At 34.3% G+C, this 118,345-nt stretch overlaps 7 protein-coding genes, 1 non-coding gene and 2 pseudogenes across 10 annotated transcripts; 7 read left to right on the plus strand and 3 right to left on the minus strand.

The window, feature by feature from the left end:
• The first annotated feature begins 24,416 nt into the window (after positions 1-24,416).
• Positions 24,417-38,366, plus strand: LOC132276770 (uncharacterized). Of its 2 annotated transcripts, none has more exons than XM_059778369.1 (9): positions 24,417-24,882; positions 27,606-27,758; positions 28,237-28,395; positions 28,501-28,606; positions 28,916-29,098; positions 32,949-33,114; positions 35,771-36,096; positions 36,836-36,925; positions 37,995-38,366. In XM_059778369.1, exons 2-9 carry the CDS (start codon positions 27,744-27,746, stop codon positions 38,060-38,062), a joined length of 1,113 nt encoding a protein of 370 aa, XP_059634352.1. In that variant the 5' UTR covers positions 24,417-24,882; positions 27,606-27,743; the 3' UTR covers positions 38,063-38,366. The 2 variants fall into 2 exon arrangements, with proteins under 2 accessions (XP_059634352.1, XP_059634353.1); XM_059778370.1 differs by having other exon boundaries at positions 37,998-38,366.
• A 3,171-nt stretch (positions 38,367-41,537) lies between these two features.
• LOC132276769 (cyclic nucleotide-gated ion channel 1-like) lies at positions 41,538-52,202 on the plus strand. Its single transcript, XM_059778368.1, has 9 exons — positions 41,538-41,899; positions 42,807-42,943; positions 44,284-44,839; positions 45,589-45,801; positions 47,716-48,011; positions 49,929-50,040; positions 50,505-50,741; positions 50,892-51,286; positions 51,614-52,202. The coding sequence occupies exons 2-9, from the start codon at positions 42,915-42,917 to the stop codon at positions 51,918-51,920; spliced, it is 2,145 nt and encodes a 714-aa protein (XP_059634351.1). The 5' UTR covers positions 41,538-41,899; positions 42,807-42,914; the 3' UTR covers positions 51,921-52,202.
• A 3,323-nt stretch (positions 52,203-55,525) lies between these two features.
• LOC132276771 (cyclic nucleotide-gated ion channel 1-like) lies at positions 55,526-59,392 on the plus strand (annotated as a pseudogene).
• Positions 58,516-58,597, plus strand: TRNAS-GCU (transfer RNA serine (anticodon GCU)). The gene has a single exon. It is a non-coding gene; the product is annotated as a tRNA-Ser (tRNA).
• A 1,646-nt stretch (positions 59,393-61,038) lies between the features above and the next one.
• On the plus strand, positions 61,039-68,519 carry LOC132276772 (cyclic nucleotide-gated ion channel 1-like; annotated as a pseudogene).
• Positions 68,520-72,837: 4,318 nt separating this feature from the next.
• Positions 72,838-79,818, plus strand: LOC132276774 (cyclic nucleotide-gated ion channel 1-like). The gene is made up of 7 exons (XM_059778378.1): positions 72,838-74,340; positions 74,564-74,776; positions 76,138-76,430; positions 76,520-76,631; positions 77,552-77,788; positions 77,930-78,324; positions 79,412-79,818. Exons 1-7 carry the CDS (start codon positions 73,957-73,959, stop codon positions 79,656-79,658), a joined length of 1,881 nt encoding a protein of 626 aa, XP_059634361.1. The 5' UTR covers positions 72,838-73,956; the 3' UTR covers positions 79,659-79,818.
• A 62-nt stretch (positions 79,819-79,880) lies between these two features.
• LOC132276775 (long chain acyl-CoA synthetase 5-like) lies at positions 79,881-90,314 on the minus strand. Its single transcript, XM_059778379.1, has 19 exons — positions 89,303-90,314; positions 88,426-88,489; positions 88,222-88,311; positions 87,665-87,721; positions 87,244-87,292; positions 86,284-86,360; positions 86,085-86,124; positions 85,910-86,004; positions 85,195-85,362; positions 84,885-84,995; positions 84,716-84,803; positions 84,176-84,242; positions 83,631-83,706; positions 83,412-83,529; positions 81,282-81,527; positions 81,047-81,186; positions 80,782-80,964; positions 80,539-80,658; positions 79,881-80,239 (listed from the first exon to the last, which is right to left on the minus strand). Exons 2-19 carry the CDS (start codon positions 88,456-88,458, stop codon positions 80,204-80,206), a joined length of 1,794 nt encoding a protein of 597 aa, XP_059634362.1. The 5' UTR covers positions 88,459-88,489; positions 89,303-90,314; the 3' UTR covers positions 79,881-80,203.
• A 1,970-nt stretch (positions 90,315-92,284) lies between these two features.
• LOC132276776 (cyclic nucleotide-gated ion channel 1-like) lies at positions 92,285-102,029 on the plus strand. The gene is made up of 8 exons (XM_059778380.1): positions 92,285-94,131; positions 94,371-94,583; positions 96,901-97,193; positions 98,686-98,801; positions 99,263-99,273; positions 99,590-99,814; positions 99,985-100,379; positions 100,782-102,029. Exons 1-8 carry the CDS (start codon positions 93,748-93,750, stop codon positions 101,035-101,037), a joined length of 1,893 nt encoding a protein of 630 aa, XP_059634363.1. The 5' UTR covers positions 92,285-93,747; the 3' UTR covers positions 101,038-102,029.
• Positions 102,030-103,023: 994 nt separating this feature from the next.
• Positions 103,024-103,870, minus strand: LOC132278338 (non-specific lipid-transfer protein-like). Its single transcript, XM_059780130.1, has 2 exons — positions 103,789-103,870; positions 103,024-103,364 (listed from the first exon to the last, which is right to left on the minus strand). Exons 1-2 carry the CDS (start codon positions 103,868-103,870, stop codon positions 103,024-103,026), a joined length of 423 nt encoding a protein of 140 aa, XP_059636113.1.
• Positions 103,871-103,968: 98 nt separating this feature from the next.
• LOC132276777 (beclin-1-like protein) lies at positions 103,969-114,399 on the minus strand. Of its 2 annotated transcripts, XM_059778381.1 has the most exons (10): positions 114,061-114,391; positions 112,579-112,940; positions 112,227-112,397; positions 111,254-111,378; positions 111,021-111,069; positions 110,595-110,753; positions 108,840-108,925; positions 107,513-107,584; positions 106,856-107,005; positions 103,969-104,544 (listed from the first exon to the last, which is right to left on the minus strand). In XM_059778381.1, exons 1-10 carry the CDS (start codon positions 114,209-114,211, stop codon positions 104,334-104,336), a joined length of 1,536 nt encoding a protein of 511 aa, XP_059634364.1. In that variant the 5' UTR covers positions 114,212-114,391; the 3' UTR covers positions 103,969-104,333. The 2 variants fall into 2 exon arrangements, with proteins under 2 accessions (XP_059634364.1, XP_059634365.1); XM_059778382.1 differs by lacking the exon at positions 103,969-104,544 and having other exon boundaries at positions 106,861-107,034; positions 114,061-114,399.
• Positions 114,400-118,345: the final 3,946 nt, after the last annotated feature.

Below are 118,345 nucleotides of genomic sequence, written 5' to 3' on the forward strand. Positions count from 1 at the left end.
GAGATGCATTTGATGTGATGTAGCATATATTGTGAATCTATAGATTTTGATTCCATAAGGTTAAACTAGTTATGATGCTTCTTATTTGCAAACTAAAATTTTGAATTAACAGTATTTTTTTTTTTTTTAAGTAATTTTGAATTAACTTCAAAAGGAAAATCATAAAAAAGGCTTTCTACTGCTAAATTTTCTAGGTAAACCTCATTGAGGATCTGCTAGCTGCAAGAAGCAGAATTCAATCACTCTATTGAGTATTGATAATCAAACATACCAAAGTTGAAGAAAATAAAAAGCATATAATTCGTACTCCCTGTCTAAGTGGGACACAAGAAAAATTAAAGACACACTCAACTTTGTTACGATTCCTCTGGACAGTATTTTTAAACGGAAATCTCTCTCTTTCTCTCTCATCTCTGTAATGTCTCAATGAGAGAGAATGAGAAACAACAATAACAATGAACGACGAAGAAGATTTTCCTAGAAAACCATTGTTCTCTCTTAAGAATCACCTCAATTTTGTCTCTCTTCAACCCCTCCGCGGCGGCCGATGGAAGCGGTGGCCAAGCGGCCGTCATGGCCAAGCTTGCCAAATCCATCTCCCCAGCGCTATCCGGCTGGTCCGGCTCCAACCACTGCAAGTGGACCGGCGTCTCCTGCGACTCCTCCGGCCGAGTCTCCAACATCAACCTCTCCTCCAAATATTTATCCAGGGAATTACCCTCCGATCTCAACCAGCTCTCTCACCTCAAAACCTTATCTCTCCAACGAAACCCTGGCCCCTTACCCTCTCTCTCCAACCTCGCATCCCTCCATGGACCCTAATCTTCCTCCATGGACCATCCAGCCAAAAGTAGTTTATTTATTTAAGCGGATAAAAGAGTCATTTTACTTTACATATATTTATAATTATGAATTTATTTCATTGAAGCGAGAATATTATTATCATTTTATACACAGGTACACTAGGACCCATTTACATCAAATTAATAACATAGTAACATAGAGAAATTTTTTACTAGGCAGATACCGTTTTACATTATATCAATAGTTAAAGGAATTTTTTTTGCACTTAAGCATTGATATTTTAAGCTGGACCTATCACAATCACGTGTGAACTAGAGAGTCCACCCTACCTGCAAGTCAAACCTCAATCCAGATGGCCCGCACTTGGTTTAAGGGCCTAACGCCCAAGTGGGAAGAGGGCAAAATGTTGGACTCAATGAGTGGGACCAGTGACCGTCTGATTTTGAGACCAATAGGCCCAATTCAAGTGTCCAGACAACATTAACGGGAATTTTGAATTTTTGTGCTAACATTTTGTGGGGGAACTGATCGGTCAACGTGTCACTGTTCTCCATTATTATCTTGACACGTGTGCCAATAGTCGGTCCTAATCTGACACATATGTCAAGATTCTATCATTGAAATTTGTGTACTAATCTCTTCTCTTATGTTACGTTTGGTGTGTAAGAATAGAATGAAATATAAGTGGGAATGGAATGAGAATGGGAATGGCCATTCTCATTCTATTGTTTGGTTGTAAATATGAAATGTGTAGGAATGGAATGATAATAACCATTCTGGTGTTTGGTTGAACCAATTAAAAATTTAGAATGGAATAAATTTCTAATTGAATTCTCCAAAATATTCCTCTTAGTAAGAAATAAATTAAATTAAATTAACAAAATGATATTCTCTAATAATTTTTTAAAAATAAATGGTGGCAGTGGCGATGGTGGATGGTGGAAAGCTGTAGTAGTGTAGATGGTGGTGTTGGAAGGCGGCGGTGGTGGCAATTGTGAAAATTGGTGGTAGCAGTGATAGTGAAAAGTTACAGTGGTGTAGGTGGAAGGCGGTGGCAGTAGTGCGGTGGTTTGTGGTGGAAGGAAATAGTGGTGTGACTATAGTGGTGGTGGAAGGCGGTGGTGGAAGGTGGTGGTAGTGATGGAAGGTGGTGGCGGAAGGTGGTGGGCGATGGCGAAAGGTGGTGGCGGCGGCGGTGGCGGAAGGTGGTGGTGGTGGCGATGGTAAAAGGTAGTGGTGGTGGTGGTGGAAGGTGGTGGTGGCGGTGGTGGAAGGTGGTGGTGGTGGTGGTGGTGGTGATGGAAGGTAGCGGTGGCGATTGCGAAAGGTAGTGGCGAAAGGAAGTGGGTGATGGCGAAAGGTAGTGGCGATGGTGAAAGGCGGTGGTGGCAATGGTGAAAGGCGGTGGTGGCCATGGTGAAAGGCGGTAGTGGCGGTAGTGGGTGGTGGAAGGTGGTGGTGGTGGTGGTGGTGGTGATGGAAGGTGGTAGAAGGGGATGGTGATGGTGGAAGGCGATGGGGGAGGCGTTGATAGTTGTTGAAGGCGGCGGCGGTGGCGATGGTGGTGAAAGGTGGCGGTGGCTGTGGTGGAAGGCGGCGGCGGTGTAGGGCGGTGGCGGTAGTGGAAGGTGGTGGTGGTGAAAGGCGGTAGCAGTGGTGGTGGTGGAAGGTGGTGGCAGTGGTGAAAGGCGATGGCGGCGGTGGTGGTGGAAGGTGGTGAAAGGCAATGGCAGTGGTGGTGGTGGAAGGTGGTGGCGGTAGCGGTGGTGAAAGGCGACGGTGGTGGTTCCGGCAAACGGTGGCAGTAGCGGTGGTGAAAGGCGGCGGTGGTGGTAGAAAGTGGTGGGCGATGGTGAAAGTCAGTGGTGGTGGAAGGCAGTGGTGGTGGTGGTGGTGGTGAAAGGCGGAGATGATTGTGGTGGAAGGTAATGGTAGTTTTTAGACTTGGAATATGAGGGTGTTTTGGGAAATCGATTTTTTAAAATAAATTACTTGGGAATGGAATGGCCATTCCATAGGTTTAGTTGTGGAATGGATTTCCATTCCCAGGAATGAATTTTTATACCAATGGAATGACCATTCCCACTTTAAGTTGCATACCAAATAAAGGAATGGTTGGAATGGGCATTCCATTCAATTCTATTCCTGCACACCAATCGTAGCATTACTTCGTATATCCCAATAGTTATGTTTTTTTGTTTTGGTATCCAAAGTTGGTACATATCTAAACATACCAACTTTATGTCAACATTAATTCATTTTTTGTTTGTGTGTTATGCGTGATTGACTGTGACGGAACTACCGAATAATTTAACATACTTATGAGCCTTTTTTTATGTTATTTATTTTATTTTATTATTGTTTCGCTTTTTTATTGATGAGAATAATAAAAAATATTTATCTATTGGATGCCACACAACTAAAAAAATTTTGAATAAAACTAATACAAAGCTAATGCATTTATTTTCATATCATCTAGCGATTGATCGGACACTTAGGCCTCGTTTGGATTGGCTTTTTAAACGCTGCTTTTGGCTTTTTGGATTAAAAAGTTATTTTGAGCGGTGTTTGGTAATTTTTTATAAGAGCTTTGGGTCCTTGGAAGAGCGTTTTGAAAAAGCTGGACCCCAGCTTTTTCAAAACGCTTTTTTGAAACAATACGGAAAGAGTTTTGATATTTTAATAAAACTTTTTAAATGACAAGCATACCCTTTTTATTACCTAACAAAAAAATATAATTCCAAGCATATCCCTATAAAAGTCCCTTTATTTTTCTTTCCAAACCCTAGTTTATAGATCTCACCTCTGCAATCTCGCATCTCCTCTTTCAAAAAGAAAAATATATATATATATATCATTACATATCCCTTTCATGCTCAAAAGATTCATATGATATAGCATTCAACCGGAGGGAAACCCAGAAGAAAATTCTTGTTTGGCTTCTCTTCTTTGTTGTTCATTACATATCCCTTTCATACTCAAAAGATTCATATGATATAGCATTCAACCGGAGGGAAACCCAGAAGAAAATTCTTGTTTGGCTTCTCTTCTTTGTTGTTCAAGCTCCAATATATATATATATATATATATATATATATATATTTGTGAAACCTATTCTCATATTCATTATCATCCATCATATGTTTTTTTCCTTCAATTTTATTTTGTCTCAGTTTTGCTTGTGAAGCTGTGGGTGTATATACAGGTAATATATGTGTGTATATATAATATGTGTATATATATTATATGATTCACTTAATGATGGTTATGAAAAAAATCTCCAGACTAAGGCATAATAAAAGACTGACAATCACTGCCAACAAAATAGAGAAAATCAAATTCCTTCTTTAATTTTTTTTTTTCACCTCAAAATTGAATTGGGAAAATGTGCACTTATATGGAAAGCGTTGTTTTTTTTATTTTTTTTAGGGTAAGTAAAGTGTTGTTTTTAGTTTCCTTCCATTTTTTAATTTATCAAAACACTATAGAAGAAAACAATTATAAAAGAAGTTAAATATATATTATGTTGAAAAAAAATAAGGAAAGAAAAATAATTAAATAATTGGCTGTAGGAATAATTTCTTTAGAGTAGAATTAATTTTGTTATTTAGATCATTTTATGGGCATCAACATGTGAATAAAATAACTTGGTAAAAATAGTTTATGATAAGGAAAAATAAACCTAACCTACTTTGACCAGCCGCCAGACCTCTTCGACATATTTCGTTATAAAAAATAATGATTTTTATCGGATAAGAATGATGACATTTCTTATTCAGGATAATGAAAGACGACGTGATTCAACAGGGTAAGGATAACCTTGGCACAATTTGAGAAAGTTTAAGGAGTAAATCATATCCCCGACAAATCTGGCAATAAACGGATCTCCTCTGATCTCGCACAAGCGGATGATAAGGGAGACCCCAACTATCGCCATCGGCGGAACCAATTTGGTTCCAATCAACAACCATAAATAAGGGACCAAGCCATTAAAGAAAGTATGAGAAAAAATCCCTAAAGAGAATATACATAATTATTATATAATACGATTACAAGTACTAACTTGATCGTCGGAGGGTCCTCGGCTGGCACCCCACCGGTGCCATTTAAGGTGACGTCCCTTTGTTTTGCAGGTAAACGCCGTCGTTCCGAGTCGCGAGAATTTTCGCATCAACAGCTTACATGGTAAAAAAAAAACTTAATTTTGTTATTTAGACCATTGTTTTGGACTTGTTTCATTGGTTTACATGGTAAAAATGCTCATTTGATTGATTTTTTAATGACATATTGAAACACTGTTACTAAATTTCTTAAAATTTTGCAATCTTTTTATTTATTATTATTATTATATATATATGGCTTGTTACATATAAATTTGATCAAATTGAATGAAGAGCAAAATATTTATTTTAATAGTAGAAGAGCTTTAGCAAATTTTTTTGCCAAACAGATAAAAAAAACTCTTACATCATTAAAAACTCTTCTACAATGTTGTTCCTAAACTCTAACACATGAGCCAAATAGAAGTGATGGCTTTTACTTCTCTTTTTCTTTAGTATAAAAGCGGAATTAAAAGTTATGTCAAACGGGCCCTTAATAATTTTGTGTTATTGGCTCCTCACTTCTTCGCCCTTTTTGTGTTTTTTTTCATTTTTTGATGGTTGGTTTTAATATAGAATCTAGACCATGACCAAGCCCACAGGCATAATGCATTTGGTGGATTCTACACATTCCTCTTCTTATTTACTTCTGCGAATTCCACATAAAATAATAATAATTTTTTTTCTTCATAAGTGACATATTTAATGTTTAACCATTTGTCATGTCAAAGTAATATGTAATAATATTTTTTTTTCTTTTTTTGAACGGACATTTTTGCTCGATGACTAAAGATGTTTCTAGATACTATTATGACCTAAGTCATATAAAGTAGAAGTGGAAGCGGGAGCGGGAGCAAATTTGAGAGCTAGAACAACATAATTAAGTCACAAATAGTGAGAATTTGAGTAAGAGCACGCACGGAGCGTGAGAGCGACATCTGTTGAAAAGGATTGTGTGACTTAGATTATGACATGCATGTCCCTAACACCTTTTTTTTTTTTTTTTTTTCTCACATGTCTTGAACTCATAAATAAAAAAATCATGTCTTTGTTATTTATGTTAAGAAAAAGACACTAAAATCTCAAAAACATTAAAATAAATAAAAAAAAAAGGGTAGTGGTACAAATATAATACTACGTATTTTTTTGTCGCATGTCCTTGACTTTTGTTGTATAGTAAAGGGCTTTTGGGCTTAACCACATCAATCTTGGCATGTTTGGTTGGGCTTCTGTAACTTCAAAACGGGCTTCTAAACTTAGGAAGCCCTTCGTCAAAATAAAGGGTGTTTGGTAAAATTTTTAAAAACGGTCTTTTAGGAAGTTTCAATGATTTAAAAGCCCGTTTGACCAAAGCCAATAAAACATGCTTCCTGATTGACTTCCCGCAAACTAAATATATTTTTTTAAATGATAAATATAAAATTCCTATATTGTCCATTATTTAAACGTAATTTTGAATTCATTGCAAACTTTTCCTCCGTATCATCTTCTCCGTTCATTTTCTACCCCAAAAAAAAATTCCTATGTTGAGCAAAATTTCTGTGCAACAAATTTCTCAACTCTCGTTCCATCATACAGATGGTTGTTAGGTTACTACAAAAGGAAATAACAACTCTCTTCTTTAGAAGGAGTGCCTGGTTCAAGCATCACCAAAAATCACATAACGCTGAGAAGCACTGCTGAGTCGGTAAATTTGCTGATGCTGATTCAGTTTGCAGCAAAGATAAGCAGGAAATTCAAAGAGAACCATCACATGACCATTGACAGCTTCTCCACCGTAAAAAATGTCGAGATATTAAAGTATTTATTAACCATAAAAGTTATTTTGGTCATTGATTTGATCAATTAGATCAACAACAACTATACACAAAACATATATATATATATATATATATATATATATATATATATATATTTTGTTTCTATCATAGTGGATTGAAACTAAGAACTGAACTTTGTTCTAGCCTACCTTCAATGTCTTGAGGAGCTGCTATTTATAAGGCCTTGATGGAGCCTTGGATTCTTTAGGGATAAGGATGTTGCTGGAGGCCATGTGCAAAGTCTGAATTGAGGTGATTGAAAGATGGTTGCTAACGCTGCTGACATCCATGTGCTCTGATAATAGAGCTGTAACTTGCCATGCACGGTTAAAGTGGCATTGGATTCCTTTATTGAAATTGTTAATCAATAATTGACTCTAGAGGGGGGGTGAATAGAGTCAATGGCCAATTAATATAATTTACAATTTCACTAGAGATAAACAATTATGCAATAATCAATTAAAGTAGATAATAATTCAAAGCATAAATATAAGAGAGATAGGGATAAGAAATTGCAAACAATGACACGGAGATTTTTAGCGAGGTTCGGAAACTCCTACTCCTCAGCTTAAGATCCCTCTTGATACTTCCCAATCCACTAGAGCTTCTCCTTAATGGTGAAGAGCAAACCTTCACATGAAGCAAGCCTTTGCTTCCTTTTCTTGCTAGGAGAACACCTTTCTCCTAGGTTTCTTTCGGGTCACACCAACCCTTACAAGTTTGTAGAAAAGATTGTAGTTGAAGTACAAGATTAAATCTCTCTCAAGATGGATTTACAATTTTTAAGCTCACAACTAGAGTAAGTAAATGAATGAAATAAAGCTCAAATCTCTAGAATGGAACGAGTGATCAAATGATTGTCTTGAATGCTCTAGAATGAAGCTCTTGATTAATCTTCAAATTGCTCTCAATGGATGTGTATTGTAACACAAGCTGCAGTTTCTATTTATAGAGAGAAGAAGTCAATATAGCTGTTGGAGGTCAATATAGCTATTGGAGATGAGGTGTCAATAATCCAAGTTCGCAGGTAGCCGTTTGATTTGAAATTGACTATGTATCGGTCGGCTGATGGAGCATCATCGGTCGGCTGAAAGCCTTTCGTCAGCCGGCTGATCCCCAATTGTCGGTCGGCTGAAACGATTGTTTAAAGTTACAGCTCTCGAGACTTCATGAAACCTTTATGTCGGTCGGCTGATAGATATATAATTTTGTGAAAACCCTTATCGGTCGGCTAAACCTTCATGTTCAGTTGACCGAAACTCGTTGAATGTGATCCTTCATTTTCCTTCTCTGTTTCTAGGCTTTCAAATAGATTTTGCCATTTAACTCATGATCCTAGAATGTGTGAGCTTCATGACTTTCATATATTATTTTATTTTATCATTTAAATCTATGGTACTACCCCATTTGAATTTGCCATTCTTGATTGTTTTTCTTCTCCATGTTTCACCTTTAAAGCTTGGAAGAGAATGACTTGTTTTCTTTTGTCTTTGGAGTGCACTGAATATTTAGCTTGGCTTTACCTTTCCTTGTTTTCCACTTCACTTTTGGAGTTCCAATGACTAACCTGTTAAATGTTCTCATTGCAAAGGTTAGTTCTTAAAACACAATTAATGTTTTTGTGATCGTCAAAATTAGTCTTGGGGTTAACAAAAATAATTTCTGAAACTCTTGTCTGCCATTCGTGCCAAAAGGTGCTAGAAGGCTCAAAATTAAGAACCAGGATAATTTTTCTGAAAGCTCAGGAGAAGCTTGGAATTTTTCTTGGAAGATTGAAAATCCCTTGGACATAGAATCAAGGATAATTTCTTTACAAGGACCAAACATATGCCACCAGTCAATAAACCATTTGGGGACATTCAGATTGAAATTCTTTTGGAAAAGGATAAGCCAGGAATGGCTGTAATCCTGATTTGGAAATAAAAGGTATTGTACCAGCCATCTTGATAGTCCCAGTAATTGAAAGTTTGAGGATTGCGAGGCTGAGAAAATTGCCTCGGAGCATTGATATTTTTACCCCAGGCTGCTGGAGTAGGACTTTTAGACTTGTACAAGTGGTGTGAGAAATGAAAGACTCATCACCCGGTTTTGAATTAGTTCGAATTTTGATGGAATCAGTGTCCACTAAAATAAACTCATAAAAATTGTGTTTCGAAAATCTAATGTAGGATATTGAAAACCTTTGACAAAATGATTTTGAGAAAGTAAAATTAGGATTTGGTTAACAAGTTCTTTTTCAACCACACAAATGGTTGATGAATTTGGTTTTTGAAAATAACGAGATTTTTTTAGAGTGGGATTACTAACCACCACTTGTTGCTTAACAGTTATTGAGGAAATTTGTTTGTCTGATACTGAAGAAATTTTAGCATAAGATTTTTGCAGAGGAGGTAAAACTGGTTGTTGGGATTGTAAGTATGTTTGGATGGGGTCGTATTGGATTGGGGACATGTCTATAACATGTTGGGGAATTTTGGTTAGGGCTGAAAATTGGTTTGTATTCAATGGAGATTGATTAGCACACATTGCTGCTTCATCTTCATCGACTTTATCATGCCAGCTTAATTTGAGAGGTTTGGGAAGAGGATGATTGTGCATAGGCATTTTTTGTTTTGTGGGGTTTTGTACTTACAACTAAGGCTCATCTACCTGTCTTGGGAGGCATGGTGACCGCCCTTAAGCTCCTGATTTTCCCTGCAAAAATTCTCTAGTGAGAAAGTCAGGAAGATAATTGTTTTTTCCTTTTATATATTCAATATCAAAGTCAAATACAGAAATAATAGCTTGCCATCGGGCAAAAATTTGTTTTTAAAGCTATGTTATGAACATCTTTCTTTAAAACAGTTTTTGCAGATTGGCAGTCAACACGAACCAAAATTTTTTGATTTAGTAAATCACTTTGAAGTTTTGAAATGCATAAAACTATAGATAAAATTTCCCTTTTGACTGTAAAGTAATTGTGTTGTACATGTTTCCATGTGCCAGAGACGAACTGGACTAGTTGTTCCTTGCCACTTGTCTTTTGTTTAAGGATACTTCTATATCCTAATTTTGAGGCATCAATTTCCATAATTTTGAAGGTTTCTGGATCAGCAATAAATAGGCAATGAAGGTTTTTGCTTTACTTTTAAGGATTATGACAGTTCTTGTATGCTCATAGGACCATGGTGGAGGGGACTTTTTTAGTCTTTAGCGTAATGGAGCACAAAGAAGGGAAAGATCCTTAAAGAACTTGGAAATATAATTTAGGCACCCTAAAAATCTTTGAAGTTGGGTTTTATCTTTAATTTCATCAGAAAATTTGTCAGCAAATTGGATGGATCTGTTGATTGGGATAACAATCCCTAGTGAATTTAAAAACCTAAAAACCTGATCCTGGTCTGGAAAAATGTTAGCTTTGATAAAGAAAGGAATAATCCATTATGCTTGATGGTTTAATCAACTATATTGAGATATTTCCAATGTGCATCTATGGAAGAAGAAAAGATTAGTATGTCATCGATATAAACAATTGAAAAATTTGTAAGATGAATAAAAATATAATTCATGATTTTTTGAAATTCTGAAGGGGCATTTTTCAAACCGAAAGGCATCACATTCCATTCATAATGGCAAAAAGGAACCATGAAAGCTGTTTTGTATCTATCCTTTTTAGCAATTTGGATTTGCCAGAATCCTAACTTGAGATCAAATTTTGAGAAAATCGTTGCATGAGCGAGTCGTTGGATTAGGTCCTTTTTATTGAACAGGGGATATCTGATCCATTGAAGGACTTCATTGAGGGGCTTGTAATTGATGACTAATCTGGGAACACCTCTTTCTATTTCAGCATTCTTTTGGACAAAGAAAGCAGCACAGCTCCATGGGGACCGACTTTTTCGGATGAGAGATTTGCTCAATAATTCATGAACTTCCTTCATGCAATAATTAAGAAGTTCTTGATTCATTTGGCTAGGACGGGCTTTGGTAGGGATATCCTTTTCGTTGAAAGATTTTTCATAAGGTAATTCAACAATGTGCTGTCGTCTGTGCCAGAAAGCGTTTAGGAGATCAAAGCAAACCTGACCTTCTAGCTTTGTTTTAAACCTTTGAATAGAGTCTTGGAGACTTTTATGACTGAGCCGTTCATCAATCTGTTTGAAGGTTAGTTCTTGTTTGAGAAAATCTAAATGCTTCATTTTGCTCTCGATCCTGTTGACAGCTGGGATCTGAGTAACATATGAATCATTGATGGTATTGAGATCCTTGGTGTCTATAGGAAGGGCAGAAGGAAAGTAAATTTCTTTTTCAACTAGAGTTGTTGAAATGCCTTGGCTATCAACTTTGAATGGGTAAAGAAGATAAATAAATGGGGTTCCTAAAATAACAGGGGTATTGAGGTCTTTGACAAGGATGAAAGGTGTCTTAATACAAAGACCCTAATTACAAACATGGGCTTTGGTTAGCTTGTACTGAACAGTGAGCCGCGAACCATTAGCACCTTGAAGTCTTTCTTTGGTTTTCTCAAAGTATTTCGTAGGGATAAGTCCTTCATTAATACAATTAAGATCAGCACCAGAGTCAATAAGGGCTACTGTATGAATGGTAAAATCTTTCTTGATGAAAATTTTCAGGTTAACATGTCATTTCTGGAATGTTATTTGGGTCAGAAGTTTAATGTAGGTCTCATTGTCCTTGGTAAGATTTTTAGAAACTTGCTGTTCAAGTTTTGAGGAGGACTTAGGTATTAGGGCATCTATCTGGGATTGCTGAAAAAAGATTTGGCTTTTGAGGGTAAGAATATCATGAGTAGTGGAATCTTTCAAAGCTTTACCCTCTTGCTTTAGGATCGAAATCTCTTGCTTGGTTTGTTTGATTTCTTTATGGAGGTCTTGAATGGTAATTGGCATCTGGGACTGTGTATCAAATCTTTCAAAGATATCAGTAAGGTTGTAAGTGTTTGAGATAACAGCTGGAGTTTTGTTATTCCTTTGGCAAATGCTGTTGGTGAATTTGATCAGGCATTCTTTGCGCTGATCAAGATCCTTAATTTTATCAATGAGTTCTAACATAAATTCTTGATCCTTAGTAATCATGCAAATGCATTTGGTTTTGATAGGTTAGTCATCCAAAGATGGGTTGGAAGAACCGGAATCATAATCTGTATCAGCATGATAACCATCCTCTTGAATACCATTGATATCATGGTCGGATTCTTCATCTGAAGAGTTTAAAAAAATTTGCATAAATTGGCTTTTGACAGTTTCAGGGAGATCCAGCTTATTGATTTTCTGTTTGGCTTTGCAGTTACGTTTATAATGACCCAACTTTCCACACTTAAAGCATTTTATTGCTGCTTTTGAAGTGGAAGGCTTCTTTTGAAAATGTTTCGGAAGAGGGACATGTCTCTGTTTGGATTTCTCTTAAGAAAGGTATTTATCAGCAAATGAGGGTTTGTTCTTATTGTACCATGACCTGTTATCGTACCTTTTGGAGAAAGACTTATTGTAGCGATTATGGCTTTTTCATTTGGAAGGAGGGGTTAGGTTCTCAAAGCCGAATTGTTGGCAAAAAGATCGTAATTCTTTTCTGCTAGTGGCATTCTCATGCTTGATTTGTTGTTGAAGTTTGAAATCTGTACAAAGAGCTATTCCTTCAGCTGTGATGGTACTGATGATATCACCGTAAGTAAGGGAATCATAAGGAATATGACCATTGTGTTTTGATCTGAAATGCTTACGAATTCTTTCAGCAAAGAGGTTGGGGAGTCCAGCAATAAAAGGTTTAGTTACAGTTAGTCCTGGTGAGAACCTTTAAGAGGAAAACATCTTTATACCATCGAAAATCCTGGAGTTTGCGGTATCTAAGGTTGGCTAGGATTTCTAAGGTCTTGTCTCTAACAATTGAGAGGTTGCTAAGGAATTGTTTAGCGATAGAGAAAATGTGTAGCAACTGTATCTTTTATATCTGCACCTTCTTTTGTTTTGATCGTTGTTTATTCGGGAGTTGTTTTAACAGAGTGCAAAATGGTATGACGTTTATCAGGAGTAAGGATGTTGTCCCACCATCCTTTGAGTTAGCCTATGAATCCTCCTACTAAGAGTTGTGCTATAGCATGATCAAATGAGTCATTCTTGGTCTTGTAAGCAGTGCTAACCATTATCATTTCTCGAAGTGTATTGAGAATGTGATACTCAGTTTTGCCATCTATGTTGTATTCATAAATGGTGCCACCATGATAAATAAATTGGGAGAACTGGCCTCGTTCTACAATCTGGAGGTCAGGGAAAGTAAGCCTGGGATAATAGTTTCTAAAAGAAGTTGGTTCTAAGGCATTAACATGCTTGTTCTGGAAGATCTCGGTAATTTCATCAATTTTAGTGTCAGTACCAATTTCTTGGTCAAGAGTATTGATTCTTCTAGTAGGTCGTTCGGGCGTATCAAGAATCGTAGCCGTGGAAGCCATAAGGGATTCAATTCGCTTAATCCTGTCTTGCGCTTCTTCAATGGCGCTATGCTTTGATAATTGTTTAGACAAATGTAGGGGGATTTCATGGGGTATGAAAGGGGGAGCATTATCAGACTGAATGGGGATGATTTGTTCTTTCTGAAGTAAGGTTTCTACTCGAGAAAGCTGAGCGCCAAGTGTCTGGAGGTGCTGGTTCGTGTAGTTATTTTGTTCCATGATGCTTCGGACATCACGGGTTGTGGATTGAGTATTATCAGCGGCTACTGCCTTTGTCTTAAAAGGAGAAGCAGTAAGCGTGACCGTTCCTGCTGTCTTTGTCTTGAATTTGATTGCCTCAGCTGGGGGGTAGATGACTTTAATGGCTTCACCTCGGGACGTTTGCCATGTGGTTGTGAATTTGAATGTGACGTTTCAGAATTTGATTATTGAGAAAGGAAAATCAATATCATTGTCAAAACGGTATTTTTCAAACCATGTAAAGAAAGAGGCCAAAAATTTGTGTTGTTTACAGAAAGTATAGCTCTCTTCCCTTATCTTAATGGTTTTTTGAGAAGGAAAAGTTTTGAAATACCATTGCCTCTGGTGTTGGAATAAAAGTCTTTGCGTATAAACTCTTTATCAATTTCATAAACCTTTTCGATCACATAGAGTTTATGAATTTGTAGGTCTGGATCTTCAAACTGGGAATGGCTTGGGGATGGAGGAGAGTCTTAAGGCTTGGGGATGGAGGAGAGTCTTAAGGCTCTTGGTTTTGAAGAGTAGTTTTAGTAGGTAAAGGATTGCGTCGAAGAGGAAGGATGTCTTCTTCTTCAGTTTGTTCGCTTGCATCGTCCTGGTAAACCAGCTTAGCAACTTCTTTGTGTTTTAACTCTAACAAGGTTTGGATGTCTTGTAGGTGTTCTTGAAAATGATTTTCTGGAAGGGACTTTTGAATAGTTTGTGTGAGGGAAGGAAGCATGAGAAAAAGATGATCTAGGTCTTTCTATTTCTTGGATAGAAAGTCTATTGGGTCTGTTAGAATTAAATCTAACCTTTACCGTTCCATCAGAAAATTGAGATATTTGTTTTAACCTTTTATTCTCAATCTTTGAAGGAGGAGCTGCATGCTCGAGAGTCCATTCTTCTAGGAAGGTGACTTCATTCCAAGTGATGGTTCTTCAAACATAAGTGTGTGAATTTTCGTCACTAGCATGGAGAAGAAGGGTTTCGCCTTTGGGAGAGTCACGAAGAACATGGGGGCTGACCTGAGTAGTATAGACTTTGTAATGGACCCTATAAACAACATTGAAAGGTATGGCTCTATCCATCATTTCATAACCACTATTTGAGACATTGAGGGTCAAAATATGGAAGATTGTTGGGTCATCAAGAGCTACTGAGTAATTTAGAAAACAATTAAAATATTGTGGGCCATCGAAAAGGCTAGTTTGGCAAACTCCTAACAAAGAGGTTTCAAAATTGAGATGTTTACAGTCTCCGAGAGTAAGCATGATAGCAGTGTTAAGTCCTCTTGAGGTAAGAGGTTTGACTGCAATTTGGACAAGCCCTATATGTAGGAAATTATACTTTTTCTTATATTCGACTATAGCTCTTTTTTGCAATAGTTGGATGACTTCAAAAGGGTTTTTGAGATAAATGGTTTGTTCTACAATTTTGATGGAGTATCCTATTTTGGAGATTGAAAGTCAAGGATTTGTAAATATCTCTGATGGGAACCTTGGGTATATTCCAAGTATTCCATTGATCATTCTGACCACTATCAATATGTTGTTCTTCTTGGTTAACTATCACTCTTCCTCCTAGAGGAGCTAACGATGTCGAAGACATGCTTCGGTTGAAAAAACTCATTGAACCTTACCTAAATGACCGTCCGTCCGACCAACCCTAAGTGGCACACCTAGCCTAAACGGGATCCAGGTAGAAACAGAAAAGTAAAAAGGTTAAATGGGCTTAATCACCACCTGCTGGCTCTGATACCATATATATATATATATATATATATATTGATACTGAGAGAGGAAAAGGGGTAGAGAAGGAGTGGAAGGGGGTTCCAAACATGAACTTGCAGGTGGTGAATTCCATTGATTTATTTGCATTGGTGTTAAATTTATGATCAACTAATCTTAAGGTTTGTTCAGAGATTGAAAAAAAAAAAAAAAAAAAAAAATGAATCTACAATCTTCAAAAAGTTTCAGTGTAATGAATGAGACATTTTCTTTATTCTGAATGTAGTTTTTCTATTTACTTAATTATCATTTTATTGATTTTTTTCGTATTTTTTATCTCTTATTGTATTATATTGCAAATAGTGATGATAATCTAAAATTTCAATAGAAAATGGTGATACAGAAGGGATGGGTTTGGATGGAATGTGATACACGTGATGAGTTTGGATGAAATTGAGATACAAGGATATTGTAAAACAAAAATAATCTAAAAGTTAAAAAGACACTTGAGAAACACACCCACCAAACATCTTTTTTCTCAAAATTCCATTGAGCAAAATCACTTCTACGAAGCCCTCATCGAGAAAAGCCTTTTGAGGTTGGAAAGCTCCCTTAAACATAACCCTAATGTCCTCATTTTCAAGAGATTGTTACTCTTCTAACAACGTTGTAATAAAAAATAAAATAAAATAAAATAAAATAAAAGAGAGAGAGATTATAAACTCGACGTCAATTTCATACCCCTTAAAGAAATTTCAAGCTTAATGCGATGCATACAATATAATTGACCTCATTTGCGGTAAAGAGAATGTCTTTTTCTTGACGACTTGGTGAGAGAGCTGACCCAATATCCATATTTTCAGGAGCTCATTGAGGGCTTGGTGAGCTAATTAATGGCTTCCACGAATGGAGTGAAGAAGGTAAGCTGTCAAAATATGACTATTTCTTGCCTTGTAGATCCAACTTGTCCAAAATGACTTGCTCTGAGAATAAAGTCTTCGAATGAAGTCTTCTCCAGGAACTTTTGAGTTTCCATGGAGAAGATTTTGATTATCGAAGAGAAAATGAGTGTACTTAGTTTGACAAGAACGTTACCCCCCATCACAACCAATCTTGACAATTTCACAAACCTAATTAATGAAACGTGCCGTGCAATAAATGTATATATATATGAAAGAGAATTACAATTGGAGAAAGATTAAATGGAAAAAAAGTGTTCAACTTGAAATCCCTAATTGGAGAATTACAATTACCACACCATCTTTGCCAGTAGGCAGTGAAAATAGATCCATAATCCATGACCTAAATGTCATATGTTACACCATTAAATCTTACTTTCAAGTGTAATTTTCTAATGAGCAGTGCTATACTGCTCGACCATTGTTTACCCGACCCCCACTGACTGTCCTACGTGGCCGTCCACGTGTTATTTTTTTTTTTGGGTTGAACCGGACGCCCCGTCTCTCTCCCTCCTCTCTTTCTCTCTCTAACAGTCGGCGACCAACCTTTCTGGCGAACATTCCGTGACCACCGGTGAACCATCTTCTCCGTCAAAACTATCTTTCTCTCTCCAGTAAACTCTCTCAAAACCAGTGAGACCCATTTCCATTGTCAGAAAAAATATATATATATTTAGACCCATTTAGTTTCTCAAATCCTTAATGAAATTGGGGGCAATCGATCTCTATCTATAAATCCAAAGAGCTCAATCCATCACCCTCCATGGCCTCCACTTCAATCTCACCTCAACAAACCAACCAAAAACAAACCCATTGAGGCAAGCATATATATATATATATATATATATATATATATATATATATATATATATATATATATCAATATAGGGATTTGTAATTACCGAAAAAAATATAGAGATTTGTTGTGTGTGTATATTATCATGAAGATAGAGTGTGAGTAGAGAGAGGAGTTTTGGTAATATTGCTAATGGGTCTTTTGGGTTCTGATTTGGTTTTCAAGATCACATTCATGATACAGAGAAAACACTGATGGTGGTGGAGTAGGACAGAAAAGAAGAGGCTACTTAGCCAAAGGCGGAAGCCGAAGGTGAGGACTTAGGCCTTGAAAGTCAGAGTGGACGAAATTCAAGCTCAAAAGCAAAGAGGAAATCCAAATATAACAAGTGTGCTGTGAGGGATCAGTACTCTAAGATGTGAAGGGAACCGGTGTCTCACCAAAACTACATGCTCTCGAAACCGGTCTGACTGTTCATCTTGCTCAATTGATGGGTATCGAGATGCTCTCCTTCCTCCAAGAACCTAGCAAACAACTCAACTAAAGCTCAGCTACAGAGGTTTTTTTTTTATTATTTATAAGTAAAGCTCTGCTACAGAGTTGTCTCTCTATCTGCATCACTTCTTCCTGCCGATGGGGTAGGCGATGGCGACGGTGGTGAGTGACTCGACGAGTGGTCGCTTGGTAATGGTGGCTACGGCCGATGGGTGCAACCGGTGAGACTGGAAAGGTATTGTGCAGTCGCCGGTGAAAGAGATAGACGAGAGAGTATAGCTGGGTCGAACAAAGGGGGAGGGGACTGTGTGCCGGACCAATCTAATATTGACATGTACTGTCGGTTTTTAGTCGGGTGAAAATTAGTCGTCAAAATTAACATTTTCTTTTTCTAATTATTTCAACAAAAAAAAAAAATGTAGAGATTTTGAGTTTTCTGCAGATCAATCTTTTGCACATCCTGCGAGCAACTCAACACAGGCTTCATGCCTTTACACCAAAATGACCTTAAAGGTTTCTCGTACTCTAATTTATGTATGGTTTTAACTATTTTTCTTCTTTCTTTTCGTTCTTGTATTTCATAAATAAAACTGTTATCAGACCGAACAAACTCTCCGATAAAGTTAATACGAAATATTAGGGTTAAAAATAAAAATAAAATAAGAGAGAGAAGAAAAAAGTGACCACAATTATGAGCACGGTCCCGGACAATATAAAATTTCTTAATCAAAGATCTGATGGATGGGCATGAAGATTTTGAAGGTTGGGACAATTGCTTGGTACATATATGTACATACATTATGGGAGGCCAGGAATTGATACAAAACAAACAACCAACAACTTGGTTTATGTTGCAGCATTTTTGTCATTTTCTTAGACCCCCCTCAATTTAGAAAAATACTTTCCACTCCTTCCTTTGTTTTGTCAAGGGAGTGTGTGTTTGTTACTCGGCGAGTTGGGTTAAGAGGGGAAAGGAGTGTAGAAGAATGAAAAGGGATAGAAAAGAAGAAATAAGTTCTCTCGTGCTTGGTTAAAGATGAGGATGAAATAAAATGATAGTGAAAATTACAGAGAGTGACATGATGATAGTGAAAATTACAGAGAGTGACCTGTCTCGTGTACTCCTCGACCAATATTTTTGCTGTCCTTCCGTGAATGGAATAAAAATATAAATGACTGATTTTTTGATTTGGTCCTTATTTCAAAATAACAAGATAATGGAATGATAAATTATTTTATTAAGAGTTTTGTTTTTTTTTTTTTCAGTTGTATTCTAAACATGATGAAAGTTTATAGAGTTTGATTCCATATGTTTCCAAATTAAATCAAAATCGAACCAATTCTAACAATTAGAACTAAAAATGAACTGTTGGACTCTCGAACCGTGAATAATGACCACTTAATGTGTAACAAGACACTATTGATAGCCTCTCCAAAGCACTGTTACACCCAATGTATAATATTAGAATATAAAATTGAATACAATGATTTAAACAATTATTTGGGCATAAATCAGGACCATTGTGGAAGGCCTATGGAAACCGTTTTCAACATTTGCATCTATCCGCATCAGTAAGGCTTGTATAGATTATTTCAACTTGATTTAATTGTTCAACAAAACAAACCATAAGTCCAATTTCATAAATTAATAGGCAACAAAAGAAGACATAACAATATGCTGAAAATTTCAAAAAAAACATAACTAAATTTCCATTTTACTGTTATGAATATATATGTATATATATATATTTATACTATAAATAATATCAGGCAGGATAAATAGGAATATTCTTCTGATACTGACATGGATCAATAAAAATATGACATGTGTCAAAAAATTTTAAAAATAATTAATAAAAATTGTTTGGATCTTTTTGTGAGTCATCCAAAAGGAATTTTTTTATTTTTTATTTTTTTTATGCGTTTGAGATTTTCTATTGCAAACTCTTCATATTGCAATCCGGAAGAAACTCTAATTATCAATGGGGTTTAAGGAAATCAATTTGGCTTCAGATTACAACAGGTGGTGATAAATCTCAAAATTTTGAATGTTACAATAGAGTTATGCGTATTTATTAATTGGTCAGCCTCTTGAATCATTCTAAAAATGGAGTTGCAACAGAGATGGTAGACAATGAATGTAGCGGCTTGAATCATCTCTAAAGATTGGATTTAAAAGATTAGGGTTTGAGAATGGAGGAGGTAGCAAGCAGTGGAGGTGGTGGAAGTTGGTTAGAGAAAGAGAGGATTAATATTAGGGTTTGAGAATTGGGAAGACGGTGGACATCAATGGGGATTTGGTGGGAAGAGAGAAATAATTGTGAGTTAAAGAGAGGGAGAACCCGCTACGGAGAGAAATTCACTTCTTTTTTGGATGACCCGTGAAGAGATTTGAATGATTTAAATTTAATTTTTTAAATTTTTTTTGACACAATCTTAGTTATTATTAATCCATATTAACATAAGAAGTAGAATCCTGTGACAGGCATTTTCAAAATAATAATGGATTCGGACTCCGATCCAAAATTGAACTGTAAAGTACTTTGGTTCAGTTTGTACGAAATTTATTTTTTCTATTTTCCCTTCACTTTGAAGAACTGTAAAGTAATTTGGTTCAGTTTGTACGAAATTTATTTTTTCTATTTTCCTTTCACTTTGAAGACTGCAATAAAGCCTGTTGACCACAAAAGCCTATTATTTATACTAGCTTTTATCAGTTGGCTTTTGCATGAGAGAACAGATGTCTCGTGGGGGAGGGGAAAAAAAAAACACACACACACACGTCTCGTGACATTTTTTTGGGAGTCATTTCATTTGGAGCACCATTGCACATATACCGTACAACAGCGCATTATAGCCCAAGCCGCATAGCAGGCCAATTGATCGGCGTGGAATCGCCAGGGCTTGTTTTTGGCTTCCACACGCCACACCCTTTGTAGGGTACCCTTTAATATTACTGAATTTCCTATTTAAAATGAATAATGGCACATTTAGTTGAACATTTGTTTTGTAACAGGTATTTGCATAGACGACCTCCTATCCTTATCAATTCTACGAGACAAGTGATATTTAAATAGTAAGGTTCGTCTAAGTATTGAAAGTTGGTCCTATTTTTCAATTGCGTTATGTTCAAACTTTATTAAACTTTTACCACTTCAAAATTAATAATAGTTTCTACAAAATGATATACTCCATTTGATCTCTCAAAATAAATTAGAGAACTAAAAAACTCTTGGAGGCACTTGTATGCTAATCAAAACAGCTGGTCATCCTATCAAACTAATATTTTGTTCAATTATAAAATGGTGTAATAAGTCTTGATATTGTGATTTTATTTACAATAGTATTGTTTGATTAGTATTTGAAACCATCATATAACACGTGTTGGCAAAATTAAAAACCAATCGAAGGTAGCCAGATGCTATTGTGAATATGATGACTATAACTGGCGGAATATGCAACTGGCACATAATTTAAATTTAAGATATCATTAAGCATAAGAATTGAAATTGAGACAAGAACTTAAATTAAAATAAATTACTGATATGTCCTCTTAAATTCAAGAAAAAATAGATACTTATATTATTATTTTTTCATTGGAGTTGATATCGGGGTTCCAATATTTTTTTTCTGGCACTCCAAATTTAACAAAATTACTAATATGTCTTCTTATCTATAAAACACTCTCTCTTAGGGCTGCAACTCAGGCGGGTTAGACAGGTCTGAGGTATAACTTGAACCCAACCCATCATATAATTACTAAACCCAAGCCCAACTCTAACCCTATCATCAACCTCAACTACTCAACTCAAACCCAACACACACTTCTACTTTTAAATTCGAGCTTGCAACTCGAGCTTAGATTCCAGGTAAAAATTTTGGGTTAATTCGGGTTAATTCTTACACTCAAAATTTAATGTGATATTGAATTAGTTTTAGATTAAATTACTTTTAAATAAGAAAAATTTAAAGACTTTTTTTAAATTTTTAATAAATTGCAAACAAATTTTTAGAAAATTAATTCTCTTAAATGTTAACATGCAATAAGTTAAGATTTAACAAAAGAAGTTGAAAAGAAAAAAAATAATCAGAGTTTAAATATTATATATAATGTATTTAAAATTAAAAATATATATGAAAATAATATTAGAATTCTGGTCCGGGTTGCTAGCACTTGAACCCAAGTCCAACCTTAATTAAATTCGGGTTGAGATTTTTCAACCCAAGCCCAACTCTAATTGTAAAAATGATTGCCCAAGTTCGTAAAAAATTAGACTGGACTCAGGTTGGGTTCGGATTACTCAACCCAAGTTGCACTCCAACTCTCTCTAACCCAAAATTAATATTGGAAAGATTTATATCAGGCCATAAGATACAGAGTTGTAACATTATTGTTGCAAAAGGTCAATCCGGCACCGGGGCTGAGAATTTATATTTTGATCACTTAGACAGTTGTTCAAGCATCAATTGCCTCGTTCAAGCGTCAATTGCCATGCTGAAATAGTCTATCCCTAACTAATGGTTGAAAATTGAAAGGGGTGAAATTTAGAATTGCAACTCCGAAACCATCAATATTGTTCTGAAATTGATAATGGAACAAACAAAGCTTGAAAATTGAAAGGGGTGAAATTTCGAAATGAAATTTGGAGTTTGATGGCATGCTGCATTGGAGTTTGACGAGGATGTTGTACGCCAAAAATCCTCCAATATTATTACAGTCCATCGGAACTCTCCTTAGTCCCCCTTCACCGTGAAGACAAACAATTGTTATCTTTGTTTCTCTCCTTTGGTGTCTGCTCTTACAAAAAAATTTGTTTTTTTTCATCTTCTTATTCTATCTACTCTCTTTACCTCTATGATTTCTCTCAAAAATATTACTTTAAATGAAATATTGCCAGTGTTTTAAGTATTTATTTTAAGCTATTAAGTTATTTTGTTTCGTCTTTTTGGATTTCAAAGTAATGGGCTCTTGGTAATGGTTAGTTTGTTTGCATAATGGGAAAAGGAAGACAATGTAGACGAAAAAAAGAGAAATGGAAATATATATATATATAGTAAATGAAAATTCATCTTTGTAAAAAGAGTAGTAATAAGGAAACCGAATGTTTCTATTGAAAGAAGGACTGAATCTTACGTGGCTAGGCCACATTAGAATTTTTCCTAAATGTTTCTCTCTTTTCCTCGCCATTTCTATCTATCTCCTCTCTCTTCGAGTCCTTATCCTCACCTTTTTGTTCAAGTCCTCGTAATATTCTCTTCATAGGCATCTCTACCTTGGGTTCCAAAGAGTTACTGTCACAACAGACATTAATCTTTTTACAGAATGAAAATCAAGGGAAACTGATGAATCTTCTCAAAGTTTTAAAAGCGATAGACTACCGTTGCAACCTTTTTTTTTTTCTTTTCTTTTTTTAATTATGCAGACTTTATTGGCAAATATGTGATCTAAAAGATAAGAAAACAAATTATACTTGAATTGCAAAGCGTTTTATAGCATACAGATTGTTCTATCTTTAATTTGGTTGAAAGTGAAGCCTTCATAATCACCGGTTCTGTTTTGGCCCAAATGATAGAGTTATATATCATTCATGGATTAAACCCTTGATTTTAAGAGGCAATACAAGATGGAATTTTATTTTTGTTTTTCTCTTCAATTTTATGAAAAAAAAGAGACAAATAGAGAGAGGAAAGAGGCAGAATCGAGAACTAGAAGAATGGAGGAAGGGGGATAGGAGAGAGAGAAACGTGGAGGAAGGGGGAGAAAGGAGAGAGAAACGTGGACATATGCGCTTTTAGGAAATACGTGGCATATCCACATTAGGTTCGACTTTTTATTCGATTGTTTGGTTTGGTCATTATATCATTTTCTTCGTAAAAATAAGATAGAGGGCATTACAGTATTTTAATTTAATACTCTCTTTGTTCCATATTAGTTGTTCACCTCAAAAATTTTGACGCACTACCACTGCAGATGCCTAAAATTTGTGATGGTCTAATCACCGTTGGATCGATCAATAAGTCAAATATTTCTTGATTAATTAAATCCCACAAATACGGGTCCATCAATGGACACGTGTCAAAATCCTAAAGGTTCCCACCTTTAAAGAAAAGTGCCGTTAAATTCAAATCAATTCAAATTCAAAATTGAATTGATTTCAATATAAAAGGAAACAAATCCTTTATTTGATTTCAAGATGAAAGGAAACAAATCTCTTATTTATGGGAAAATCGCACAATTACAGCCCTTGCACCGACTTTTTCAAGGAGATTTAATCAGAAGAAGATTATAATTATAGTAGAATCGACCACAAAGGATTGTATTTCATTTTTTTTTTCTTGATTATTTAATAAAATAATTATTTGTGGTATTTATTTTTCTTCCCAGGTTTTTCGGAATCAAAATTTGTGTGTACGATTACCTTTTATCTTTAAGTCATTTGAAATCATTTTTAGCCTTATTCTTTTTATATACTTATTATATACTATCACTAGAGTGATTAGATGCCCACTTTAGAAATAACTCGGAAATTGAAGGGTCAAGTTAGATAACATGGGTGCTTAAATGAGCAAGCACAGACCTACGTACCGATGCCCCCTCCCCAAATTTTTTTACTTATATACCCAACTAAATTGTTTAATTTTACTTATATACCAAAAAAATATTACTATTGCCTATTTGAAATCATTTAAAAATTTCATTATTGCCCTCCTCAAATAATTTTTTGAGTCGAGTTTCTTGTCTAGGTAAGAAGTGAAAAAAATAAACTCGGAGGCATTATATTTTATTAGTGAAATGACAATTGGATTTGTTCAAATTGAAAAAGAATATAAAAAACATTGAACCAAATTTTTTTTTTTTTCAATTCAAAAACTCTAATTTTATGTAGTTAAACACAGTCAGGGTGATTTATTTGCGTGTTGTGGTTGTTTTTTTTTTTTTTTTTTTTTTTTTTATATTATTATTATATTTATTTATTTATTTTTTTTCGGAAGTGGGGAGTCTTTTTGTACGCTTCAAACAAAAATAAAGCAAGCATAAAAGCGTATAAAGGCAAAAAAAAACCGTCTGTTTGGTGAGATTTTTTTCACCTTTGTTTCTCTCACTTCTATTCAGCGTCTATTCCACTTCATCTTCAAAGTCGTATTTCTTTCGAATTTTTTCTCACATCTCATTCAGACAAAACCCTAAAAAATCATCTCTGAACTCCACATTTTTGAAGCTTCCATTACTGTAATTTCCAAATCTCTTCCTCCTCCCCCTCTATCTATATATATATTTATGAAAATATCATCTAACCCCTCGCAAAATATCCACCAAACCCCGTAATGGGACTTAGCTTCAATGGAGGACACTTTCAACAGTTTCTGAACTCATAGTTACAGTCTCTCTCTTACGCTTTACTTTTATTTATATGCAATTTCTTGAATCTGAAGCTCTCAGTAGTTGGGGTTTCAAAATTCGTTGATACGAAGTGAGTCTTGGCTTTGCTGGACTTTTCAGAAACCTGTATAAGGTAAGTGTTATTCGCTAGATCTCGTTTTGACGCATTTGCTTATGTGTTATATGTGTACATGTATGTATAATATAGGTATTGCTTCAAATTCAAATATAATTTCTGCAGTCTAGATTTGAGTATGAGCTCAGATTTATATTAAGCTTCTAGAATGAGTAGATTTTGAAACGGTACTCAATTTTTTTACCGAGATACATATATAAATACATGCTCACATATATGTTTGCTGTAGTTTAGTCTGAAAAGTGTGGATAATCTGTAAAGTTGCTGATTGATTGGTTTATTTCGTGGAGTGATTGATGTTTTACTGTTGAGCTTCTTAGAGGGCTGAATTTTTTAATTAATTAATTTATTTTTAGTTTTATTTGTTATTTATTAGTCAGGTGAATTATGAATATTTGAAATATCCTACACTCTTTTAGTTTAATTTTCAGTTTTAATAATGCCAATTACACACTGGAATTAGTCTGAATAGCCAATTACACCCTGGAATTAGTCTGAATAATCATCTAAAGTATGTATAATCGTTGGTGTTCCTATTAGCATCTCACATGATCAGCATTGATGAGAGTGTGTTCTGCCTGATAGTCAGACTTGTTATTGTGATAATTCATCTTTTGATTATTTTCTTAAAAAGAAAGCAACTTGCAACTCAAAATTATGAACGGGGTCCTAAGTTTTTCTATATTTAGCGTCTTGGATTCTATAATGTAGAAAAATTGGTAGATTATTGAGGCATTTTTAGGATTGGTAGTTTAACTATTTGTTCACTTCAAAGAGATTAGCTGAATCTGTAGAATGGAGTGGAAGCACATTTTATGATAAATGAGGGCTATTCAAGCTCAAGTAACCAATTGGGTGGTGACAGACTGCATGGAGTCCGCTAAGATCCAAATGGATAGGCAGGATTTTCTATTTTTAATTTCCTGCATCATTGTTTAAAGGAACGCCTTTGCTAAGATGGATTGCGCAGCATGATTAATGATCTTGGTAAACCATATTTTGAAATACATGGAATATTTTAAATATTGTATGGATTCTGGAAACATATATTGATTTCATGATTGTCTTATTTATTTCTTTTCAATAACTGATGACACGTAGATTTGTATGCTATAAATAGGGGAATGATATTGTTTATGTATTTGCGACAATGCGCTCTGATGATTATCCTTTTGGATATTAGACTTATTCTTTAAGTTTTCGGTGGTGAATTGGTGTTTATTATGACTACATCCATACAATATAAAGTAGGCTTATGCTAATAAGTACTCTGGGGCCCTACTGTATACTTAATGCATGATCATATGCATTGACATTTTGAATTATAAAACAAAAATGTACAAATTTTATTTTATATTTTTAATTTCATTAAACCTGGAAACCAAGTGATTTCTGTATCTCGTATATCCAATATGCCAATAGGGCATTGAATTCCCCGAGTGCAGTTTTAGGTGATGATTCGTGATTGTTATTAATTGGGAATCAACAATACCATAATGTCATTAAATGTTAATAAGGAACATTATATGCTGCTTAAGGTGTGCCTTCATGGACCTTGTTACCAGGACCCAATGAAGTATTGTTGGTACAATAATTAAGTCTCCAAAGCATTTGTAGTTTTATACCCTTAGGAAAAGACAGAACTGGATATTGCAGTTCAGATGAATCAAGATTTATGGAGACAGCCAAAGACATATGATTATGCTTAGATTTTTTAGCTCCAACCATACTAATAGAGCTCCTAAATGACCTCTTATACTAATTGCATTGTCTTTTAGATGCATTGTTTTTTTGTTAGTGGAGTAGAAGTTCTAACTCACCAAAGGAAGAATCTGCAGAGCTTATTTTATTGTTTCCTAAATGAACCTGTTGACATAGTTGAGCCACAAATTCTATTTGATTCACACTGGTAGAACAAATTATTTAAATTAAAAACACTTGCTTGGTTTACCATCTCACTATTCACAGTTTTTTTGTGCAGTCTTTAAATGCCATTTCACTATTTTTACCCACCTATTCACAGTTTTTTTGTGCAGTTTTTAAATGCCATTTCACTATTTTTACCCACCTATTAAATATCTATAAGTAAATGATATGACTGTGTCGCCATGGCCAAATGGTATGATCATCCAAATGCAAGTGGTTGTGGTTTGCATTCATGATGGCTCCTGTCACATAGAGGTTTTTGTTAAGTATGTGTCCTTTGTTATCTAATAGATGTAATTGTTGAACTCATAAATGTTTTCCACATTTATTATTCACGATTTACACGCATGCTGAAGTGGGTTTGAGGCAGTTCTCACACTCCCTCTTAACTAAAAAACCAACTATGGGAAGCCCGTTACCGTTTACCATTAAAAACAAAAGGCAAAGCCCACTATCAAAGAATTTATTCTTAAATATTAATATGGAGCACATGGTATCATAAACGAAATAGTCCATAATTGACAAATTTTACACGAAACACAGAGCGATCCAATGATATAACGGATACTCACAATATTCATAACTCAGTTTTAGAAGATTAGGAGACTGCCTTGCACCAAGGATAGGGCCTGTATTGTGATGTCAAAGTGGTACAAGATAGTATATTGTTCCTTTAGTCCTGTAAAATATATTCATTGAATGGGTAGTACTTGGAATTTATCCTTATTTCACTCTTAGAGGGGTTCATTTTCTGTATGGTTATTTTTTTTTTATGGCATTCTTCTCTTTTCCAGGTGAAATCTGCACCAATATATTTGAAATCTATAGATTTAGTGGCAAAGTTTTTGACCTCGGAGAATAAGACGACCTTAGCTTTAATGTGGCATACAAGAGCTTAATGAAGGCATGCGGTCATTTTGGATTTTGTTGAAATGAAGAACGCACAGGTTCTGATGCTTAAATTTTTAGAAAGCTTCTCTGTCTTTCAGAATCTGTTTTCCTGTTATTTCATCATGCTTCAGGGTTTCATCTTTTATCGTTTGGTGTTCAATCTTATATATAATATATATACATAATTGCATACATGTTGTGGTTCTAGAAAAGTTCAAAAACTGTAGCAAACTTTTTTAATGTATAACCATTCAGTAGCTTGAGCTGTATCTCCTGCCACTCCCAAACCGAGAGGTGCAAGGTTCAAGGGTGCGTGATACTTTTTATTCTTTTAATAAAAATGATCCATTTTTAACTTAATAGCTGTTAAAAAATTTACTTATAAAAAAAAAAACTGAAAACAAATTTGGTTCGCTAGCTTGGGAGCTTGCTTTTCAAACCCCAGGAATGGTGTTTCTCTGTCCAACTTTCTATAATTTGTTGTGAACATTTTTTGTTCTTTTTCTTATTATTAGTATTTTTAAAAATTCACAGGATCCACAGAACACACCTGAAATACAATCGTCAACCCCCGTCTCGCATGAATCTCAAAATGACCAACAGAACAATGCAACAGAGGCTTCTGCAACGGGCTCAGGTTCAATTACTGTTACAAGCGATAACAGGAAAGTTTCGCGTGAGGATATTGAACTTGTAAGACAGTTTTCTCTTCCTACTTGTATAGATTTCTTTAAGGAGTTTCATGTTTTACCTGTTTCTTAATCAGCCTTGATTATTATTTAAATTGGTTTATTTTAGGTCCAGAATTTGATAGAACGGTGTCTACAGTTGTACATGAATAGAGATGAGGTGGTAAAAACCCTATTGAATCGTGCAAGGATAGACCCTGGATTTACAACTTTGGGTAGGCACCTTCAAACCTTTAGAGAAGTCATTTGTCATTCTCCCCAGTCCTCACTATGTCTTATGATGAGATTTTTTTTTAGTGTTGTATTGGTTGCTCATAAAAATTTATACTGGTTTGAGGAATTTTCATCTTTTTGATAAAAAATGACATGTGTTGTGAAGGATAGGAGATTTACTAGACTAATTTTCTTAACCACCACTGAGCAGTTATGCATTTTTGTGACTACATTTATGGCATTTAACTGTCATGAGCCAGGCAATCACCTACACGGTACCTTTCAACTAATCATTTTGTTTGTTGATTCAGTATGGCAGAAGTTGGAAGAAGAAAATGCCGACTTTTTTAGGGCCTACTACATAAGGCTAAAATTGAAAAAACAAATTATCTTATTCAATCATTTGCTTGAGCATCAGTATCATCTCATGAAGTATCCTGTACCTCCAAAGGTTCCTTTGGCTCCCATACAGAATGGAATTCATCCCATGCCAGGTAAATTCTCACTTCAGAAAATTATTGTCATAAAGGCACAGAATATAGCTATTGTTTCTATTAGAGAGTTAAGTGCTGAGGGGATGCGTTGCATATCCTACAGTCATTAAATTAACTGAACCACCATTCTATATAGAAAAAGTAGAACTACTGAATGAAAAGTTATTAGCGAGAATAGAAACTTTTTCTTTTGTGTGTGTGTGTGTGTGTTTTTTTTTGATAAGTAAGAATTTTATAAAAAGCGCTCAAAAGGGGAGCGAACCCCATGGAAACAAGAAGTTTTGTGTGTGTGTGTTTGGAGTTGGGTTTTTTTATCGGGATTGGTGGAGGGGTGGGTGGTAGGAGTTCAGATGGGTGTTGGGTCTTAAAAGGATTTTGTTTTTTAGTTTCCTTCAAGCAGACTCTTCTTCTTGAAAGTTGTTCTCTGTATGTTATCATCTTTCCACTCCATGGGGATTAGTGTTTTAACCATCTCAATCGTATTTTTGTTTTTTTTCCTTTTTCCTTTATCTTGTCTGAATATTCAGGAGCTAAGAACATTACTGTGCTCCTTTTTGCCTAGCATAAACTGAAACCAAAACTAAGATAAGGCGGGTTTTGTTGTAAGCCTAATTGGTTATTTCCAGTTAAATAAATCAATAGTTCAAATTGAAGTCAAAGGTAGTGCATTTACTGTTCTTATAGGAACTTACTTAGTCCGGGGATGCATATATCACACGTTTAATTTGCAGTTTTAATGGAATAGATTTTTCAAGAGAGGCTTTCATGTTTTGTAGGAGTAAAAATCTTAACCAACAAAAATACTGCTTCAACACAAGGACTAAAATAATTAGCATCCTTAGTAATTTTTTCCATCACCTCAATACAGACTGTATACTTTAAGTATCAGCGCTGTCTTTGGTATCAGTGTCTGGTCCTTCAGAAGGTGATACTTGTGGATTTTGTGGGTGATGCTAATCTGGAAGATACCTGAGTTGTTAAGAAATCACCAACTGTTGGCTTTACTACAGAGATTGCTGTCCGGGGCAGTGCATATTAAACAATACATTTTATTATCTGAACCAGACCATGAAAAATTGTATATATTTTTGTTATTAACGAAATGATACAAGTCCATTTCCAGTTGCTCTTTTAAAAAATAATTGAAACTAAAAATTATCTCGATGGTTTTAACCCTTCTATAGATTTCTGGATTACCAGCAGTGAACTCAGTTTTATTATGGGCCTTTTAATGGGTACAAAAATGTAGTTTAGTTGTTTACTTGGTAAAAGCTCGGGTTGATAAGTGTGAGGGCACAGGTTTGAGTCTGAGTGCAGCCACTTTCTTGCCCCCCAGAGAAAAAAGAAAAAGAAAATAGAAAATAAAATGCCAAAATTAAGTCTGTGTCCAAACCTTACCCTCCTAGCACCTTGTTAGACGGGACCAACACTGAGTAATGGAAGCTTATTTGCTTTAAAATAAGAGTTTTTAGTTTGCTTATTTTTGTCAGCATGTTGCTATTTTCTGTCCCTTTATTCTCCTGTTTTACCTAGTGGCTGAACTTTGTGCTTGATTGTCCATATCTGTATTTTCTTTTTGCAGTTATTTGTCAATCTATTTTTAATCTGCGGAAAATTTGTAGTTTAGTTTTTCATTGAATCTCGTTTGATAATGTGAGTGAGCTCACGTTTTAATTTATTATATATATATAGAGAGAGAGAGAGAAAAGTGCAAAAAAACCCCTGAACTATGGGGGTTTTGCAACTAACCCCCTTGAACTACAAAAACCCCCCCCTGAACTTTCATTTTTTTGCAATTTGCCCACTCAGGCCACCGAAAAAGGTAAAAGATAATTTTACCCTTATTCAAAACTACGTCGTTTCTATCTCCCTCTCTCTATTTCTGTGTGTGTATATATTATAAATATATGTATATATATATATACACACACACACACATTATATCTCTATGGAAGGAGTCAAAATCACAAAGAGACACAGAGAGGAGAGGGAGCACATCGATCTCGCCGGCCATTTATGGTGCCACCTCATTCATGTCGTCGTTGACCCGCGACACCGACGGCAAGCAGCCGTCGTCCTCGTCGGCGTTCCAGATCACCAACATGTCCCACGAAAAACAGAAGACAAGGCGTCAGAGACCCGAGCGGCGGAGTGGACCATCGCGGCCGAGTCCTCACCGGACGACCTCTTCACAGCCGACCTCTTCACGGCGGCAGATGACGAGAGCAGATCTGACATCCCAGTGCATGTTGTCGACAGCGCAGACGGTGATGGTCTCCTGTAACTCCTTGTGCCACACCCAGCGCGTCCTCATCGCCTTACCAGTAACTCCTTGTGCCACTGTCCTCTGTCCTCGTTGGCACCATTTCTGGGTTCGACGGCAGCAAAAAACCATATCAGTTGCAGAGTTCGTGATTTGGGGATTTTTTATTTTTTATTTATTTTTGGTTGAATATGATTTTTTGGGGAAATTTGGTAAAGCCATGATCCATGTTTGATGGCCAAACTCACCATATTTTCCAAAATCTCTTCAACGTTGACGATCCCACTGAAATAAACTCGACAGAACTATTCTCCATGAGAATTGCAAAACAATTTCTCAAAGCAAGGCCTACCAAATTTCACTCCTAACAACCACTTGGACGCTTGCTTCCAAACACCACCGCGTCGGCAAAATTCAAAAGCTGTTTGGCATGTATAAGTCACCAATTTTCAGACTGATTGGCAAAATTCAAGAGGCCCTCTATGTACCACCATGAAGGAGAGATCGACAGCGGTGGAGAGTGCAAAGATCTAATAACCAATTCACGAGCTTGGGAAGGTCCGCCGACAAGTTCTCCACGGCGGTGTGCACCTAATGCAACCATCCTCTTCTTTCTCGGGTGCAAAAAATTAGACACTTAGCGTGCACATGTTTGTCCTTGCATTTTTCTTCTTACTGCCTTGTGTTGCACCTTGTTTGAACCAGGACAATTGACAAAGCTCCATATTTTTTGTTAAGGAGATAGGTATCTCACAGTAATGTCTAGCTACTTTTACAGCTCGTGATTGATTAACTAGTTACTGAGTTTTAGATTCATCATTACATGCTTAAATGATTCCTGGACTGATGTTGAGATGCTTTAAGCTTCTTTAGTAAGGTTTGCTGAGTTTTGTAGTAGCGATATATCATGCCGAGTTAGAAACACGCGCTCTGATGACGATCAAATTTTGGCCGGCCGTTCGCCGGATTGGGTCAACTGCAACAAAATTGTATAGTTTAGGGGGTTATTTGCATTTTCGATAGTTCAGGGGGTTTATTGCAGATATGGCAATAGTTCAGGAGGGTTTTTGGCACTTTTCTCATATATATATATATATTTTGGGGGCGGGGGGAGATTAAATAAAATTTCCATTAATTTTTGGGGTTATAAACGTTGACCACTAAATTCTCTTTTCCTTCCTCCACTCCACCCCCAAAACTTTGTTAGGAGTTTACCTAGAAAGTTACACAGTGGGCCAGTTGCTGAAATTTCTAAGCTAATATTATGCTTATGTTGAGCTGGGCTTTTAGGTGCTCCTTGCTGATCCATTTTTGTCTCCCTTACAGTTATCCTTCAATAATCGCTGCCCATGGTGGCGGATTTTGGTTGAGGTGTGAGGGATGCTCTGCCAGTTGGCAGTGTTCAAAATTTTCAGAATTGTCTTTTACGTATATTTTCTTTAATTTGGTAGATTGCTTGGATCTTTAGGAACAATATAAGAGTTATATAAACCAATATAGGAATATCTTGGTTCAATGTATGTGTTGTTAAGTGCTCTTTGATTATTTATTATCATCATTATTAAGTGCCACCTGTTTGCAGTGCAGTTAACAACTTACCCATGGGATACCCCGTCCTACAGCAACCTCCGGTTCCAGCTACAGGTCAACCTCATCTTGATTCCATGGGCTGCGGAATATCTAGTTGCCATGTGGTTAATGGAGTGCCTGCTCCAGGCAATTTCCATCCCATTCGGATGAATTCTGGGAATGAGTGAGAATTCTTTCTGTATTAATCAAAATTTTATTTTATTTTATTGTATTTTATTTTATTTTATTTTATTTGGGAAATTTACGTGGCAGTGGGCTTAGGGACCTCAAATTACAAATAAGGGGGAAAAACTGGTACCAGTTTAGTTTGTGACCTACCAGTTTTTGCATGTTAGTGCACCACTTTAGCTCACTAAGGCTGCGTTTAATAATGAGAAACGTTTCTTGTTTTCTGTTGTCAACTTCTAAAAAGACAAAACGAAAACAAAAATCGCGTTCAATAAAATGTTTTTGTTTTTATATAACAGAAAACGTTTTCAATTTTTGTGAAGAAAAGATAAAATATCAAAATGATATTTCTTATGTTTTCGGCACTGTAGCAGAGAAACGTTTTCACTAATGTTAGTGAACAGGAACTATTCATTTCAAATAAAATTCATATTATATACTAAGTTGCATATTAAATGTCAATAAAAATATATATTTTTAAAATAGAATAAATTAAATATTGTATATTATTTTTTATTTGATAAAATATATTTTAATATATAATATATTAAATAATAGTGTAAATGATTTTTTGTGACAAAATAATTTTTGATATAAAATATAATGTTATTAAATTATTAAGCACTAGATATTTTATATTATTATATATCATATCTATATTATATTATATGTAAATATTAAATTATAATTAATTTACAATATTATAACACAATATATATTTTATTACATATAAGATATATTATTTAATATTTTTTATTCATAATAAATTATCATATGCTAAATATATTATATATCACATAATAAATGTATACATCATGCATATACATGTATTTATATACATAATTGGTGGGAATATTTTTGTCTTGGTATATCTAATTTTGTACTTATAATGTATTGGGTATTTTTAAGATTTATAATTGTAAATTAGATTTTCTAGATTTATGGCTTTTTGATATTAATGGAAGCAAGTGTCGTGCCTGAGTGGTTGGGTTGCTCCTTGTTTCCAAGAGTTCGTGTTCAAGTCATCTACCCTCCCCTCTAATCACTAACTCCTAAAATTTTTGCCATGAAAAAATAAAATAGAAATGAATAAAATAAAAAATAAAAAATTTAAAGAATATTTTGTACATTTTGTAACAAATATGTTGTTTTACTAAACGCAATTATTGTTTTATATTTTTAAATTTGTGGCAACAAGTGTTAATAAACATCATTTTTGTTTTTTATTTTCACTCAAGAAAACAAAATCATGTTTCTACTTTCTTAAGACAGCAAAAACAAAAAATAAAAACATTACTAAACGCACCCTAATGTAGTTTGGCAGTTTGGTTGTGAAAATTATGTAAACAGTTTTTTACCGCCCGCAAGCCAGTTTTTTTTTCCCTATTTCCATGTTTTTGTAATTTGTGTTCCCCAAGTCCACTGCATACAATTTTCCCTTTTTTTTCCTTTGATTCTGCATTTAATATTTGACACACAATAAACTGTGATTCGTATATTTCTTCCCTTTTTCATTTCTTCGCCACATACCTGCCCGCTTGTTTATGTATTTCCATCTATGGCACTGTTTCTTCATATGTTAGCATATTGATGCTGTAAAACTGCAGTTGATAATTAATATTTAATCATATACGTATTTCCGCTGATTTATCTGCATGATGGCAGTCATTTACGTGACATTGTGGCATTCAACAAGAATCAAATGGAAAAATAAGCCCTTCCAAGTGCGTAATAGAAACAGATGAAAATATTAGTTAAACTGCCCTTTATGAAATAACCAAAAAAAAAAAAAAAATTTGTAGTTTTTTCCCATAGAACTTCTAGGAAGAAAATTTCTTTTTCTTTTCCCTAACAACTCAGTAAAAAAATTAATGAGACATGTTGACCTTTCCCACCATGATATTTTAATGTCTTGTTGTCATGAATACGAAAGAAGAAAAGCCAACAGGAAAGGAAAAATAAAAAACTTTCTGATTAATGTCTTTCCATGACGCTTTTTAAGTCATGAATACAAAAGAAGTAGCCAACAGAAAAGAGAAAAAGACTTTTTGATTAATGTTTTTCCATAACACTTATTATTATTATTATTATTTTTTCTATAACAACTTTAGGAAAATCATGTCATCATTAATCATGGAAGACAATTTATGTTGGCATTTCATCATGACATAGCTTGTGTTGTTGGTTATAATCTATGTTACATGGACTCTGGTATGGGTGTTGGACACGGGTTTGTATTCATGTGTCGGACGTGTCAAATCTCCAAACAGAAGGACACACGGACACGGCTAAATATTCATTTTAGTAATTATTTTATTTTATTTTCTAGAGTAAAGTAATGTTTTGATCTAATATAATGTTCAATATAGGCATTTAACTCTTTTTAAAGTAATAATATAATGTAATTGAATGATTGGATATTTGTTTTAAGTATATGTCTAACCAAAAGTGTCGGACACATATCCCATACCCATGTCCGAAGGATATGTATCCGACACGGGTACTTCACTACTTTTGAAGAGTCCATGTAACAGAGGTTATAATCAAAGACTTGTTAGCTTAATGAATAATGGTTTTAGTTCTCTTTTATATTCTTTGAACTTGCTTACTAGATATTCTGCTAATGGTTGGTGCCTTTGTTCTTGCTGAAGTATGGTGATTGACAGCAATGCTGCTGATGTGGCACCTGCTATTGCACCAAACAGTGCCATGTCATCTATGTCAGAGATGGCAGTGAGTCCAACTTCAGTAGCATCAACAGGCCATTTCCCCTTTACTGCATCGGAAATATCTGGAATTGGAGTAGACACGTCAGCACTTGATACGGCATTTACATCTGATGTGGCAAGTTCAGTAGGTTTGCAGCTTGCACCCGATAATGGCGCCGGGAATTCTAGAGACTCCCTCAGATCTTTGGCTCAGATTCCTTGGAATTTCAGCCTTTCAGATCTGACGGCTGATTTGTCTAACTTGGGAGGTAATTTGGTCCCTATCTTTGTTAAACAATTCTTTACTCTCTCACCACACGTGCCCCCCTGATGCACATTTGCTGTTATTTGGTAATGAATTAGCAATTTTTTTTTTTTGTTTTTTTTCTGTTAAATCATAAGTGGCAAGATTGCAGTCCACCCATTTGTGTTTGAACAGTATTAGCCAAGAAAACCTTCACAATTCTCCTGGAAAATAATTCAAGCAAATACCTTTTGAAAAAAATAATTCAAGTAAATATTTTAATCCTTAAATAGTTGTCTGTGGTTGTTCCATTGTCCAATTGCTGGACATTTTATCAATAGTGATTAATGATATCAAAACTGAGACGAAAAAAATTCATTTGAAAGCAGATGGTAGTTTTGCAAAAATAAAATTGGGGTAAGTTGTAAAAAATGCAAGTCTGTTTTTTAAAAAATTCAATTTGCTTGTCAGTACTTCCTCTTCATTCTAGTGTAACAAAGTTATTCTGAAATTCCCTTATAAAAACTTATATAAGTGCAAATTGACTATCTCTTAGCGGATTTGTTCGAGACTTCTGAGTGACACACTGATAAGGATATCATGGTAATAAATAATTTAAAAACATTCTAGTATTTATGGCAGTGATGCTTTTGAATAGCCTTTATTTATTTTTAACTATTTTAGTTCTCTCTCTCACGCAACTTAGCTAATTTATATTTTTAATGTTTTATTGGTTGTGCATGATGTCTTGAATTTTTTTGCAGATCTAGGAGCCCTGGGAAACTATCCTGGTTCTCCCTTTTTGCCTTCTGATTCGGATATTTTACTTGATTCACCTGAGCAAGAGGATATAGGTAAAGCAGAGTAGTGTCTTTGCAATAGTTTTCTTTTTCTTTTTCTATTTTTTTTGGGTAAAAAAATAAATCACGAGGGCAATGCAGGACTAGTTTTCCATTTCAGGAGATGCCATTCTTGCATTTAAAAGGAACATTTAGAGGTAGTAGAGACAGGCGACAGCAGCAAAGCCTGTTGTCCCAACTGCCTGTGTTGGGTATTTTAAGGTAGTTGAAGAGGATTAAAAGAAATTAACCATGTCTCTGAAAAATGAAAGATGTCTACACTTGAGAAATATACGAACTAGCTAGTCAAGTGATACAAAGAAATTGACTGTGGAAATCTAAGATGGCCTTTTGGCGGTATGTGAAAAAATTGTATGCCATTGTATGGGAATGAAATGCAGTTTCACTGTTGGGGTCAGATAAATATGGGAAAGCATCTTGAATGAACCATTATGTCTCAGTTATTGATAAATTTCAACTTGTACAATTCTCTATTTTAAAAGCAATCAGATTGTCTAAAAGAGATGGGGAAATCTTGACCACAAAATGAAATATAGAATGGTCTGACCTCTATTATCTAATGCTTTAGTATTATATTTTATGTATGTGCATGAGTTCCCCATAAATTATAGTTAATTGGTAGGTCATTTAAAGGTTTTTTTGGGGTCCTTATAAGGTCTTTAGTTGCTATTGAAAGTAACATGTGGTTTGACAGTTAGCATGGTTATATCTCATCAAATTTTGCTGATACAAACACAGTATTCATGGTAGCTTGATAGATTTAATTGTCCAATTTTAGCTGAATATTGTATAATGCATTGGACTCAAATTTGTTGATCAGCATTAATCATGACTGAGTTGACTTAGTTTTGGAACACTTTATGAAGTCTTGGGGTAGCCCTAACTAATTAAAAATGGCCCGGGTTTTATTTGAGTATTCGTGCCATTTAGTCATGTGTTTATTATGCATATCTCTTGTTTTTCTTCAATTTTCATGTTGGTAGTAAATTTCTCGATGAGGGATCAGAAACCTCCCCAATTTCTGTGCAATTGTTCTTACACTTACAGTTTGACTTCGTTTCAGTAGAGGAGTTCTTTGTTGACTCTGTCCCTGGGCCACCATGCTCTCAATCGGATGAAGAAAAATCGTAGAATAAGGTGATGAGGTGCATCCATTTCTTTTGAGTTATTTAGGATAGGATTATGTTGTTGTACAATAAGAAGTAAAAGAAGAAAGTGAAACATTAGTTATCTTCACTAGGATTTCAGGGTCCAGCTATTACAAGCTTGACCATGGAGCGTTGCAGTCATGTAGTTGCATCTTTCTTTGCATTTCTGTTGGAAGCAATGTTATATTAGTTTCGTATTTCATTATCCGAAGTATATGATGGATATTGAACATAATTATTAGGAAAGCTCGTCAACCTTGTTATATATTTTTATCTTTCACTTGCTCCCTCCCCCTCCAAAAAAAAAAAAAAAGAAATTTTCTGTTTTTTTTTTTGGTTCATTTTGGAATTGTTGCAAAATCATTGTGTATTTGCAAATCAAATTTGTCTTTTTTGTGAAAGGAAAAATTGTGTTAATAATAAATGGAAAGGCAAATTATGGAGTGAGCATCCAATGAAAATCTTCAATGGATTTAGCTTGACTACGTGTTTATTATCCGAATTGTGTACTATAATATGGAGAATGTTCACGCTTTATTTACTGTACGAAGAATTGATTTTTTTTTTTTTTAAAGGTAAAATACTAAGAATTGATTGTTACTAATAGAATTTTTATGCTTTTCTGCTGTGGCTTGCATAAATGGGCTTTGCCCTTTTGTTTAGGGTCTTCTCAATACAATCTGCTTTTGCAACCGGTGCATAAATGGCTTCTTCAATTGTTTTCTTCTTTTGTCTTTTTTGTATCGAACGCCAAAAATAAATGGATGGGGACAAAAATAAATAAAGGAGGTGCGCCAAGAAAAGAGGTTTTTTTTTTTTTTTTTTTTTTCAAAAGAATAATTTTAGCTCCTGTTATTAGAAGAGTAATGCTAGACACGAAATGGCTTCTTGAATTGTTTGCTTCTTTGTCTTTTTTGTATTGACCCCCAAAAATAAATAAAGGAGGGGTGCCAAGAAGAGAGAGTTTTTTTTTTTTTTTTTTTTTCTTTTTCAAAAGAATAATTTTAGTTCCTGTTATTAGAAGAGTAATGCTAGACACGAATCAAGTTAATTTTGGGGCCATCTAATCTTAGAACACAATAAGTTTGTCAACTTTCTTCCAATTCTGTAAAGTGAAATTCATCAATAGACAATCTCTCCACTGACCTTCATTGGTCAAATAATTTACAGTGGCCGCTAGGTGCGTGTGTTAGCATGCGGTTAGGTGATCTGTTATGCATTGTGAAAAAATTTATTAATATATATATATTTTTTTACGGAAGTTTCGGAGAAAAAAATGTACTGCATCAGTGATGTCTCTAACATAATGAACCTGGTTACCAGTTTTCTGTAATCAAATTAGTTCAAAAATAGCTTTAAGATGTTGTCAAACAGTAGCTTTTATTTGTAACACGATATGTGATTGGAACATTAAACACTAAAATAACACATCATATTTCATGGATGATATAAAACGAACCCTTTTACGGATTACTTGTTCTAAGATAGACTCATTTTTAAATTGTTGATTGACCAAATTGTTGACTTTTCACTCTGGCTACGAAAATCCTAAATTTATTTTGGTTTTTTAAGTGCTTGCTAAGATCTATTGAATTTTCAAAACTTATTACCGGTCATTTTCAAATACGAGCGCATTAGTCCACCAGTTTGATATTTATGCTCTATTCAGCAAGGAAGAAAAAATTTCTGAACAAGAGGGAGAGAAGAAAAGATGGATGAGATAAGAGATTGCGTATATATATTTTTGTTCGGTTGAATATAAGAGAAGAGAAACATATAATTCATGTTAATTTTAATTATTTTTACTATTATATTCAATAATATTAATTATATTGTAATTTATTGATGATACTAGTGTAATTTAAAACTTGTATAATTTAAGATAATATTTAATTTAAAATTTTTATATAGTTCACTTGTCTTCCCTTATTTCTTCCGTCCATTTTTTTTACGAATGAAAATTTGTAAAGGAATAAGGATGGGTCATCCTTCTTATTCTCATTTCTCATCTCTACTGAGCAAAACAAAGAAAATTCATTTATTCTTTTTCTTTCTATTTTTTCTTTACATCTCTTCTTTCCTTCCCATTAAACATAACATTAGAATCGGAGAAAATTTAGTTAAGATTTATAAACTTTTTCTTTTCTTTTTTTTTCTTTTTTTATTTAAAAAAAAAAAAATTCAACGGGCGATCATATGATTCTGAATCTAAAACTCATTTGCTATAGAATCGAAGATATTTGTTCTGTTCCTTCACGGGTTGGTGTTGGTGTTGCCTCAATTTAAAAATTAAAGCAAGTAGCAAAATTCCATTCTACTTAAAAACTACGTAAAATGAAATTAGAAAAGGATGAAAATGACAATTAAATAAATTGCTTTTTAAATAAAGATGAAAATGACAATTAAATAAATTAGGGCAGCAATTAATGCTCCTGACTCCGTGTTTACATTTTCGGATCACAATCGATACTTGGTATTTATTACACGAGAGTGATTGAAATTCTATATATATATATATTCTGATAATGGTGTAAGCTATTCCAGCCAAATACCTGTTTTGTATTACTACATTACTGTTTATTTATTTAATTATTTTTTAAAATACAAGTTTGGCAAGTATTATTGTATTAGTTCACCAATTTTGATGCGTGGTAGGTCCATTTTTCTCATGCTAAAACAATGAAAAATTTAATCTGATTGCTCATTTAATCATTGACATGTGTTTTTATTTATTTTATTGAGATTGAATTTTTATTATATTCAATTATTGAGTTTATGTATAAAAACACTTATCACAACCTTACCCAAAAAAAAAATAATAATAATAAAAGAAAAAGAAAAAGAAAAAGAAAAAGAAAAAGAAGCACATATTACCATAATAGTTTCTGACAGGATATTGAATAATCTAATTATTTTTAATAAGTAAGCTATTATTCTACATATATATATTTTACCAAGATATTTTTGTATTGAACAGGGGAAACAAGTAGGAAAGTCTAGAATACGCCTAAAAATGAAATAAACAAATAAGAATAAGATAGAAACAAGTTGGAATTAACAAAGAAACAATAAATCATCCAAACAACCATGATATTTAATTCATATTTTTTTACTACCGATTAGGAAAGAAAGTAGAGTATGAAATATTAAAAATAATCTTACCAACCAAACAAGTACTGTATTAAAACACAGGACTTCTCGTTTCTATATTTTTTAAAAATAATTTACAAATTTAGTCAACGGATTGTATTAAAAATTCAAAATAATCTAAAAATATTAAATCCTTATTGAAAAAACTGGAATATTTTCCTATATGGAAAATATTTTTTAATATTAAATTGATCTTACTGTAAAAAAAAAAAATGCATATTAAATTCATCGTATTAAAAAATAATAATAAAAAATTGTATGAGAGTTTTTTTTTTTTTCTTGGCGGCATCGCTGACTCTTCCCCCGCGAAGTCTTCCCCCGCGAAGTCTTCCCCCTCTCCTATTTCTCTCTCTAGAAAGACTGAGTCCCATTCCATATTATTAACAGCCATAGCAGTCTCCACGAAACTTCTCAATGGCAGTTGCCTTTACTTGACGAAGAGCTATTCAACACTCCTTTCATCATTTCAACACCACGTAACAGAGACACCTTTCACTTTCCTCAATTTCTTTCATGTAATTTTCCATTTTTACTTCTTCCATTATTTCCATTTTCTCGCAATGCTCTGTTTGGTTGCTGAGAAAAGGTAGAAAAGGAAAAGAAAGCATATCAGAGAAAGCAAGGCCTCTCCCTCGGATGAACCTTGCACAACTGCTCAAGCATAGTTGAGGTGAGATTATTTCAAAATAGCCCCAGGCATGTGTTTTAGTTCCTTCTAATATATATATATATATATATTTCTCTCTTCGTGTCTGTTTTCTCTTGAACCAAACAGAATGTGGAATTTCGTTTTGTGTTGTTACCTTTTCTCAATTTTAATTTGGATTTATGCATAAAATTTCAGATGTAATCTTTAGTTCGTTAAAGTAAAGTTTGAAGTTTGAAAATGATCTTAGTTTCCGCTCACTTTTTCTTGACCTGCTGTAGAGATGATCACTTATTTGTTTATATCATCCTCCACACACTCTCTCTCATACAAACACGCACACAAAAGTTAGAAGAATCTTGGAATTTTTCTTGCAAAAGAGTAAGGGTGAAATTTATTAGTCGGTAATTATGTCATGACCAAGTGTTTTGATTTTCAAAGTGGTTAATTATGAAGATCTAATAATGAAACACTAAATACAAAGACCATGCCACTAAAAGGTAGTGCTAATTTATGTGTTGCTAGTAAGTGTCAATGAAGAGCATTTGTTTTGTTCGTGCCACGAGTTGAAACCATTCCGCTATACATATATTTATATGTTTCTATTTGCATATGATTATATATTTGTGTGTTAGATAGATTCATTTATATGTATATATATATATATATATATATATTCAACTGGACAAAAGCCTTTTTCCTAACACATGTTGTATTTATGTATTTTATTATTAGACTGTGTATGATCTTTTTTCTTATAACTTTTGCTGCCAATTTGATTAGATGTAATATATATTCTCTGCTGCATCTCTGCAATGAATTTTTTTTTTTCATAGTTCTGTTGCCAATTTGATTATACACACACGCTGCTGCATCTCTGCATTTGATGGTGCCAAGAAAACCTTCCCAATTTGAAGTTGGTGTTTTGCAGGGTGTTGAATATTGCACTTTATCACTGCAAGTAAAGTATAATTAATCCCAGCGGCGGGCTAAGGTTGATTATTAGTTTTGGGTGCTGTACAACAAATAGACTGAAGATATGAATTTCAGGCGAGATAAGTTTGTGAGGTTAGTTTTTCTGTGTCTGCATTTCTACACCCATGACATTTTTTAAATTTCGTTTCCATCACTGAATTTCATTTATGCATCTTTGTGTTATGAATTAATTGTTTAATTAGAAGTTGTTTTGGTCAGGGAAGGGTGAACACATCAGTAAATAGTCACCATTAGATACAGTGGTATTCAGTGGTTGCTAATGTCGTGGTACACCTTAGATGAGCACAGGCACTGGAATAGTTGTACTAGGACTTTATTGGATCGATTTAAGTTACAATTCCCTGCCAGAACAAGCCAGCTCTGGTGAAAAGTTTTTTGATGCAAGTTATAGGACCATGAGGGATGAAGTAGAAGCTTAAAAGATGAAAATCTTAACATAAAATGTGGCCTGAAAATCAATGGAATTGTGGAAATGAATTTGTGTATTCTATCCCTATGATTTGTTGAAGTACTTTGATGATGGTGGCAGTGATGAATTTTAGCATTTTGAGTATATCTAAGTAACTATTATTCCATCTGCAAAAAAGTATGATGATTGTCCATTTTATGCAGATTGACAAACATTCGGTAGTCACATCTTCATCATTTATGTTATTTAAATCTCCATTTCCACCAATGCATTGATTATATATTTCTCCTTGGCCAAATTGTAATGGTTTTTGATGACTATGATACTTCTACAAATTTATCATAATCAACGTTCTAGAACTGTTTTCTGAGACTGCCTCATGTTAGTGCAAACAAACAGAACCAATCATATAAGATCTCCATACTGCATTCTTCTTCGTGTTGTGAACGTAAACTAGACCGTGTATAAAATTGATGAAATTTATTGATTGCTAACACTGTCTAGTGACTTTTTTTTTCTTCTTCTTCTTCTAGTTGGGACTCACACACCTCCCCCCTCCAAGAAATTGTTTGCACTTAAGAGTAGTCGAACCTTGGCCCTGATGCTTCCTAAGGCACCAAGGCCAAGTGACTTATCCACTTGAGCTAACCCCCTGGGGTTAAAATCACGTTTTAAAAGTTGTGTGTCGGTTTGTGGTTGCCGCATTCTTGTTTGTTGCTATTTATTCTATATTTCCATTTCTGATTGATTTTTCGCATTTGCATTTACTTACCAAAGTAAGTCACTTGGCCTTCTCGAGGCACCAAGGCCAAGTCCACTTGAGCCAACCTCTTGGAATTAAAATCATGTTTTAAAAGTTGTATCATATGTTACTATTTATTATATATTCCCATTTCTGATTGATTTTTCACATATGCATTTACTTACTAAATACCTTTTTTGTTTTTTGCTTTTTGATATATTGATAAGTTTTTATTTTATTTTATTTTATTTTTTTATTCAGGTTTGAGAATTTTAGTTCTGAGCAGCAGTTTTCCACTGAAGATGGATTATATCGGAGAAAAGTTGGATCAATTATAAGCTCAGTAAGGGGGGTTATTCAGAGAGGATTTGAGAAGGGTTCTGAAGCAATTAAAAGCTTGAAATCCTCATTAAGCTTTCATCCGTCAAGTGATCAGCCAACAAAAGAATTGGGTCATAGGAAGAGTATTCTTAACCCGCAGGGTTCATTTCTTCAGACGTGGAATAAAATATTTGTATTCGCTTGTGTGCTTGCAGTGTCCTTGGATCCGTTGTTCTTCTACATCCCTGTGATTCGTGGAAAAGATAAGTGTCTCGATTTGGACAAGAAACTGCAGATCACTGCTTGCGTTCTTCGCTCATTCACTGACATCTTTTATATACTCCATATTCTCTTTCAATTCCGAACTGGGTTCATTGACCCTTCTTCTCGAGTATTTGGAAGGGGTGAATTAAATAAAGATCCTTATGCCATAGCAAAAAAATACATTTCCTCCTACTTCATTATTGACGTTTTATCAGTTCTGCCACTCCCACAGGTTTGCTCCTTTTCTTAGTCAATCTGACTTGTCAATGGCGCAGGATCTTTATGCATTATTGACAACTATGGTCTAGGTCCTACCTTTTTTTTTTTTTTTTTAATTTTTATTATTATTATTTTTTTACAGGAATGCAAACTAAAGGAACAAAACCTCTTTCCAATACGACATAATCTTAAATCTTATTTATTTGTTATGATTAAATTTTTTATTTTTTTAAAGATTCTAGGTACTTGAGCTCTAAAACAAGATTCAGGTAGCCACCCCTACAAAGTCGGGACAAGGTTTTGATGACTTGAGTTGAATTAAGCTCTACAACATTTTTTTTTTTTTTTTGATAAGTAATTAAGCTCTACAACAATTGAGCTTGATTAATGTATCATATGGTAATAAATGCAGAATATATATATTTTTTAATTTGTTTTTCAAGTTATAAAAAGTTCCATTTTTTGAATATATAAATTGTTGTTTACTTGAGTTCTAAAACAAGATTCAGATAGCAGACCCCTATATGGTTGGAACAACTTTGTTGAGTTGTGTTGAATTGATCTCTCACTCTCTTCTTCTTTTTTCTGAATGTGTTGAATTGATCTCTATAACTATTAATTTTGGTTAGTGTATCATACTGTAATGGTGCAAAAGTTGTGTTACCTGTTTCTCACAAGTTTCATTGTCAATTGAATACAAAATTATGGTTTACATGAACTGATGTCTGTTGCATCTCATAGTGCTCTGTTTGATCTATTCAGGTTGTAGTTTTAGTTATTGTCCCCACCATAGAAGGCCCAGTTTCACTGTGGACAAAGGATCTGTTGAAAATCGTTATTCTCTCTCAATATGTTCCAAGATTTTTTCGGATCTATCCACTATATAAAGAAGTGACAAGAACCTCTGGCTTATTTACAGAAACGGCATGGGCTGGGGCTGCTTTCAACCTTTTTCTCTATATGCTAGCTAGTCATGTAAGTTTCATTGATCTTTTATTTAAGATTTACCTTTTTTTTTTTTTTTTTTTTTTTTTTTCCTTTTTTTTGGGTAAAAGGGTAAGTTATATAATTCAACAGGTCTATTGATAAAAAGATGAATTCTACAAAAAAATTATTTATCAAAGTGGATGCTGCCCAATATATACATTATATGTGTGTGTGCGCGTGTTCAATTGTGCTTCCAAATTGTAGAATCATCATTAGGGGTGGCAAAATGGGTAACAACCCATCAACCCGTCAATATCCGCCTGATTTTTAATGGTTTTGAATGAACCATATTTAAAATGGGTCAAAATTGAGTTGGGTAAATTTTAATCACTTAATTTGAGAGTCATGATAGGTTGAATATGGATACCCATATTTCACCCATCACATAATAAACACATAACACATATCTATTCTATATTGCACTCAACTCATTTCTCTCTCTCTAAAATTTTCTCACTCACGGTCCTCTCCTTTATAAATTTCTCCCTCATCAATTCCTTCTCTTTAAGTTTCGCTCTCTAGAAATTTTTTCTCTTTCCTTCACTTCTCTCTCTCTAAAACGAGTCGGTAAATATTGCTGAGTTTGAGATTATTTTTTTATTTGTTATTAAATAAAATTTTAAAACCTTCCGAAAAAATAAAAAACATAATTAAAAAAATTTAAAATTAAAAAAGAATTTTTTTTAAAAAAAATTTAACAATAAAAATAATTAAAAAATAAAAAATTTTAAAAAATAATTAATTAATTTTTTTAAAATTTAAAAATTAAAATTTTTAATAATTAGTTAAAAAATAATAATTAATGGGTCTACAGGTCATAACGAGTTGACCTTATACATTTTGGACCCTCCCATTTTTAACCCATTCTGAACGGGTTGAATATGAGTCTTGACTCATATTTAACCCGTTCATTTTCAACCCAGCCCTGGCCCAACCCACCCATTTGCCACCCCTAATCACCATCCAATCTTACCTTTGGGTAATATGTTTTTAGAAATTTTAAGTCTTTTTGAGTTAAATCTCAATCAGGAAATTACTTGCCCCAAAGTTTAAGCTATTATGGAATGGTCAAAATGAAGCTTTCAAGGTGTCCCTTAAGTGCAAACCCCTCTTGCATGTGAAGGTCCTGATAGAAGTACAAAAGTAAACAAAAAAAAAAAAAAACTGTAATTATTCTCCACATTCAAGTTTTTCATCTTTGGTAAACAAAAACCAGTCCAGATGTTTATGTATTGGTGGTGAGCTAGATTATGACTACAGCGCTTCTTTACAAACAATTAATTCCTTTTTCTTGCTGTCTTAAATCAAAATTTTGTTCTTGAAGTACTGTATTTTTGCATATCATTCTATACTATTAGCTGGTCAATCTGAGTTAATTTGGACTGTTCTGTAAAAACTTTCCACTTTAATGTGAAAAACATATTGATGGACTTCCCTGGTATTATTTTAATTGGAAATGATTGAAATAGCCTGACAGTTAATGGAAGTGGATGCAATTTTTGAACTAGAGGAGACAGTTTTTGGAAATGGTCCTAAAAAATATCCACAAATTTTGTTTTTGTCGCTGTAACAGTTGAAATCAGGCTTAAATGGGAAATATATTCATTTTCCTTCCTCGTGGAAAGTTACGCCCTTTCGACAAGTTACCAAACTTCTTATGTTTGGTACATGATCGATTCTGTGAGAATCCTGATATGCTAATCTAATTATTATTATTATTTTCAATATATATATATATATATATATATATATTTATTTATTTATTTTAAAAAACAGCATTTGAATTACCAGGCTGTATAAATTTTGGAATAAAAAAAGGTTCCTTATTAAGTTAACCATGCATTAAGAAAATTTTCATGTATAGTGTGTATTGCTTTGATAATTAATAGTCTGATATACCAGGTAGTTGGGGCCTTCTGGTACTTACTCACAATAGAAAGACAAGATAGGTGCTGGCGCATTGCTTGTGATAAGAATAACGTATCATCATATAGTGAGTATCTGTACTGTGGAGTAGGGGATAAAAAAGGCGGTTCGTTTCTAAACGATTCTTGCCCTCTTCTCGAACAAAATGAATTAAATTCAACTGACTTTGACTTTGGAATATTCCTCGACGCTCTTCAGTCCCGCGTGGTGGAAACAAAAGATTTTCCACAGAAATTATTTTACTGCTTTTGGTGGGGACTCCGTGGTCTAAGGTTCGTGCATATTAACCTTCTAATTGTTGATCTATTCTAAATCAACTTTTATATGTTATCTTGATTTCTTGCAGATGCCATTTCTCGGTAATACTATTATTCATAGATATATAATTAATTCCCTCCCAATTTCCCGTGTGTTTATGATGTTCGTAAGGTAGAAACTTATGAACTTTTGCATCTTTATTGTTTTTTTTTTCTTTTTCTAGTTGATACTCTACACTTGTCTCATTTGAAAGGCAAGAGGCTGATACTGCTAGGCCTGGCCGTTGATTTTTGCATCATTATTGCCAATTCCTTTACCCAAACCATGTGTTTACTTTGGTGTCAAGAACTTCTTCTTCTTAGTTCATCTGTCCTAACCCCATATAGCAGATAGGACTATTATGGCAGGGTCTAGAATGCTTTCTGCAAATAGAAAGAATAAAGTTGGATAATGCTTCAAAGTAGGAAACGTAGAAAAGAAAATATACCTAAAGACAAGATTGCCAAATGATTATTGAGTCCTATCACGTTGATTATCTTCCTTGGAAACTAATGCAATCGGCTTACGAAAGTAAATAAAATTAGTAAGAAGGGAAAAACAGTAAGCTAGATTAAGCTAACGAATAGCTTAAACACCTACAACTTGATCCCAAAAGAAAGGGAGAGGTAAAAAGTTGTAGTAGCCGACCGGATATATTGATAATACGTGAAAAACTGCTGAATACAACTTGGAACAACCCTTTTATAAGACAAAGGGATGCCCTATCAAAGATTTAATTTTAGCCCTTCATATAAATGTAATCTAAAGACTAGTATTCTGTCCAACAGAATAAAGAGCTAAAATAAAATGACTAAACAACCCTTAAATGGTCACATGACTCACTTATAAGGCATATGACTTATAAAATAAAATCAAAATTAAAACCAAAATGACAATATATCCTAAACATGAAATAAAGACAGATTTAAGACTAAGATAAATGACCGAAGACCCATAAACAATCATCACCCAATCTGATCACATCATCAGCTACCCCTATTAATTGAAAGTCAGTCTAGTCCTCTCCCACTTGCTCTGCATCAGAGACCGAGTGACTAAACCCTCTATGAACCAGCCTCAAGAAGTTGGGCTTCTATTAATTTGCCAATATAAAGATTTTTAATGGCATACATGCATACTCTCTTTAATTCTTTAATTTCCTTTTGTTAAGAATCGTATACACCAGTCCCACCATGTGACAACATTTTGGTACTGTTTTTATGCAATGCAAAGTTTATTTTGCTGGAAAAAAAAGAAAAGAAAAGAATTTTTCATAAAATGATTGTTTATTTCAAGGATCTTGTTACGCAGAGTGAAGATAAAGTATAGTATTTGGAAGTGATTTCTGGAAAAATATTACGCAAACTTGAAGGAGTGAGATTGTCAATGTATCTAAAGAAGGCACACAGTGCTTGCTTTCACAAGAAGTCTATTTGTTAGCAATGTCCAAGAAAATTGTATAGTAACTGGTCTTAAATATAAAATCCACACTGCATAATCAACTCTGGTGGCAATTTTTCCTTCAATCTGATTAATCTTTTTTAAAAAAGGGGTTAGCATAGGGCAAGAGGTTTCTGTTACTGCGAGGTCTAGGAGGGTCAGATATGTGCAACCTTGCCTCCGCATTTGGAGAGGTTGTTTTCCTTTTCGAATTTATGACTTCCAAGTCACAATGGAGCAACCTTATTGATGCGCCAAAGCCCACCCTCTAATCTGATCAGTATGATCCCTGATAATGCTTAAGTTTACTGGTTGGTGCGTATTTTTTAAATAATTCTTCTTCTATGATGACAATTATCTGAATTTAGTGTTGAAAGGTTCATACTTATACCAAGACTTCATGACTTTATGTTTAGAGCTAAACAATTTTTTGTTTTTTGTTCTTTCTACAGTTCTCTTGGACAAAACCTCAAAACAAGCACTTTTGTTGGGGAGATTCTCTTTGCCGTCTTCATTTCCATCCTTGGATTGGTTTTATTTTCGTTGCTCATTGGCAATATGCAGGTAAGCACTTCATTCTTATTTTATACATTTTCAATTCGATGTTGCATTCAAGCATAAAATATATCACATTAAGTAAGTGGTATACATTGTGAATGCGCCCATCATCCAGACAGTCCAACTCTGGATATCCTCATGGCTAAAAATAAAGAATTTTATAAATACATCTGATGACAGGCATTCCTTGGATGTTCTGGCAGTCATCCAAGAGTGATCCATATATGTCGAAGCCATATTAGGATGTTATATTTCAATTGATGTATCAATGGTTCATATTTTGAATGGTTTAGTGTGCCACCAAAATGCCATACAATCAAAATGGTCTGAGATTTTCTGTCTCTTCTACTCAATTCTGTTTATATTATGATTATTATCTGTGGTCTTTCCTTTTTTATATTGCTCACTGTTTTAACATAACTGGATTTGGTAAGCTGAAGTGCAAAACCTTGTTTCTTTTGCTGTCACAGAAATATCTGCAGTCTATAACTGTTAGAGTAGAAGAGATGAGGGTAAAAAGGCGAGACGCAGAGCAGTGGATGTCTCATCGAATGCTTCCTGATAAACTGAAGGAGCGGATCAGGCGGTATGAACAGTACAAATGGCAAGAAACTAGAGGTGCTGACGAAGAGACCGTGATCTGTAACCTTCCTAAGGACATTAGGAGGGACATAAAACGTCATCTTTGCTGGGATCTGCTCAAAAGAGTAAGTGCATTTCTAATTTTTCTCTGCTTTTTGTTGAATTTAAGTGTGTGCCAATGAATTTGTTTCTGCTTGCATTTGGAATTATTTTTGAAACCTTTAAATTTTCTGTAGGAGTTCAAGCTGTAAGGTTTTTTCTCAACATTTTTTCAGGTGCCCATGTTTGAAAAAATGGATCAACAATTGTTGGATGCAATGTGCGATCGTCTCAAGCCAGTTCTTTACACAGAGAAGAGCTTCATAGTTCGTGAAGGAGATCCAGGTGATGAGATGCTCTTTGTCATGCGAGGGACTCTTAAGACTTGGACCACCAATGGCGGAAGAACTGGTTTTCTAAACTCTGTTGATCTCAAGGCTGGTGACTTCTGTGGAGAAGAGCTTCTTACGTGGGCCGTGGATCCCAACTCTTCTTCAACTCTCCCCACCTCAACCAGAACAGTTGAAGCAGTGACAGATGTTGAAGGTTTTGCTCTAATGGCTGATGACCTAAAGTTTGTTGCCACTCAGTTCCGGCGGCTTCACAGCAAGCAGCTCCAACACACCTTTAAGTAAGTATTAGAACAAAGTATCTTGTTTCGTGCACACACGCACATATATATGGTTGGCAACATGAGTTACTGTCTGTCATGAAAGTGCTAGTTTTTTTCACTTTAGTGTTCTCTAAAGATGAAGTAGAACGCTTCTATGATTTTTTTGCCCTTTTGTGACTACTTGATTAAAAATAAATAAACTAAACAGAAAAAAGATTGGTAAAATGGGTTAGAACGATAATTGAAGTATGATCTTCATAATGTAACGATGCTATGATGTCTACTGTTAGTAACCTTATAATGGAGTACGTCATAATGTTTCTATTGTGCTCGTCATAATTTCAGGTTCCACTCTCAGCAATGGAGGACATGGGCAGCCTGTTTTATACAAGTAGCATGGCGCCGGCATTGCAGGAGAAAGATGGAGAAGTCTTTGCGCGAGGAAGAAGATAGGCTGCAGGATGCATTGGCAAGAGATGCTGGAACCTCACCAAGCCTTGGTGCCACCATTTATGCATCAAAGTTTGCTGCCAATGCACTACGAGCCCTACAGAACAAGCGTGCACGAAGTCCCAAATTACCGGGCAGGTTACCACCTTTACTGATTCAGAAACCAGCTGAGCCTGACTTTACTGCTGAAAATGATCAATAAGGGGTGTGGTCTTTCTTGTGATTCGTGGAGAGGTTTATGTAATATATATCAGTTGCAAGAGGTTTTAGGAGGATAAGTACTTCTTTTCCCTAGCAACTATTTAGGGAGAAACCTAAAACCAGTGAGGTATATACTAGTCTATTATGATCACATGTAATTTTGTTCATTATTTAAATGCACGAGATATCTGTGTATAAGATCATATGTAATTATTCAGGAAATAAAAAAGATCATATGTAATTTTGTTCCTGCCTCTATGTAATATAATGTTTTATTTATTTATTTTTTTTCTCTATGAGAAATCTTGTATCTTGTATACTGTGTGTCCTCTGAAACTTTAGAGTTCTCTTTTTCTATTTTAGGCCAAACCTCATTTTTTAATTTTCTTTATATATGTTAAATAAATGGAATTTGTCTGCAAAAAATGCTTCGCGCGGTGGGGAGAGGATGTTCTGACATAATGTCTGGATAAATCATATTTTGAGGTTTTAAAAATTTAGAACTCACTATTTCAACCCGTTAGCAAGGGAAAAAAATTAAATAAAATTACTTGTGAAGTTACAGAGGTGTGCAAAAAACTCGTTAACCCATAAAATCAAACCGGATCAAACTGGGTGATTTGGTCCAATTTTATAGTGGTCCGATCCGGTTAGAGTTCCAAAATAATGGAACCGTGAATTTTTAAGTCAGTCTTTGATTAAAGTCCTACAGGACCGAACCAGCCTTGATTAAAGTTCTAGTGGACCGAACCACCTGTTATAATATATAGGGCAAATTACACGGACACTCCTTTGACTTACACCCCAATTTACTTTTTGGCCTCAAATATATGCGAATTGACTTTTTTACCCTCAAAATTTTAATACAAATATCTTTATTCTTAAATAACATAAAAGGCCCCTGTATATATATATATTTGTACTGCTATTGCCGGTGACAACCACCACCACAACCACCAACACACCCATGCCGCCGCCACCACCACCACCAACACACCCATGCCATTGCCACCACAGTCGGAGACATCGTTGGTGACAATCACCACCACGACCACCAAATCTAAACCCCAAATTGAAAGCCAAGAATGCATAACAAGACATCGTCAGTGGGTTCTTTTGTAATGACCCTAAACTGATCCCATTTATAGAAAAAATTCGGCATAACCCCTGCTAAGAAGGGATCCTACAACAATCTGCTTTTGTGCAAAAATGCAATAACCTCTCTTGGGCCTTCAAAATTTATTAAACCTATCTCAACACAATGCAAATAATACATTTCTTTCATACATTCATTATATCTCAACATAGTTCAATTTATGGTGGAACAACCACATGCTATTTAATCCAAGTATCATAATTACAATCCCAAAAATATATGGTTAAGATCTAAAGTCCATGAATATAACTACAATAACAAAAGTTCACAAGTCTTAGTACAAAATACTATATACTAAGTTTTACAAAAATAATAGGACTTAGATACAAAAATAACAAAAAGGTCTTCTAATCCAATTTAAGCCTGTGGTGGAACGTCATCCGCCACTTCTTTTTCGTTTCCTGAAAAATGTTAAAGTGAAGGGGTGAGCATAAGCTCAATAGGAAGTGCCTAAAGCATACATCTTGAGACCTCGTGAATCCACACCATGAATAGAAATAAGGAAATTGGGATTATACCGTGCCGGGAGTAAAATATAACTACGATACCACATCATTAATCCAATACCACAAATGAATATGCCATGCAATGTCACTCCCCATTTTTCCAAAACCATTCCCATCATCATTTTCAAACCGTTAGCGAACCCGTCCTATGGCAACTCCATGGCGGCACGAGAGGAGGATTGGCCACTGTCCTTGACCCATGGCAACTCCATGGCATCATTTGGGATCCAAGTGACTCAACCACACTAGGGCGATTTCTCTAATCCCCTCTAGGTCTCACTAATGCCGCGGTCGCTAGGCAACTCCTAGGCGGTCGGGTTTTTCACAAAATCCTTTTCAAAATTCTTTCCCAAAAATCCATATCCATTTCTTTCAAATCAATTTTTCCCATTCTTTCCCAATGATATGCATGAATATCTCATGCTTCTCAATGCCATGTCAAAAGAAGGATTTTTACAATTCACAAATCAACAAAAGATTTTCATATTTCATAAATCAACATACTTTCATATAGCAAATTCTAGCAAATTAATCATAATAGGCATGAAAATTTGGTACTTAAACATGCTTTGCAACATATAAAAAAATTTCTAAAATTATATTTCATACTTTCCAATCACCAAACTAGAACTAAAGGCACAAAAGCTTGAATTAATCAACAATTTACAGGCTTCATTATCATATATATCAAGTAACACATAGTCACAACTTTGATACAATATATATAATAAAGCAAAAAAATTTTTACAAATTAAACATGCTAATCATCAATTAAGTAGAGTAATTCACAAAAAAGGCCTAAGAACATGTGAATTAGAACCCCTACCTCAAAGGAGGAGAAAACTTCTAATTTTCTTCACCTTAAACCCTAAAATTTTGAATTTCCTATGGTGCACCAACCAAGGAATTGCTCCTATCAACTTATAGGTCTCGTCGTGGGCTTCGAATAGCCACAAACGGCTCTTAAAAACACTAAATATGGAAGGATAAATCAAGATGTGAAGATTGGAACCAAAAAAAAAGAAAAAAAAAATGTTTCTAGAACATAGAGAGAAAGAAGCTTGCGGGAAATGAGAGAAAATTGAAAACAAAAAGTGGTCTCATGACCATTTTAAGTACTTGTGGGTCCCACTCATTTTTTTTTCCTTTTTCTTTTTGTTTTTAATTCTACACCACATACATATATGCACACACCTTTAATTTACAATCACTCAAACATAATAAATAAAAATAAATATGATGCAATTGAACCCAACTAAAATACCAGCATACAACAATTTCGGTAGCGAGTTCCACACGGGACCTTCCAGCCTGTAAAACGAAAAACGCGAAAATGATCGCCCTTGCATTTCAAAGAGTCCTGGACTCAATGAAATGCTCCAAATAACTTTCGGACACAATCGGCATACTCCGCAGTGTCCAGTTTGCACAACGTGAAAAGACAAAAGTGCCTTCGCATCAACAAAATTCTGAAAAAATGGAAAATGATGAAATTAAAAAATATTACATCTTTGCAACTCATCAACGCCGTGAAGTGATGCCGGTCCATCGCTGAGGCCTTTGTCTTTTAAACTCATCGTTGCCGGTGGGTTCTTCCCTCTTCTCCGAGGCCATAGTCGCCGGTGATTCGCAGCCGCTGTTCCAAGCTCACCCGGCCACTGCCACCTCCTATATATATATATATATATATATATATATATATATATATATGCAGTAATAACTTTGTCACAAGGCCATAATACTGTTTTATATGTGTGTGTGTGTGTGTGTGTGTGTGAGTGTGTATGATATATATGTGTGTAATTTTAAGGAGTTGGGTTTTGTCTGGCTGTGTAGTGGTGGTGGTGATTGTGGAATGCCGAATTTCGCAGGAGGAAGAATAGGAAAGGTGTATGTTAGGGTAATTTGGTCACAAAATAGTCAACAGGAGTTCAAATGGTAACATAGTCATTTAACACCTTAAAAGTACTATGACCTCACAAAAAAATTGACATTTTGGGTGTAAGTGAAATATTAAGCCAGTAATTTAAATATAAGTGAAATTTAAAATCAAAATGTTAATTTAGCTATAAAAAAAAAAATAATCTAAGGGCGTGAGTGTAATTTACTAAAAACATATATATCTATCTATAGAGTGCAAAGGTCTCTCTTATTGTTTCAATATTGCATTGGAGTAAAAAAAATGTTCTAATAAAAAAAAAAAAGCCCATCAGTGACCGACCATTCTCTCTTTTTCTTTTGCCAAAGTCTCGTCTCTTTTTCTTTTACCAAAGTTTGCCTTTCCCTACCCATTTTGTCTCCTCGATCATCACACACATATGTATGTACTCATCTTAGATCCATAAGTTGATTCGTTCATCAATAAGAGAACCAGAAGCTAAGTTTCAGAAGCCGACCAAATGCTCGCCATGATCGCTAAAGGATGGACCAGGTAGAGCCGTGCCATCCTCACGAACAGGCTAAAGCTCGAGTTCAATAAGAGCAATAGAAAGAGAGTGGCGGTGATCAACTGAACTGTGAGAACCGGTACTTTGCGGTTTAGTTTGCTTCGGTTCTACAGGTATCTTTCAAAAATAATGAAACCATTATTAATGATTTTGGTCTAAAAAAATTATTTCTATGATTATATAATATTCAAATAATTATAAAAATTAAATTTTATCATAAATGAACATAATATTACTTTAGTTTACATATTTTTACACAAAGAATACATATAAATGAAAATAATATTACTTTAATTTACTATTTTTTCCATAAAGAATATATAGATATACAAATATTTTCATGCATATGTGCTACTCAATTGTTTTTTTTTGAATGTGTTACCAGAATTAATCACATCATTTCTCTATTTTGTTTCACTTGTGAAGTTAAATTTATTATGTCATCTTAGATATAGTACAGATTTCGAGTAAGCATTAGGTTTTTTTGCATATTACATATTGTTAATGACATTTTTCGTTATATTTATGATATTAGTATATATATATATATATAGGGAGACATATTCACATTCCACTTTTTTCCAATTTTACTACATTTATCGTTTTCTTTTAAAGAAAATAACAAGAAAGTCCTTTAATTCATTAATGCATAATTTCTTAATTTATAATATTATAATTACCCTTTATAAAACTTTATTTTTTTTTTAAAAACTGTTTTGACCGTCAAAAGGAATAATTTATTTGATAGTATTTATTTATTTATTTATTTTGGTACAATCGAAAGAGAGATTTATTCAACAAATTTGATTTTTTTTTTTTTTTTAATTTTGTCAAAAAAGGTAACTTTATTTTTTGGTAATTTTTTATGGGTCTTGTTAAAAAAAAATAATTCAGGTGATATTGACATGTTATTTATTATGGAACTCTATTTTATTTTTTATATTTTATGCAATAGGCATAAAATGTAAAAAAAAAAAACATTGGATCTAAAATTTTATTGGTATATCAATTGATAGAAGAAATAGTGTGAAATTGCATCGAATGAACCTAGATTAGAACTTTAAAATTTAAGGTTAGTCTACAAGCTTCATGGTACGTGAAGGTGATCCGGTTGATGAGATGCTCTTTGTCATGAGAGGCACACTATTGACTATGACCACTAATGGTGGAAGAACTGGCTTTTTCAACTCGGTTTATCTCGAAGGCTGGTGATTTCTGTGGAGAAGAGCTTCTTACATGGACTTTGGTTCCCCACTATTCGGCCAGTCTTCCCACCTCGACAAGAACAGTACAAGCTGTGACTGATGTTGAAGCTTTTGCTCTAATGGTTGATGACCTCAAGTTTGTGGCCTCTCAGTTCCGGCGCCTTCACAGCAAACAACTCAAGTACACTTTCAGGCAAGTGTTACAACTAGGGCTTTTTTGCATTTTGGTGTGCAGTATTAGGTAATACAACACATTTTGCCAAGTTTTTTCACTTTGTGGTAGTCTTTTATATATGGTAGAAGTAATGATTCAATTCTCTTTTCTGCTTTCATTTATTTATTTATTTTTTATAATAATTGTGTTATGCACAGCAAAACAATATATTAATGAAACTCATTATCTCTCTAGCATCAATATATTGTTTTGAGAAACATACCACAATTATCTTAAATCATAACACAATTATTTCTCTAGAATCAACAAATTGATTCTAAGAAATGTCATTAGATTATAAGGCCTTGGTGGTAATGCATTCATGTTGAAATACAAGGCCTTGGTGGTAATACATATATTAATCCTAGAGAAACTCATTATCTCTCTAGCATCAATATATTGTTTTGAGAAACATACCGCAATTATCTTAAATCATAACACAATTATTTCTTTAGAATCAACAAATTGATTCTAGGAGATGTCATTAGATTATAAGGCCCTGGTGGTAATGCATTCATGCTGAAATACAAGGCCTTGGTGGTAATGCATTCATGCATTACCACCAAGGCTTTGTAGCCTAATAACACTTTAGCATGAATGCATTACCACCAAGGCTTTGTAGCCTAATAACACTTATTCGTCTTCTAAATTAGAAGGCCTAGGGTTCAAGTTTCCATAGAAAAAAAAAAAAAAGGTATGTTTTTTTGCAGTTAAAAAAAAAAAAAAAAAAAAATCCTACCAATTATCAATATATTATTATTTTTTGATAATTATTTATTTTCAAACTTAATTAAAAATGTGATCTAGTTAAATTAATTTTTTGGAGGAGTCATGTTCTGCTTTGTCTTTTAAGTTGGAGAAAGGGATTTACCGGCAAAGGCAAAGACAAACCCTCTGCCTCCTCAACCCCTTTAATGATTTTATATTTTATTATGTTATTTTTGTTTATACGTAGAAAGAAGATCCTCCGCAAAGCTATTGTGCTGTGCAATTTTAAGTTTCCTAATTTTAACATTTGCACTGCGATCATCATAACTTCAGGAAATTATTTGACAAAAGTGTCACGTCGTCGCTTTGGCCGAGTGGTTAAGGCGTGTGCCTGCTAAGTACATGGGGTTTCCCCGCGAGAGTTCGAATCTCTCAGGCGACGCCCTTCCTCCTTTGTTTTTTTTGTTTGTAAAAAACTGTGTCTAATAGGCTCGTAGCATTTGGATTGTGTTGGTCATAATTTCAGGTCCTACTCACAACAGTGGAGGGCATGGGCAGCCTGTTTTATGCAAGCAGCATGGCGCCGATATTGCCGGAGAAAGCTTGAGAAGTGATTAGGTGAGGAAGAAGATAGACTGCAAGATGCATTGGCAAAAAAGGTTGGAATATCACCAAGCCTTGGTGCCACCCTTTATGCATCAAAGTTCGCCACCAATGTAGTACGAACCCTGAAGAGCAATCATGCTTGCAGACCCAAATTGCCCCACAGATTACCAGTTTTACTGCTTCAGAAGCCAGCTGACCCAATTTTACTGCCCAAGATCATTAATAAGGTGTCTTCCTCTTGATCCTTAGAAAACTTCCGTGTAACATTAGTCAGTTTCAAGGGTCTTTGTGTATGATATGTACTTTTTGGCAATAAACTTAATTTTACCTCTTAAATTGAAAATGTTTCATTTGTAAAAACCTAAAAACCAGCAAAGAAATATAGTAGAAATTAAAATAACAGAATACCGGCTTTCATAATCATTATTTCCTTTTAAATCCATTCAAAATCAGCACCAAGTGCAACACTAGTACACATGGAGATGCAGGAGCGTAGCCCACCTGAACGACATTAAGTAAATTGTTGATCCACAAGGACACTTAAATTGCTCACGAAATGACATTTCACCATAACTAATTCTTGCAAGAGTACTTTCATTCCTGTAGTTATACTTTTACATCTAACAAATCAATAGTTACATATAAAATCACGAAACGGGATTGATGAAGTATTAGAATTTATATCTGATTTATTAATAAATGGATATTAGATCTTAGATCTGATAATCCAATCAAATCTTTTATAAAAAATAAAATTTAAAAAAAAAATGTCAAAAAGAGAATAAAAAACAATGGTTAGAATAAAATATATATATATATATATATATGGAAGGAAAAGAAAAAAAATAAATCATTTACCCCTTTGTTAATTAATAAATATTATGATATTATTATTATTATTATTATTATTATTATTATTATATATTAAGAGATTTATTACTATGTGGGTGAAAACACCACACTATTGTACATATAATACTATGATTACTTTTTTTTTTTTTTTTTTTTTTTTTGTTTACCTCTAATACAAATATGATAGGAATATATATATATATATATATATATATATATATATATATATATATATATATAATTTTATTCGGATCAACATAATTCATGCCCGATTTGTTAGGCTAATGGTTTATCGAATTTGGATTGTAATTGGATTGTCGAATTTTTTGTGCAATCCATATCTAACTAATCGGATCAAACTAGAATCAGAATTGATCCACTAACAGGTCTAATCAGAAGTAAATTTTGGTATCAGAGAACTTTTAGGATCTAACTAAATAAACACTCCGCTAATGTATGGGCTTCAGTATCATCATATTGTTTATTTTGTGCTATTCTTGTACATAACATCAACAACATTCTATTTATTTTTAGAAACTGAAAATTAAAGAATTGTACAAAAACTCTGGTTCTGTTTGAGAATTTTCTTTTTATAAGCATATGAAATAGTTTGTTATTTTTTGAATTATTTAAAACTATTTTTTGAGGGACAAACTACAAATATTTATGGAATTTAAAAGTTAAAGATGGGTAACTTTGTCAAAATGAATGTTTTTTTCCTCTTAAATTATAGGGTAAAATGTATTTAAACCCCCTTGACTTTCACTATTTTACAATAAATCCCCCTTTATTATTAATTTTTTTGTTAAAAACCCCATCAAGTGAGGGGCTTTTTTGAATTTTGTCAAAAATGCACCCCTAACCAAGTCAAGGGGGGTTTATGCAATTTTGACTAATTGGATGAATTTAGCTATATATATATATTTTTTCATTTCTCAAATAATAATATTTCAACTTATATTTTTTTGTTACATACATCACCATACTTTTAATTAAAAATAATTATAAAAAAAGATAAAAGTAAATTTTATAATTATGAGTGAAATTATATATAAGTTCAAATCTTAAATGTTTACACACGTTATATATTATGCATAATATTATTATATTATATTTATAATTATATATATATATATATATATATGGATATTTGATTGAAAAAAATTAAATCGAAATGACATAAAATATTAGGCTTGTCTCTAATTTTTTTTTTAATGAAAAAAAATAATTTAACTATGTTAGACATGTGGTAAAGAATTAACATGTAGTTGTACTCATAGTTATGATTTTTTTTTTTTTTTTAGTGTTTTTTTTATATTAAAAGTATGGTGATTGTATGTAAAATTCAAACATTATTATTCAAGAAAGAAAAAAAGAAATAGAATTTTTTTTTTAGTTAAATTCATACAATAAGGTAAATTGCATAAAATTCCCCTTGACTTCATTGGTGAGGCATTTTTAACAAAAAAAAATAATAAAAAGAGATTTACTGCAAAATGGTGAAGGTCAGTGAGTTAAATGCAATTTAGCTTTGAATACGACTGAAATATATCCTCCAGCTTGACAAAATAAAAAAAATAGAAATTCTGATCTGTCCCAATTCTAAGCCGTATCTTTCAGCACTACTCTGCTCTCCCCTTCAAGAACCATCTTAACTACTAGAGTATACTACTGATATATGATACAATTTCTTCAAATTAACTCAGCTACTCTATGAATACATTCACTCTGTTGATGAGCATTTGAGGGTTTGGGTCTGGGCATGTTTGTAGTGGATTAAAGAAGGGAAGAGAAGGGGCCTTTGCTTTCTTGTCAGATCTGAACTTCAGATTTTATAGCCATTGGGTCTGTATTTGGTTGATGAGAATTGAGAGTTTGGCTTTGGTGATGAAGGGTGTAGAGGTAGAGGATTTGATTGGAAATTGTGGGATTGGTGGGAATATTTTTGGTGATTTGAAGAAGGGTCGCAGCGTTCGATTCAGGTTGGAGAGGTTGACAACCCTAGTGATGGCGATTATGAAAACCCTAATTGTGTTGAGGTGAAGATGGGAAAAAGAAGGGGGCTCGTGCTGAGAAAGTAAAAGTATCTCAAAATAACTCAAACGGTTGCTATAATTTTCTTTTAAAACCCAGTGCAAAACGGGTCGTGGCGCAGGGTGTTTTCTTATTTTTCGGTTCCATCCGGTGGGAAGTTTATCACTGTCAATCCTGAATTTCAATATTACAATAGTGGTAATTTTGATTTTGTAATCGTGAAATTTACAATTAATAATGTTGAACATAGATGATCTGGTTGTGTTTCCCAGAAGCAGCGTGATACCACAAAAATATAGAGCGTGCCCGTTGAGTAAACGGCACTCACTCAAGCCTCCAAAAGAGAGTTCTTGGTCATTGCATCATCTGCATTTCCACAAACCTTCTCAATGTCGCTCCATTAAGAGCTTTATAACTTCACGTTTGCAGAGACATCATTATTGTCAAAATATTTTCGAGTAAGTTTTTTTATTATTTTGCATCATTAGCTTTCTTAATAATTAATTGAAGTCCGTAGATTGAAGTTCAGGGAAAATTCAGAATTGAACAACAAAATGAAAATTCTTGATCCTGAGGGGTCATTTCTTCAGAAGTGGAATCAAATATTTGTACTCTATTGTGTGGTTGCAGTGTCCTTCGATCCGTTATTCTTTTATATCCCTGTGATTAATGGCAAAGACAAGTGCCTCGATTTGGACAAGAAATTGGAGATCACCCTTTGTGTTCTTCGTTCTTTCACCGACGTATTCTACATACTGCATATTATCTTTCAATTCCGTACTGGCTTTATTGCTCCTTCTTCTCGAGTATTTGGAAGAGGTGAGCTAATTAAAGATCCTTATGCTATAGCCAAACGATACTTGTCTTCCTACTTCATCATCCACATTTTATCAATTCTTCCCTTTCCACAGGTATGCAGCTTTCTTGTATCTAAGGTGTCACTATCGTATGGTCCTTCTGCACCTTTCATACCACACACAAATTTTGATGCATCTATAAATTTTTTTGGGTAACAGTAAATAAATAGCTGTTGCCTGTTTTGAATTCTGTGTTATATTATATCTGTTATTTATTTATTTTAAATTTTTCCCCTGGAAAATTGATAATTCATTAGCTTGTGTTATATCTGTTCAGGTGGGTCTTTTAGCTGTGACCCCCAAAAGAAAGATCCCAATTCCATTGATCTCAATGAATTGAATGGAAATTGTCATTCTCTTACAAATCATACCAAGACTTTACCGGATCTATCCACTATATAAAGAAGTGACAGGAATTTCTGGCATATTTACTGTAGTAGCATGGACTGGAGCTGCTTTCAATCTCTTTCTCTTTATTCTAGTTGGTCATGTAAGTTCCATTGATCCATCTCTTTTTCCCGAAACTTTCAAGAAATCACATGATCATTAAACAAAGTATCCGTAATTAATGTTTGATAGTAGTACTTCTTTATAGGTTGGTTTGGTTTTCTCTTCTTATATCCGTAATTAATGTTTGATTCTTTTTTGTAATTTTCTATTGTCCCGTCTTCTTTATTATTGATTTGTTATTTAGCACTTGAAGTCGACTCTATAACAATTAGCCACCCAAATTGTATTTAATGAATGAGTGCTGCTATATCATGCGGCAGTTGGTTACCCCGCCTACTATGAAAGGCATTATTCTTAGTGAATTAGCATACAATTATTCCCTTGTGAGTTTGGTTTCCATCGGAACTTTTGTAGGACTAAAAGGCAGGACCTGACCTGGAAACTGTAAATAAATAAAGGATTGAACACAAATGTAAGAAAATTTTTCATTGGTCAAGTAAATAATGTAAAATTACTACAAAGTAAGAGAGAGCTATAAAGAATGGAAAAAAGTAAGAAATAAGAGGATTTAGAAATGCATAAGAAATTGAATAAAAATTACTGTATTATCCTTACATGCTTATCAACTTACTCTAGACAGATTACTGAGATCAATATGGAGAAAAAAAACTTTTATTTATGAAAGTGTGGCAACAATTCAATTACAATTCTAGTAGATTAAGTTACAATTATATAAATTAGGAAAAAAAAGAAGTTACAATTATATACAGAAATGTAATGCAACATCAACCTGTCTAGCTAAACTTTGGGAAAGAATTCCTGCAGGCAATTTTGCCCAATGAACGCTAAAATTATTTACTGAAAGTATTTATGCTAGTAGACTTTTGACTATGTTTGGTTTTTAGTACACCATATTCCTAACTAAAGTAGAATTTCATCTCATATAGTTTAAAATCCCAAAATCACTTGTTTGACCCTCCAATATTTTTTAAAAATAATTTTAAAATTTTGTGGTCAGTATTACAACTTGTATAATTTTTTTGGAACCACAACTTGTTCGCTATTATAGCAATGCAGAAGATCAAAAAGTTTCTTGGATTGCACGCAGAAGGAATTTCATATACCATGTGTGTTGTTCTGACAATTAAATGACTCTCATGTACCAGGGAGTTGGAGCCTTATGGTACTTGATCAGTATACAACGAGAATATAGTTGCTGGCGCATTGCATGTGAGAGACATGAATTTAGCTACGACTACTTGTACTGCGGAGAGCAGCGTATAGAAGACTATGCATTTCTAAATGTTTCTTGCCCCCTTCTCGAATCAAATGAAATAAAAGATGAAACGGACTTTGACTTTGGGATATTCCTTGAGGCTCTTCAGTCTCGTGTGGTGGAATGGAGAAATTTTCCACGGAAATTCTTTTACTGCTTTTGGTGGGGTCTGCGAAATCTAAGGTCTGGAATTAATTTTACAAGGTCCATAACTATTCCAAGACTTTGTAAGCAAGTGTTTGCTAACAAGATATCACTTCTATCTTCTTCAGTTCTCTTGGACAAAACCTCAAAACAAGTTCTTTCATTGGGGAGATTCTCTTTGCTGTCTTCATTTCCATTCTTGGATTGGTTTTATTTGCGTTGCTCATTGGCAATATGCAGGTAAGTACGTACACCATTCTTATTCAACACTCTTAGCGATTTGATGTTGCATTAAGCATATGAGATCTTACACTAGTATGCATATGCCACAGTACAGAATTATGGGTTGATACCTCAATTTAGATTGTCAGTGCTCCTTCGCGATGGAACGCTTATTGGGTCTCCTTGATTCGAGTGAGGCAGGAAAGTTCGGATACCATAAGAAACTTAGTACATCAATTTTTAATAATCTTACAAATTTTAACATATATAAAAATAATAATGATATGATAATATGCTTGGAAATTTACTTTTTTAGCATGAATAATGTAGAAGATACCATCATCAAATTACAAATAAAATGAGAGTACAAGAATTAAGCATACCAATCCGTAGTTGATACAATAATGAAGACAAAAATAATAAAATAAATTGAAAAGAACTGGTCTGGATAAATGAGAAGAGTACTAAGCAGTGTTTTAAAGTCGTATGGCTCCATACATGTAGGTATGAGTGGTCCATATATCTCCGAGATACAAATCAGATCCACTAGTGATCATATTTGGGCAGGCCCAAAGAGATACAGAGTGCACTAGTCTTGTGTAAAGCTGTCCAAAAAATTATATAAGATAGTGAAATATGAAATAGATCGAAAGAGAACTTAGAGAGAAAAAAGTATTTATACAAATATAGGAAGAGTCCTCTTCTTATAGTAGTTCAAGAATGTTAACAGTAATAACTAATAAGAGTTATAATTACTAAATTAAAAATAATTTTATGTTGTAATTAAAATCAGAATAAATAAAGTGTAATATTTTATTAAAATATCACTTAACACAACACACCCACCTCCTAGATCCTGCAGCTGAACATGCATGATTGTGTCCTTTCACAAAGCACAACTTCTTACTCCCATTACACTCTTTACTGCTATTATGGCCTAAATTTCAAATATTCTTGTTTTTGTGCCACTGTAGAAATATCTGCAGCCTATAACTGCTAGAATAGAAGAGATGAGAGTACAAAGGAGGGATTCAGAGCAGTGGATGGCCTACCGCATGCTCCCTGAGGATATGAAGAAGCGGATTAGGCAGTATGGAAAGTACAAATGGGATAGAAGCAAAGGTGTTGAGGAAGAATTCTTGATCCGTAACCTTCCTAAGGACATCAGGAGGGACATAAAGCGCCATATTTGCTGGTCTTCAGTCAAAAGAGTAAGTGCATTCCTAAATATATGTGCATGCATGAATGCATCTTCATCTGCATTCCTTGTGCAAGCATTGATACGTCTCTCTCCGCATTTTGCAACTAGAAGATTTTGTATGGGACTCAAGGTTCTGTCATGTGTTTGTTAGGTTCCAATATTCAAAAAAATGGATGAACAATTGTTGGACGCAATATGTGATCGTCTCAAGCCAGTTCTTTATACAGAGAAGAGCTTCATAGTACATGAAGGGTATCCCGTTGATGAGATGGTCTTTGTCGTGAGAGGCAAACTATTGAGTATGACCACTAATGGTGGGAGAACTGGATTTTTCAACTCAGCTTATCTTAATGCTGGTGACTTCTGTGGAGAAGAGCTTCTTACATGGGCTTTGGTTCCCCACTATTCGGCCAGTCTTCCCACCTCAACCAGAACAGTACAAGCCGTGACTGATGTTGAAGCTTTTGCTCTAATGGTTGATGACCTAAAATTTGTGGCCTCCCAGTTCCCATTCCTTCACAGTGGAAAACTCAAGCACACTTTCAGGCAAGTAGTACAACTAGGCTTTTTGCGTTTTGGTGTGTATGTGGTCGGTAATACAATACATTTTGCTACATCTTTAACTCTGTGGCAGTCTTTTATGGAAGAAGTAATGATTCAATTGAGTTGCTGAAAAAAAGAAGTAATGATTCAATTCCCTTTACTTCTTTCTTTATTTTTATTTTTTATTTTTTTTTATGGATAATAATTGTGTTATGCACCGTAAAGACATTAACTCAAGTTGTATATATCTTCTCATATGAAGGGTTGAGAGTTCAAGTAACTATTGATGCAATAGTGGGTGCATGCATGTCCTTACCTACTTAAAAAAGAAAAAGAAAAGAAGAAATGTTAGAACTATGAATGCGTCTAGAATGGCATAGAATGCATTCCTACCAATTATAATTACTATTATCTTTTTTCTGGTAATTAGTTATCACTGTGTTATTATCTTCATTTCAAACTTAATTTTAAAATGTACTCTAGGTCAATTTTTTTTTTTTTTTTTTTTGAAGTCATGTTCTGCTTACTTTATCTTTTAAGTTGGAGATTGGGATTTACCGGCAAAGGCAAGAGTTGCTGGACACAAACCCCATCTCCTCAACCCCTTCGATGGTGTTATATTTTATTATGTTACTTCTATTAATGTCAACTCCTAGAAATAAGATCATTTGTAATGTTATCGTGCTGTGCAGTTTACAGTATATATGTTATAATGAGGTTATAACATTTTTATTGATCCCATCATAAGTTCAGGCATTTGATTAAAATATCTCATATTTTGATACGATGCCTGGTGACTCATGAAGGGTGCTAGATTCCCATTTTGTTAGTACTCTTTTATGGTTAAATTAGAATACCTAACTGATTTATTTTTTTCATCTCATGGCAATAATTAATTCAAAAGAAATCATTTTAAACAAAAACAGTGAAAAAAAGCTTAGAACTCTAATTGCTGTCATCTCTCTGATATTTGATCCTGCATAATATAACTGTTCTATGGTGTTTACGGCTAGTAATTGTTATAATAGGCTCTTAACATCTCTATTGTGTTGGTCATAATTTCAGGTTCTACTCGCAACAGTGGAGGACATGGGCGGCCTGTTTTATTCAAGCAGCAGCATGGTGCCGATATCGCCAGAGAAAGCTTGAGAAGTCATCGCGTGATGAAGAAAATATACTGCAGGATGCGTTGGCAAACAAGGTTGGAATCCCACCAAGCCTTGGTGTCACCCTTTATGCGTCAAAGTTTGTCAGCAATGTACTACGAGCCCTGCAGCGCAATCAAACCAAATTGCCCCACAGATTGACGGTTTAACTGCTTCAAAAGCCAGCTGAGCCCAGTTTTACCACGGAAGATCATTAATAAGGTGTGTTGTTCCTTCTGATCCTTAGAAAAGTTGTGTGTAATTTATTCAGTTTTAAGAGGTCTTTGTTTATGACAGCTTACATTTTTGCAATAATTTAAATTTTTTCACTTCAATTGAAGGAACCAAAAACCAGCAAAAAAATAGAAATAACAATTAATAGAATACTGGCTTTTATAATCTTTATTTCCTTATAAAATCCATTCAAAATCAGCACGAAGTGAAACGCAAGTGCACATGAGTGTAGCCCACCAGAATGACATTAAGGACACTTCAATTGCTCACAAAATGACATTTCAATAACTTCTTGCAAAAGGGACTCCCACTTTTGTAGTTATATTTTTCCATCCAACAAATGAATAGTTTACATATACACTCACCCACCACATGAGGTTCATGAAGTATCAAAACAAAACCACTGATTATGGTATTGGTATAAGAGACCTTTTAGGGTCCAACTAAATAAACACTCCAGCAATGTGTCGCTTTCGGTATCATCAGATTGTTTATTTTGTGCTCTTGTACATAACGTCGACGACATTCTGCAATGTACGAAATTTAGTCTATGTCAAATTCAAGTTCCATCCAGGATCGCCAAAATACAGCAGAAATGAGGATGCTGAGTGAAATACTAAAATCTTATAATGCGATGAGAAAGATTAGACTTGTTGAATGCTACACAAAAGAATGGTCTCAAATCCTTTGTAGAATACAGTAGCACTCCTGTTTTGCCTGGGAAATCTGAATGCCATTCCATATACACACTTGAAAAGAAAAAAAAAAATTTGAAACTACCTACAGAGGATTTTTTCCAATGAGTGGCATGCATGGGAAAGGAAGCATTTTTCAAATGGTATGGGTTCGAGGTGGACAGCTTTAACAAACTCAAAACCCTTTAACTGCCAAGAGAAATAAATTTAGTTAGTAAAACAAGATTTCTCACAGCTGTTGAGCTTCAGCAAACCATTCAATCTCCATATATCATCATCATGTAGCACCGTATTGAGAGAGAGAAACAAAACCTTTTGTTCTTTAGCAATCTTTGTTAGTTCTCCAAGAATGTATACTTTTGCCTTGGGACTTTCACATATGCTATTAAAATCCCCAGCCACTCCATTCTCTTCAGCCCAACATTCAAGAGCTTGCTTATTGGAGTTGACAACAGCAACAAGAGAAGACGCAAAGCTGTTGCCATATTTCCATATCTGAAATAAGAATGCATGTGAATTTTTTAAAGAACTGAAATGCAAAGCACATTCTAAGGGAAGAAAATATAAGATGTTGCTTCACCCTACTAACCATCATTAAAGGCTGTGTTGGGTTTATATGTATTTCTGAATGCACGTTATATGTAGACTTTACACCATATAAATGTTCGCTTACACAATGGGTTAGTAGAAACTTAGTATATATGAATTTTTTTTAAAGTGAATTCACAATCGATTTATTAATAAACGGATATCCGATCTGGTAATCAATTCGATCCGATAAAGGTGTAGTTCTTCTATAAATAAGAAAAGAAATTAATGTCAAAAAACAATAAAAAAACAATGATTAAAAAAAAAAAAAAAATCATTTAGCCTTTGTTAATTAATAAATATTATGACATTATTATTATTATTATTATTATTATGTATATTAGGAGATTTATTACTATGTGGGGGTAGAACACCACACTATTGTACATATAATATTATGATTATATATATAAATAATTTTATTCGGATCGGATTAACATAATTCATATTCGATTTGTTAGGTTAACGGTTTATCGGATTCGGATCATAATCGGATTATCAACGTTTTTGTTCAATCTATATCTAACTAATCGGATCAGACTCGGATCAAAACTGATCCATTGACAAGTCTAATCAGAAGTATGATTTTGGTATCAGAGAACTTTTAGGATCCAACTAAATAAACACTCCAGCAATGTATGTATCATCATATTGTTTATTTTGTGCTGGTATTGTACATAACACCAACAACATTCTATTTTATTTTTAGAAATTGAAAATTAAAAAATTGTACAAAAACTCTGGCTTGAGAATTGTCTTTTTATAAGTATATGAAATAATTTATTATTTTTTTGAAGTATTTAAAACTATTTTCTGAGTGACAAACTACAAATATTTATCGAATTTAAAAGTTAAAGATGGGTAACTTTGTCAAAATGCATGTTTTTTTTTCTCCTTAATTTATAGGGTAAAATATATTTAACCCCCTTGACTTTCATTATTTTATAATAAATCCCCCTTTATTATTATTATTTTTTTTGCCAAAAACCCCCCATCAACTGACTGAGGGGGTTGCTTTTTGAATTTTTTTGTCAAAAATGCACCCCTAACCAAGTCAAGGTGGGGTATTATGCAATTTTGCCTAATTGGATGAATTTAGCTATTTTTTTTTTTCTCAAATAATAATATTTCAACTTATATTTTTTGTTATATGCATCATCATACTTTAATTAAAGATGATTATAAAAAAAATTAATAGTAAAATTTATAATTATGAGTGCAACTATATATAAGTTCAAATCTTAAATGTTTACACCCATTATATATTATACATAACATTATTATATTATATTATATTTTATATATATATATATATATATATATATATATATATGTATGTATGTATATGTATATGTATAAGTATATGAGATGGACATTTGATAAAAAAAATAAAAAAAAAAATTAGATCGACAAAAATTAATTTTAATTACAAAAAATAATTGAATGGCATAAAATATTAGGCTTATCTCTAATTTTTTTTTTTTAGTGGAAAAAAAAGAAAAAAATATTATTTAACTATGCTAGACATATGGTAAAGAATTAGCATGTAGTTGTGCGTTATGAATTTTACTTTTTAAATTTTTTATAGTGTTTTTCTTTATTAAAAGTATGGTGATTGCATGTAAAATTCAAACATTATTATTTAAGAAAGAAAAAGAAAAAAAATTTCAACTAAATTCACACAATTGGACAAATTGCATAAAACTCTCGTCAACTTGGTTGGTGGGGGCATTTTTAACAAAAATTAAACAAACAGCCTGTGATGTTTCCAATTTTCTCCATTTTTTATTTTTTTTCGGAATTTTGTTGATGCAAGGGCATTTTTGTCTTTTCACGTTGTGCGTACCGGACATCTTGGGGTGTGCCGGGTGTGTCTGAGAGTTGTTTGGGGCATTCTATTGAGTTTAAAACTCTTTGAAATGCAAGGGTGACCATTTTAGTATTTTTTTAATTTTTCAGACCGAACAATCCCGTGTGAGACCCGCTACCGGAATTATTGGATTTTAATTGAACCATTGGCATCTCATGTATTTTATTTAATGTGTTTAAAGGGGTTGTGAATTGTTATGTATATACTTATGTGCAAATGTGGTTACAATTAAAGATAAAAAGAAAAAGGAAATTATATTCTTGGTGGTGGGACCCACCACCACCTTAAAGGACTTATAGACCACCAATTGGTCTCTCATCCTCTCTCCCGTTGGTCTCTCAAACTTTCATTTTTTATTTTTATTTTTATTTTCACTTCAAGGCTTAAATTCTTGATTTCTCTCTCAATTATTGATATTTTTAAGTGTCGTTTACGACAAATTAAAGCTCACGGCAAGACTTACAAGTTGATTGGACCAATTCCTAGTTTAGTGCACTTGGAAATTTCGAGATTTAGTGTATTTGATTTGGGAGTTTTTGATTTAATTTGAGGTAGGGGTCTCTAATGCCCAATTTCTTGTTCATTTGTGAGTTTTCTTCCAATAATTGTTATCTAGAATGTTTAATTTGAGTTGTTTGCCTTTTTAATGATGTATATGTTGCACATGGATAACATGATTATGTGTATTACTTGACTTGTGTGTAGAACATGGTTAAATGTTAAATTTTTATGCCTATGATGATTATTAATTTGTTAGAAATTGTTACGAGGAAGCATGTTGATTGTGTAAAATTAATTTCTCCATTCTCATAATATTAAAAAGAGATGTGATATGCATACAAACCATTGGCATGAAAAAGAGTAAAATGATTTGAAAAGAATAAAAAGGGAATTTTGAGGGAGAATTTTTTATTAAAGAATTTTGAGAAAACCCAGTCGTCGCGGAGTCATCAAAGGGCTGGTGTGTTAATATAACCTAGACAGAACTAGGGGAAAATACCTTAGCGTGGTTGAGTTAGCTGGGCCCAAATGACGCCGCGGGGGTACCAAGGGTCAGGAACAGTAGTTAACCTTTTTATCGTGTCACTGCGGAGTCACCAAAGGACGGGTTATATTACCAATTGAAAAGTGATGGATTTAAATTTTGAAAATGGGGAGCGACATACATGACATTGCATATCATGACATGGCATTGTTTATTTGAAATTGGAATTTATGTTGTATTCTTTTTCGGCATAGCATGACCCATATCCTCTATTCCTATTCATTATTTTGATTCATGGGGTCACAAGAGGTGTGTCTTATGCACCACCTACTGAACAATTTGCTCACCCCATTACATTTAACATTTTTTTCAGGACTCGGGAAAGAAGTAAGAGACGCAGACCCTTCACAAACTTAAGGGGAACTAGGAATATATTTTTTGCTATCTTTTGTATATTTGCTACACTTTTGTAAAGTCTCAAAACCATAGTGAAGTGTATGCATTTTACAAGCCATGGTCATGTATTGTAAATTATAACTCTTGTCGGTATTTTGAGGGAAAGCGAGACTATGTAAATATTTTGTGTTGAATGGGATGACGATGAAGGGCCAAGAAAGGCCATTGCATTTTTTTTTTTTTTTCATTTAAGCATGTTGTTGTAAATCTCTTTTTAGCAGAGGTCAGGTTAAATTTTTTTATAATTGGTATTCAGTTTTTGCTCGTTACGCAGCCCCCTTGATTTTTTTATTTTTATTTTTTATTTTTTATTTTTCAAGCTAGAGGGTATTTCAGTCGTATCAAAATTCTCTTATAATCAAAGGTAAATTGCATTAACTTCTTGACCTTCACTATTTTGTAGTAGACCTCTTTTTATTATAAGAGAATTTTGCCACGACTGAAATATATCTGCAAAAAAAAAAGAAAAAAAAACAAGGAAATTCTGATCTGTCCTAATTCCTAGCCGTAACCTTCGGTACGGTCACAAACATACAATTCATGGGGAGATAAAGAAATAAACTATGCTCTCTCCTTCAAGAACCATCTTAACTACTACCAGTATATTGGCAATATTGCTGATATAATATGACTTCATGTCAAAGCATACCCCACCCACTACAATGATACAATTTCTTCAAATTCACTCATCTACTCTATATAAATACATACATACGTTGACTCTGTCGTGCGATGTTGTAGTTTTTGGTGATGATGCCGACGATGAGTTCGCGATGTTTTGTTGATGAGAATTTGAGGGTTTGGGTCTGGGCTTTTTTAGTGGATTAAAGCAGGGAAGAGGAGGGGCCTTTGCTTTCTTTTCAGATCTGAACTTCAGATTTTATAGCCATTGGGTGTGTATGTGGTTGATGAGAATTGAGAGTTTGGCTCTGGTGATGAAGGGTGTAGAGGTAGAGGATTTGATTGGAAATTGTGGGATTGATGGGAATATTTTTGGTGATTTGAAGAAGGGTCGCAGCGTTCGATTCAGGTTGGAGATGTTGACAACCCTAGTAATGACGATTATGAAAACCCTCAACACAGAGGATGAGAAAAAGAAGGGGGCTCGCGCTGAGAAAGTAAAAGAATCTCAAAATAACTCAAACGGTTGCTATAATTTTCTTTTAAAACCCAGTGCAAAACGGGTCGTGGCGCAGGGTGTTTTCTTATTTTTCGGTTCCATCCAGTGGGAAGTTTTGTCAATCCTGAATTTCAGTATTACAATAGTGGGTAATTTTGATTTTGTAATCGTGAAATTCACAATTAATAGTGATAAACTTCACCTGTTGGTGGTTCTGTTTCCCAGAAGCAGCGGATCCCGCGTTGAGTAAACTACTCGAAGGTTCACTTGGCGAGTCAGTAGGCGGTGGGCACTCACTCAAGCCTCCAAAAGAGACTTTTGCATCATCTGCATTTCCACATACCTTCTCAATGTTGCTCCATTAAGAGCTTTATAACTCCATCTGATCCTTCACGTTTGCAGAGACATCATTATTGTCAAAAGATTTTCGAGTACGTTTTTTTTTATTATTTTGCAGCTTTCTTAATTATTAATTCAAGTTCGTAGATTGAAGTTCAGGGAAAATTCGGAATTGAACAACAAAATGAAGAAAATATTAAGCTTACATCAAAGGAAAATTCTTGATCCTGAGGGGTCATTTCTTCAGAAGTGGAATCAAATATTTGTACTTTATTGTGTGGTTGCAGTGTCCTTCGATCCGTTGTTCTTTTATATCCCTGTGATTAATGGCAAAGACAAGTGCCTCGATTTGGACAAGAAATTGGAGATCACCCTTTGTGTTCTTCGTTCTTTCACTGATGTATTCTACGTACTGCATATTGTCCTTCAATTTCGTACTGGGTTTATTGCTACTTCCCCTCGAGTATTTGGAACAGGTGAGCTAATTGAAAATCCTGATGCTATAGCCAAAAGATACTTGTCTTCCTACTTCATCATCGATATTTTATCAATTCTTCCCCTTCCACAGGTATGCAGCTTTGTTGTATCTAAGGTGTCACTATCGTATGGTCCTTATGCACCTTTCATACCACACAAATTTTGATGCATATATAATTTTTTTTTGGGTAACAATAAATAAATAGCTGTTGCCTGTTTTGAATTCATTGTGTTATATTATATCTGTTTATTTATTTTAAATTTTTTCCCTGGAAAATTGATAATTCATTAGCTTGTGTTATATCTCTGTTCAGGTGGGTCTTTTAGCTGTGACCCCCAAAAGAAAGATCCCAATTCCATTGATCTCAATGAATTGGATGGAAATTGTCATTCTCTTACAAATCATACCAAGACTTTACCGGATCTATCCACTATATAAAGAGGTGAAAGGAATTTCTGGCATATTTACTGAAGTAGCATGGGCTGGAGCTGCTTTCAATCTATTTCTCTTTATTCTGGTTGGTCATGTAAGTTCCATTGACCCATCTCTTTTTCCTGACACTTTCAAGAAATCACATGATCATTAAACAAAGTATCCGTAATTAATGTTTGATACGTCTTTATAGGTTGGTTTGGTTTTCTCTTCTTATATGCAATATTGAATATCCTACATTTTATCTTTGATTTTAGCCATTTTAGGTGTACTTATGCACAAACATAATCTGTCAGGTTTGAGCGCAAATAAGGTTGTTGGACTCTTTTTTTTTTTTTTTTTCAGAAATTTAAACAATTGTTTATATTAGGTAAATATGTACATATGGTGGGCTAAGGGTAACATGAATACCAGCCCAAAGCAAAAGAGACCAAGTATATTTAAATACAAACCAGCCCAAACCTATGGTTGAAGCAACTAAGCCGAAGAGCCCAAAGCAAAATCCCAAGGCCACCGATTAATGGCTAAATGATATATATATATATATATTTCCCAAACAGCTAAATGTTCCAGCCGTTTGTAACTAATTTTAAGCAACATAGAGGTTTTTTACTCAATGTGGTCCTGGTCAATTGAGGAGGTGGAAAGGAGGACTGAACTCACACTCAACAGGTCCTGGTCAATTGAGGAAGTGGAAAGGGTGCACTGAACTTATACTCAACTTTTGCTATTATTTGCACAAAATGACTACTATCAGAATTCAATTCACATTTTCACACTTGTTTGATTCTTTTTTTGTAATTTTCTATTCTCCCGTCTTCTTTATTGTTGATTTGTTACTTAGCACTTGAAGTCGACTCTATAACAATTAGCCACCCAAATTGTATTTAATGAATGAGTGCTGCTATATCATGCGGCAGTTGGTTACCCTGGCTACTATGAAAAGCATTATTTAGTACACTTAGTTAGGATTTCAACTCATATAATTTAAAATTCCAAAATCACTTATATTTATTTATATTATCCTGACAAGAAACTCACACTCCCACTTTGTCTTGAATCCTTGACCTTCTACTTTGGAAGGTGAGTAAGTATCAAATGACTATAATCAAAATCATTTTTTTTACCAAAGGGCCTTTGGCCCAATGGTATAGCCTACCCATCTTCGAAGAGGAGGGGAGGGGTTTGAGCCCGGGCGTGAGCAAAAAAGTGTGTGTGTGTTTGTTTTACCATCCCAAAAAAAAAAAAAAAAAATATCATTTATTTGACCCTCCAATGTTTTCAAAAATTATTTTTAAATTTTTGTAGGTACAGATTACAAACCTTTGCGTTGAACAAGTTGTATATATTTTTGGAACCATATGCAAAAGATCAAATAGTTTCTTTGATTGCATGCGGAAGGAATTCATACACCATGTGTATTGTTCTGATAATAAAATGACTCTTATGTACCAGGGACTTGGAGCTTTTTGGTACTTGATCAGTATACAACGAGAATATAGTTGCTGGCGCATTGCATGTGAGAGACATGAATTTAGCTACGACTACTTGTACTGCGGAGAACAGCGTATAGAAGACTATGCATTTCTAAATGTTTCTTGCCCCCTTCTCGAATCAAATGAAATAAAGGATGAAACGGACTTTGACTTTGGGATATTCCTTGAGGCTCTTCAGTCTCGTGTGGTGGAATGGAGAAATTTTCCACGGAAATTCTTTTACTGCTTTTGGTGGGGTCTGCGAAATCTAAGGTCTGGAATTAATTTTACAAGGTCCATAACTATTCCAAGACTTTGTAAGCAAGTGTTTGCTAACAAGATATCACTTCTATCTTCTTCAGTTCTCTTGGACAAGACCTCAAAACAAGTTCTTTCATTGGGGAGATTCTCTTTGCTGTTTTTATTTCCATTCTTGGATTGGTTTTATTTGCGTTGCTCATTGGCAATATGCAGGTAAGTGCTACGTACACCATTCTTATTCAACACTCTTAGCGATTTGATGTTGCATTAAGCATATGAGATCTTACACTAGTATGCATATGCCACAGTACAGAATTATGGGTTGATACCTCAATTTAGATTGTCAGTGCTCCTTCGCGATGGAACGCTTATTGGGTCTCCTTGATTCGAGTGAGGCAGAAAAGTTTGGATACTATAAGAAACTTAGTACATCAATTTTTAATAATCTTACAAATTTTAACATATATAAAAATAATAATGATATGATAATATGTTTGGAAATTTACTTTTTTAGCATGAATACGTAGAAGATACCATCATCAAATTACAAATAAAATGAGAGTACAAGAATTAAGCATACCAATACAATAGTTGATACAATAATGTAGACAATAATAATAAAATAAATTGAAAAGAACTAGTCTGGATAAATGAGATGAGTACTAAGCAGTAAGTATGAGTGGTCCATATATCTCCAAGATACACACTAGTGATCATATTTGGGCACGCCCAAATAGATACAGAGTGCACTAGTCTTGTGTAAAGTTGTCCAAAAAATTAAATAAGATAGTGAAATATGAAATAGATCGAAAGAGAACTTAGAGAGAAAAAGTATTTATACAAGTATAGGAAGAGTCCTCTTCTTATAGTAGTTCAAGAATGTTAACAGTAATAACTAATAAGAGTTATAATTACTAAATTAAAAATAATTTTATGTTGTAATTAAAATCAGAATAAATAAAGTTTAATATTTTATTAAAATATCACTTAACACAACACACCCACCTCCTAGATCCTGCAGCTGAACATGCATGATTGTGTCCTTTCACAAAGCACAACATCTTACTCCCACGACGCTCTTTGCTGCTATTATGGCCTAAATTTCAAATATTCTTGTTTTTGTGCCACTGTAGAAATATCTGCAGCCTATAACTGCTAGAATAGAAGAGATGAGAGTACAAAGGAGGCATTCAGAGCAGTGGATGGCCTACCGCATGCTCCCTGAGGATATGAAGAAGCGGATTAGGCGGTATGGAAAGTACAAATGGGATAGAAGCAAAGGTGTTGAGGAAGAATTCTTGATTCGTAACCTTCCTAAGGACATCAGGAGGGACGTAAAGCGCCATCTTTGCTGGTCTTCAGTCAAAAGAGTAAGTGCATTCCTAAATATATGTGCATGCATGAATGCATCTTCATCTGCATTCCTTGTGCAAGCATTGATATGTCTCTCTCTGCATTTTGCAACTAGAAGTTTTTGTATGGGACTCTAGATTCTGTCATATGTTTGCTAGGTTCCAATATTCGAGAAAATGGATGAACAATTGTTGGACGCAATATGTGATCGTCTCAAGCCAGTTCTTCATACAGAGCAAAGCTTCATAGTACGTGAAGGGGATCCCGTTGATGAGATGGTCTTTGTCGTGAGAGGCAAACTACTGAGTACGACCACTAATGGTGGGAGAACTGGATTTTTCAACTCCGCTTATCTTAGTGCTGGTGACTTCTGTGGAGAAGAGCTTCTTACATGGGCTTTGGATCCCCACTATTCGGCCAGTCTTCCCCCCTCAACCAGAACAGTACAAGCCGTGACTGATGTTGAAGCTTTTGCTCTAATGGTTGATGACCTAAAATTTGTGGCCTCCCAGTACCGGTTTCTTCACAGCAGACAACTCCAGCACACTTTCAGGCAAGTAGTACAACTTGGCTTTTTGCGTTTTGGTGTGTATGTGGTCGGTAATAAAATACATTTTGCTAAAATTTTAACTCCGTGGCAGTCTTTTATGGTAGAAGTAATGATTCAATTGATTTACTGAAAAAAAGAAGTAATGATTCAATTCCTAACCCCAACCCCGCCCCCCACCCCCCCCCCCCCCCCATCCTTTTTTTTTGTTGTTGTTGTTGGTAATAATTGTGTTATGCACTGCAAAGGCTTTAACTCAAGTTGTATATCCTCATCTTCTCATATGATAGGTTGAGAGTTCAAGTACCTATTGATGCAATAGTGGGTGCGTGCATGCCCTTACCTATTTAAAAAAGAAAAATAAAAGAAGTAGCGTTAGAACTATGAATGCGTTTGGAATGGCATAGAATGCATTCCTACCAATTATCATTACTATTATATTTTTTCTGGTAATTAGTTATCACTGTGTTATTATCTTCATTTCAAACTTAATTTTAAAATGTACCCTAGGTCAATTTATTTATTTTTTTGTTGAAGAAGTCATGTCCTGCTTACTTTATCTTTTAAGTTGGAGATTGGAATTTGCCGGCAAAGGCAAGAGTTGCTGGACACAAACCCCGTCTCCTCAACGCCTTCGATGGTGTTATATTTTACTATGTTATTTCTGTTTATGCAACTCCTAGAAATAAGATCATTTGTAATGTTATTGTGCTTTGCAGTTTACAGTATATATGTTATAATGAGGTTATAACATTTTTATTGCTCCCATCATAAGTTCAGGCATTTGATTAAAATATCTTATATTTTGATAAGATGGCTGGTGACTCATGAAGGGTGCTAGATTCCCATTTTGGTAGTACTCTTTTATGGTTAAATTAGAATACCTAACTGATTTATTTATTTTCATCTGATGGCAATAATTAATTCAAAAGAAATCATTTTAAACAAAAACAGTGCAAAAAAGCTTAGAACTCTAATTGCTGTCATCTCTCTGATATTTGATCCTGCATAATATAACTATTGTATGGTGTTTACGGCTAGTAATTGTTATAATAGGCTCATAACATCGCTATTGTGTTTGTCATAATTTCAGGTTCTACTCACAACAGTGGAGGACATGGGCAGCCTGTTTTATTCAAGGAGCATGGCACCGATATCGCCAGAGAAAGCTTGAGACGTCATTGCGTGACGAAGAAAATATACTACAGGATGCGTTGGCAAACAAAGTTGGAATCTCACCAAGCCTTGGTGCCACCCTTTATGCATCAAAGTTTGTCACCAATGTACTACGAGCCCTGCAGCGCAATCAGACGAAATTGCCCCACAGATTGCCGGTTTAACTGCTTCAAAAGCCAGCTGAGCCCAATTTTACTACGGAAGATCATTTAATAAGGTGTGTTGTTCCTTCTGATCCTTAGAAAAGTTCTGTGTAATTTATTCAGTTTTAAGAGGTCTTTGTTTATGACACGTACTTTCGATAATTTAATTTTTTCACTTCAATTGAAGGAAGTAAAAACCAGCAAAAAAATAGAAATAACAATTAATATAATACTGGCTTTTATAATCTTTATTTCCTTATAAAATCCATTCAAAATCAGCACGAAGTGAAACGCAACTACACACGAGTGTAGCCCACCAGAATGACATTAAGGACACCTAAATTACTCACAAAATGACATTTCAATAACTTCTTGCAAAAGGGACTCCCACTTTTGTAGTTATATTTTTCCATCCAACAAATCAATAGTTTACATATACTCACCCACCACATGAGGTTCATGAAATATCAAAACAAAACCACTGATTATGGTATTGGTATAAGAGACCTTTTAGGGTCCAACAAAATAAACACTCCAGCAATGTGTGGCCTTCAGTATCATCAAGTTTATTTTGTGCTCTTGTACATAACGTCGACAACATTCTGCAACGTACAAAATTTAGTCCATGTCAAATTCAAGCATATATAAGAAAACCTTTGTTTTTTTTTTTTTTTTTTTTTTTTTGAGGTGTAAGATGGAAACTAAAACCAGGATCGCCAAAAGTGAAATACTAAAATCTTATAATGTGGTGATGAGAAAGAAGATTTAGACTTGTTGAACGCTACACAAAAAATTTGTCTCAAATAAATCTGAAACTACCTACAGAGGATTTTCCAATAAGTGGCATGCATGGGAATGGAAGCATTTTTCAAATAAATTTGAGATGAGAGTAGGAGCAAACCTGATAGTAGTTGAGAAATTGGGCCCTCTTTTTCTTGAATGTTGGGGTGAGAAGGCCACGCTCCATGTCAAACGGTATGGGTTCGAGGTGGACAGCTTTAACAAATTCAAAACCCTTTAACTGCCAAGAGAAATAAATTTAGTTAGTAAACCACGATTTCTCACAGCTGTTGAGCTTCAGCAAACCATTTAATCTCCATATATCATCATCATGTAGAACCGTATTAAGAGAAAGAAACAAAACCTTTTGTTCTTTAGCAATCTTTGTAAGTTCTCCAAGAATGTATGCTTTTGCCTTGGGACTTTCACATATGCTGTTAAATTCCCCAGCCACTCCATTCTCTTCAGCCCAACATTCAAGAGCTTGCTTATTGGGGTTGACAACAGCAACAAGATAAGACGCAAAGCTGTTGCCATATATCCATATCTGAAATAAGAATGCATATGCATTTTTTAAAGCATTGAAATGCAAAGCACATTTCCAGTTATTTACAAGGATTGATTCTTACCGAGTCAATACCAGAAACAAGGGAATAAATGTTCTCCAGATTCTCAACTGAGACATATTCTCCCTGAGAAAGCTTGAAAATGTTTTTCTTGCGGTCAATAATTTTCATGCTTCCGTCTGGTTGCCACTCACCAATGTCCCCTGGGGTAAGTTTGTTATGAGTATACATTCTAAATGAGACGAGCTAAATAATGGATCAGCGCATAACAGAAGTATAAAAACTGATATGGACATACCTGTGTGGAACCATCCGTCAACAATCACCTCTTTTGTGAGGTCTTCGCGTTTATAATATCCTGAGAACAGGCTGTTACCCCGTATACATATTTCTCCACGAGGGGTGCTTGCAAGGGCATCATAACCCATTTCAGGAACAGATTCCAGGCATACATCCGCGTTTGGCAGTGGAGGCCCAACAGTACCAATCATTGCTAGTTCATTTGGTTGTGCAACAAATGATCCAGCACAGGTTTCTGTGAGACCTACATAATGTCTAATGAAATTAGTCATCTGTACAGAGGTTATAGACTTTACACCATATACATGTTCGCTTACACAATGGGCTAGAAACTTAGTATATATGAATTAAATACCAGAAGGCCATAGGTGGAATGATATATATATAAAATTGATGGACAAAACATTGCCGAAAGTTGATCTCTAGTTTTCCTCTTCCAATATAAAACTAATTAGGGGTGCAGCTCCGGCGGGTTGAAGGGTCAACACTAGCCCAACTTGGGCTATGAGCAATGCTGCCCAAGCTCAGGTTGAACCCAACCTCAGGGGTTAGGAAGAGGTTGCCCGAGCCCTCGGTTGGCAGGTCGGTGGTATCTAATTTAGTCAAACTGGAACAGTTTATTACAACAATTCAATTTTGACAAATAAAGAACCTTTATCTAATTTAGTCAAACTGGAACAGTTTATTACAACAATTCAATTTTGACAAATAAAGAACCTTGCATTATTACACACGTGCGTGTGTGTATAGAGAAATCCGCGCTCAAATTTTTATTTTTGAGTTGAGCTCAGTTACAGAAATCAGGCTAAAAATTGAGTTGATTACGAGTTGGTTTTGAATTAGATTACTACTAAACATATTTTAAAAAAAAATTTTGATGTAAATTTTTAGAAAATTACAAAAAAATTCTTAGGTAATTAATTCTCCAAAGTGTTAGTATACAATAAATAAAATTTAAACAAAAGAAGTTGAAAAGAAAAAGGTGATCATAATTTGAAAAATATATAATGTATTTAAATTTAGGAAAAATTACATATAAATGGAGTCAAAGTTTCATATTTACTTAGAGGCTGAATCAAAGTTCCATATTTCTCTAAAATGGATTGCTGAGGTGGCACATGGTTTTTTACTATTTAGAAATTGTGGTGCCTAAAATACCCTTCCGCGAAGGTACTACTTTTTCTTCAAAGGTACTACTTTTTTGAACTGAAGGTACTACTTTTTGGCGTCCAGGTACCATATTTTTTAAACACCCGCGAAGGTACTACTTTTTCTCCGAAGGTACTACTTTTTTGAACTGAAGGTACTACTTTTTTGTTAGGGAAGGGCATTTTAGGCACCATAATTTTCTAAACAGTAAAAAACCATGTGCCACCTCAGCAATCCATTTTAGAGAAATATGAAATTTTGACTCAGTCTCTAAGTAAATATGAAACTTTGACTCCATTTATATGTAATTATCCCTTAAATTTAATATATATCTAAAAATAAAATTAAAATTCGGGTTCAGGTTCAAGTTGCTAACACTTCAATCCAATCCAAGCCCAACCATAATTGTAAAAATGGTTATCCAAGCCTGTGAAAATTCGGGCTGGGCTCGGGTTGGTCTGTCCAAGTTGCACCTCCAACAGGAATAGCTTTTAAGGGCATATTAGGGAGAATCACTTGTGTCTATTGGTCTGTCAACTAATGCCTCTTGGTCAAACAGGTTTCAGTCCTAACTATTACCCCTGGTAAGAATGGAGAAAAATTACAAGGATCAAATTATTCATACCAATAATTCATACAGAAACCCAGAAAAATGGTAGTTTTCTATGTACAGAGAATTTCCACTATGACATACTACAACAAATTTAACTGTAATAACATTACAAAAAATCATTTTCTTCAGAAAAAGAATGTATCAAACTTCTGATAGATACTACCCTAATAAGGGTGATAAAAAAACCAGAAAATATAAATGAAGAGAGAAGGGCATTCTAGAACCAGGGAATGAGTTAGCAAGCGGCTTTAATGATCGTCAATGAAAAGCTATTTCTAACAACTATGGTAGCAGATATCAGCCATTAAATCATGAAAATTAAAGTGGCACATAACCGGCAGATATTAAGGTCAAAGGTCTACATACCATATCCTTGTAGAACATGAGCACATGCCACCACCCGTAGAAAGGTTTCCACACAGGTAGAAAGAGGCGCTGCTCCAGATAAAATGAGACGCACATTTCCTCCTAGACCTTCCTTCACCTGAATTCATAATCACCATAACTTAAGGGAGATTAGATTTCGGTTGAGGCCACTGGCCGACAGAATTGTAGAGAAGTTGCACCATGTATTACTTGCACTACCTTACTGAAAACAATTTTGTCAAAAACAGGAGCTGCATCTGCATGTTTATAACCTTTACTCATGTTGTATAGTTTGCTGCAAATAAGTGTTAGATTGACACATAAGATATTAACGCAATAACAAAGCTTTATTCTATATAAGTGCTGTGTGCTGCAAATTTTGAAGCATTAAATACACATAATTATCCCAAATAACTCGGCAATGACATTAATGACTGTATATTTATATGACTGGATTCGTAAGGCAAATAGAGTTAGTGATGAAGGCCTAATGTAGCATACATTTTGAAATGCGGGTAAAACATTTAAAGGTAAGAAAAAACATCCGTGGTCTACGCAGATACTGAGGAAGATAACAACCTTAAAAGAAAAAAAAAAAAACAACATAGAAAATAACAAGTTTCAAATGTTAAAACCTAAGAAATCTTGGTGGAAAAGCTGAACTTGGGTAAATAAAGCTGAGGTGTCAAAGAGAGCTGTCTTTTTAAAAAATAATAATAATAGAAGACTAGTTCCTTACATTAATAGAATTAAATAGCACTTACTAGGAGTATGCAATCTTAACTAATGTATGCTTGAGGAAACCTCCAGAAGAAATCTTCTCTTTCAAACCTGAAAGTATAAGTAGTTAGACAATTATACATCTATTTGTTGGAATAAAAAAATATTTTACCTACATTCACTCAGGTTAGTTGTACTTGGATAAGAAACAGAAACTTCTCAGACATTCACTTGGGAAATTGCTATGGAATGAGAGGAAAGAAAAACTGTTATTCTCACCCATGTTCAGTAAATTGCTTTGGATCCATTAATATAAGTTCCCTAAAGAAATTCTCGGCCAGAAATTAACAAACTAAATGATTTCCTTTGAAGTGAAAGAAGAAATTAGGATATCAAGGATAAGTTCGCAAATAGGAATGTAAATCAAATGCTTGGGGCTACAGTCTGGATCTTTTTTAGGTCAGAGCAATTGCAAGGTGAGTCTCAACACCTATAAAAGACCACACTTGAGCTGCATGTAGAACGCAATGTCATCCTTTTAAACTATAGCATTGTGAAGGTGTATCATATTTGTAACATTTTACCTGAATAAATCCTGTCTAACACACGTGGAACAGCACAAAACACAGTTGGCTTTAGCTCTTTGATGTCCTCAATCAATAGTTTAATGTCCTGAAGAGCAGTTGGTGATAGATATTACATTGTACCGTTCACAAGGACAATAAGAATTTTCTGTTGTCACTTATAACTTACCCCACGCCAAAATCCTATTGAGGCACCAGAGTAAATGAACAATTCCTCAATCACCCGATCAAATATATGTGCTAAAGGAAGATACGACAAGTATACATCCTGCTCACTGAACTGTACAATGAGAGTAGGAATGAACAAACAAAGCATTGGAAAGAGAGATATATCACATAAACTAGAACACGTGAAAAATATGATATCAATAACTCAGCTTTGCTCCGACTTTCAAAACGATACCAATCACACACAAAAAGTAAATTTTTTCTTAATGATAAAACAAATTATAAGTAACTTGGAATGACTTTAAGTTTACCTCTTCATTCATACTCTCTAGATGATGATCTACTCCAAATATGATAGAAAGGATGTTCTCGTTAGAGATCATTACTCCCTTTGGGTCACCAGTTGTTCCACTTGTATACATTATTGTACATATATCACTTTTCTTCTTTATTGGGAGGTCAAATAGTTCATTCATTCCCTGCAAGCGAATATCACCCACAAAATGGAATTATAAACTATCTAAAAGTATTAAAGCCAGCAAAGGAACACCATCTGTCTTACCAACGCCAATAAGAATGATTGTATGATTCGGGAAAGAAATGCAGAGACAGGTGTGTTAAGAACTTCGGATTTATGAAAACAACTATAAATACAATTGAGTAGAAATTATTCAATATCTCCCATCACTAAATACATTAATTCTTCTACAGTTTAGGGTTAGATATGGGTCATGAGATGTTTTCAAGCTTTCAAAGTTTCAGGGAATAAAGGGCTCCAAGCTCACCACCCTGTTTTCCATCAATCTGGTTTTAGTGGCTTTAACCATTTAAGTACAAATTTTATAATCACTCAATAGTAATATACTACTTCCTCATCACATGTCAAGTGATCACAGCAAAGCAAACTGAACAAGTATCATTAGACATTAGTAATAAAAAGCAAAAGGAATTTACATGAGGAAAGGTTTTTCATTTTATAAAAACAAATGACGTGAAGATATTAACAGTTCAAAGGAAGTAGCATACCAGCTGCAAAAATTCAACCCAAGAATATATTGCCAACCCAAAATTTTGGGCCATCTCCTTTTGTTCTGCTGTAGCCATGCCAAAGCTCACAAGAGCTATATAACAGAGTGAAACATTAATAATTTATGGTGCTTCTTGTATTAAGCACATCAAAAGCTGAGAAAAGGCAACTTACTTTTCAAGTATTTTCCAGTAGTAGGAAATGTTTTCAACACCTGAAAATAAAATAATTATAATAACAAAGTCAGTTCTTGAAAAGAACTTGAAAGCAAGAAAAAGTAACAATAAAAAGAACCAAGAAGCAAAAGAAGATGAAATGCCAAAACGTTTTGGACCAACAAATAGAATCTAGTGCCAACATTAGTGCTACATACCTCAGGAATCTTAGTTTCTTCGACAAAGGCAATTGAAATCTCTGCATGACAAATGATATATTCCACTGCACCAGCACCTAGGACCATCAAAATAAATTGGTTAAACTTTCACAATTTTCATGTTTTGTGCCTGAGCCTAGGCTCATGGTAAAGAAATTACAGTAGGGTGGGTTAAAAAGAATGTTTGAACTTTGAACCCAAACTTTTACTCTACAAGACTAAGCAAATCTTACATGATAACTCGCATGGTAACGTTTTCTTGAAAGGTGATCAGTCGTAAATGGCTCTTATAGTAATTATACCAATTTATATAGTTAACAGTCATATGATCTAATGTAGTATATCATAGGCTGTATCAAGGAGTTTATTTATAAATTTTCATAGCTTTATGTTCATTTATTAAAATTATTCACAGTGTGCGACTTTTAATCAAAGCATATGACGTCATACACTAAATGGCATGGTTACTACATATATCAGTGATTAACTGTGCATAACATGTTACATAAGATATCCATATTAGACCCTCGTGTGCTACCTGTCCTGCTCAGCCCTGATCCGTCATGGTTATGCTGGTGAATTTTGAGTATCCATGACAGATTGAGGTGGAATGGAAAGGGTTTCCTCCATGTTACCCCAATTTTACCAAACCCAATTTAATGCTTCAATAATCTTTATGTACCGGAAACACCACGATTTATGTAGAAATCACATAATTCCAGATTTGATACATCTTATCTATGCCATTGAACATCTCTATTTAGGCCCTTATATATCTATTTATTTGTTTATTTTTTTTCATAGAAGCAGCAACATGACAATCATTATTCAGATCACTAACACCTTGTCCATGTCCTTGATATTTATGTCCTCATTAAAAGTTTTAAGCCTACACTGTAAAAAAAACATTCCTTGATGATTAATTAGCCCCTTATGCGCTAATTGAGAGAGAGAGAGTACCTAGAGTGTCATATAAAGGAACACAGTGAAGTCCATGAGCATTGCAGGCCTGCAGAAATGTCAAAGCATTTGGCATTTAATTATTTGGAAGAAGAAAATGTACGGTATTGATAATTTAACTGAACAAATTGCATTCAGACCTAATTGACAAAATAGTTCCCCTAATTACGAGGAATATCACAAAAATGTTTTTATATAATGCGTCATCTATGGACTACTAAGATCTACAATTCCAAACTCAATGGAGATTACAATATTTCCATTTTGTTGTTCTGCCATTCTGCACTTATAGAAGATATATTGCCACATTCCATACTAGTTCCCGATAAACAAAAGGGAAAACTGAAGAAGGAAATATACTAGGCCACAACACTGTACTTTGGAACAGAAATTAAGTCATGGAAAATATCTTGGTAATTACCTGCATACTTACTATCCATTTCGAGCAATTGGCACCATAGATTCCACATCGTTCCCCCTGGATATGAGCAGTTAATAGCAAAGTTAGTGTTTAGTTATAGATAATATCACACTCGAACATAATTTCGCTTAAAACTGCATGTCGAAATTACGTTTAGACCAATTAAAATAGATATTTGCCACAAGAATTAATACAACGGACCAATTTATGTCATCCTACTAAACAGCTGGAAACTTATACAGAGCTAAACCCAAATTTACTAAATTGATATTTATGAACCAACTATTGGAAGCAGGAAATTCAGTCCGGAAAAGAAAGCATAGTCTGAATAGGTAGCATACAAAGATTGGAACCAAAGCAGTAAAGGCCTAAAGGTATGTAGAGTGAACTCTATATAAGTTAAGCTACCGTAGAGTGTTATAGGCTTAATGTATGCATAATATATGCCCAAGCTTAAATTTGGCCAGAACCTATGGTCATCACATTCACCTAACTAACAGCTGCATTTCTTGAAGTTGTGAACGTAACAGCTGAATGTGACTATTCCAAAAATTTACCTGCTTAACGCCACAACTGCGGATGGAAGCTCCAACCTTTAAAACTACATCATATACTTCCTTGTATGTTAACCACACATATTTACTTGCCTGCAAAGAAATAAAAACAAGAATCATTTTCGGTAAGTCAATGTATGCTATAGGAAAAGAGGAGGACATGAATATTCGAACAATCAAGAGAAAGCAGAAGGACTGGCACCCGACCTTTCCATTCACAATCTCGCGCTCACCAAGCATTGGGTTACTATGATATTTCTCCGCAGACGTGCTGTAACAAGGATGTAAAGGTACCACTTTAAATAGCTGTCATGAACATGAAAACTTCACCTAGGTACATCCAAAATTCATGTAGCAAATTGCAGCTAAGGTTTTGTTGTTTCAAGGGAAATTTAAAGTACTTGGACTGGTTAGAAACTCTTGATTTCTCTAAAAGCATTTACAACTTCTCCACAACAACATTTGAAGAAGTTCAACACAATCACTGCTCTAGAGGTAATTTTACTTTTACATTCATTGGTGCTCTTGGACCTTTTTAACCTAAAAAATTCCTCAAATCTAGTGAAGTGAATGTAATATAACAAACATAATGGTATAATGATAGCTTTTTCTAAAAACATTTTTATCAATTTTCTCGAATTTGATCCGAACACCAATTCGATGAAGTAACTGTTGGAAGTCCTTAATTCTATTATTAAATTAACCCTAGAACTGAAAGTTGGAGTCTGGATCTATAAACAGAGTGCTGAACAAATTGATATAATGCCAACGTACTTCCATAAACTCATTCACTGATTGATTCTTTAAGATTAGCCTAAACTTTCTTTTCTTTTTCTTTTTCTTCATTTTTTTTCCCCTCGTCCTACTTATCCTAAGGAAGCCTAAGAATACATCGCAAATGAGCAACAAGAGTAATCAGATTTTAATTTATATATTTGATACAAGTGCAATATAGCATGTAATAAACAAAAATAAGTAAAACACATAGAGACACACATTGTACACACACACAGAAATATAATGTATATAAGCAGATATGTATCTTGTGTGTGGAATCTTGAACTGCATCATGATTTACATATACCTCTGATGAGATGTATCTGAAACAACCAGAAATAAGTAAAGCAGTCTAATGCATCAGTGCGATTTCCATTAAAACCGCGATTAATGGAAGAATTTACCGGCCGCTCCGCCATTGCAAAGAATGAAAGCAAAGTAAAGAAAATTTTCGAATATGAGTAAATAATTGAATCCATTTCTAGTATAATTTTGTTTTCTCCGTTCTCGTTCTTTCCATAGAACCAAACAGTGGCCTTTTCACTTTCCTGGAAAAAACACGAAATTTTCTAGCACAGGAAAACCGTTGTTGCCAATAGGCGGTGTCGATGGGTAATCGCGGCAAAGAGAGTGGGCCTGATCTCAGTGGGACAGAGTATAATCAGCGAAATTTGCAAACTTCAGTCCAAGGTTTGGGAGGACGAAAAGAAAAAGTCCAAGGTTTCGGCTACGGTTATAAAACCGACTTCAAAAATATAGAAAACAATTAAACTAATGAGCATTAAATTGTGAGTTTAGAATTTTAATTATTTCAGCACTCGAAAACAATTCATTAAAATATTACTATTTGTATTTTATTTGTAAAAGTATTTGAATAAGTTTCTTATACATCTAAAAAAAATATTACGTAGATTTTTTTTTTTAATAATGGAAAATTTTTTTTTTTTTTTTTTTTTTCATTTGCAAGAAGCTCTAAATCCTAAATTTGAACTCTCACCTTTCACTTTTAAAAATAGATTAACTATTTATTCAATTAACAAAAAAATTGAACTCATAATAAGAAAATTTTAAATGTATTTGGATAATTAAATAAAAGAATAATTTTATATTACAAATTTTTTTTTTTTTTTTGGGAAAGAAATCATACTAAATAAGAGACGACAATCATTTATAAAAATATGAAAAACATTTGTCTCCTTTTATGCAAGAGAAAATCTATCCCTTATCGTTGATGTGTTATGAAACTTATGATATAATTGGACCGAGTTAAAATATGTTAACTGATTTAACATTAAATGGGTTAACTAATTGTTGTCATATTCCTCTAGTTTTTTTCTCATTTATTATTAATATTATAAAAAGTTATATTAATATATAATTACATATAAATTGTATAAAGTCTTCTTTGCATGTAAACACTATATACTTGTCTTGGCCCTTTGGTCAGAACCTCCCCTTTGTAACTTATGTATCATCATCACACATTGATCATGTGTCTTTTTATAAAATTAAAAAATAAATAAATATGAAATAACATCATCTAAGGGTTCAACTGATACCAAAACTATTAATATAGTCTAATTAAAGCAAGTTTATGAATAGAGAAGTATTGTTCAAATTCAAAATATAAATCGAAGAATTAAAAATAATAATAATAATAATAATAATAATCTCACCGGAAAATATCCCAGCAGCTCTGAATTCCTTTAGCGGGTGGACGGAATCCATCTTTTGCTAATACATTTCTATAAACTGGTCCAACTGATGGCCTTCCATCAGTTGCTTCTTTTGCCTTCTCTATCTCAACCACAAACTTCTTTTGTGCCATTAATTTGCTCTGTAATTAACAACAATTTTGGATGTCTAGAGTAGACTACTGGTGGTGTACGTCTTCAATATTTGAAGAAATTTGAATTAAAAGCCAGTAACTTGGGAATATATATATATATGATCATTTTCAAAAGTTTGGAGGCATTTGGTAGCCAAATTTGGGTAAGACCATATTGACTAGTACTAGAGTGCTGTGTTATATGCATGGAAAGGTAATTAATTACGTGGAGGCTATAACGTGCTGTTGTTCATATAAATATTAGGTTAAGTGGTTGACGTTTTAGTGTAATACATAGATTTGATTTTGAAGTTAGGTTGTGATTTGATCAACGCTATTAACCAATCACCAACCACATAAAACTGATGAAAACACATTTACGAACGCAGCTACATATGGTTGATATCATGATATATAAATAGAAAATGATAAATTATGTTTTTTTTTTTTTTTTAATTAACTCGGGAAATTCGGAAGGCACGGAACTCTCCACCTAGGCCAGGTAAGTCAACAATCGAGTACTTGAAACCCAAACCTTAGACTTGCAAAGCAAATGATAAATTATGTTGTCGTTCAAGGGCGGATCTATGATTTCTAAATGAGGTATACTAATTCTAGATTGGGCTAATTTAGGGATGGGCTGATATTACTAATTTTTTTATTTTTTTTTTTTTTCAAGCTGGACTAAAAGTAGAATAGTAAAAAAAATATTTTTTTTTGTTTGGACTGAAGCCCACCTTCACCCACTCCTCCCTCCGCCCTTATTGCAGTTGAAGAAGGTGCAACTTGGGCTGAATGAATCACTCCACCTCAACTCAATAGTTTTTCAATTGACAATGTTCGAGTTAAAATCAAACTGAAATTTAAAATTTTATCCCAGTGATATCTAAGTGCAAATATATAGATTAATTTTAATTTTTACACACAAACACAAAGAGAAAGCACGATAAACTTTGTTGATCTTAAAATGGTTAGGCGATCATCTTTGACCACAGACCATAGCACAAGTGTACTCATCCTCGTTCTAATTAGTAGGACTTCAAAAAATCAGATGAGGGAGAGAGTATATATAGGCATTGTATATATAGAAATTAAGTTGTTCCTCGTGGATGAGGGAGAGAGTATATATAGGCATTGTAATAGTTCAGTTTCTTTAGCTAGTTGTTACTACTACCACATAATTTTCGTTCAGTTCGTCCGTAATTGATGTGGTTGTTGCTTCTTGGACTCTGAAACATTCATATCTTAAATTGTGTACACAAATTGTGGACCCATAATTTTATATGCATACATTATGAATTTTTATTCACATGTGATCTTCTCTTATTTATTTACTTTAAAAAAAAAAAAAATTTATATTGAAAGATATAGAACCTATATCAAGAATTACACATTACTATAAGTTATTAAATATTTTTCTAATCCTTTAAAAAAAATACTCCGTAAAAGATAATCTGGAGCAAAACGACGTCTTATTGCTCTAATTTTTGTTTTTGGTTTTTTAAAAGTATCTGATCCTTTTTCTTTTTTTTTTTTAACCAAAATAAACTGACGTTTGGCAATGTTAACAGTATCTTCTCGTTCTCTGTCCGATGAAGAGTAGACAAAGTGGGTGATTTGATAAGAGAATTAGAAGAAGATGAAGATGAAGATGGGTATGGGTTTTGTTACAGTCTCTCTTTTGAAATGTAGTTTTTGGTGTTGACTTCGACGATGAGTTCGTAGTGATTTTGGGTCTCTGTTTTGTTGATGAGAATTCGAGGGCTTGGCTACTGATCAAAGGGTGTAGTAAAGAGAGAGGATTTGATTCGAAATTGTGGGATTGATGGAGATGTTTTCAGTGGATTGAAGAAGGGCGATATTGGGTTGAAATCGGAAGAGACAACGTTGCTTTCTTTTCAGATATTAACTTCAGATTTCATAGCCATTGGGTCATTTTAGGTCTCTTTGGTTGATGAAAATTTGAGAGTTTTGCTCTGGTGATGAAGGGTGTATAGAGAAAGAGGATTTGATTGGACATTTGGGGATAGATGAGGAAGTTTTTGGTGGATTGAAGAAGGGTCACGCTACAACAAAAGTTGGGTATAGGGTTCAATTCAACTAATGCTCTGAAAACCCTAATTTTGTTGACCTGGGGAAGAGGAAAAGCAGAAGGGTCGCAAAATAACTTAAACGCCTGCTATAATCTTCTTTTAAAACTCAGTGCAAAACCGTGTCGTTTTGCGCGGGGTGTTTTCTTATTTTTCGAGATCAAAATATCTCTAGTCACGCTTTACTATTATAATGGCGGGTGAAGTTCATCCCATGAATAGTGAATTTTGGTATTATAATGGTGTTCAATGGTGAATTTAGTTGTTGTAAAGTTACTATTTGCTTACATGTGAATTTCATAACATTACACTAGTGAAATTCAGCTACTTTACATAGAAATTCACCATTGATAGTGAAGTAGCTGGTTCCCATGTCCTGTTCATACATATTCAGGAATATGGATGATTTGGTGGAAGCAAAGGATCCCACAAAAGTATAAAGAATAGATGACCGGCTTTCTGTTCTTTTTTAAAGCGTCAACCCCGCGTTGAAAAAGAATGTAGCAACACTACTTTGGGAATAAAATTGTATGGTGGCTTATGGTTTCCTATCTTCCTGTGATCTGCCATTTATAGAATATTCCAATGCAGTAGGTGATGATGAACATTCATATTTAACCAGCAGACACTTTTCCACTGAGCTTTGTTTTTTTGCTAATTCCTTATTAACTGTTTAATTCAGGTATTTAGATTGAAGTTCATGTGATTTTGTAAGTTTAGTGGGAACTTTACCACAAGGGTGGACTTTATCCGAGGAAAATAGACCTATTGGAGAGTTTAGTAGCTGGGAGTATTTAAAGGAAGTTTGATAAAGATACAGAATTGAGCAAGAAAATGAAGAAAATATTAAGCTTACATCAGAGGAAAATTCTTGACCCCGAGGGGTCATTTCTTCAGAAGTGGAATAAAATATTTGTACTCTATTGTGTGGTTGCAGTGCTCTTGGATCCGTTGTTCTTTTATATACCTGTGATTAATGGCAAAGAGAAGTGCCTTGATTTGGACAAGAAATTGAATATCACTGCTTGTGTTCTTCGTTCATTCATCGACATATTGTACTTGCTCCATATTCTCTTCCAATTTCGTACTGGGTTCATAGCCCCTTATTCTCGAGTATTTGGAAGGGGTGATCTAATTCATGATTCTTATGCTATAGCAAAAAGATACTTGTCTTCCTACTTCATCATTGACGTTTTATCAATTCTTCCCTTTCCACAGGTATACAACTTTCTTGTATATAGTTTTGTCGTTCTATCATACAGTATGGTCTTTATGCACCTTTCATACAACACACAAATTTTGATGAATATATATATATGTAATTTTTTAGGTAACAGTAAATATATTTGTTTCATCAAAACACTTCTTAAAAATTGATAACTCATTAGGTTGTGTTATATCTTTTTTCCCCCCTGGAAAATTGATAATTCATTAGGTTGTGTTATATCTCTGTTCAGGTGGGTGTTTTAGCCATGACCCCCATAAGAAAGATCCCTATTCCACTGATCTCAATGAATTGGATGGAAATTGTCTTTCTCTTACAAATCATAACAAGACTTTACCGGATCTATCCACTATATAAAGAAGTGACAAGAACTTCTGGCATATTTACTGAAGTAGCATGGGCTGGAACTGCTTTCAGTCTCTTTCTCTTTATCCTAGCTGGTCACGTAAGTTCCATTGATCCATCTCTTATTCTTGACACTTTCAATAAATCACATGCTCATTAAACGAAGTATCCACAATGTCTTTATAGGTTTGTTTGTTCTCAGTTATATGCGATATTGACTATCCTCCATTTTATTTTTATTTTTAGCCATTTTAGGTGTACTTGTGTATAAGTCCTATATCTATGTATATGCGCACACATGATTTTTCAGGTTTTGGCACAAATAAGGTTGTTGGACAAAGGATGTGGAAAACCTAAATTCTATAAGACAATTGAATAATAGAAAATTGAATATACATTATATTTGAGATTGAATGAGTTGCGATAGTTGACCTTTTAGAAAAGTAAGATATGGATACAATGGTACAGTAGAAAACTTTCTCTAGCAACATAAAGGATCATTACTCAATGTGGTCCTGGTCAATTGAGGAGGTGGGAAAGGTGGACTCAGCTCATTCTTACTTTTTGTACAAAATGACTACTCTCAAAATTCAGCCCATGTTTTCATGCTTGTTTGATTCTAATTTGTAGTTTTCCATTTTTCTCTCTTCTTTATTGTTGATATGTTATTTTGCACTTGAAGTCGACTGTATAACAACTAGCCAACCAATTTATATTTAATGAATTAGCTAGCATACAATTATTGCTTTTGAGTTTGGTTTTGATCTAAACTTTTGTTAGAACCAAAAGGCAGGACCCGACTTGAAATCTGTAAATAAATATAGGATTGAACACAAACGTAAGAAGATTCTTGCTTGGTCAAGTATAGCTCCTGAATCCAGGAACTTGAGAATTAATGAAACTTTTGGACAGATCAAAGGGAAAAAAATTCTTCATGAAATAAATATGATGGTGAAATGATGTAAAAGTACTACAAAGTAAGAGAGTTTTAAAGAATGTAAAAGAGTAAGAAATAAGAGGATTTAGAAATGTATAAGAAATTAAATAAAAATTCACTGTATGATCTTTACATGCTTATCTACTTACTTTAAACAGATTACTGCGATCAAGATGGAGTTAAAAACTTTTATATATAAAGTGAGATAATAATTCAATTATCAATCTAGTAGATTAAGTTACAATTATATACAAAAATGTAATGGAAGATCAACTTGTCTGGCTTTTCGTGGTCTTTTCTTAAGCGGTCTAAAGATGCTCCTATCATCTCAATTCTCTGCAAGCAATTATATCCAATGAAACCTAAAATTATTTATTGAGAGTATTTTTTTTATCCTGACAATACAAAGCAAAAACTAAGACAAAACAGAAAGATCAACATGAATAAGATGCTGCAGCCAGAGGTCACACCTACCACTTAAAGTCAGCCCTTTTACAATTGATAGCCCATTTACCTATCTCATGAGCCACACCATTACATGCTCTAGGAGCCCACTGGAGGATGAACATCTCTCTCCCACTGCTCACCAGAGCTTTGATATCATTTATAACCACAGCAGAAAGATCATCAACTAGGGACAGGGCCACAAGACCTTTACAATCACCTTCAACAATAACTTCAGAATATCCCCACCTTCTGAGGAGCTTAATTCCTTCCCTCACGACGAATGTCTCAGCCAAGAATACAGACTTAATATTCTGAAAGATCAGGGAGCAATCCTCACTGGACTACCCCTGTCATCCCTAAGAATGAGACCACCACTGCATTCTTTGTTGGACATGTTAAAAGCTGCATCAATATTCATTGTAAACATCCACTCTGGAGGAGACCATTTCGCAGTGCAAGGATTTGCTGTACATGTTATGCTAGTAGACTTTTGACTATGTTTGGTTTTTAGTACACTATATTCCTAGTTAGGATTTCAACTCATATAATTTAAAATTCCAAAATCACTTATATTTATTTATTTTATTCTGACAAGAAACTCACACACTCACTTTGTCTTGAATCCTCGACCTTCTACTTTGGAAGGTGAGTAAGTATCAAATGACTATAATCAAAATCATTTATTTGTACCAAAGGGCCTTTGGCCCAATGGTATAACCTCCCCATCTTCAAAGAGGAGGGGAGGGGTTCGAGCCTGGGCGTGGGCAAAAAAGTGTGTGTGTTTGCTTTACCATCCAAAAAAAAAAAAAAAATCATTTATTTGACCCTCCAATGTTTTAAAAAATTATTTTAAAATTTTTGTAGGTACGGATTACAAGCCTTTGCGTTGAACAAGTTGTATATATTTTTGGAACCACAACTTGGTAGCTCCATTATAGCAATGCAAAAGATCAAAAAGTTTTTTGATCGCATGCAGAAGGAATTCATACACCATATGTATTGTTCTGACAATAAAATGACTCTCATGTACCAGGGACTTGGAGCTTTATGGTACTTGATCAGTATACAACGAGAATATAGTTGCTGGCGCATTGCATGTGATAGACATGAATTTAGCTACGACTATTTGTACTGCGGAGAACACCGTATAGAAGACCATGCATTTCTAAATGTTTCTTGCCCCCCTCTTGAATCAAATGAAATAAAAGATGAAACGGACTTTGACTTTGGGATATTCCTTGAGGCTCTTCAGTCTCGTGTGGTGGAATGGAGAAATTTTCCACGGAAATTCTTTTACTGCTTTTGGTGGGGTCTCCGAAATCTAAGGTCTGTTGTGCATTTGTGATCCTCTGAGTTTTGATCTATGCTAGTATTACAGTTTTTCTCTTTCTATTAGATTTTATCAGATGCTCTCTTCAGTATTCTTAATCGTAGGCAAGTATTGTTCTTATCTATACATCTGTATTTAGTATTAAATGTACTTAAAATTTCTCTATAATTTTGTTTTTGTTTCTTATATGATATTATTTAATTAATACAAAAGATATATATATATATATATATATATTTATTATTACTATTAAATATTTTATTTTATTCAAAAGGTAAAGATGGGACAAATTCCATCTTACACAAAATTCTCATTACTCTCTTTATATATCTAATATATCTTCAAAAGGTAAAGAAGTGAAACAATTTCTTTGTCCTTCAGGAACACTCACATTTCAGAGTGATCTCAAAGGTACCATTGCACTTATTTTTGAGGGCTAATTTTGTCATTTCATTTATTAAAAAAAATCATATGGAGTATAATAGTACAAAAATAAGGTGAAAATATCACATTACATTTTTCTTATTAGAGCTTTTTAACTGCAAATTTTCTATTTAATATTTATTATTTGATGGTGGTTCCCAACTTCCCCTACATCCCATGAGCTAATATGTTGTGCTTGCTTTACTAGATTTCAATTCCATAACAACCTCTTAGAAAATTGAAAGGAAATTTGTAGGGGTGTAACTTGGGAATGTTAACACGAACCCAACTCGAGTACAATTTGATTTTAAGGGATCTGGACAGCTATTTGCAATTAGGATTGAGTTTTGGCTGAAAATTTTTAATCTGACGTTAATTAGGATTGACCTAGGTTGATGCATAAGCAACCTATACCCAAATATTAACCTGACTTCCATACATTTATAATTTTTACTGCATTATATGTATTTATATTGTGGTCAACCATTTTTCTTTCAAATTCTTTTTTTTTTTTTTTTTTAATCTTTTTTAATCTTTAAATAAATATTAATCTTTTGGAAAATAAATTTCTCGAGAATATGTTTACATACTTTTATATATTGAAATTCTTTTTTTTTTTTTTTTTTTTTTTTTTTGGATTTTTAATGAATAGAGTAACCAAACCTTAGACTAACCAAAGATCAACCCGATTTTCAGATTTTTCTAACCCAAGCTCAACTAGAGTTCAAAAATTGAAGTGTGGGTTGGGTTCGGGCTATGAATCTTGAATTGAAGGCCGGGTTGAGTTGGACTTTGTTTGAAGGTTTGATACTTTAAGTTGAGACTGGGTTGACCCCTCAACCTGCCAGAATTGCACCCCTAGTTATGTGTCTAAATGGCATGTAAGCAGGTCATTCTTCTTCATTCTGCTCCTGAAAATGTCAAGTTTCTGGTAGCGAGATGCATCTCATACTAGTTTTTTTTTTCAGAGATAATGATCTGGAATTAATTTTACAAGGTTCATACCTATTCCAAGACTTTGTAAGCAAGTGTTTGCTAAAAAGATATCACTTTTATCTTCTTCAGTTCTCTTGGACAAAACCTCAAAACAAGCTCATTCATTGGAGAGATTCTCTTTGCTGTCTTCATTTCCATCCTTGGATTGGTTTTATTTGCGATGCTCATTAGCAATATGCAGGAAAGTACGTACACCATTCTTATTCCATACTCTTGGCGATTAGATGTTGCATTAAGCATATGATATCTTACACTAGTATGCATATACCACAGTACAGAATTTTGGTTTTATACATCAATTTAGATTGTCAGTGCTAAGACATTTAGTACATAATTGTTAATTTTTTTTTTTAATAATTTCACATTTTAACATATACAGAAAATAATTTCTAATAATATGTTGGGAAATTTACATTTTAGCATGAATAATGTGGACGACACTATCATCAAATTACAAATAAAATGGGAGTACAGGATATATCTTTAAGATACAAATCATATCCACTACTGATCATATTTGTGCTCGCCCAAAGAGATACAGGGTGTACTCGTCTTGTGTCAAGTTGTCCAAAAACGTATATAAGGTAGTGAAATATGTGAAATAGAAATATATGAAAAGAACGAAATGGAACTTAGAGAGCAAAAGTATATATACAAGTATAGAAGAGTCCTCTTCTTATAGTAGTTGCTCAAGAATGTAACAGTAATAACTAATAAGAGGTATAATTTCTAAATTAAAAACAACATGAAACAGTAATTAAAATCAGAATAATAAAGTTTAGCATTTTATTTTATTAAAATATCACTAACACAACACACGCACCTCCTAATTCCTGCAGCTGAACATGCATGCTTGTGTCCTTTAACAAAGCACACCGTCTTACTCACATGACGCTAGCTCTTTGCTGCTATTATGACCTAAATTTCAAATATTCTTGTTTTTGTGCCACTGTAGAAGTATATGCATCCGCAGCCTATAACTGCTAGGATGGAAGAGATGAGAGTAAAAAGGAGAGATTCAGAGCGGTGGATGGCCTACCGCATGCTCCCTGAGAAGATGAGGAAGCGGATTAGGCGGTATGAAGAGTACAAATGGGATAGAAGCAGAGTTGTTGATGAAGAGTCTTTGGTTTGCAGCTTTCCTAAGGACATCAGAAGGGACATAAAGCGCCATCTTTGCAGGGATTTAATCGGGAGAGTACGTGCATTCCTAAATTTCCCCACATTCTATAGTGTTCTCAATGCGCATGCATGAATGCATCTTCATCTGCATTCCTTGTGCAAGCATTAATATGTCTCTCTCCGCATTTCTCAACTAGAAGTTTTTGTATGGGACTCATCTAGAAGGTTCTATCATAAGTTTGCTAGGTTCCAATGTTCGACAAAATGGATGAACAATTGTTGGATGAAATATATGATCGTCTCAAGCCAGTTCTTTATACAGAGAACAGCCTCATAGTACGTGAAGGGGATCCCGTTGATGAGATGCTCTTTGTGATGAGTGGCAAACTATCGAGTGCAAGCACTGATGGTGGGCGAACTGGATTTTTCAACAAAGTTTATCTTATGGCTGGTGATTTCTGTGGAGAAGAGCTTCTTACATGGGCTTTGGCTCCCCACTATTCAGCCAGTCTTGCCACCTCAACCAGAACAGTACAAGCTGTGACTGATGTTGAAGCTTTTGCTCTAATGCCTGACGACCTAAAATTTGTGGCCACCCAGTACCGGTGTCTTCACAGCAAACAACTCCAGCACACTTTCAGGCAAGTAGTACCACCAGGCTTTTTGGAATGTGGTAGGTAATAGTACAATACATTTTGCCTAGTTTTTCACTTTGTGGCAGTCTTTTATGGTGGAAGTAATGATTCAATTCCCTTTTCTTCTCTTATTCTTCTTCTTCGTATTTTTTTTTTTTTAATAATTGTGTAATGCACCACAAATACTTTAACTAACACTGTATATCCTCATCTCCTCATATGAGAGGTTGAGAGTTCAAGTACCTATTAAGGCAATAGTGGCTGCATGTGTGTGCACGCCCTTGCCTATTAAAAAAAAAAAAAGAAAAAAACTAGGGCAAAAAAAAAAAAAAAAAAAAACTATCCCAAGATGTTTAGTGACTATTGTTTGGGGTCATAACATTTCTATTGCGCTAATCATGATTCTAGGTTCTACTCACAACAGTGGAGAACATGGGCAGCCTGTTTTATCCAGTCATCTTGGCGCCGATATAGGCGGATGAAGCTTGACAAATGTGTGCGTGACGGAGAAAATAAACTTCAGATCGCATTGGCAAAAGATGCTGGCACCTCTACAAGCTTTGATGTTGGCCTTCATATGTCAAAATTTACCACCAGAGCACTTGGAGCCCTGCGGAGGGATCATGCACGCTTAGCCAAATCACCACCAAGATTACCAGTTTAACTGTTTCACGAGGCCAGCTGAGCTAACCACCAGAGATTGTGAATGAGGTGTGGATTTTCTTCTGATTTTTAGAAAATATTCTGCTTCGTATAACTCAGTTCAAGAGGTTTTTGTGTATGGCTTATACTTTTAACTTTAACATTTGATTAGAAGTATGGTTGATATAGCTGTAACAGAAACATTATTTGGCTTTTATAATATATTTTTCTTTTAAAATAGCATTATTAATACTCGTATTGAAATTCATATGATGAAAATGGCAGCTATCCAAATCTTTCATGACTGGTAACAAACTCTAATTATCAACACATAAGGTCAATTGCTGACATACCATTATTAAGGATTCTTTATATCAATGTCATTATCAATCAAACTGGAGGTGTGTGTCTGGATAGAACTGAATGGCAATAAGTTATATTTTATTTTTAATTTTTTGATGATTAAGTTCATTCAAAAGCAGCAAAAGGTGCTACCCAAGTACACACGGAGATAAAGAGCATAATCAACGTAGAACGGGGTGTCGATGAATATGGAGGCTGTTTGGACTGCCGAATGGCTAAATAAAGGGACTGACATTTTTCAGAGTGGTTTTACAAGTCCAGTTCGATTCACAGAGGTTTGACTGTCAATAACAAGAAGCTTCACTTGTGAAATACACTCCTTTCTCAGCCAAGTTCATCTTTTAGGGCTCCGTTTCTGCATTTTTCAGTATTAGGTTGAATTGTACCTAGCTTTAGCTAATTTTTAGTAATTATCTTATTTTAGTGATTAGCTTCTTTTTTATTATTATTATTTTTTTTTTTTTTTTTTTGTGATTTTTAGAAATATTGCCAAATTGGCATGCTTTTTTATAGGATTCCTTTTGTTTTCCGGATATTTTTCCCTAAAAATATACTGTAAATTTGGTTTACACATTTATAATAATATTTAAATTTTCTCTGCAGCTTGTGTTTGAGATATAATTTCCATTCAACACATAGTCAAACTATATATATTGCTTGTCTGTAAAAGTGTAGGCATGTTATATGGACTTGCGATGTATGGATTAATTTGCATGATTGGGTGCTTAAAGTTTTATTTGATGAGAAAAAAGTCAAAACTCAAAAAATTAATGAATAATGCACTCTAAGTGGGAGAATATAAGAATTTGTATAAAATATGTGAGTCAACATAGTCATTATGATTCAGGAAAAACCAAACAATAAAAATAATAATCATTCATTATGCTTTGGTTTCAATGGTTTGTGAAAAATGAATTACAGTCTCTGATGGCGCATGGATATGATATGGAGGTTTTCTAGTAAGTATGGGGTAGTGGGGCCTTTTAATGACAATTATTTATGGATTGCATAGTATATGTGTATATATATATACTATGCAATCCATAAATAATTGTCTTAGTCCTTGTACAGTTATACTCATTCACTGTGGTCCTTCCCATTAGACTTGAAAACGTAAGGCAGAGAAGAAGACCTCTTTCACAAGACTAAGGATCTCCTGCAATTTCTCCTACAATTTTCATATTATGGTCTCATATACATGATTGTGATCGTCGGCCAAGATCACTGCACAAGAATATTTTTTATTAAAATTTCTTATATTGCACCATAGATGTAGAGAGAGGGAGATTCATAGAAAAATGTAGCTAGTAATTCAATTTACCTTGGTGGCTACATCGCATTATTAATTTATTGTCCAATAACATCTTTCCTTACAGATACATAATGATGCTTTATTAATCGACCAATTATTGTGTCGCTATATATAACTCATTCATATCATATAAGTAATTCTTCTGGACAATCTGTGACGGCTGGGATTCTAGCTGTTAATTAATTAGGACCATATCTGCCATTGCAATCCTGCATGCATGAGCAAACATGGTTATCTGTATTTCATGAGACAGAGAGAGATCAGTGTGTGTGTGTGTGTGTGTGTGTGTGTGTGTGTATATATATAGAGAGAGAGAGAGAGGGGGGTGAGAAGTTACTTGGAACAGTCAGTGTGACTGTCAATTGGAGGCAGAGAAAGATTGACTCCGCATTTTTTGGGAAGAGGAGGGATGCGACTAGGATCATATTTGAGCTTAGACAGAGCTACCTTTCCACAGTTGCAAATGGCTACACGATCATCTTTGGTTTTTGCAGTGGCACTCAAACTCTTAATGCCTGCACAGCAAGCATCGGATGGGTCACTACCCTGCAGGTAAGTAAGGCACGGGGCCAATGTTGTGCTAACCACTGCACATGAAGGTGCACTCATGGCTGACCTTGAAACTAGTAAGAGAATAGTGACCACGGACCATAGTGGACGAGGACTCATCTTTGCTGTAATTAGTAGGATTTCCAAATATCAGATGTGGATTTGAGTTGTTCTTTGTGGAGGAGGGGGAGTGTACTTATATAGGCGTTGTAATATTAGTTCAGTATCTCTAGCTAGTTGTTACTACCACACAAGTATCATGACTTCGAAATTTATGCAGGTTGTTGCTTCTACGACTGCCAAACATTCATGTTTCAAATTGTGGGCAATTTTGATCTCATCAGTTGATAAATGAACTCATACGTTTCGTGTGTGGTTGATCTCCCTATAGTTGGCCTTGTTTGCGGGTATGTGTTCACAACAAACCCGGGCAGGTTTTTGAGACAACCCATGGCCGAGCACCTAATGAAAATGACTTTCTTCCTATTTGCAGTCGCTCACTATGGAGCAAAAACCCACTTGAAATGTGTCCTCGGAGTTTAAAAATACCTCCAAGCACAGTGAGTTCAGCAGACAGAATGCCATTCTGGCAAGAACGAACCAGAGTTTGATGGCAATCATCCCTCGTCATCACCCATGTAACCATTACACATCCATGGTAACTATGAAGCATCAGTAACATAATATGCCACAAGTAGCGCAAGGATCATTAAATGGACAATATACATCTTTTTCTAAGATTTAAAATGTTTATTAAAATTGACATCTATGTACAAAAAGGTTCTGCCAAGTGGCAAGGAAAATAAGGCGACAACATTTAGCAACCATATGGAAAGTTGAGTTTTAAATATAAAAACTCTTCTGATACATCCCAAAATATTTATAACCCAGAATAATTGAAGGTTCCAGCTAGGGATAATTTCCTATGAACTGAACAAGATTGTATCTGTATATCTATTTACACTTTGGTGTTCCTTACAATGTACTTGTATATGTTCTGTTTAATGACTTTCTGAGTTCGGACTTGGAGTTTGCAGTGCGCTTTGTGTACAAGAACTCTCAGTTTGGGGAAGTGATTGCAGGACTATGTCAACTCATGGAGCAGAAGGTCGCCTTGAGCTTGCAGCTGGAACTTCAGTATGTGAAGATACCGTTGCAGAAAGAGGCTGGAAATTTGTATTCCCAATAAACCAGTATAGAGCCCATTTCAAATTGCAGAGGGTGTATTTGAGAGCTTTTGTCCAGTTCTCCTGTTTGTTGAAGCTCTGAGTGATGGAGTAATTTTCCACTCTGTCATTCTCAATCCTGCAAAAGCGAATTCTAGATTATTTGACTAAAAAACGTCCACAGTTCTCATACAAGTCTCTAGTTGTATGTGATTATTCCATCAAGTGTATGAAAGCCCAAATCTGTCGCTTTCAAAGACGAGAGAGAGAGCTCTCTGTTTTCATTCAGTGTTCATCGACCAAATTAATAGGATATGAAGTATTTTTTTGCCATTTCATTTCCAATTTCCTCACCGGGGAGGAGGGATGACAGATGAATCAGATCAATGGTCATAATCCAAGTGTGCCATGCGTAGTTCAAGACAGATAATATATCAAAGGTCCATCATCATTGTTCAATATTTAGAACAAATTCCCACATACAACAACAATAATAATAACAAGGGTAAAGTACACTAACGCCCCCTAAGGTTTGCCAAAAGGACACACATATGAAACTTAGCCTATTTTGGGACAATGATGCCCCCTTTCTGAAATTCCAACCAAACAAGGCATTAAATCTCCTGAAAAGACAAAATTACCCCTTAAAATTTAAAATCAGATTTAAAAATAAAATATCAGATATAGTAAAAAGACTCAATTGCCCTCACAGCCACAAAGCATGGTAGTACACTCAATACATGAATGATCTTATGGTTAAACTCAAAATTACTTAAATCTGACTCTCCAGAGCTTAGATTCTATCGAAAAACTACAGCTGAAATGGTTGCTCTGACAGATACACAACTGAAAGTGAAAATATTACCGGAAATATATATATATATCTGAAAGTGAAAATACTAACAAGAAACACACTACCACATGAATAGTCTTCACAATTAAACTGTCCAAAAACCCAATCTGACTCATTATGGCCAAACAATTCAGTACCTACCCTGAAAACTAAAACCTTACAATTTTAAGCCGATCATGCATAAACAATTGCATATCAACATTTTGATTAGAAAACACACACGCACACACACACGCACACACACATATATATATAAATCCTTCAAGAACATGAAAAAAAGATATGATTAACACAAAATTTAGCTACCCATTAAGCTTAAAAGGCAAAAACAGGAAAAACAAAATTAAATTAAATTACAAAATAAATTTTAGGTGAGTTCAATTAAGGTGTTAAAAGAGTTCTAACCTTGGTTTTTTTTTTTAGCAATGTAGCTGATACTGTTGATGGGTCACCACCATTATCACTATTAACGAAGCTGATCGAGAAATGAAGATTGACGATGACCAGAATTGAATGAACCCAAAAGAAAACTTTAATTGTAACGTTAAGATTAATGTGGAAGAAACGAAGCAATTTTGCTACTGGTACCTCAAGTCCACCGACAAACACCCGTGCAGTAAATAATTTGCATATATATTTATATATGAATGTATAAAGAGAGAGATTACGAAGTCACAAAGTAGACAGAGTGCAGAGTGATGATAAAGTAGAGAGAGAGAGAGAGAGAGGTGACAGTTGCTTTGATGGAAGAGCGGGTGTCAACTTCATGCAGTGTATGGTAACGCCATAGACTTTGGTTAGGCGCGAAGGGGAGTGGTGAAGTGCACGCGCCGAGAGGGTGTGGTGGGAGTGAGAACGGAGAGAGGAGAAGTAAAGAAATGGGTTATTTAAGGTTAGAAAGGTAATTTCAACATTTAAATGGATCAATATAAAAGTCAAAGGGAAATGTCAATTCATTACCATTGGGGTGTCTTTGGTAACAATATGAAACTTGAGGGGGTGTTATTGTCCCAAAATAGGCTAAGTTTCATCTATGTGTCTTTTTGGTAAACCTCAGGGGTGTTAGTGTACTTTTACCCTAACAATAACAATAACAAGAAGCCTTTTTCCCAACTACTTGAATCCTATGTTTCCATTCCACTCTGTCCAAGGCCATAGCATAGTTGAACAAAACTCCAACAGCTCAGTCAAAGAAGAAAAAATTCTCACATAGTTGAACAAAACTCCAACAGCTCAAACATTAGGGTAAGTCAAAATGCATTGGAGCCACTAGCATAAAAAATAAATAAATAACGGCCTGAAATAAATATGTTCCTCAACTTCCTCCAAGACAAAAAGGCAGCAATTTAATTTGACATTCTTAATTATGAGCACCATTGTTCCATAGCATCTTCACAAATCAAATTATCACTCTCCCAGGATTTTTATCACTATTGACTACCATATAACCTAGAATTTACGGTATGAATCATGTTTTATAAGAATATTACATTAACATAATGTATCACAAAGAGATATGAAAAACAAAGATAGCTGCAGATAGTAAACACAGGCGAAGGTATAAATAAAATTTTAAAAAATACAAAAGGAGACTTACTTGTAAGGAAGCTTAAAACATTTCTCAGGTGGTATGTTGTTTTCCTTATCTTTAGAATTTGCAAACTCTGATAACTCCTTAAGGCAAGTCAAGAACAATGTCATTGCTTTGTCATAGCGAGTGCTCCAAAACAAGTTCACTGGCCCAAATCTAACAAATACTCACGCAAGTTAAAATTCCTTTAAGCAAAAGAGGATTAATGTCAGAAGTGAACCAGATGCATGACCTAGATGTCCAATTTAGACACCAACATACTAAAAAATACACTGCAATGGTTCATCATGATCATCAACGAGCAAGAAAAAGGCAATTGAATGTAGATTAACGTGGATTAAGACAATGAGAAAAGATATGATTGCCTTTTGAAAAATAGGGCCTTAGATGCATATGAATGACGAAGAGAATGTGGCTGACCCATACAGTTGTGGTTAAGGCTTCTTGAGTTACAATCATCTATGCAGACCACTCCAATAAATTCTTAGAACCCATTAAATGAAAATTCTTCATGCATCATATACTGGAAGGTTACTTGTGTTCCATTCAAGTCTAAGCTGCATTACTTTCTTAATTTTAATAAATTCTAGTCCAACTGAGAATCAAGGGACTCGTTGCTTAAATAAATAAATAAATAGGAATCAACAGAGAATTCTCACTTACAGCTCATAAGTATTGTTGCTGCTGTCCATAATTCGAGGATAACTCCCCATTGGAAGAATTTTTATCCGACATCTGAATATCAATAACTTAAGGATACAGCAGATAACATTTCATAAACATCACTTCTAGTAGAATGACGTGGTCAGTTTTGCGTTCACAACAATTAGTGTTCCCAGGATTCTATTTGCTTCAGACATAAAAGTCCAAAGAAAGGAGTAATCAACACATCGACAAGGACGTGTACAACACTTCTATATTGAAGTGTTTCCCTATTGTAGGGCCCAGAACAAAGGTTTATCTGGCAAGGATGTGTTTAACACATTGATGTAAAATGCCTGAATCTTGAAGAACATAAACTCAGTTTTATAATTTACCATGAAGTGCATACACCCATGGTTTTTCCAGTCCTAAAGTAAATTTCATTAAATTTATAAGCATAGCTGATTTGCTAGTCCAATAATTATGAATCCCATCAACCTTCAGGTACATGGTGTCATGCAGTAGTTTAGCAATATTTGTCTGGCACTTACAATAATTAAAGCATATTTGGATAATTTCTGGCATGAGAATTCTTATAACATAAACAAAGAATTTGATGAACATAAAAAAAACTCTTGTAGAATTTGACTTCCAAACTAATTATCTATATTTTTATAAGACATAGCCTCATATAATATTTTTATTTTCTAGAAACCTCCTTGTGAGGAGTTTAAACGACTTAATTAACCTTTTGGTGGAAGTTTCAGCACCGAATCAGTTAAGGTATATATACACACATATACGTACGTATATATGTATATGAAAAAACCAAAAAAAAAAAAAGGTAGCAATGTTGGTAACTATTATTATTATTTTTTTCCCTGGGTAAATAGTGAGGTTGATAATGTACAGCCCATTAAGGCTCCCTCAAAATAAGGTCGCACTCTTTTCAAACACCGGTCAACATAAAATAACTACAGCAATATCACAAAATTAAGTGAATAAAAAATAAAAAATAAAAAAATAAAAAATAAAAAATTGAAGTCACAATTGGTACATCATGCACATAATACTTGCACTGCCACTAATATTTGGTTATAAACTTTGAAAGTGCACAATCATCTAGTCAATGGAGGAATGCACAAGTGTCTAAGGCTTCTGCAACCAAAATGATTTGTCCAAGCATATGTGGCCAACTACAAGTAGGGCAAACACATTCTATATATTTCAGTTGTACGAGAAAAATATCTATAATAGAAGATTAATTTCAATAGAAAATGCAAATTAATTATGAAAAAAAAATGCAAATTTACAGATGTGTAGCAGCGTAGCTACAACAAAAAGATACTGGAATTTTGGCCGGAAATATTGAGCCATTGTATGAAGGAGAAGACAAGCTTGGCCCCAAGCAGCATTTATCTCGTCCCACTCAACCTAACCATTTCCGAAACATTGTAAACAATGACAAATTACTTCTAAAATATGAAAACGGATATTTAAAGTTTATCTCAAAATAAGGAATGGATTGGTAAGAAGGTAAGGAGCCATCCTCTATACCATGTCAATAGTGGCTTTAACCATTTGACAAAATAAGCATGTGACACAGAACAATGGACTGGCATAATATATCATCTGGACAATACCAAACATTAATATATTACAGATTAGGTCACAGATTTTGCCTATAACACAGCCTTGTGTTTGTGGTCATTTGATGCAAGTAAAAATTAATAGCCTTGGAAAGTGTCTGGTCAAAGTTTTAATTATGGGTAATCTGAAAATGTAATGGGAATGGTAAAAGCTTCATTAATGCTCCTTGGGTAGTCTAAAAGTCAGTAGAGGAAAAGCAATTGTCATTAGAGCAGTAATAGGAGAACCGAAAGGTATCCTCCGAATTAATCACCGAACTTTACGTGAGTTGGTCACGTCAGATTCTCACCAGCAAAAGAGCCCATCACGTGTAGGTAAAAAAAATAAATAAATAAAAGGAAGGTGAGAAGATGATTGTATATCGTGAAAAGGAATACCGGAAAACTTAGAAGTCTCCAAATTTAAAAAGAACTTATCTTTATCTTTTTTTAAAAAAATCGACTTATCTTTATCTTGTTATGTAGTATATTTTATAATTTTTTTTTTTCTTTCATAATTGGTATATTTTAGAATTTACACTGACTAGATACATCAAATTAAATCACTGTACCGATTGAATTGTTGCTGGAGAAGAACACTGATTCAAAACCCTAGATAGAGAGAGAGTCAATCCCGTCCCGAATTTTTGTGCGTGATTCGAATACAGGATGATTATGTAATTCTTAAAATTAAATAATTGAGTAATACCTAAATCTATTGAGAAATTTGTAGAAAAAAAATCTTTCAATATTTATGATCTGTTACCAACATATATGTAATTGTGTGTGTGTGTATATATTTCTATTTGTATATACCCACCTTCTTCCGGTCATCTTCACAGTGTTCATGGCTCCATTACCTTCCTCGTATTCTTCTCAAACAATTTTTTTATTCAATTTATTTTTGGGGGTGAGCTAAGCACGTGATGGCTCTTTTACTCTTCACACGCAAGAGATTTTAGAGAATCTGACGTGGCTTGGCCACGTTAGATTCGGTCGTTTTTTCGGGGGTTATCCTTCGGCCCCCTTTTCATTTTCCTTGTCATTAATAGTGGTCTTATAAAAGGGACAGGCCTATGTATCCGCTGAATCAAGTCATAATCAAATATATTTTGAGTAATTATCAAATTTTAAAGAAGTTCTTCAGGCTTTACGTAGATTTCTTAGAAATCTAGGCTCCAACAGTGATTGGAGAATTCCCAGTCTTCCTTACTACTGTAAGGAGACTTGTTCATTTCTGTTTGCTTCATCATTGAATCAGTTCAAGTTTAATGCACCTAGACTATTTTGCTAGTGCAACACAATCTGTGTTTGTTCTAACCCACTTGAATTTGCATAAGACACGGACTCAAATAAAAGACAGATTTTAAATTTACTTTTAATCCTGGATATCCTATTGGTAAGACACAAAATGCATTTGTTACAATTCACTGATTCAAGGACAATTTTCATATAAATGGCATTCTCCTTCATACCTGAATTTTAGGAAGCCTTCCAAGTCGAAAGTTGTTAATAGTTCCAAATTCTCCATCATACCAGATAGGAAAGGCATCACTGAGCACATTAGTTTTCTTCAACAGCTCCAAATGCGCTTGTGAAACTTCAATCTTGGCCAAAATTGCATCCCTCTCTTCCTGTTGACCGGAAACTCTAATTAAAATAGAGTACACAAATATGGTTCTCAAAAAAGTAAACAAAATTTCTAACTAAAAATATTTGCAATTACAAAAGTCTAAGTAGTTGAAGGATCCGAAGGGAAACCAAGCAGAGCTAGCATGCCTATACGTGATCATAATAAATGTTTCATGCATCCTCAGTTATAGTTAATTTATACTTGTTGTGATCCATGAACTTATCATGTGCATGCATGTAATAATTGGAAGAAAATTATCTCAACCAACCTGATGTGAGATTAACTGAAACTGGAAATTATTGAACTCGTGCCAATACCTAATAAGACAAGTCCAGAAAATCGTAAAATTAGCAAACAACGGTTCCAACATATATTGTATATATAGAATGTTCTAAACAAAGAAACTTACAATTATATTAAATAGACATCTTAACACTCTACCAGAATCCATTCAAAAGGGCAAGTTACTTTCACTGAATTATTGCAAGTAAAGACACTTACCGCTCCTCCAACTCTTTAAAGCGGCTAGATTTAATGTCTAGTTCCTTCAATTCAGCAGTTACTTCTGCACACTGTTTCTCTGTTTCCTCAATTGCTGCTTCAAGTTTCCGTTCTTCTTCTTCAATCTTAAACATTCAGAGATGTTAAAAGAATCCTTTGACCCTCAAAGGGAAAATTTCAGTATGTCATGTTAACTAATACTAACTGATAGATACATTCAGAAGAAAATGCATTGATAGCAAGTACATTCTGTCCAAAATATACCATAAATGATTCATCACTCAGATATATATTTGAACTGTTCTGCAACTTGTAAGATAGCACAAATATACTACAAAAATCCAAAAAATAGTACACAGGTTTGCATCTTGGCCTCATAAAATTCAAATTCATTTAATAACACAGTTTATCAATAGACACTACTAGCGTCATAGCAAAAATATAAATTTCCTGTAGAGGTTTAGCAGCCAGCATGTAAATAATTAGCAAGCCATAAATGTCCATTAATTCATACCGGATTGCTTCCCAGAATTTTTACCATTTTCTTTTTTGTGCTGTCGAATTTGATTGTATTTCTAAAATGGGAAGTAGTCCTAACTTCTGAGCACCCCGGCTTTTACTCATAATTTTTAGGAGCAAAGCATAAGTAAAGAGACAAAGTTGAATCAATGTTTGAAAAGAAAACAAAAAATGAGCACCTAACAACTGATCTTTATCACCCAAGAACTAATAATCACAATAAAAAAAATTGTTAATAAAAAAAGTAAATGAATGCACAGATTAAGAAATGATTTATTTCCCCCACATTCCTCATACTAGTATGTTAAAAAGAATTGCACTTGTCTATGCTCCTAACTCTATTTTACACTAAACACAAACAGAACCAACAAAAATTTTCACCATTTATTTATTTACTTAGTGTATAAAACCTACAAAGTGGTTAATGCACAAGAGCTGGCTGTTCAATAAGCACCTTCAGTTTCTCCTTGAAAAAATCAGCCTCACTAAGAACATTTCGTGTCTCCCCCTCCAAGGGCTGGAGACAGTCTTCATATGCTTTGATGTCCCTGTTCACATCTTCAACCTCCTTATCAAGTTTATCAGATAACACCCTCATGCACTCAAGGCATAAAGGCTGTTCAACCTGAAAAGTGAAAAGAGACAAGTATACTATGATAAAGAGACCAATTTATCATCCTACTGATGCATAAGAAATCGAAAACACTAATGTTCAAGATCAATGTCTGAATGAACCAAGCATCTAAAACTTAAAACTTATGTTAAAGTTCCTTTCCTATCAAGAAAACAGTACTAGTGATGTCTACCTGCGTCTGGGTTGTGGCAATATCAAATGCACGCTTCAGGACAGTTATGGTTGAGTGAAACCCAGAATTGTTTGGCTGCATAGGAGCACCGGTTCCACCCTCAGGTGACGGCAAATGGGTCCCACCTCCATCAATTGGAGACTCACACTTGTACACAGAAGCAGCCGGTGGAGGCAACACCACAAAGGATTCTTCCATTGCCTTCCCAGACTGGCTTGTATCAGGTTGCATAGCTCCACCACGAGGCCGAGGAGGGACTCCCGCTGCCTGATTTCTTTGTTTTGGCAACACAACAAAAGAATGGTCCATGCGAGTAGAACCTAACACACTGCCAGCCCCATGGACTGAAAAATCCTGCATGCCTGCAATTTTATCCCGAATAGCAATTGAAATGGAAATAACATCTAATTTATTACCAAAAAGAAAAAGGGAAGTGAATTGTAACTTTTCCCCTCAACAAAATAAAGGAAAATTATTCTGTATTGGACTTGAATTGAGCACACCATACCAACCAAAACAAGAAAGAAAGATAAAGAGGTAAATGGTAACTAATTGCACATATATGTATATTTATTGCAATTAGAAACTATTAATTGCCTCAACCTACCCAAAATAGGCAGCAAAGGAATCTCAAAGCCAGCTCAAGTTATTATGCAAATCTTTTTTCTTTTTCTTTTTTTGATAAGTAAGTTATTATGCAAATCTTATGTAAAATAAAAAGAAGAAAACAAGGCTGTGGCCAAATTTAATGCACAGTTCAAAGTACATGACCATATAAAAGCTTACCATGTTCTTTTCCTAAAGGAGATAAATTAAAAAGGAAATTCCATGAACACAAACATCGCAATCACTGTATTGATATAAACTCAGCTCATAGAAATACTTAAACACAGACACCATCTCAGGATCAACTCCATAAAATATTATCTCTATATTCTTCCCAAAGTAACCATCAAGACTTGTGGCCTAGTTGTATCTCCTCTCCTTTCAAAGTGAAAGGTAGAGAGTTCGACTCTTGCCAAATGCATTGTGGGAGTTTTTGCGAGGACGATATAATATATAAATATATATGATCAAATAAAAATTTTCCCCAAAGCACAATGCTCCTCTCGACCCCCAATACATATAAATACATATATATAGAGATATGTATATGTGCGCATGTTTTGTGTCAAACCAGACCATAAACTCAATCACCTGAGTTCTGAAAAGAAATTACAAAAACACGTAAAGAGGGTAAAATCATGAAATTAATTCAGCTCGTGAGTAAGCTCAATTGCGTTTAAGCGATAGCTGCATTGAAGAAAAATTCTAACTCCAAAATTCCCCTAAAATGGAAATTCCCCGCAGTTACAAATCCGAACCAAATTCGTTTCTAAAAGTTAAACAAAATGGCAATTAACACCTGGAACTAACAATATACGTACACATAGATAAAAATGAGAAACGAAAAAAAGGAGGGGAGAGAGAGAAAACCCTAACCAGAGCGAAAGGAGGAGTCGTTCAAGAACTTGTCGGCGTAAGAATCGATGCCGACGATGCAGAGGTTGTGGCGACAGTTCTGGCAGACCCATCTGGGGAGATTCGGGTCCACCGGCAAGGTCCGCTTGTCGGGCATACTGTTGTTCTTCATCGGTTGGTTTTCTCTCTCCTACTTGATGTTAGGAGATGTCGCAATTCATGTGTGTGGAGAGAGAAGAGAGGGTTTGTTGGAGATTCGCATAGTCTAGTCTATCGGTGCAAGGTAAAGAAGTCTCTAATTGCGTTAGTTAAGGAAGAGAGAAGCCGATTGGGATTTTCGTCAGCGGATCCGAACGGAGGTTCGCTAAGCTTCGGATAGTCCAGATCCGTTTTATGACTGGACCGAGACGTTTGGTAATAAAAGACACGTTTGATTCTAAATTGTCTCTTTTTCTAAATCAATTATTTTTTGTTTGACCTTCCCAACATTGCACAAATTCAAATTATATTATTGCAAATGTAGAAATTAGTTAATCTTTCTCCGTCTAATTTATACAATAAAAACAGACCAAAATGTTGCATTTGTGGATTTTCCTTGAATTGTATTTTTTTTGGGTATTTTTTAAATTTTTATTATTATTTTTTTAGTAAGTAAAATAACTGTTTTAGCTTAGATTTTGAAATATGCTCAAATGAAAGTAGAGTCACTGACTAGAGAGTACTAACGTTTGCAGACTGATCCAAATCAGAATATTGATTTTACCAGCAGTCTAACAAGGATCTGAATCAATATTTCTTGAGGAAGATAGTAAAGATTCAAATTTGATTTCTCTTTGCCATTTTGTTTGACATGGCTGCTTCTGCTTTTCGTTTGCTAAATCTACGCACGTTTTAAACAAATTAAATTCAAGCTAGAATTTCAGATTGAGAGAATGTTTGTATTTGTCCAAGGATATTTGAGTACTGTAATTGAGATTTTTTTTTTTTTATTTGACACAATTCTATTTAAGTTGCGCAAAAAAAATAAAATAAATAAATAAAATAAAATAAAATAAAAGATTATAACAACTATTTGTCATTGTGAGCCAATTAGAAAACATTGTATTCACTTTCTACGGTTTATTATGCCTAACTGATTTAAATCAAAACCCCCAATTCACAAGAATTGAATTGTAGAAAAAGAAATTTGATTAGCAAAAAGTAGGATGAAAATTGTATAGAAATTCATAAATGTTGGCTTTCCTAAACTTGAACATGAAGATATATGCCCCTAACCCAAATTACTCAAATTTGGTGCATGAACACATTAAGCATTAACTAACGATAAATGCTCTAATAAAAATTAAACCAAACAGTTCATGATAATCTCCTATTACAGATCTTCAAAAGCCTCTTTAATACATTAAGCATTAACTAACCAATTAACCATAAACACTCCAATAAATTTTTTTTTATTTATAAATCAATAGTTCATGATAATCTCGTATTACAGATCTTCAAAAGCTCTATAAACTTATTCTGATCTCAGTCAAACCATTACATCTCAATCTCACCACAAAGTTTCTCGAACCCTTTGTTGTGTGGAAGCGTTCCTGAACAGATATACCCACAAAGATGGGATATCCAAGTAACAACCAGAATTCAAATGATAGAGAAAATAGCACGCCACAAAACAGGATTTATACGTGGTTCACCCTCTCAATAGGGCTACGTCCACAGCCGATGACGATCCGTACCACTATAAAAAAGAAGATTACAAATTGAAGAACGTTTTGATTTTTTCCCATAATAATCTCTCTTCTCACACCTCACTCATACAGAAAGAAGACTCACACAAACACTCTCAAGAAATACCCCGAATAGTATATGGTTTACACAAAGAGGAAAACTCACCCAAAGACAAGCTTCAAGTTTCACTCGAAGATTACATACACAAAAGGATTTTCTCACACACACAAAACCAATATACTCTCTTGATCCGAATTGATCCTCACTTGGATGCTCTTGGATCATTTTCGGATGCTCTAAACTCATAAGATACAAGGGCTATTTATAGCCCAATTTTGCCTCTTGAAGACATATGCAATGACATAAGTTTACTCAAACATTCTTCTCATGGAGTGTTTGAATTAAACACTAAAACATGAAGCAATCATAGCAGCCTTCTAGAATTGAGCCAATTTTCAACTATTTGCATATTAGGCAAAATTTCTCCACCTTAGCATAAATTGTAAGACAATACCATAACGAGTCTTCCTTCACCGCAATGTGAGTAACAACGCGATCATCATCTCCAATAAAATAAATCAATAAAGAATTTTAGTTAAGTTTGACTCATACTCAAATTTAACCCTCGGGTTTTCATTCTTCAACCCATGCATGTCTTGTGCAGCCACAAGCATACCCCCAGTATTTCTATCAAACTCTAAATGCTTACCAAAAGTAACATCGAAAACTCTAAGTTTGACTTCTCCTTTAGCAACCTTCTCCAACCACCCACGAACCACCGGTTGGTAATGAAAAGTCATCTTCTCACCCTTATGGAGAATATGACTTCCTTGACTTTTCCTTACATCTTTATTGTGACCAACTACTTGCCTCCCACAAATCTTAATGACATTCAAATGGATTATCTCATTACCACCAAGATTATTGCAAGTCAATATCACACATGTCCTCATGAGTCTGCCTCCCTGTAAGGACTACTGCAATTTCGGTTGCCATCTAAAAACGGATTTCATTCTCCCACCACGTTGTGTAGTCCCCTCACAATCTTTTTGAGAACTAGGATCGTAACTCCTCTTTCTAACTTTTTCTTTGTGAAGAGTGTGTAGTCTCTGTTTCAGATAAAGTTTATTGGTAAGTCGTATCTGGTCGTCATCATAAAAAACTTCCAAAAAATTTCTCGGTGAATAGTACCGCATTTGTAAACAATACTAGAATAGTATCTGTGAACAGTACAGTACGCATGAACAGTATCAGTGAAAAATACCATAGACTTGAACAGTATCTGTACACAATATCCGAACCCGAGCTCTGATACCAATTGTTGTGCGGAAGCGTTCCTGAACAGATATACCCACAAAGATGGGATGTCCAAGTAACAACCAGAATTAAAATGATAGAGAAAATAGTATGCCACAAGATAGGTTTTATACGTAGTTCACCCTCCTAATAGGGCTACGTTTATAGCCGATGATGATCCGTATCACTATAAAGAAGAAAATTACAAATTAAAGAACATTTTGGTTCTTCCCCATAATAATCTCTCTCTCACACCTCTCACTCACACACAAAGAAGACTCACACAAACACTCTCAAGAAATACCCGAATAGTATGTTGTTTACACAAAGAGGAAAACCCACCTAAAGAGAAACTTCAAGTTTCACTTAAAGATTGCACACACAAAAGGATTTTCTCTCACACACAAAACCAATATATTCTCTTGATCCGAATTGATCCTCACTTGGATGCTCTTGGATCATTTTCAGATGCTTTGAACTCATGAGATACAAGGGCTATTGATAGCCTAATTCTGCCTCTTGAAGACATATGCAATGACATAAGCTTACTCAAACATTTTCCTCATGGGCTGTAAGATCAATAAAAGTGGGCTGGAGTGTTTGAATTAAATACTAAAACATGAAGCAATCATAGCAGCCTTCTAGAATTGAGCCAATTTCAACACCCTTTGCAATTAGGTATATCCCATGTTAACCAAAGATCATCATAAATGTTAGACAATAACCCATCCTCATGTTGCGAAATCAAACAGAAAACATAACAAATAGATCAAACATACACACAACAAGAACACACAGATTTTATTTGGTTCACCCAAAATCTAGGGCTACGTCCAAGGGTTACAAAGATTTCACTATGATGAAAAAAAATAGCAGCAGATACAGAGAGTTTAGAATAAATAAATACCCTGCAACTAGGGCAACATAACAAGTACGGAGTTGGGACTTGGTGTACAGTATCTATCAGGCTCCACACTACCCATCAATCTCCCACTTGGAGATTGATAAACATCAAACTGTCAACTCCTATATGCCTTCACACATAGCAAAACACCACAACAACTCACTCCTTTGTCCTCAAGCTTGAACACCAACTGAAGCTAAACAAAGCTTCAGTTTCTCAATTGTCATTGCCTTGGTTAGCATATCTGCTGGATTTTTACTCCTATGGATCTTCTCAAGTGATAAAACTTTATCTTTTAAGTGTAAGCGTATGAAATGGTACCTCAAATGTATATGTTTTGTTCTGGAATGGAACGCCGGATTTTTAACAAGATGAATA

Source organism: Cornus florida, unplaced genomic scaffold, assembly GCF_030987335.1.
Source record: "Cornus florida cultivar Cherokee Brave unplaced genomic scaffold, ASM3098733v1 CherokeeBrave_3.0.0_Hap2_Chr10, whole genome shotgun sequence".
Lineage (NCBI taxonomy): Eukaryota > Viridiplantae > Streptophyta > Magnoliopsida > Cornales > Cornaceae > Cornus > Cornus florida.

Bases quoted from the DNA above. Each gene is read 5' to 3' on its own strand.
- LOC132276770 (XM_059778369.1), top strand. The intron at 28,396-28,500 runs GTAAGACAGTTT...GGTTTATTTTAG, and splicing joins CGCGTGAGGATATTGAACTT to GTCCAGAATTTGATAGAACG. The intron at 29,099-32,948 runs GTAAATTCTCAC...TTTGCAGTGCAG, and splicing joins TGGAATTCATCCCATGCCAG to TTAACAACTTACCCATGGGA.
- LOC132276769 (XM_059778368.1), top strand. From the start codon at position 42,915: ATGAATTTCAGGCGAGATAAGTTTGTGAG. The intron at 48,012-49,928 runs GTTCGTGCATAT...TTCTTTCTACAG, and splicing joins TGGGGACTCCGTGGTCTAAG to TTCTCTTGGACAAAACCTCA. The intron at 50,742-50,891 runs GTAAGTGCATTT...ACATTTTTTCAG, and splicing joins GCTGGGATCTGCTCAAAAGA to GTGCCCATGTTTGAAAAAAT.
- LOC132276774 (XM_059778378.1), top strand. From the start codon at position 73,957: ATGAAGAAAATATTAAGCTTACATCAAAGGAAAATTCTTGATCCTGAG. The intron at 74,341-74,563 runs GTATGCAGCTTT...ATCTCTGTTCAG, and splicing joins CAATTCTTCCCCTTCCACAG to GTGGGTCTTTTAGCTGTGAC. The intron at 76,632-77,551 runs GTAAGTGCTACG...GTGCCACTGTAG, and splicing joins TGCTCATTGGCAATATGCAG to AAATATCTGCAGCCTATAAC.
- LOC132276775 (XM_059778379.1), bottom strand. From the start codon at position 88,458: ATGCTTGGTGAGCGCGAGATTGTGAATGGAAAG. The intron at 86,005-86,084 runs GTAAGTTGCCTT...TCTGTTATATAG, and splicing joins TACTGGAAAATACTTGAAAA to CTCTTGTGAGCTTTGGCATG. The intron at 84,996-85,194 runs GTAAACTTAAAG...CTCATTGTACAG, and splicing joins TAGAGAGTATGAATGAAGAG to TTCAGTGAGCAGGATGTATA.
- LOC132276776 (XM_059778380.1), top strand. From the start codon at position 93,748: ATGAAGAAAATATTAAGCTTACATCAGAGGAAAATTCTTGACCCCGAG. The intron at 94,132-94,370 runs GTATACAACTTT...ATCTCTGTTCAG, and splicing joins CAATTCTTCCCTTTCCACAG to GTGGGTGTTTTAGCCATGAC. The intron at 97,194-98,685 runs GTCTGTTGTGCA...TATCTTCTTCAG, and splicing joins TGGGGTCTCCGAAATCTAAG to TTCTCTTGGACAAAACCTCA.
- LOC132278338 (XM_059780130.1), bottom strand. From the start codon at position 103,870: ATGACGAGGGATGATTGCCATCAAACTCTGGTTCGTTCTTGCCAGAAT. The intron at 103,365-103,788 runs GTATTTTTAAAC...TACTAATTACAG, and splicing joins TGAACTCACTGTGCTTGGAG to CAAAGATGAGTCCTCGTCCA.
- LOC132276777 (XM_059778381.1), bottom strand. From the start codon at position 114,211: ATGAAGAACAACAGTATGCCCGACAAGCGGACCTTGCCGGTGGACCCG. The intron at 112,941-114,060 runs GTTAGGGTTTTC...ATAAAATTGCAG, and splicing joins CGACTCCTCCTTTCGCTCTG to GCATGCAGGATTTTTCAGTC. The intron at 112,398-112,578 runs GTAGACATCACT...TTCACTTTTCAG, and splicing joins TTGCCACAACCCAGACGCAG to GTTGAACAGCCTTTATGCCT.